Source organism: Podarcis vaucheri, assembly GCF_965113315.1.
Source record: "Podarcis vaucheri genome assembly, chromosome: 1".
Lineage (NCBI taxonomy): Eukaryota > Metazoa > Chordata > Lepidosauria > Squamata > Lacertidae > Podarcis > Podarcis vaucheri.
Window position 1 is genome coordinate 10,793,831 of NC_138759.1, and position 144,179 is coordinate 10,938,009.

At 43.9% G+C, this 144,179-nt stretch overlaps 2 protein-coding genes and 2 long non-coding RNA genes across 10 annotated transcripts; 2 read left to right on the top strand and 2 right to left on the bottom strand.

Annotated features, from left to right (window-relative positions):
- Window positions 1–10,059: 10,059 nt before the first annotated feature.
- On the bottom strand, window positions 10,060–103,061 carry PPP2R5E (protein phosphatase 2 regulatory subunit B'epsilon). Of its 5 annotated transcripts, none has more exons than XM_082218082.1 (16): window positions 102,946–103,061; window positions 99,640–99,742; window positions 83,840–84,000; window positions 48,116–48,312; window positions 35,215–35,316; window positions 29,839–29,931; window positions 27,786–27,916; window positions 26,630–26,689; window positions 24,350–24,458; window positions 21,388–21,441; window positions 21,232–21,282; window positions 20,039–20,158; window positions 18,456–18,583; window positions 15,144–15,245; window positions 14,310–14,453; window positions 10,060–12,375 (listed from the first exon to the last, which is right to left on the bottom strand). In XM_082218082.1, the coding sequence occupies exons 2-16, from the start codon at window positions 99,726–99,728 to the stop codon at window positions 12,276–12,278; spliced, it is 1,641 nt and encodes a 546-aa protein (XP_082074208.1). In that variant the 5' UTR covers window positions 99,729–99,742; window positions 102,946–103,061; the 3' UTR covers window positions 10,060–12,275. The 5 variants fall into 5 exon arrangements, with proteins under 5 accessions (XP_082074208.1, XP_082074207.1, XP_082074210.1 ...); XM_082218081.1 differs by having other exon boundaries at window positions 83,840–84,003; XM_082218084.1 differs by lacking the exon at window positions 14,310–14,453 and having other exon boundaries at window positions 83,840–84,003; window positions 102,946–103,060.
- On the top strand, window positions 65,473–79,100 carry LOC309531229. Its single transcript, XR_014219150.1, has 3 exons — window positions 65,473–65,687; window positions 78,508–78,552; window positions 78,914–79,100. It is a non-coding gene; the product is annotated as an uncharacterized lncRNA (long non-coding RNA).
- On the top strand, window positions 87,603–92,084 carry LOC309531101. The gene is made up of 2 exons (XR_014219071.1): window positions 87,603–87,752; window positions 89,774–92,084. It is a non-coding gene; the product is annotated as an uncharacterized lncRNA (long non-coding RNA).
- Window positions 103,062–116,049: 12,988 nt separating the features above from the next.
- WDR89 (WD repeat domain 89) lies at window positions 116,050–129,190 on the bottom strand. 3 transcript variants are annotated; one of them, XM_082218956.1, is made up of 3 exons: window positions 129,090–129,137; window positions 118,864–118,991; window positions 116,050–117,850 (listed from the first exon to the last, which is right to left on the bottom strand). In XM_082218956.1, exon 3 carries the CDS (start codon window positions 117,807–117,809, stop codon window positions 116,646–116,648), a length of 1,164 nt encoding a protein of 387 aa, XP_082075082.1. In that variant the 5' UTR covers window positions 117,810–117,850; window positions 118,864–118,991; window positions 129,090–129,137; the 3' UTR covers window positions 116,050–116,645. The 3 variants fall into 3 exon arrangements, with proteins under 3 accessions (XP_082075082.1, XP_082075080.1, XP_082075081.1); XM_082218954.1 differs by lacking the exon at window positions 118,864–118,991 and having other exon boundaries at window positions 129,090–129,190; XM_082218955.1 differs by lacking the exon at window positions 118,864–118,991 and having other exon boundaries at window positions 129,066–129,180.
- Window positions 129,191–144,179: the final 14,989 nt, after the last annotated feature.

Sequence of the window (144,179 nt, forward strand, 5' to 3'; positions counted from 1 at the left end):
AAAAGCAACGTTTCGAACTTATTTTCATTGGCATCAAACTTTGTCAGGCGGAGAAGCTCCTTCTGGAAAAAGCCATGCCCCCAAAAGACTAAAGTGGGAGAGAGGGATTTTCTGGGACCATTGAGTTGGAAAGGATTTGCTAAGGGCAATTAAAGGAAGGGCAGGGTCAGAGGAGGTCAAGGCCTGGAACAATAGTGATACTCATAGCTGTCAACTTACAGATTTGAAAATAAGGGACCAGCAGCCTTGAAAATAAGGGACCAGCAGCCAAAATAAGCGACCTGCAGCCTCACCTGTTCCAGGCACTCCAGTCTTCCTGTCCTCCTGGAATCTGGTCAAACTCATGCTGGGTAGCTTCGAGAACACTGTCCAACCAACTTTGTAACCAGAGGTTCAACTGAATAGAATCTGAATCACATGCACCACAAGGCCTATGCAGCCTCAACATAAGATGGCTCCCAGGCCTGGCTTTGCACTGCAAAGTTTGCAGCAGCACATGCAACAACCCCCCCCCCGCTTGCATTAACTAGCCACACACAAGGCATGCAAGTGCCGCCACCCCCAGTTGTTCTTAGATTTCTTATTGGGTGAGCAACACAGCCAAGCAACACAGTTGGAGCCTCCCTCCTCCCTGGCCGGCAGGGAGGGAGGGAGGGAGAGGAGCTGCTTCCTTTGAAATTTAAGGGACATCATTTAAGGGACATCCATCAATAAGGGACAGCAGCGGGACATGGCGCTGGGATAAGGGACTGTCCCTTCAAATAAGGGACACTTGACAGCTATGGTGATACTTGATACGGCTCCTTTCTGACATCTTAAAATATTGCCAGCATGGCTAAACCTTCCTGTGCCTGGCATCTTTTCAATGGCAGGCAAAGCCTATGGGGGTGCGGTGCAGCGATTAGGGTGCTGGATCAGGACCTGGGAGACCAATGGTCCAGTCCACACTCATCCATGAAACTCATTGGGTGACCCTCAACCAGTCGCTGCCTCTCCACCTAACCTACTGTGCAGGATTGTTGGGAAGATGAAACGAGGAGTGGGGAGAATCATGTATACTATCTTGAGTTCTTTGAAGGAAAGGCAGAATACAAATTCATTCATTTATTGGTTTGTTTTAAATTTATTTAAGCTATAAATTGCTTAAAGGCCTCTGCATTTCAGTAGGCCCTTTAAGGAAGTGTGCTGTTTTCATGATTAGTTTTAATTGTACTTTTTGCAATTGTTTACGTGCACAGCTTAACATCTAAGATAATTAAGAGGGGTATGTTGTTGTTTAGTCATTTAGTCATGTCCGACTCTTCATGACCCCATAGACCAGAGCACGCCAGGCACTCCTGTCTTCCACTGACTCCTGCAGTTTGGTCAAACTCATGCTGGTAGCTTCGAGAACACTGTCCAACCATCTCGTCCTCTATCTTCCCCTTCTCCTTGTGCTCTCCATCTTTCCCAACATCAGGGTCTTTTCCAGGGAGTCCTCTCTTCTCATGAGGTGGCCAAAGTCTCGGAGCCTCAGCTTCACGATCGGTCCTTCCAGTGAGCACTCAGGGCTGATTTCCTTCAGAATGGATAGGTTTTATCTTCCTGCAGTCCATGGGACTCTCAAGAGTCTCCTCCAGAACCATAATTCAAAAGCATCAATTCTTCGGTGATCAGCCTTCTTTATGGTCCAGCTCTCACTTCCATGCTGTACGGAAATATATGTATCATCTACCTAAAAGAAGAAAGGTATTGACAAACTAGAAAGTACACAGAGAAGGGCAACCAAGATCATCAAGGGTCTGGAAATCAAGTCTCATGAACAACTGTTGTTTAGCCTGGATAAGAGGATACTTAGAGGTGATAGGCACCATCAAATTTCTGAAGGGCTGTCACATAGAAGAGGATGCTAACTTGTTTTCTGTTGCTCCAGAGGGTAGGAATCAACCCCTGGATTCAAATTACAAGAAAGCAGATTCCGACTAAACATTTGGAATAACTTTCTGACGGTTAAGAGCTGCTCAACAGCAGAACGGGCTCCCTCAGAAGGCGGTGGACTCTCCTTCCTTGGAGGTTTTTTAAGAGAGGTTGGATGGGCACCTGCCAGGGATTATTTAGCTGATAATTCCTGCACTGCAGGGGGGTTTGGGCTGGTTGACCACTGAGTCCCCTTCCAGTTCTACAATTCTGTCACCCAGTTTGTCTTGACAGGAAAAAGAATCAGGTGACAGCCGCTCGTTTTAACACACTTGGTTGTGACCTGTGCAGACTGCGTCCGCTAAGCTTAATGGAACAGCATTCAAGCTGCCATTGTGAACAGGTGGCAAAATGTATCTGTTTGGCTTAATTGCCAGGGAAAACAGAAATTCGCAACTAAGCCATTGAGAGGGATTCCTGCTCTCCCTTTTAGCCGGCTCTGAATTTGTTACTAGGGCAAGAAATCCAGTCAGTTGCATCATGGTGGGAAAACTTACGCAGGGTGTGGGTGAGCCTGAACTGGAGGGGGATACTTTCATTTAAAAAAGAAAAGATCTCGGTTATTTTTATTTTTAGGCATATCTCCACCCCTGCCCTCCATTACTCACCCTACTGTGAATGGATCATTCCTTTTAGCGAAGCCTGAAACTACCCAAAGAGTTTATTTCGTGGAGGCAATTCACCTAAGGCTTCACTGTTGGTGCCAGCCCTATCCTTAGACAGTAGAAGCATCTGTAGAACTGGCCCACCTATGGGGCTGGGTGAGATGGCTACCTCAGACGGCACCCCCCAGTGGCGTAGCGTGGGGGGTGCCAGGGGAGCCGGCCGCACCGGGCGCAACATCTGGGGGGGCGCTCGCTGCCTCCGGAGTCGCCGAAGAGCCTCGAGCGCAGGCTGTAGCGGAGCCGCATGTCTCGCGGAACCGACGAGCTGTGCGCGCGTCCGGGCTGAAGGCGCCCGGCAGGCAGCGGCTCTCAGCGCTTGCCGCGGAGGACGCGCCAGACAGCCCCTCCTCACAGCCCCGCCTCCGCCGGTGCTGCTGCAGCTGCTGGGCTGTTGCATTTTCCTCGCCTCTCTGCCCCCCTCCTCCTCTGGGCAAGCGGCGTCGTTTGGGCGGCAGCGCCAGCGGCAACTCGCAGGTTAGGGGTTGGGGGGCGCAAATTACTTGCCTTGCCCCGGGTGCTGACAACTCACGCTACGCCACTGACCCCCCCCCAAGGGCATCACCCCATTTCCAAGACAAAAGGTTTTCCATCACCCTAACTGCTGGGGGGGGGTTGGGAGCCATTTCTGAACTTGCTTGGTTCTGTGTGGGTTTTTCAGAACACCAATGAGATCCGGATGGGCCCTGACAAAGCTGAGTGCTGTTTAATGGTGCATTATTTTTAAAGGAGGAGCAAGCGGCTTATGTTGACTGGATTTCAGAAAGAAAACAGTGTTTCCTTTGTCAGGCCGAAGAGAGCCGCTAGTTCAGTGATCATCGGCACTTGGAATCTACTCTGAAATCACAGGCCATGTGCGAATCAATTATTGTCTAATGACAGGCGTGTGCAAAGGCTGTCATAATATCGTCTTTGTGTCTGTGAGATAATCTGTGAACTAATTAGCGCTGTCTGAATTCCACGTTTCCTTCTCACTGAAGCAAGCCAGGAAGGGTGATTCTCAGAAGTCAGGATGAAACCTTTCCCAAAGAATTGTCTTCTTCGGCAGAGGGTGGTGAACCTGCAGCCCACCCCATGTTTTTGGATGACAACTCCAGACAACCCCCGACAGCATGTCCAGCAATCTCTGGAGGTCCATAGATTCTCCATTCCTGAAATAATTTTCTTCTTGTTGTTGTTAATTTATATGCTGCTTAGGTGCCAAAATGGCTTCTAAGCAGTTTCTAAAACTAGGGACGTATCCAAACCGTTCATTTAAGGCCCTTTTACGCCATGGCTTCCCCTAAAGATGTGCAGCTTGTATAGAGTACTGGGAGTTGCTAGGAGAACCTTTTCGAACTACAGTTCCCAGAATTCTTGGGAGGAGAGGGGAGTCTTGTCGTCTGTGTAGCCCAGGAACCCGGTACACACAACCCAGGCTTGCGCCCCGGGGAGGTCATTTCGGTGCTAACGAAGCAATTTGGCTTCACCCTCGGAGGCACACTCCATTGTCTTCCGAGACAAATGCCTACAATAAATATGCCTTGAATGCATAGCAAGGGTGTGACCGAGGATTCTTATCCCTGCAGCAAAGGCGTTGCTGCCCTTCAGATGGAATCTGTAAACAAACGGTGCTGCAAGGGATCAAAACAGAATCCCCTCTGCAACCACAGCATAGAGATCGGAAAATATAGGATGCACAAGAACACAGGGAAGCAGTTCCGGCTCCCAGCTGAAAAACTACAGTATACTAGAACACAGAGACAGACTGCAGAGAGGTGGAGGGCGCTTTACCCAATCTTAAATTGCAGGCAGAGCTGGGAGTGACTGTTCCAAGCTGGGAGAGACGGAAGGGTCAACCGTGCACCGAATATTCCCAGCTCTACCTCTCAGTCCAATCTGAATCAAGAGAGGCCATGCAAACCCTCGCCATGATGGCAATATGTTTCTGAGTCTGGATGGAATCATAGAATTGTCAAGTTGGAAGGGGCCCCCAAGGGTCATTTAGTCCAACCCCCGGCAAAGCAGGGAATATCAGCTAAAGCATCCATGACAGATAATATTCTTCATCATCATCATCATCATCTGGCTGGGTTTCCTCAACCACTCTAGGCGGCCTCCAACAGAATATTAAAATACAACAGTCTATTAAACATTAAAAGCTTCCCTAAACAGGGCTGCCTTCAGATGTCTTCTAAAAGTCTGGTAGTTGTTTTTCTCTTTGACATCTGGTGGGAGGCTGTTCCACAGGGCGGGTGCCACTACTGAGAAGGCCCTCTGCCTGGTTCCCTGTAACTTGGCTTCTTGCAGTGAGGGAACCGCCAGAAGGCCCTCGGCGCTGGACCTCAGTGTCCGGGCAGAACGATGGGGGTGGAGACACTCCTTCAGGTATACTGGGCCGAAGCAGTTTAGGGCTTTAAAGGTCAGCACCAACACTTTGAATTGTGCTTGGAAATGTACTGGGAGCCAGTGTAGATCTTTCAAGACCGGTGTTATGTGGTCTTGGCGGCTGGTCCCAGTCACCAGTCTAGCTGCCACATTCTGGATTAGTTGTAGTTTCCGGGTCACCTTCAAAGGTAGCCCCACGTAGAGCGCATTGCAGTAGTCCAAGCAGGAGATAACTAGGGCATGCACCACTCTGGTGAGACAGTCCACGGACAGGTAGGGTCTCAGCCTGCATACCAGGTGGAGCTGGTAAACAGCTGCCCTGGACACAGAATTGACCTGCGCCTCCATGGACAGCTGTGAGTTCAAAATGACTCCCAGGCTGCGCACCTGGTCCTTCAGAGGCACAGTTACCCCATTCAGGACCAGGGAGTCCTCCACACCAGCCCGCCTGCTGTCCCCCCAAAACAGTATTTCAGTCTTGTCAAGATTTAATCTCAATCTGGTAGCCGCCATCCATCCTCCAACCGCGTCCAGACACTCACATAGGGCCTTCACTGGTTCTGATTTGAAAGAGAGGTAGAGCTGGGTATCGTCCGCATCCAACCTCTGTATTGGAAAGCTCCAAAGGAGGAGAGTCCACCACTTCTTGTGGGAATCTGTTTGACTGCTGGACAGCTCTTACCGTCAGAAAGTTCTTCCTGATGTTTAGTTGGAATCTCCTTTCTAGTACCTGGAATCCATTGGTTCAGGTCGTACTCTCTGGAGCAAGAGAAAACAAGCTTCTTCCCTCTTCCATGGGACAGCTGTTAAGATATCTGAAGATAGCTATCATATCTCCTGTCTCCTCTTCTCAGGCTAAACATACCCAGCTCCTTCAACCAATCCCCATTAGGCTAGGTTTCCAGACCCTTCATCAGGTCCCTTACCTTTCCTGGCCACAGTGATCCATGCGACGGTCACCTCCAGGCTTGACTACTGTAATTCACTCAACGCAGGGCTGCCCTTGAAGCTGTCCCAAAAACTCCAGCGGGTGCAGAATGCTGCAGCGAGGCTCCTCACGGGGTCTCTGCCATGGGAGCATATTCACCCAGTGCTTTTCCAGCTGCACTGGCTCCCGGTGGAGTACAGGGTCAGATTTAAGGTGCTGCTTTTGACCTTTAAAGCCCTTCATGGCCTAGGACCCTCGTACCTACAGAACCGCCTCTCCCGGTATGCCCCACGGAGGACCTTAAGGTGCATAAATAGCAACACCCTAGAGGTCCCGGGCCCTAAGGAAGTTAGATTAGCTTCAACCAAAGCCAGGGCCTTTTCAACACTGGCTCCAGTCTGTGGAACGCTCTGTCTCATGAGACCAGGGCTCTGCAGGATCTGATTTCTTTCCGCAGGGCATGTAAGACAGAGTTGTTCCACCTGGCCTTTGGCTTGGAGCCAGTTTGATTCCCTCCCCCTCTTTCCTTTTTCCTTTCTCCTCCTGTGATGAGGCTGCATTTTAATATTTTAATGTTTCAATATTTTAATGTTGTATTTTAATCCTGTTTTTAAGTTGTATTCATTCAACTTGTTTTTATTATTGCTTGTTAGCTGCCGGCCTTGGCTGGGGAGGGCGGGGTATAAATAAAAATTATTATTATTATTATTATTATTATTATTATTATTATTATTATTATTATTATTATTATCTTGGTTACCCTCCTCTGCACACGTTCCAGTCATCCATGCGCTGGTAACATCCAGGCTTGATTACTGCAATGTACCCTATTTGGGACTGACCTTGAGGTTGGTTCAGAAGCTGCAGCCGGCGCTCAGTGTGGTGGCTCAGCAGCTCAGTGGAGCAGGATATTGCCAATACTTTACCCCGCCATGGAAATAATTGCACTGGCTGCCAACTAGCTACCAGGCCAAATTCAAGGTGGTGGTTTTGATTTATAAAGCAGTTTAGGGTCAGGATACCTGAAAGATTGTCTCACCCCCTTATAGCACCACTAGATCACTGTGCTCTGCAGGTGGAGGCCTCAGAATTCAAACCCACCAGCAGAGAGCTTGCATGCTTTTTCATTCTCGTTTTCTTTAAAAAAATAAATAAATATTATGGGTGAAAGCATTCCTACGGAGAAACTGAGCTTCTGCTGCCCTCTCCTGGCTAAATCATAAAATGCAACCTCATCCTATAGCTATAGTTACAGATAGGTAGCTGTGTTGGTCTGCCATAGTCAAAATAAAAAAAATTCCTTCCAGTAGCACCTTAAAGACCAACTAAGTTAGTTCTTGGTATGAGCTTTCATGTGCATGCACACTTCTTCAGATACACTGAAACAGAAGTTGCCAGATCCTTCTATATAGTGAGAAGGTGGGGAGGGGTATTACTCAGAAGGGTGGTGGGAATGGGAGATTGGCAGGTAGCTGAGATGAGCCTGTTGACGACTCTTAACGACTGCAATAGGTCTTACAGGAAAAGGCAAGGGGTGAGAAGGTGAAAAATGGCTTAGTCATGTATAATGAGATAAGAATCCAATGTCTTTGTTCAGACCAGGTCTCTCCATAGTTTTAAGTTTGGTAATGAGTTGCAATTCAGCAGCTTCTCTTTCCAGTCTATTTCTGAAATTCCTTTGTAGTAAAACAGCTACTTTGAGATCTTGTATAGAATGTCCTGGGAGATTGAAGTGTTCTCCTACTGGTTTCTCTGTTTTGTGATTCTTGATGTCAGATTTATGTCCGTTTATTCTTTGGCGTAGGGTTTGGCCTGTTTGTCCAATATAGAGAGCTGAAGGACACTGTTGGCATTTGATGGCATACACAATGTTAGACGATGAGCAATTAAATAGTCCCGAGATGGTATGTGTGCATGCACACGAAAGCTCATACCAAGAACTAACTTAGTTGGTCTTTAAGGTGCTACTGGAAGGAAATTTTTTTATCCTATAGCTATGTAAGTTTAAAAAACAAAAACCTAAACAAACAGCAGCAGCAAAGCATGATCCAAAAACCCACATATGAGGGGCAATCTTCCATAAGGGAGCCGTTTCCAGAGGAAGAACTGTGAAAGGAGAGAGACTTTGCAATCATGGGGTGGCTGGGCTCAATCGATCAAAAGATTACGAGTCTTGAGGTTATTTTTTTGATTGCTATTTTGTTAACATTGCGATTTTATAGATTGTGAATGCTGTACTTTGTGAATCATATGTCCTTTGTTGCAATTGTGCCATTAGGCTTGTTGGTTTTTTTTTTAGTTGTTGCACTGATGGCATTTTATGGATTAAAACTGATGACTTCTTAATTGCTCTGTACGATTTGTGCGATATTTCTTCTATTATGTTATTACAGTGGTACCTCTGGTTACAAACTTAATTCGTTCTGGAGAGCCGTTCTTAACCTGAGGTACCACTTTAGATAATGGGGCCTCCCGCTGCTGCCACGCAATTTCTGTTCTCATCCTGAGGTCAAGTTCTTAACCCGAGGTACTACTTCCGGGTTAGGGGAGTCCGTAACCCGAAGTGTTTGTAACCCAAGGTGTTTGTAACCCGAGGTACCACTGTATTTGTCATTTGTAAGCCAATTTACGATTCATCTGAATGAGACGTGACAGGATTTTTTTTAAAAAAAATGAACCGAATCTCCCATCAGCCCCAGCATGCATGGCCAACTGCTAGGGGAGATGGGAGTTGTAGTTCAGCCATACCTGGAGGACCACAAGTTCCCCACGCCTGAAGGCGTAGCCAAAGTGCAGCCCTCCAGAGGTTACAGCTCCCATCATCCCTGGCCCTTGGGCCTTCCTGGCTGAGGCCGATGGGAGACAAGAGTCCAACTGCAGCAGAATATAAGTTACCCTTGGGCTGGGGAATCACAGCTATCAACTTGATTTCCACTCCCCTTTTTTAAAAAAACCAAGCATACAAAAGGCTTTTAAAGTGCATAATTGTGGCTGCCCCATAATAGTAAGAGATCCTGCAGCTGTAAACATAATTTACCGTATTTTTCGCTCTATAAGACACACCAAACCACAAGACGCACCTAGTTTTTGGAGGAGGAAAACAAGAAAAAAAATATTCTGAATCTCAGAAGCCAGAACAGCAAGAGGGATTGCTGTACAGTGAAAGCAGCAATCCCTCTTGCTGTTCTGGCTTCTAGGATAGCTGTGCAGCCTGCATTCGCTCCATAAGACGCACACATATTCCCCCTTACTTTTTAGGAGGGAAAAAGTGAGTCTTATAGAGCAAAAAATATAAGCTCAGTGCGCAGACACAATGCTGCGTTTCCTGGTGCCTCAGCGCCCTCTCAAGCATTTCATGTGTTTTGAAAGGCAGATAAAATATCTGTGCATGAAAAGTGTTTTGTTTTCATAGGGTAGGCTGCTTCATTAAGGCGGGCTGGGCAGGGGCCAGCCCAATACGTTTTTGCACTTGAGGTGGAACCATAAATTGATGTCCCACTCCCAACCACAGGTGGTCTACGTTAGGAACAGAGGAGAAAGGAAAACGGACATTGGGATCTGCTGCCCCTGGGGCAGTCCCCTCACCTTGCCTCATGGGTGCGCCGGCCCTAAATGAGGGGCTGCTTCAACTGCCTCAGTCTGCCCCCAGCTATCTCCCGCCCGACTCTTTTTACTTACATACAGTCCAGGAAGATCATTTGTTGACCCTGGGAGCTGTGTCCTAGTCTCTTTGTTGTATTTCTTTGCTCAAAGGCAGGCATGAGAAAGGCTGGCTCTCAGGCTGAATTTCCATACCTTCCAAGAAACAGTCCCTGGGCTCATGAAGAGTGTTCAGCGCCTATGTGACAAACGGCCTGGAATGTGTCCCCAGTTGCAAGATGACTGCAAATATCCGGGAGTCAAGCAATCAACTGACCCTCCTTCAAAGATATACCACTTTTTCCTAATTACACATGTGTGTGTTTTAACACCATCATAATAGCATATAACATTTACACTGCTGCTTTAATATGCTTTTCACGACTGTAAAATGTTTTAGTCAGGTGTGTAAAACGTTCTCGTCGAAGCCTATTTTAGGCATGGGTTAACTTCAAAATCCGTAGCAGAAACAAAAGACTGGTCAAAATCAAGGACGTCTAAGGGATATGATTTGTTATAAATTTATTTCATCTTCAGTATTTCAGCTTGCACCTTTTGCTCCAGCACTTTTTTTTAAAATAGAACGTTTCACCTATGGCAGCATCTGCCATGTATACATTGAGTCCCAGTCAATGTTCTTAAAAGAGGCTTAGCTTAATCCCATTAAACCATGTTGTGTTTGGTGTTGCATATGACTAGTTTACTTCTCGTTTCCACCCGCCCTCCCCCCCCATGAATTAGCAGTGTCAAGTTTTTACAAAGCTCTTGAGTTTACAATATCCATGTGCAAAGACTCACATGTACAAACTGTGACCTGGTAACCCCGAAACAGTAGTCCGTCTGGCAAGAGAGGGGAATCTCCCTGCTCTCTCATTTTATTTATTTATTTATTTATTTGGCCTGGAAACAAGAAACCCCCAATTCTACCAAATATTTAAATGGCAGGAAGAAAAAATATACAAGCTCGTATTTATACTGTACTTCTATCAATGGCAACAGGTTGTAAATTCATGTTTGCGACTATCACAAAAGACTTATGAACACCAATTCAGCTTTATACTGTAAATACTTCTGGATCAATGGTTTAGGATTATCAATCATTGTTGTCATATGTTGTCTATAACAGTTCAAAAGCATCCTGGAGAAAAATCCTGAAAAACACATACCTTACGGTATATAATAATGTACCTGCATTAGCTAAATATATACTGTACACAAGTCTTATCAGCATTTTATCTACCAAAGATGTGAGATTCCACTTTTAAATACAAAGCAGATAGCCAGTAATGTATATTTATAATACAGCCCTCTCTTTTTTCCATATATATTTTTTTGCTTTGTTTTTAACCTTAAACAATTTGGTCACAATGCACCTTTGATATAAAATCATTTAAAATTTTATTATTAATACTCAAGACATTAGGTTTGCCAGAATTGGAATATTCTCTCCCCCCCCCCCCGCTCCCCAATAGTATTTTTTAGAACCACTTTTTGTAACAAATACAGTAATTAGGAAATGAGCACCCAAGTTTAGAATGCTGAAGTATGTTATCCATAATCCATTCCAGCTCAAAACAAGATGTTGCTGTGATAAGAAACAGAGTTGCAAAAACCACCACAGAATCTTTTTTCTTTTCTTTTTTGGCTGGAATGTTTAATAAATATTTAGAAAGGTAAGGCAACAACTTCAAACAATCCAACCTGTCTGCTCAACTCCCACCCCCACCCCCATATTAGCTCCATGATGACCATACACGATCAATTTTTTTTTAGATGTACTCTTGTTTTATTATTTCCAAATAGCCTAAAGAAAATGTATAGCAATGCAATAATTTATCCTCAGTATTCCTAAGACAAATCTGGTCATTTTATCAACCGTGTACAGCTTAATACTGGTTGGATATTGAAGTCTGCGTTGTTGCCACTGCACACTTTGATAAGGACTGGTGAGGTGAGCTGGGATTCGCAAGCAACTGATTCATTGGCAAATCCCAATGCACACCTCCCAAGTCCGCCTATAACCACATTATAGTTACTCGTAATGTTCACACTGAAGGAGCACCAAAGCAGGTCTGGTACTCAAAAGTTGCGTATACCAGAACAAACTCTTAGCATTTAAAGGACCTCTATTTTTTTTTCTTTTTACGGCCCTGATCTGTATAAACATTCAACTCATGAAGATGTGCAAAAAAAGGAAAAAAACAAAAACAAAAAAATCCAAGTCAAATGACAGCATAGTTATCTGGAGGAGAAAGATGTTACACAAACTCATAAGAAAATGACAATCTTTTTTTCTCTCTCTCTCTTTTACTATAAATACATTTAACAGTTTAGCAGAAAGACAAGCTAAATTTAAGATTGTTCACATTTGAAGTTGTATCACTCTCTGCTAATGATAAATAAGGAAGAGGTCCTGACAATGGAATTTGGACATAGCAATTTCAACAGATCTTTTGAAGACTGGTTTAAAGAAGGGTTAAAACAATGATTATTTTTGCAAAGTTCTGAGAAGTCCATCTGTTGTCCAAACTTTGGATTGAAGTTCTTTTTTTGTTTGTTTGTTTTCCTTTACTTAGAGACAGATATATACAGTGCTGTTGTAATAATGAAACAAATGTGAAATCTACTGTAAAGTTGCACAATACAGAAAACTGTTGCTCCATCTTCTACTACATACATGTGTGACTCCACAGGTTATTTAAATGCTGCTTTGCTGCTTTTTGTTAAGTTGGAATTATCCCATCCCGTCTAAGACCCCGCTTTAGTTCCAAATCCTCCAGTTTCTTCCATAGTTCTTCACGTTCCTTCTCCTTTTTCTTCTCGCTGTTAAATTAAGGGGAGGGGGGAAGAGAAGCATTAGAGGAAAAAGTCAGGTTTTCACGAGCCCCTTGTTTCTTACATCAGTACAGCTACAGAAAGAAAACGGCACTAGAGGTAGAACGATGCACTGGGGTGTCCCAACGTTTTGCATTTTCTCTGAAACCTCTTAAGGCTGCACACACAAGAACCCCACAACTGAATAGTGCCAGGCATTCGCAGGAACAACCCCAAGCTGGTGGTGCCTTGCAGCATCCAGTGCTACCCAGTCTCGCAAGACTTCAGAATCACACCGCTTGCTCTATTTGCTGGTCTTGTCCTGCACTTACTGGGATTTCTTTATCCGAGTTAATGAAAACCTGCCTTCTAGAGCAAAACAAAGGTAGAATAAAAACAATTACATACCAAATGCACTACTGCAGACGTTTTGGAGGGTAAGGAATTGTGTTCCTGTATTTGAAGCCATTACAAACCCATACTGCCCAATATGTTCCTTCAAATACTATGGAGATTGAAGCCAGTGGAGCTTCATTTGGCAATGTATGTCATCCGTGACGAGTGGATTTATTTTTCTTTCTAGCGAACTCACTGGATCTCTTTTTAATTATCGGACATTATTATTCCATTTCTTGTTCTCTCCTTCCCCATACATTCTTATCATCATCATTATTTACAGAAAACTGTCCTAAGCTTCTTTCCAATGAAACCACCAATGAAACCATTGGAACTCCAGCCAGACAAGCGACCAAAATTCCAGGTCCAAACTTTCACAAAACAGAAACTGCTATTTAACCTTTCTATTTCTCAGGATCATAAACTTGATATGTGCATAACTTTCAAGTTGCCAGAGAGCTAATGAATTATACCCAAGTTTATCGTAGTAATAGTAACAACAACAACAACAACAATAATAATAATAATAATAATAATAATAATAATAATAATTTTTTAAAAAAATATTTATACCCCACCCATCTGGCTGGGTTTCCCCAGCCACTCGGGGCTGCTTCCAGCAAAAGATTAAAAATGCATTAAAATATAGCTACTTAACTTTTTAAAAACACCGGATTTTGACTTTGCAGGCAATAGATAATGTCACAGTTGTCAACTATACATAGTGTACATAGTTAAAAATGGCAAAATTCTGTATACTAGAACAATCCTGGACTACTATCCTACCGCTATTCATTATGGAGGAGACCCCAGTGAAAACAATAGTGCTTACTCCTTAGCAAAGTGTATCCTCTACTTGAGCAATGCCTTGTCTTTTTTACTGCTGGAATCCAAACAACATTACATCGAGTTTTGTGCTAGCAGCCAGGGAGGCTTTAGGCTCGTGTTTCTCAAACACCCCGCAATGCCACACGGAAAACCATTTTTGAGACCGAGTGAATGTTCAAAGCTGATCATGGTGTGACATGGGAGCCTACTGTTCAAAGACAAAAAGGTCGAAAACCACGCCGGAGATTCTCGATGAATGAAATAGCTTTCCGGATCCTTGCCTCCAAGATGTCATGATTTTAAAAATGTGTTTCCTGCACGTAGATGGAAGCCTCAGCTTTGACCTTTTGAGGTGACCAAACGCCAGAAAAACAATCAATACTTCACTAATAATTGTTAGGAATCTAACCAGTTTCTTGATGAAACTTGTTTACAAAAAGGGCCACACTAAATCCACACAGCAGCATCCCCGATACCCTGATGGTCCTGGGCCACTGTGTAAGAAGCCTAGCCTAGCTAAGACAAAACATTAACAAATCAATCATAACTGACTTGCTGTGCGTACAGGCATAAAGTCTATTAAAGCTAAGGGGTACTTGGTACCCCTCTATTTACATTTCTTTGAGTTTTCTTTTTAATGTTAAGCAGAGAGCTGTCAGCCTGGTGATGGAACTGAACAACATTAGGGCCTCCAAGAACGTGTGAGAGGCTATACTAACCTAACAAGGCTTGATGACATACAGTACCCTTCGCTTTGCTTGTGGGAACCCCGAGTCTCACAAAAGGCACGACTTTCACCAAGTCGCAAACTGCCCGGAGTTCCCGAAGTTTCCTCATTAGTTTCACCTGCTGCTTTGGATAAGCTGAAATTTCAGACAAAAGATGATGCACTATAATTGGAGAAGGGTGATTAAGGGAAAGACAGAGAAACATTTTAAACTAAGGTGCAACTAATGATCGTATGGATGGCACTTCTTCTAGATCCAGCAATGTCAAAGCCTTAAATGTATCAAGATATTATGGAGAAGAAAAGCAAGGAAGGCTGGGGGGGGGGCATCACTTTGCTTAGAGATTCCAATAAAGGTCAGACGCAAGTTATGAGAGTTAATTGCCGAAAGCTTTCTTGACTCGCAAAGAGTTCCTGTATGCATTCTGGACACCATCTTCAAAGCAAAGTGAAGGCAAATTGATGAGTTTGGGGGGGGGGTTAATAAAAAAGAAATTATTTTTATTTTTTACTATTGAAATTCTTGATACAATTAAGTCTTTAAGAACATAGAGCCAAAAGAAGTTCTGTGAGGAATGCAAGTTCACAAGCTACGCAATGGGTACTGTATCTCATAAAGGGAAGGAAAACAACAACCATCTATACGTCTTGCAGGGGCCAGGCTAATGAGCATGCGGGGAGGGGGGGAATGAGGCATTGCAATCAATCATGTGTGGGAATTATGCAATTACTGCAAAGTGTTTAAATAAAAAAAGAACCAAAACTAAAAACAGCAGGCTTTATGCACAGCTGACAAAATAAAATAAAAAAGGCTGTAGAAAGTTACCGCTGGCGATCTGACTTGTAAGTGGCCGTCAGCTCGTCAAACATGGTGCTGTTCATTTCCATAAATGCCTTCAGCACGTTGTATACTAAAGCCACAATAGCCCTGTGAATCATGAAAGAAAGAGTCTGTTAATTTGCCGTTCAAACGGGACGGATCTTTTCGTGCCAACAACACCGTTCTGATTTGATGTATCTGTGTCATAGGACACACAGCTCTGGCATCATCCAAGGTGTGTCCCCTTCCAGTCTTCCCCAAATCTATAATGGGTCAATGGAAACAGAATCCTGCATCAATAAATGTTGTACTGGGAAGTGTCAGCAACCACAGCTGAATATAGTGTGTGGAGCCTTTTCAAATTCTGCAGTGTTTCAATGTAAAAGGAACAGCGATAAGCCAAACTCAAGATGCTATTACTTTATGGGGGAAGAGCAGAGGGGGCAACTGAAGTTTAGAACTCAGGTTTTGCAGAAACATATGAAAGCAGGGAGAGAATGCAGGAAGATTTAACACAAAACTTAGCATGGTACCAGGCAGGTGATCCCAACTATTTCATTCCTTTCATCTGTGCAGCCTAGTGCTAAGTTCTCCAAGGACTGGGAACTTCAAGATACTCTCTAGTCAACTCCAGTCCTTCTATGCTAATAAGCTGGGACAATAGCAAAAGAAACTATAAGAAAAAGGACTGGGGGAAAGGAAGACTAGAATTAGAAAAGGGAAATGGAATGAGAGAAGCACTGAGGAGGAGCAGAGAACCTCATCTTAAATAAAAAAGGACTTTCATGTTTATATTTTTTCCTTTATTACCCCGTAGAAGCTCAGTGCAATATATGCATGTAGAAGTAAGTACTACTGAATTTACTACATGTCCTGTTAAGGAGACCCAGAAGAAGAAAGTGTAAGAAAACCAGGGACTCATCTCCCATAAGCCCTCTTGAGTAAGCTTTTGATGACCTGTCTGTGCACCTCAAGGCTGTCTCCTACTGCAGACCCCACAGAATACCACAGGGCTTATCAGTGCAGGGCTCTGAAGACTAGGGCAAAAGTAAATCGTATTAAGGTTTTATCTGGAGGATATTGCTGTAAAGTGGCAATGTTGCAGCTGCAGAGCAGCAAAAGGCACCTTTTAAAAATACGGGATGCACATCTCTGCGGTGCAAAAGGTCAGTGCATCTGGCTGTTGACCAGAAGGTTGGCGGCTCAGCCCCCCCCCCCCCCCCGGGACAGCTGTGGACAGGAGTCCTGCACTGCAGGTGGTTGGACTAGAGGGTAGATGACCCTCAGCGCTTCCTTCCAACTCTAATTCTATGATAGATCCTTTGTTTCAAAGTTCCTGATACGCAAGGTACTAGTGACATCAACATCACTCAACTGTGACACAATCCTCCACACAACCGGTCTGAGGAAGAACAGTAAACCAACCTCCCTGGTCCCAGTGAACTGCAAATTCTTCACATTCTTTTGGCTAGATTTTTAATAATACAGTGGTGCCCCGCAAGACAAATGCCTCGCAAGACAAAAAACCTGCTAGACGAAAGGGTTTTCCATTTTTGTGTTGCTTCGCTAGACGAATTTCCCTATGGGCTTGCTTCGCAAGACGAAAAAGTCTTGCGAGTCTTGCCATTTTTTTTTTGCTCCCCCCCCTTTCTAAGCCGCTAAGCCGCTAATAGCCTTTTAGCTGCTAAGCCTTTAATAGCCGCTAAACCGCTAAACGCGCTAATCCGCTAATAGGGTTGCTTCGCAAGACGAAAAAACCGCTAGACAAAGAGACTTGCGGAACGGATTATTTTCGTCTTGCGAGGCACCACTGTACAGTTTAGTCTTTGGGGGTGGGGGATACGAGAATCAGAGCATCTGCCAATATGCTAGCTCAGGATATGGAATGAACTTTGCGCTTTCCCAACTCAATATTTAATATGGACATATCATGCCAGGTACTACTAACTGGTGCTGCTTGTTTCAGCAGGTTTCTGTGCTGTTTTGAAAAAATGAAATTATTTTTTTGTTTTTATTTAGTTTCAAAATTATATTATGGTTTAACTGTGAACAGCTTTGTGAAACTTGGTTTGAACAATGATCTGTACAGGTTTTTTTACAAAAAATAAATAAACTTTCCGTTTCTGAGAAACGGACCCTTCAAACTGGTGAAACCTTTTCCAGGTTCTGCAAGTCTCTAGATTATATGTTTCTGTTCAAAGATCTGTAATAGTCCAGCTTGGAAGTCATCATACTTTTGTTCACAATACGGCTGTGCACTAAATATCTATGAAGAGGTTCCAATATCACTTTTCAAGTAAATAGGCCAGATCATAATGAGAGTCGCTTTGGAGAGCCAACCAAGTCTCCTCTAATTTCCAAAAGTTTTAACCTTATCTATTTTCCTAAGAGGGACGCGGGTGGCGCTGTGGGTAAAACCTCAGTGCCTAGGACTTGCTGATCGTATGGTCGGCAGTTCGAATCTCTGCGGCGGGGTGAGCTCCCATCGTTCGGTCCCAGCTCCTGCCCACCTAGCAGTTCGAAAGCACTCTTAAGTGCAAGTAGATAAATAGGTACCGCTTTATAGCAGGAAGGTAAACGGCGTTTCTGTGTGCTGCGCTTATGATGCTGGCTCGCTAGCTGCAGCTTCGTCACGCTGGCCATGTGACCCGGAAGTGTCTTCGGACGGTGCCGGCTCACGGCCTCTAGAGCGAGATGAGCACGCAACCCTAGAGTCAGACATGACTGGCCCGTACGGGCAGGGGTACCTTTACCTTTACCTTTATTTTCCTAAGTGACCATGTACACAACGAGGCAAGGCCACATTCCAACTATGTTGTTGTTTAGTCTTTTAGTCGTGTCCGACTCTTCGTGACCCCATGGACCAGAGCACGTACAGGGATTTATTATCTCTGCAATTCCAGAGTTTTCTGCTCTTCTTAACCTCTCCCACCAAGGATCTCAGAGGAGCATCTGTAAGCTTATTCTATCGTAGTGCAAGTACCATACTGTCAGCTAGCACTATATATATGAGAAACACTGCAACTTTCTCAATTGTATGGTATCCCAGAAACAAGTTTCGTGCATACACTTCAGGTAAATATCCTAAGTGCTTGCAAAAGCACTGCTCTCATTGTGCAACTCTAGAGTTAAGTGCATTTGGTGTCAAGTCTATGCTGTAAAACCCTGCAAGTGGTGAAATGTCAAGACAGGTCAGATAAGCAGTATTTCATTGGTTAGAAAACAGCTCTGTGAAAGGTACAAATCTAAGATATTCAATGTGTTGCAAATATACAACAATGGGTTTTTTAAAAAAATAAAACAAAGAAAAACACTTACGGGTTCCAGTGTTCTTTGGAAATCCTGTACAGACTGGAAAACATTATGGGAAGTATTACATTGGAATTCTCCTCTATCAAACTCATGATGTATTCATTATTCCAATAGTACAGTGCTCTTTCAGCCACCTTGGAAAAAGGGGGAAATGGTATTCTTTTATTTCCTAGATCAGGTAACAATTCCAGTAAGTACAACCATATTATGCCAGTGCTTTGCCATCTGTACTGTTTTCCAGATTGTTTATGGGCCCAACTTAAAGTGCTGGAATTAACCTTTAAAGCCCTAAACATATTGGGGCCAGCAAGTAAATGCACATGTGGTATTCCATTAGGGGAAATCTATTGAGAGGAAACAATATTGCACGGCAAAGTGGTAGGACAGGGCCTTCTGACGGTTCCCTCAATGAGAGAAGCCAAGTTACAGGGAACCAGGCAGAGGGCCTTTTCGGTAGCGGCACCCGCCCTGTGGAACGCCCTCCCACCAGATGTCAAAGAGAACAACAACTACCAGACTTTTAGAAGACATCTGAAGGCAGCCCTATTTAGGGAAGTGTTTAATATTCGATGGATTACTGTATTTTAATATTTTGTTGGAAGCCGCCCAGAGTGGCTGGGGAACCCCAGCCAGATGGACAGGGTATAAATATTAAATTATAATTATAATTATTTTTACCCTGCCCTCCCCGGCCAAAACCAGGCTCAGAGTGGCTAACATCAAATATATAACATATTAACATAAAATCAGGCAATCAATTAAAATACACCCTAAAATCAAATCAGAATCAAAGTGAAATCCAATCAGATGACAACCCACAGATTAGGGCTGGGGACCTTAAATGCTCATCAGCCTAACTGTTTGTACTGATCTTATATGAACCTGTGAGAAAAGTTGCGGGGCCACTTTCATATACCGTATTTTTCGCTCTATAACACGCACCCAACCATAACACGCACGTAGTTTTTAGAGGAGGAAAATCTGTAGGCATGCCACCCATAGGCATTTCCTCCATAACGTGCACAGACATTTCCACTTACTTTATAGGAGGAAAAAAGTGAGTGTTATGGTGCAAAAAATATGGTAAGTTTTTATAAGGAGGGGGGGAGTCAGACCCCAACCAAACAGGACCCTAACCAAAGGCCTGGCGGAACAGCTCCATCTTGCAGGCTCTGTGGAAAGATGTCAGATCCTGCAGGGCCCTGGTCTCTTGTGGCAGAGCATTCTACCAGGTTGGGGCCACGGCCAAAAAGGCCTTGGCTCTGGTTGAGGCCAGTCTAATTTCCTTGAGGCCCAGGACCTCCAAGATGTTATTATTTGCGGACCAGAAGGTCCTCCGTGGGGCATACCAGGAGAGCAGGTCCCGTAGGTTTGAGGGTCCTAGGCCGTATAGGGCTTTAAAGGTTAAAGCCAGCACCTTAAACCTGATCCTGTACTCCACTGGGAAAAGGCTAAGCATCCTCCAAAACTTGCTTCACTGCTCAGAATCCCCCTCTTCTGAAGTGACTTCCCATATTAAAAAATGGCACCACGGTTTATGTACATGCAACATACAATTTGCTTCTGAGTTTCTGGCTGCCAATACTGACCTGAAAGTGAGGGCTAGACACACACTTAGCTATTTGTTTAAACAAGGGTTCTTGAATTTTGACAAACTGTGAGGGTTCAATCACATCCAATATCTCCTCCAGCTCTCCAAGGAACATGACCTAAAGTGAGAAAGGAAGTATTAAATTCAGAGGTCTTCTGTTTGCATTCGGAAATAAATTTTAAAGGAAGCATTAACTCAGCTTCTAGTTATGCCAGTAGAGATAATGCACAAGAACAATGTACCCTTCATTTGCAGAAACTGGCTGCAATCATGCATATACTTCTTAGGAAGTAAATGCAAAACCCAGCACCATTTATTGGCATAGGAACAAGCACACTTCAATCAAGTCAGTAAGACTCTGCACCAAAATAAACTTCCAAATGTCACAATTAAAGAGCACATGCAAACATTTCCAACTGCTCTTAAAAATTGACACTATTAACAGCTAAGTAGGGTGGACAGCTTACTTTTTACAGATGGCACTAAGGAGGGTAGCCATTATTTTACTCCTACAAGAATATGCAGCATACAATGGTTGCTAATTGGGCTGCTGTCAACCTTTGTGCAAAGCAATAAACCTATGGCTTCTGAGTAGTCAATGATGAATGTCAAAAAAAAAAGATCTGCATCTAAAATCATTTAATAGAATCGTTTAACTTTCCTCAAAGACACCTACATTTTCCATTGTACTACAAAATACTATTGGGTTACTTGTAAGGTTTCTATCCTACCATTTCTCTAAAGAGCTCAAAACAGCACACATGGCTGGGTCCTCACCATTTTATCCTCAAAGCTGCCCTGTGTGATAGATTGGCCCGAGAGGCAATGTTGACCAAAGGCCACCCAGTTAGCTTCATGGCCGAGTGAAGATTTGAACCCAAGTCCCCCTAGTTGAACACTCTAAGCACTCTAATGATCCCAAGCAGAGAATATGCCTTTTCCCACAGCTGCAGCATACCCTAGGCTGCCATCTTCATCTAGCTATTTCCAAGGTCTCTCTCCTCATCAGCCACCAGCAGTTCAGACCCCATGAGCATATATATGTGATTAAGATATTTTTGTCTGAAATGTGCATCCCTTTACACTTGCTTACATTAAATGGCATTTGCAATATAATAAGAGATGACCCAATGTTCCCTTTTTCTACAGATTCTGTTTTCAACAGGAAGACGATCGACCCCCTTTACTTACTTCTTTTTGACTGCAAGTTTTCGGCCAGAATTTCATTAAACCTCTAATGACCTGCATTGAGGAAGAGACAATGAACAGTCCATTTAGATACAGAAATACACAGGTATCGGAAGCCAACTCTCAAGATAAAAAGAGACATGTATAGATCATACTTACGGGCTCTGTGAGTGAAGGGTCTTTCTCCAGAAACTGCACTATGCAATACGCCAACTGCAAAATATGTAAGAAAACATTGCATTAAAGTATTTTCTTGAAAACGCAAAAAGAATAAAAAAGAATAAAAATATCATTAAGGTATTTAATTAATTAAGGTATTAATCCAGATATACATCCAGAATCCTAACTGCAACGAACAGACTTCCTTCATGGCACTAGGTTTCCCCTGAACTGCTGCATCCTCCTGCAACTACAAAGAAGGACAATTAATGATGCCCACTGGAAAATATTAGGAAGTAATGCAGGGGGCTGTAGCAGGAAGAGATAAATCAGTGGTCCTATAAGAATAATGATGATGATGCAACAACCCTCAAATTACACAGGGGCAGCTTTGTATCCAAGTCTTATTCTGCTAGCAATTTCCATTTCAAATGAAGATTGAAAGATGTGGAGTTCCATCAAACTGCAACATTGACCAACACACCAAGATCCTCAGTATACTAAAGCAACTAGATAAATGTGAGTCTGAAACCATCTGAATTTCGGCACTGAATGCCTCATTGTGCTGTGGATGGTTTTCTTCTACGTCTCTGGCAGCACTAGGGCACGTGAGTTGAGTTAGCACAGCTGAAGACTGGCGTACAGAAAGATTAAGCTAGCAAGGCACCCTCTGCAGGGATATCAGAGGCAAAGGTTTGGAGAGCAGGAAATGGGGGGACATGCTGCTGTTCAATGAGAAGATTTGTAGTCAAACTTAGGAAAGCAAGATTAAAAAATTCCTTCCAGTAGCACCTTAAAGACCAACTAAGTTAGTTCTTGGTGAGCTTTCGTGTGCATGCACACTTCTTCAGATACACTGAAACAGAAGTTGCCAGATCCTTCTATATAGTGAGAAGGTGGGGAGGGGTATTACTCAGAAGGGTGGTGGGAATGGGAGATTGGCAGATAGCTGAGATGAGCCTGTTGATGACTCTTAACGACTGTAATAGGTCTTACAGGAAAAGGCAAGGGGTTGAGAAGGTGAGAAATGGCTTAGTCATGTATAATGGGATAAGAATCCAATGTCTTTGTTCAAACCAGGTCTCTCCATGGTTTTAAGTTTGGTAATGAGTTGCAATTCAGCAGCTTCTCTTTCCAGTCTATTTCTGAATTTCCTTTGTAGTAAAACAGCTACTTTGAGATCTTGTATAGAATGTCCTGGGAGATTGAAGTGTTCTCCTACTGGTTTCTCTGTTTTGTGATTCTTGATGTCAGATTTATGTCCGTTTATTCTTTGGCGTAAGGTTTGGCCTGTTTGTCCAATATAGAGAGCTGAAGGACACTGTTGGCATTTGATGGCATACACAATGTTAGACGATGAGCAATTGAATAGTCCCGAGATGGTATGTGTGATGTTGTTGGGGCCAGTAATGGTGTTGTCCGGGTGTATGTGGCAGCAAAGTTGGCATCTGGGTTTATTGCAGGCTCTGGTGCCAGTAGGAAAGCAAGAATACTGAAGAGTATAGGTGCTGGTTCAGAATTTGTGCCAGGAATTCAAAGCAGTGGTGTGCAGAATGGCAGCCTGCAGGCTAAATCTGACACCACTGTTGCTTCACCATCACCTTGCAGCAGAGGAAGGCAACATTTTCATTCTAACCAACCACCTCAACAACTGGCTTTTGGAAGCAGCAAACACTTTCAGAAACACACAGCAACACTCCCCACTTACTATTCCCTGCAGTCGCCTCTCCCATCAAGAACAGTGGAAGATGCTACCCTTAGGGGCTTTGTGTCAGCTGACTACAGATTCACTGGAGTGGCAAAAGTAAGAAGGCGGGAGGAAAGGGGAGGAGGTGTCTGACTCAGGCTGTAGTGCTCCTCCCCAAGTTAGCTGGCAGGCATGTCTAGCTCCCAAGCCCCAATTACAGAGTGGAATAAAGCACCCAAACCAAAAAAAAGTAAAAAATAATAAATAGGGAAGCTGTACAGGCAGTCCCAGATCTGGATGGGTCTTGCATTCCAGGGCGTTGCACACTTGCGTGAAATTGTGTGCAATTAAAACACCCTGCCCCATCCATCCCTTTTAGGACGTTTCCTGGTCCCTTCCAGATTTGCCGCTGTGTGCATGTGCACAATCATGCACATTTCGGTCGCGCCTAAAACAGGGGTTGTTTGTATTCATCAACACTGAAGACAGACACTTGTGCAAACTGATGTAAGTTTCGCTTTCAAACTTTGTGTGCGCCCTCATCCTAAGGCAACACTAAACAATTAAGATACAATTAGCAGTAACTCTGTTTCAGCAAAACAGCCAGTAGCCTTGTACAGTGGTGCCTCGCAAGACGAAAAGAATCCATTCCGTGATTCTCTTCGTCTAGCGGTTTTTTCGTCTTGCGAAGCAAGCCCATTGACGGATTAGCGGATTAGCGCTATTAGCGGCTTGTAGCGGCTTATCTGCTGATCGGATCAGCTGATAAGCGGCTTAGCGGCTTAGAAAAGGGGGGGGAAGGAAAAAAAAACATCAGGAACTCGCAAGACGTTGTCGTCTTGCGAAGCAAGCCCATAGGAAATTCGTTTTGCGAAGCACCTCCAAAACGGAAAACTCTTTCGTCTAGCGAGTTTTCCGTCTTGTGAGGCATTCCTCTTGCGGGGCACCACTGTACCTCCTTAGCTTACCTAGCACTGCATTGTGGACTCAGGGCTGAACTAGAGAAAACATCCCGCTCACCTAGCCAAATAACCTTGTAAGAACAGACTGACAGAAGTGGATGGGTTGCTGGAGATTTTTGCCCAATTGCAGGCAGTCTCTGGTGAACACAAGGGGCAAGCAAAAATATGTCTGCTGGACTCTACATGTTTCCGTTTTCTTAAAGGGTTTGGTTAAATCTATTTCCAACTCAGCACATACAGAAGTGCCGGCCACACTGGTTCTAACAAAAGCAAGAAACAAAAAACAAACAAACATTTGTATGGAAGTTTTTACCTGTGCATGGAAGAGCGATAAACTTCTAACGGTATGTAGAGGAATCAGTACTTTCACCAAAAACTGTTTATGCTCGGCTTTAAGAGGTAAAGCAAAGCCATTGATAATACTAGAAGGGAGAAAAGAAGCATTATTAGTATCAAGGTATTCCTTAACACAGAATGAACTGGATTGTATCTAATCACAGCTAGAACAAGCGTTTGAAACTGGCACACATGAAACATGGTCTAAATTTGCATGAGAACAAAAGTAATCTTGCAAATTTTATTTATAAGCAGAAAAGCATTCTTTTACCAATAAGTGCAAACAGTGCATATTATAAAATTGTCCATACAGATTTCCTTTCATTATCTGACCCCTGAGAATTCTGTTATCATGAGCAAGTTTGGGTCTCTTGTCCTCTCTCACTGTGGGTAGAAGTGACTGAATAAACTATACTTTCACTTCAGGATGGTATCTACCAGATCCTGCAAGTGAAAAGGCCAAGGATTTCTCTTTCAGGATCAAAGCGAGCAGACAAGGGAGCATATGGGCCGTAAGTCCACAAAGAGAAAGTACATGAGCTCAAGGTCTGCTCCTGACCTCAATGCAAATAAAATCCTGGGAACCAAATCAACAAGCCCAAGGTGTGGGCCATTAGAAACTCTAAAATGGAGCACAGAAAAGCTTAACAGCCTGACCTTGCCTCTAAACTGAAGTTAAGCATATGCCAAGCAACTAAGGATACAGGGCCCCATAGCACTTGAATGCTGCTTTAAATGTCAGTGAGAGCTACCTTGCCAAAATTGGATGCCCAATAAAGCATAGAATGCTTGACAATCCCCACCAGCAACCCAATCCTTTAGATCCAGTTTAGAACCAATATTATAAGGAACAGCTTAAACTAACTCAGATAAGGCAGAATCCCAGCCCTGGCAAGTAACTCTGTCCAACTTCAGGAAGACACATATTTAGCTTCCTTGTGCTCTGAGAAACGCAGCAGTCAAGAGTCATGACTGTTAGAATTCCTGATCTATGATTGCAGTCATGGGATTTTTGTCTTTCACATGACGGTATATGTTTTGACTCCACAAAGTGGGATGTGACGAAGACAGGATGTTTGTGTTACTGTGTTCCATGAAGTGGGACTATTGTCCTTTGTTCTTTGTCTCTTTGCTGTCTGATGCTAGAGAGAGAGAGGGAGCCATGTTGCAGTGCTCCGTGTGTGTTTATATGTAAATAAAGTAGATTAGCCAAAATGCTGAATTGCTGAGGTGTGTTACGCCAACTGTGCAAACTCTGTGGATCTCTAAGTGTGCCAGTGTCAGTTGGCATCGGTCGCTGTGATGTTCGGGCTGAAGAAAGCTTATGAAGCTCCCGAATGATCGACTAGGAGGGAGAGAACATGCCAGTTGGGCATGTGTCTCTGCCAGGGTCCTACTCAAGTGTAAGCTGAACTCCTGACAATGACATCTTTCCTGAATTTCAAAGAGGGCCTTCTACAGCTTCACTCTCCCCTGCACAACTGCAGTTCCATTTGAACTATTGTGTGCAGCACAAGTGAGTGGAGGAAAAAAGAACAGGTCAGGGCTGAGAATTGGTTCGGCACCACAGCATCTTATGAGACCCCATGGCAAGGCAGCAACTCACATTTGGGCCATTAGGGCATGCCATTTTAGGAGTTGAATTTTTTTGCAAATCTCTTCAGCGAGGGGTCTTAAAAATATGTTTTTGAGTGTGAGGAATTCAAATCTGCTATTATTTTTGTGATTGGACAACAGTTAGCTTGGTAAGTCTGTTGATGGAGAAGCACATAAACTGCTTTCGGAAAACAAAACAAGAATTAATTTTGCCTTATGAAAATGTCAGATAATGCTAAATAGTAGTAGTGATTATAGTTATAAATATAATAATAATAATAATAATAATAATAATAATAATAATTATTATTGCCACAAGTATTTGGCAATGATTTTTAATGAATTCTATGCAATTTCACACACATTTAACTTACCAGGCAAACCTAAATTATATCAATTTAATTAAAGTACCTTTTGAATTCTTAAGTCATGTTACAACTTTTTAACACCCCTCATTTTGGGAAATTGAAAGTTGGGCCATGTGTTTGCTATCACAAGCACCCCTATCTGGAAGCCAGTTCAACTGCTAGTGAGGTTTCTTCCACAGAAACATTCTGGGCCGTCAGTAAATTTAAGATAACCTTTTTCGCACATCAAGTTTGTCATCATGTAGAAGGAGTGTCGTAGGTGAGGTCAGCCCTTAAAACGAAACTTTCTTTACCTTCCTAATATTTCCAGCAGTTCAGCTACACCATTGAAGTGTTCAGTTTCATAAACAAACCTGCCCAAACAAATTACATACATTAAATAATTAAGCAAATTGCACAGACACAAATTACACAGATTAAGTATTTCTTTACTTGGAAATTTCTAGCCTGCCCTTTTAGGGCAGGGTGATTTACAGTTTAAAAACACAACACATTAAAAAATATATTGTGGGCGTACAAACCTACAGGAATGAAAATAGAAAACTACCATGGCAAATGAAGGTGATAGACTATATGGGACTGGCCGAAATGACTGGCAGAATCCGAGACCAGGGGAAAGAGATGGCGGAAGAAGATTGGAAGAAATTTAAAATTTATCTTAAGAAATATTGTAAAATTAATGAATGCTAAAATGTTGAGGTTATAGAAAAAAGGGGACTACAGCTGTAAAAGATTAAGTAAAAGAAAAGAGCAAGGGAAAATTAGATAAAATCAAGGGGGAGGATTTGCTGAAACAAATTTGGAAATTGGGATGCAGAAAGGGGAGGTACAGGGAAGTCGGTGAAGTAAGGTTTAAGAAAAAAGGATTTGAAATTATACATGTTTGTTTATGTGTTTGTTTGTTTCGATTGTGCATTGTTTATGTTTATAAAAATTGTGAAAAACCAATAAAAATTTTATATATAAAAAAAGAAAATAGAAAACTACCATATTTTTTGCTCCATAAGACGCACCTGACCATAAGACGCACCTAGTTTTTAGAGGGGGAATGCAAGAAAAAAATATTCTTTAAAGGGAGCACTGAGCAGAGCCTGTATGCATCCCAGGCGCTGCTCAGCGCTCCCTTTCACAAGGCTGCCCTTTTTCCTCCTCGGGGAAAAGCCCCCAAGAGCCACACACACGCTCCACGCGGTTCATGAAAGGGGCATTTCAGGGAGGTGGGGGAAGGGACAGAGGGGCTAAGCCAGAAGCTAGAACAGTAAGAGGGAGCACTGTGCAGTGATCCCTCTCGCTGTTCTGGCTTCTGGGATAGCCACGCAGCCTGCATTCGCTCCATAAGATGCACACACATTTCCACTTTTTAGGAGGGAAAAGTGTGTCTTATAGAGCGAAAAATACGGTACATAAACAGCTTTCTTTAAAAAAAAAACAAAAAAACCCCACACTTACCGTAGAAAAATATTGTTAATCTGTTTCCTGATAAATGCTCTAAGACCAAGGAACTTTCCATAAATTCTGTGTAAGACTGTTTTTAGGTAGTCCCGCTCACGAGGATCTTCGCTGTCAAACAGTTCCAGAAGCTATTTGGGGGGGGAAATCAAAATGAAACCAACAGCTCAGAAATGGAGCCTGACTCTAACATCTGCATTTCTGAATTGGCATTATCTGACCATACTTCTTCATTCCACAGCGAAATTGTCCATCGTGAATTTTTACCTTCTGTCTGACTAACAGATCCCTACCAGTAACCTTCATAGAAGGCTCTTTGATCCAGTGGAATCTTCCATGAACGGGGTGGGGGGATGTTTTTGCAAATGTCCCCTTCCTCCATACAGCTCCCATCACTGTTCCAGAGCAGTGTTAGAAATTCGGACATATAAGCTAGGGGCCAAATGGCTACTTAAACCAAGGTTGCAGTCGCCAAACCAGAATGTCTAGTTGCCATTTTGGGGCAAGACCAGTCTTATTTTTCAAATGATGGGCTGATTTGATTGATTCTCTAGCTAGTTCAGATGACACCCTTGAGCTAGGTTAAGAGCTTTGAGAACTTAAAGACGAAAAGTCACTTTATCCAGGGACTGTCCGCATATATACTAGCCTATTTCTACCTCTTTTTCTTGACGGTAACACATTCATAACGTAATAATATTCTTCACAACTGTGAGCACGGCAGTGGAGTGGGGTAAGGGAAGACAAGCAACAGCAACTAACTAGAACATTGTTCACTGCTCCTGCTCAGGCTGCACAGGAGAAAAAACCATTTTGGTTCCTGAAATTCATTCTGACTGCGCAGAGAAAATATAACTGATAGAATTCTACAGGAAGGGGCATTAGTGTGTGAAAACAGTCCAGATCCAAAGATCCTCGGGTATGCACCTGCAGATGGAGATATCAGGTGTCATCCTGAAGCTCAGGCATCTGTGCTTAGTCGCAAATGGCCGATAGCCAGGTGCAAAATGCGCCTGGCGCCTGGCTATTTTCGAACCCAAAGCGTATCCAAACTCTCTAAAGCAGATCTGGTGTGGATGCAAAGGGCTGCAGAGAGAAGGGAGAATGTATGGCAATCACCTCGCTCTTCCTCCTCTTCACAGAAGCCTTTGCTGGATCAAAGAGTCTGCCCATGAACAGAAGGACCAAATTGCATATAAGCCTTACTTCCCAAGCACTGATGGACCAGTATATTGCTTAATCCGTGGCAAGATCTAACAGGGAGGGGCTGGTTCAAGCCTTTTGCACCACAGAATTCTATTCGTAAGGTGGAGGCAGATTGAGAATTGTTTCAGGAGATAGCTGTGTGGTATTCTCTCTCACGTGAAGTTAGCCCGTGTGGTGTAGTGGTTCAGAGCGGTGGACTCATAATCTGGTGAACTGGGTTCGATTCCCCGTTCCTCCACATGCACCTGCTGGGTGACCTTGGGCTAGTCACACTTCTCTGAAGTCTCTCAGCCTCACTCACCTCACAGAGTGTTTGTTGTGGGGGAGGAAGGGAAAGGAGGTTGAGACTCCTTATGGTAGTGATAAAGCAGGATATCAAATCCAAACTTTTCTCTTCTTCTTAGTGCCAAACATTTAATGTCATCTTCTACCAAATTTAAGTTACAGTATTTCATAATTGCCTTCACACATTCCAGTGACAGCTTCTGAATGCAGTTTGTTTTTTTAAGTCTCTCAGACTTACATAAACTCCAGTAATCAACATAAAAAAATTCCTTCCAGTAGCACCTTAAAGACCAACTAAGTTAGTTCTTGGTATGAGCTTTCGTGTGCATGCACACTTCTTCAGATACACACACGAAATGCACACGAAAGCTCATACCAAGAACTAACTTAGTTGGTCTTTAAGGTGCTACTGGAAGGAATTTTTTTTATTTTGACTATGGCAGACCAACACGGCTACCTATCTGTAACTGAATCCAGTAATCAACCTACAGGTTGTTTTTTTTAAATAAAAGTTAGCATTACAAATACTCTCATGAGCTTCAAAGAGAGCAGACCTCCTTACCTGTAGTACAAATTTCTGATCTATGTATTTTTTGGCAATGCTGGGCTGGAATTCTTGGCTTTCCAAAAATCGTATGAAAAATTCATATACAAGCTGCAATAAATCACAACACAATTTAGTAATGTGTTAATGCGTGCTGCATTTCTACAGAATGAAACAGTAAATTATTATTCTGCTTCCGTATTTAAAGAGAGGCAAGAGAGGGACAATGGTAGGTAAAGACATCGTCTATGTGCCTACCCTGGTTCAAGTGAGTGTTTTCCAATCTGCTGCCCTCCCTCCCACTGCACAGAGCAGTTCATTGTCCTGCATGTGTGGGGAGATTGTTGCTGAATCAAACTTTTTTTCTTTTTTTTTAAAGGTTATGTTCATGACCACCTTGATAAAACTGTTTCCCCATCTCCCCCTACCTCCTGCCCCACCCTTCCTTGGTTTATTTATATGGTCTTTCCCCCCTATAGGCCCATTTCAGAGACACAGACCCACCCACACATATAGTTAAATATTACCACTGCCACTCATACCTACTCAGGATAGGATGGGATATAAATCCAATTTAACTTAATAAATAATGTGTTATTTTCCTGTGTTCATATAGTCTAGAGTGGCATAAGCCTAGCGCCCATTAATTCTTTTTATTTAGCTGCCATCAGAAGTACTGCAGCTCATTCTAAGAGCAGGCATCACAAACTCTTTTGTACTGGCTTGCCAAAGCTCCCAGGGGTATAATCAGCATTCCTCTGCCCTCCAGACTCTTGAAATCATATAAAATAAAGCAATTATTATGTTGGTGAAACATTTAATGGTAATTAGAAAGCGTTTGGGAGCATTCAACTACAACACAGATGTCTGATGCAGAATAATGTGTTTTAATCTGGATTCTCCAAACTTGTTGGGGGGGGGGGGAGATGACTGCCTCCTGCATGGAAGGCATTTGTCTGCCCGCACTCTCTCCCTCTCCACCCCACAGGGCCTGACTGCAAGTTACACGTAAACATCCCCAACAGCCCTTTCCACTTTGCAGAACTGATAGGGAGGGAATCAGTGGATGGAAAGGGCTTTTAAGTCCTTCTCTGCCCTGTTTCCTCACTCCAAGTCACCATGCCAGGCAACTTTCCCCCCGTGAGGTTTAAAATGTGTGGGCATTTATAACCCTGTGGGGTGGAAAAAAAACACCATGTGGCACCATTTGGGGCAAGGAAAGGATTATACAGCCTGCTACGTCGCAATTAATTGTTGTCTCCTGAAGAACTGGGGTGGGTGTGCTACTAGGTTACCGTTGCCCAGGTTTGCACATAAGCAGGAACACATGAAGCTTCCTTTCACTAAGTCTCAACACAGGTTTACCCCAGTGGGCACTGGCTCTCCTAGGTTTCAGAAAGGGGGCATTCCCAGTCCTGCATGGATTGAACCTAGAGCACTTTGTACACAAAGCCTACATCTTTTTAGCTGAAAGCAAGTGACCAAGGCCATTAGTTCCATGAATGGAAGAGTGGAAAGGAAGCAATAACACTGGTACAGTGGTATCTCGGGTTAAGTACTTAATTCGTTCCGGAGGTCCGTTCTTAACCTGAAACTGTTCTTAACCTGAAGCACCACTTTAGCTAATGGGAGCTCCTGCTGCCGCCGCGCCGCCGGAGCACAATTTCTGTTCTCATCCTGAAGCAAAGTTCTTAACCCAAGGTACTATTTCTGGGTTAGCGGAGCCTGTAACCTGAAGCGTATATAACCTGAAGTGTTTGTAACCCGAGGTACCACTGTGTTTATTAAAATCTGTGTGAAACTGGTTTTAGAAGTTGCAAGACCATCATAAGGTGTGGCTCAGTGTATTCTGCCTAGCTAAATAAAAGCTGGTAGAGGACTGAAAGCTGGAGCCTACAGCTGCTTCTCCTCAATGCGTCTTTGTATTTCCTAAGAAACTACTTAAAATGGTGTTTCCTAGTCCCTTTTATAAAAATCAATATCCATACTGAACAGTATGCCAAGCTAAATAAAGAATTTAAAATCACTAAATCTGTATTTATCTATATACATTCACCTGTAATATGGCAAACTGTTACTATTCTGCATAGAGAATCTAAACACAATTTTCAAAGGGAACCAGAAAGTGAAAGAGACCTGAAGTTTAGCAAAACAAACAGCACAGAACCTGCCATGTGGGTATACAGTACCCAAAATAAATGGCAACAGCTATTATGATAGTGTCAAACTAAAGATTTTTGCTGTCCTCACATGGCCAGGGCAAGCTATATACAGAAAAGTGCACATCAGTTGACAGCTGAGAAATAGAAGTTTAAAGTCATTTGAGACTAAGGCAATGTAGATTAGATACTGCTAAGACTTCCTGGTTTCTAACTTTATTTTGTGTGAACACTTCAGGTAAATGCAATAGCATGCCTGTTTACAAAGCAGCAAAAATGAGGCGGTGTACAAAGGGAGATGCTTGTACACACTGTTAGTTTAAAAATAAAAACTTCGGATTAGGGTGGCAACTCCAAAACTTTGAAGTTAAGCACTGACTACTGAATCCTTAAATGTTGCACTGGACCTGCAGCAGAAAGGAGACGTGGGCTTTGGTCCCCTGAACCAGCCAGAGGGTCATGGGCTACTGGGGGCTTCTAGGCAGAGCAAAGGGAAGTTATCAGGTCCTGCCATTGGACAAGGGAACATCAGTTATAGGGAGTTTGCTTCCTTCTCCCCAAAAAGAACTTTGCTGCAGCCTGTAACAATCTACTATCCTGTGGGAAGAGTGCTGGCGAGTTCCTTTTTTTTTTTTTATAATATTTTTTATTAGTTTTACAAAAATTTTTATAACAGACAAACACAAAAAAGAAAACAAACAAACAAACAAGTATAATTTCATAATATCATTTCATAAACTTCTTTCCTCGGACTTCCCCATACCTCCCCTTTCTGCATCCTCATGTCCAAATTTTATAGCAACTTATAAATGTTTTTTCCAACTCTAATTCGTCATAGTCCTTTCTTATTCTAATCTTATATTACTGCAACCCTTTCTCTCTATAGAATCTCGACATTCTAAACTTCATCAAGTTTATAGTAGTCCTTAAGATAAATCTTGAATTTCTTCCAATCTTCTTCCGCAGTCTCCTTTCCCTGGTCTCGAATTCTGCTCGTCATTTCCGCCAATGTCATATAGTCAATCACTTTCATCTGCCATTCTTCCACGGTGGGTAGATCTTGTGTCTTCCAATACTTTGCGATCAATATTCTTGCTGCTGTTGTTGCGTACATAAAGAAAGTTCTATCCTTTTTTTGCACCAATTGGCCGACAATGCCCAAGAGAAAGGCCTCTGGTTTCTTAAGAAAGGTATATTTAAATACCTTTTTCATTTCATTATATATCATCTCCCAGAAGACCTTAATCTTCGGGCATGTCCACCAAAGATGATAAAAAGTACCTTCAGTTTCCTTACATTTCCAGCATTTATTGTCAGGCAAATGGTAAATTTTTGCTAGCTTAACTGGGGTCATGTACCACCTGTATACCATTTTCATCACATTTTCCTTTAAGGCACTACATGCCGTAAATTTAATTCCGGTGTTCCACAACCTTTCCCAGTCAGCAGACCTAATATTATGACCAATGTCCTGTGCCCACTTAATCATAGCTGATTTAACTGTTTCATCTTGTGTATTCCATTTCAACAGCAAGTTATACATTCTTGACAGATTCTTAGTATTGGGTTCTAACAATTCTGTCTCAAGTTTTGATTTTTCCACCTGGAAGCCAATTTTCCTGTCTTGTTTGAAAACCTCCATTATTTGATAATAGTGGAGCCAATCTTGTACTTTGGGTTTTAGTTTTTCATGGCTCTTTAGTTTCAGTTTCTCTCCATCCTGTTCTAAGATCTCACAATACTTTGGCCATCCGACCTCCATATTGACTTTCTTATGGGCCTTAGCCTCTAAGGGTGACAGCCATCTAGGGGTTTTGTTTTCCAACAGATCTTTATATCTCATCCAAACATTAAACAACGCTTTCCTTACCATATGGTTTTTAAAGGCACTATGCACTTTGATTTTGTCATACCATAGATATGCATGCCAGCCAAATGCATTATTGAAACCTTCTAAATCCAAGATATCTGTATTCTCGAGGAGCATCCACTCTTTCAGCCAGCAGAATGCTGCTGCTTCATAATACAATTTTAAGTCCGGCAGGGCAAATCCCCCTCTTTCTTTTGCATCTGTTAATATTTTATATTTTATTCTGGGCTTTTTGCCCTGCCAGACAAATTTCGCAATGTCTTTCTGCCACCTCTTGAAACAGTCCATCTTGTCAATAATCTGCAAAGTTTGAAACAAAAATAACATTCTAGGCAATACATTCATCTTAATTACTGCAATTCGGCCTAACATTGATAATCTCAAATTTGACCATATTTCTAAGTCTTTTTTAATTTCTAACCAACATTTTTCATAATTGTCCTTATATAAATTCAAATTTTTAGATGTTAAATTAACCCCTAGGTATTTCACCTTCTTAACCACCATCAAGCCCGTCTCTTTTTGAAACTTATTCTTCTCCATATCTGTCAGGTTTTTCCCTAAGACTTTAGTTTTTTGTTTATTCAATTTAAATCCAGCTACCTGGCCAAATTGTTGAATTATCTCCAACACCTTTTTCGTGCTAGTGTATGGCTCTTGTAAAGTCAGAACTAAGTCATCTGCGAAAGCCCTTAACTTGTAATGTTTTGCTCCGACCTGTACACCTTTAACTTGCTGGTCCTCTCTAATCATGTTCAGCAACACCTCCAGGACCGAAATAAAAAGCAATGGGGAAATTGGGCACCCCTGTCGTGTTCCTTTTTCTATCTTAAGTTCCTCAGTTATTACATTATTTACAATCAACTTAGCTTTTTGTTCGGAATATATTGCACCCATACCATTCTCAAAACCTTGTCCTACCCCCATCCCATGAAGGTTCTTTTTCATAAAACTCCAAGAAATATTGTCAAAGGCTGAGTGCTGGCGAGTTCCTGTCCTGCTTGAAGGCCCCTTATAAGCATCTAGATAGCCAGTGTAAAAACAGAATATCGGACTAAATCGGCCTTAGGTCTGGTCCATACGGGGCTGCAGAGCTAAAAAGGTCAATCCTGCCCCACAGTCACCAGGCTGGGTTACTGGGGAGTTATAAGACATAACCCAGAAGGGTGTATCACATTAATCCTAAATTGACACTGTCACAAATCATCCCCGTCCCCCGCCCTATCTAATCACAACAAATTGTGTGTGTGTGTGTGTGTGTGTGTGTGTGTGTAGCGTTCTGTCCCATTTCAGGGTCCTTCCAGCAAGTAAGTTGGTGTGCTTGATTTTAATTCTAAAATAAAAAATGTAAAAGAATAAAATCACCTGTAAATGTGGCCATGACGCCTCAAGGGTGGGTTCATCTTCTTCTGGATCAAACTCATTGCTATCGCTAGGAGGAAGTGTTCGGAATATATTGCAAGAAACCTAGGAAATTGAACAAACACAATTAAAGGCTGCTCTCTCGTCAAGATTACAGGGCAAGGCAATCAGAAGAATTAGAGTGCATTCACAAATTGATAAAAATTGCCCAATGAATCCATAAATTGATATAATGCATTTCACTAGCAGATTATTCTTAGATAAGAACAATGTATATGGCACTTTATGGCTTCCAAATTGCACTAATCATTTCTTACCTCCGTTTTATCCTTGTAATGAAAGCAGGGAGCACCTACTACCAGCTCTAGAGAGAAGAAAAACTATGTGACCCCTCTAAGCTGACTAGCATCTCCCTCTAGGAATACTCTGGACACAAAGCATAGCTCATATTCCAAGAAATGAACATGTGCCCTGCTATGGCTACGCCTCACAAGACTCACATCAAGTGACAACGCAGTCTCAACCTGCTCCCTTTCTTTACAGTGCTCAGATCAAGCCTAACAGAGCAATCTAGCAGGAAGGAGCAGGAGCAGTTTATTCTCACAAGCACCTTGTTAGATGATAGCCAAAAAAAACCAGCACCTTGTCCAAAGCCATTAAGGCTCACAATTAAGAAGGGAAATGAACTCAGTCATCCATAGCCCAAGTCTGAAACTTTATACAACAGTGCCTAATTGTCACCTCCTCCTAATGCATTTCAATATTCCAGTTCACTTAGATGAAACAGAATCATTTCAATAATTTGAGCTTTCTCTCACACATTAGACTAGACTTTAAAATTACTGAGAAAGAGTAAGCAGGAAATAAAAGAGGTTTTGTACTTAAGTGTTTTCTTTTCTCACCACAAGAGGGTGCATTTTGATATAATCCTAGAAAAAGAATGCTGACTTTTCTTAAAATATTTGTTATGCACCAATATATACTTCCGTCACATGGTGTTTCATAGTGAGAGATCAGTCTATTAGCAACAGATACCAAACAACTGAGTTAAACTTGCCTTTGGTGCAGGTTTCCTAAGAGATTATCTGTTTATATTTTGTTCTAAAATTAACAAGTAGCAGTGATCATTCAGAGAGTCTATTTATGCTATTCATCTAATTTGAGCAATAGATCAAAGGGTTGACCTATGCAATCTAATTTAGTCAAAGTGGCAAAGATCCCTCAGTTTCAATCTTGCTTCTTCCACAAACTCATTGAGTGCCTTTTATACAAGATACCGTCTCTCAAACCCAACCCCCCTCACCCCCAGTTCCTCCTCAGCACATGCTACAATAGGTAGACACTGACTTACCTTACAATGATGTTGTAAGGGTGGAGATAGGTCACATCCACACCACACATTTAATGTACTCTTATACTACTTTAACCATCATGGGCTTCCCTAAAAAAAATCCTGGGAACTGCAGTTTATTAATGGTGGTGAGACTTCCCAGCACCCTGAATGAACCACGGTTCTCATGATTCTTAGGGGAAGCCATGACTGTTAAAGTTATATGAGTGCTTTAGATGTATGGTGCGAATGTAACGATAATGTATGTAAAGCACTTCCACCTCTCCTAACAGTTATACAAATGCCAAGTGTTAGTTCCGCCAAAGATACTTTGGATTTCACACATTTTCCTGTATAATAGTAGAGAAGAACGCTATACATATTGTGGCAGATACATAAATAACTTCAAGAAAATCAATGATTCCATCTGGCCACGCAAATAGAAAATTGATCACTTGTGCTGGGACTAAAGAACAATATACCTGAAAGTGACTGGAGAGCCAAAGTAGCCATGCATGGATATTATTATTATTACTGAAAGATTTCCATGGCTAACAAAGGTGCATATAACGTCTCTGTTTTCAATTCATAGAGTCCTTCCTACAGGTCAAAAGGCAAACAGAAGTCACAGAGTGTGGGCTGATCATTACGAAGGCACCCAGCTGGCAGAAAGGCGGAGTAAAACTCTTTCATCCCCTGCTTTGGTCCTGATGAAAATTGGTTCTTTGAAGCTGCTATTTGCATGGGGGGAGGATCTCCTTTACTAGCACCAACACTTCTGCAGTGTAATTACAGAACAGCAGCAGCACATTGGGATGTTCAATTACACCTTATTACAACAATGGCTTTTCAATAGTGTATCATCACTGTACGCACAAAAGATACAACCCTGTGCATCCTTTCTTAAGATTGAACCCAATCTCTTCTGAGGAAATACTTGTAGAAGTAGGCTGGCAATGAAACAGTTGTATGGAAAAGTAGCTATCTTAAACCTATCTTTACTTATCTGATTTATACTTCATTCCATCTTACCCTTGAAAGAACAGCCATAATGAAAATTCATAATCTCTTCCATTTCTGTCTCATAAGCAATAATTTCCCCTATTTCCTGGTGTGATAAGTTGTTTAGTAGGCAGTAGAGTTAAAAATATACTCATGTTCTTAACAGACACACGTCCTGACTCCATGCAGAAGGTTCCATTCCTCTCAGTGTGGGTCTACACACATGGTGAACCAGTGTGAGAAACTCAGATATATAAGCTGGGTGCCAGATGGCACCTTAAACCCAGGTTATGCTTGTCAGGGGGTTAAACTAGATGACCCTTAGGGGTCCCATCACAACCCTCAGGGGTCCCATCACAACTCTACAATCTCAGCAGCAAGAATATTATTGGTCCAGAAATGGAAACAAGAAGAACTACCAACATTAGAAGAATGGAGGATGAAATTGATGGACTACGCAGAATTAGACAAGCTAACAGGAAGGATCCGAGACCGGCGGGACCAGAGGTTTACCGAAGACTGGACTAAATTTACTGAGTATCTGAAAAGTATTTGTGATGATCAGATTACATTTGTAGGACTACAAGATGTTCTGTGAGGAGTAATTTAAGAAAGATTGTAAAAATGGAAAGGGAGAAATGATTTGTTTGAAAGGATAAAGGTAATATTAAGTTAAGAATTGCATGAGAAATAATCAAGACTGAAGGCTATCAGAGATGCTGAGGGAAGTCCAAACAAGGACATATGTATAATAATTTGTGTGGTATGTCTTAAAATTTTTGCATGCTAAAATTAATAAAAAAATATTATAAAAAACAACTCTACAGTCTCAACTACATTGCTTGACTCTAGCTTGCTTTTACAACAATTCACTTGTCTCAGTATGCAAGGAGGAGAAACAGTGGAAATGGAAATATTATTAACTGTGGACTAAAAGGCAGATGTTTTTAGACTGCGGTAGCCAGCCGGGTGCCCAGGAATCTCCATGTAGCCGCAACTGGACCTGCGCCAATAGCAAAATGCACCTGGGGAATGTCAAACACTGGGGTGAACATGTATGTGGGTTCAGACATACACCTTATAACACTACATTTCTGAAGACTATAATTTTAACTGAAGGGGGCCACTCCAGTGTTATGTGCCGCACAGCAAAAAGCGGTTGATTTCTTTTAAAAGTGAGAGTGTGTAAAAATCACAGTGCAGTCTTATCTAAGCACCAGCCTGGTAGCCAATGAGAAACTGCAGGCAGGCAAGAGGGATGGATAACATCTAGGCTAGAAACCAAATGGGCTGCTCCCTATCCCACAGCACCTTAAGACTGCTTGGCTAGTCCCCAGCAGGCTACTAACTTTTGCAAGCTTATTTGCAAGGCTGTTTTTAGTATTACTTGTGCAGTGGGTTTCTAATAGACACCTTAATCAAAACTGAAGCGGAGGTGCTGCATGTACATAGTTGAAGGGGATGGAAGCGCAAGAAGCTGTTTGCAGCTCTAAAATTAGCTTTTCCACATGAATGAACGCCAGGCATTCACTTATATGGTATAAAGGAGGCGTGGAAATTTATTTATGAACGCCAGCAACATCGCCCATCCTATAACAGTGCTGCCAACTACAGGTTACTTATTTGTTGTACATAACTCAATGGTAAACAATCGAACCTGATAAAGAGGCTATTAGGAACTGGCTATTGCCTTTTTTGGAACATTATGATATTTAGATATATTTAGGAGTGCCTTCTACCAACTTTACTTGGTCAGGCTGCTGCAGGTGATTCTGGATTGTCTCAGCGCTGCCGGCCCATGGACTAGTAACATCCAGACTGCATTATTGCAACATGTTATAGGTAGAGAGGCCCTTGAAGCTGACCCAGAAGCTGCAGCCAGCACAAAACCCAGTGGCTGGGTTGCTCACTGGAGCAGAATATCACCATCGCATTGTGCCACTGATAAAGGAACTGCACTGGCTGCCAATTGGCTAGGTTCAAGATACTGATATTGGTGTACTAAGCCCTATACAGCTGGGTACCGGGATACCTAAAACATTGTTTGATCCTCTGCATACCTAATTGATCACTGTGTTCTGTAGTAGAGGTCTGGCAGATATCAGTCTATCTGTAGGTCCATTCCAGAATCAGCCCTTTAGTCTGGCAGAACCAAACCTCTGGAACACCTTCCCATTGCTATCAGACAACTAACTGCCTCTTTCTCTTGGCTTTTAGACCCCATATTTATTTTTTTATAGTTGCTTTTTAAAACTGTTTATATATGCACTTGCTTTGAACTGCTCTGTATCTTTCATTGTATTAACTGTTTCAAGATGCCTCATGTGATTCATAAAGTAAATAAATATTTATTATATATACCTTTTTGCAAGTATGTGGGACATCCATACTCAAATTACACACACACAATTTTCACACTACTTCATTTTCAGCCTTGATGTTCGGCAAAGCTCATATAAACAAGGAATAAAAACATGTCAAAAGAACTGTTATAGCAGAATATAGTGAGGTGTTCTGATTTTTTTTTTAAATACTATAAATCCTCCAGTGAGAATGCATGGCTGAAGTTCAGGAAAGTGAAGGGGTGGTATTCGCCATGGGCTCGTATGAAAGAAAGAGCAGGATACAAATTTAATCAAGAAACAAACAAACAATGTTAGTTATACTCATTGAACTACTTGAATCAATGGACTTCAGTGGAACTACACTGGGTATGACTTACAGTGGTGCCTCGCAAGACGAAAAGAATCCGTTCTGTGATTCTCTTCGTGTAGCGGTTTTTTCGTCTTGCGAAGCAAGCCCATTGACAGATTAGCGGATTAGCGCTATTAGCGGCTTTTGGCGGCTTATCTGCTGATCGGATCAGCTGATAAGCGGCTTAGCGGCTTAGAAAAGGGGGGGAGGGGGAAAAACCAGCAGGAACTCGCAAGACATTGTCATCTTGCGAAGCAAGCCCATAGGAAATTCGTTTTGTGAAGCACCTCCAAAACGGAAAACTCTTTCGTCTAGCGAGTTTTTCGTCTTGCGAGGCATTCGTCTTGCGGGGCATCACTGTAGGTGGATAGCATCCAAGGAGGAAGAAGAGAAGAAAAGACTGCTGAATCAGGCTAATGGCTCATCTGGCCCAGAATCCTGTTCTCAAACTGGTTAACCAGATGCCCATGGGAAGCATGCAAGAAGGGCATGAGTGTAATAGGACTCTCTCCTCCTGCCATTCCCAGCAACTAGTATTTAGCAGCATTTATCTATCCCCTTTCTCCATGCCATGCACGATTTTATAAACTTCTATTGTGTCACCTCTTACTCCCATTTTTCCTTGGCTAAAAAGTCCCACGTGCTGCAACGTCTACTCAGAGAGGAGCTGCCGTATCCCCTTGATCATTTTGGTTGCCCATAATTAGATCTTTTCTAACCCTGCAATTTCCTTTTGCATGTGAGGCAACCAGAACTTTACACATTATTCCAAATGAGGTCACACCACAGATTTGTATAAGAGAAATGTTGTATCAGCAGTTTTGTTTTCAATTCCTTTCCCAATTATCTTTAGTATGGAATTTGCCCTTTTCACAGCTGCTGCACATGGGGTTGACATCTTCATTCACTATGGCCCCATGGTCTTGTTCCTGGTCAGTCACCTCCAGTTCAGACCCCATAAGCGTCTATGTGAATTTAAGATTATTGCTCTCACATGCATCACTTTACACTGTAGACAGTGAATTGTATTTGCCATTTTACCACCCATTCAATTGGTTTGGAGAGGTCCTTTGCAAGCTCTGCACAATCTTTTTAAACTATTTAATATCATCACAAAACTTGGTCATCTCACTCCTAAACTGCATTGTTTTCAACAAGTTAAAAAGGACAAGTTCCAATACCAATCTTTCAGAAACTCCACCTTCTATCTTCTCTGTTCAGAGAAATGTCCAGTTAACCCTACTCTCTGTTTCCTGCTATTTAACGTACTCCTGGTCCATAAGAGGACATCTATTATTTTGTGTGATTTACAGCTGCCATTAATATTTTTTTTTAAAGTACAGTAAACCAACAACACACTAAAGATGCAATACTAACACAAGCCAGGCAGGTTTTAACTACAAGCAGAATACCATACAACTTGTGTAGATATACACTGTAATAACAGTCAACAGTCACTGTAATATAATTTATTCCAGAGTAAGCAACAAACAAAAATACAATGTAAGGATGCCGTTTTAGAGCTATCATCCGCTAATGTCCTTAAACCTTGCAAAATATTTATGCTTTAAATGAAACAGCCAACCTGCTCAGACCTGCTTCACCCTTAATCAATATAAAACAGCTGTTACAGGGGACTGGTTTAGTGTGGGAAACACAATATTTTACTTGTTCTGCTCTACAAGGGCAAGTGATAGCAATATGCAGGCAGCCATGATGATATGAGTGACAGTTACACTTACAACTATTGATAATCAATACTTGTGTCAGTTTCCAGAACTCTGAAAGGTTTAATTCTAAACTAGGTCCCAGCGCCTGCCAACCTAGCAGTTCGAAAGCACCCCCGGGTGCAAGTAGATAAATAGGTACCGCTTACCAGCGGGAAGGTAAACGGCGTTCCGTGTGCTGCGCTGGCTCGCCAGATGCAGCTTTGTCACGCTGGCCACGTGACCCGGAAGTGTCTCCGGACAGCGCTGGCCCCCGGCCTCTTGAGTGAGATGGGCGCACAAACCCCAGAGTCTGTCAAGACTGGCCCGTTCGGGCAGGGGTACCTTTACCTTTACCTTTATGTTTTAAGTGGTTCTGTGCAAACAGGTGTTTTTTTTTTCAAAAACAGAACCATAAATGTTCCTATATTTATTGAGATCTAACTCCCCCAGCAACCTGTTTCCAAATATATTCGTTCATTCTCTCTCTCTCTCTCTCTCTCTCTCTCTCTCTCTCTCTCACACACACACACACACACACACACACACACCACTTTCTCTATTCTCCTAAGTGTTCAGCTCCACGGGTTCTTACATTGTCACCAGTCTTCAACATACAATTTTCCCTTAAGGATAAATGGCACCCTTGCAGGAGTGTTCAAGGAGAGCAGGACATTGGTGCAGCCTCAGACCGCCTCCCTATTCTTCCAAAGGTGGATAAGATTGTCATAAAGCTAAAAACCTGGGGCAAGCTCCTCACCAAGATGTTTCCATATCAAAGGAATATACATTTCCTAGGGCTTACAACCCCCCCCCTTTAATGCCACTATTTCCCCAAGTTCATGGAGAAAGCTTGGAGTTTCATCGGGGGGGCTTATATAATCAACAGCAAACAAATCAGCAAAAGAGCTTTTCCATCATAGTGGTACATCACATAGGCAAGCTAAGGACAATAAGTCATTGTGTCACTGGATCAGAATGAGACAATGCAATGAATACTGTGGAGTAGAACATCGCATCTTGTGGCACTGTGAGCAGATTCATGATCCCACATTAGGGCAGCACCACTATGCTCTCAACAGGGGTGAGGTTGCATAAAGGCCAGAAGCAGGACCCGCTACGACAGTGCAAAATTAAGTCTGAGCTTCTAATATGATTTAACAGAATGTTGTTTATTCATTCAATTTCTATGCCACCCTCCACCCAAGGATAGAATCATAGAATCATAAGAGTTGGAAGAGACCACAAGGGCCATCGAGTCCAACCCCCTGCCAAGCAGGAAACACCATCAGAGCACTCCTGACATATGGTTGTCAAGCCTCTGCTTAAAGACCTCCAAAGAAGGAGACTCCACCACACTCCTTGGCAGCATATTCCACTGTCGAACAGCTCTTACTGTCAGGAAGGAAGGATCACAGAGAGGTTTACAATGTAAAAACACAAAAATACCTAACATAAAGGTAAAGGGACCCCTGACCGTTAGGTCCAGTCACAGATGACTCTGGGGTTGCAACGCTCATCTCGCTTTATTGGCTGAGGGAGCCGGCATACAGCTGGGTCATGTGGCCCAGCATGACTAAGCCACTTCTGGCAAACCAGAGCAGCGCACGGAAACACCGTTTACCTTCCCACCGGAGCGGTACCTATTTATCTACTTGCACTTTGACATGCTTTTGAACTGCTAGGTTAGCATGAGCAGGGACGGAGCAACGGGAGCTCACCCCATCACAGGAATTCGAACCGCCAACCTTCCGATCGGCAAGACATAGTAACAAACAAAAACAATATCCCCACACATACATTTTAAAGGGCCACAGATAGTAATTGTTTTATTTATTAAATTTCTATACTTGCTTTGTCATCAAATGCTTTATAACAAACTAGACCAACTGCTCTTCTACTGGATTTCAGTTCTTTATTATTAAAACATCAAGTACATGACACATAATTCAGCAGTAGGTATCTGAATCCAAGTAAGAAAAATTAAACCAAATTTCTAGTCTTTATGGATGCAGATAAAAGCTTGGAAATGTGTGGGCAATGCCTGGTCTCGGGTGGTCCCTCATGGGTAACACCCCAGGCACTAAAGAAAGCCCTCTGTCCTTCCATAAAGCCAAAATATCCTGCTGTCCTGATCTTAAAGGTAAAGGTAAAGGGATCCCTGACCATTAGGTCCAGTTGTGACCAACTCTGGGGTTACGGCGCTCATCTTGCTTTATTGGCCGAGGGAGCCGGCATACAGCTTCCGGGGTCATGTGGCCAGCATGACTAAGCCGCTTCTGGCGAACCAGAGCAGCGCACAGAAACGCTGTTTACCTTCCCTCTGGAGCGGTACCTATTTATCTACTTGCACTCTGAAGTGCTTGTCCTGATCTTACTAGCCATTTAAACCCTATCTCCATGCAGCAGTCTTCCACCACCATATGCCTCACTGCAAGAGCGCCAATGCCACTGACTCTGCAAGATTCACAATCTTGCAAGGAGATGGAAATGTGCAGAATAAGGAGCTATACTGCAAATGTGTCACAAATACGTACATATTATATATTAATTCTTACTGCACATTCTGAGGCTCTTTAGAACAGAAGAAATGAATGCAGACTATACACAGCCCTGCATATCAGACATTATGGAAAGATCAAGATTTTCCCAGTGACTAAGCCCCACTTCTTTAAATTATGGGAGCCTACCGATTATATTTTTTATAATGCAGAACTGTGACAATGAATCCAATGAGTGTTAAACTGAAAGGATAGTGCCTTTCCAAGGATAAAAATTGCCACTGGTGTCATAATGAAAGACAGGGACTGCTCAGCTAGAAAGGTAAAGCAGCAGAGAGGACAGATGAGATCTGAAGGGAAAACGAAATCAAAACTGCAGCATGTGGTAGCTGACTGGGATTGGCAATGCAGGGTTTTCCACAGCAGTCTGTCTACTTCACTTTTAAGAACAGCGAGATTCACAAGTACCATAGAAATTATACCACCAAACCAGCATCACTTTTTTTACAGCACAACCCCCAAGATAAAGCTGCCAATTAGTTAACTGAATCATACCTTACATTTTGCCTACACATATCTCATCAATAAAACCAGCTCTGTCAGATTTCAGTTAAACGTGTACACCTAAGGATGCATATATATCAAGCACTAGAGCATGAACGTTTTATGCTTCCCATAAGCATGGTACAGGGAAATTGCATGTTGTTGGGATGCAATACACATATCTTATTAATGCAGCTTCAATCTAAACAGCCCCTTCACCAATGACCAACTTAAACAAATATTCCTCACAACCCTTTCAACTTTATCTCTTCATTTATACTGTTCAGTCACAGCAGCTAAGGATAACCAATGTTTCCCATCTAAGTTATCCTAAAACATTTTTTAAAAATACTGTGACCAAGGACCAAGACATAGGCACCTCTGCTTCAGAAGGGAAAATTCTCTTTCCCAGGACCACGTTTAAGAAGCAGCAACTGGGGCAGTCTTTTTGGCAGATACTTCTACCAACAAAGAAGCACCAGTTTGAACTCTGCTTCTTTGATCCACTGCTTCTGAGGTTTATTTGCCAACATCCTCAGATATCAACTATCCCTTTTAAGAAATTCATTCAGCTATTTCCCAGTAACAATGGCAAGCAAGCCCCAATATGGAAGCACTGCCCCTTAAATGCAAGTTGATCTCCCACCAGGGAGGTGGGAACTGGAACACACACCTGTGTATTTCAGCCCTCTGGAGGTTTCAGGCCATGACTGAATCAACACTACAGGTTTCCTCGTTTCCAACCTAGATTCCGATGCTTGACACTGAGCAAATGCTGCATGCTTGTCATTATTACCTATCTGCCAAACTCTGCAATGCAAACTCTGACTCCAAGTACTCTGCAGTCATCACTACCTGCCATCCATCCCTGAGCTCTGTGTTGCAATATAGACAAGCTGAACAAAATAACACAACACAATGGCCAGTAACAATGGCACTAAACACTATTTATAGACTAATACAAATGATCAGAAATTGCAACCAAAGTCTCTAAATCTTCTTCACCAGTCGTGGTAGAATAATTCAAATGATCAATATATACATAATCTGTCACCAAATATCGCTGGAACAGAGTTTCCGGATAATGAATCTATTTCGTTCAATGCTTCATCAGCCGACTTGTAAGAATTAATATGACAAGGATGCCGTTCAATTTCTTAACAAGCTGAAATTACAATATAAATGCGATGAAACCTGTGTCTGTATAAGATAAAATGCATAATACAATATATACAACTAATATACATACCCAATCTTACATGTAAGTAAATATAAACGCTGTAGAAAATATGCTCTGGATCAGTGCTCATATGATAGTGTAGTCACTGATGCTGGTAACAAATTGTAAAGAATATAATATAGTTAGCCACAGGTGAAACTAATATACTGTTAGGGAAATTAAAGACACAGCACAACATTAACAGCAAGAATGCCTGACAACCAGATGAAAACAGTACCCCATCCAGTCAGTGGATCATGGCAGATAATGCAATTAAATAAAACAATGAAAATCTAACTCAGAATTCAATCCCCCCAGAGGAACGGAGTTGAACATGTAGATGAAACGGGTTTCCTGTTGGCGTAACCAGTGTTCCAAATTTGGATGGGGTACTGTTTTCATCTGGTGTCCTGGGCTAAGAAATTGAGAGAGAACCTGGAGAATAAGCAAGTGTAAAGTGATGCACAAGGGGACAATAAATCCTCATATATTAATAGAGTCTGAACTGACAAGTGATGAAGCAGGGAAAAGACCTTGGGGTCAAAGTAGATAGCTCAATGAAGATGTGGACCCCACTGTGCAGAAGCTGTGAAAAAGGCAAATTACATGTTAGGGATCATTAGGCTTTTTAGTTTAAAAAAAAGCAGTAAGGAGGGAAATGATAGATGTGTATACAATTATGTAAGCTGTAGATAAAATTAACAGAGAGAGGTTTTTCTCTCTATCTCAGAACGCTAGAAGCTGGGGACAGCCAATGCAAGCTTAATGTTGGAAGACGAAAGGAAGTACTTCACATTGTGCACTATTAAACTATGGAATTCAATACCACAAAATGTGATCACGACAACTAAATGGGGTGGCTTTAAAATGAAATTAGGTAGATTTGTGTTTCTCAGTACAAGATGTCCATTACGGCAACCAAAACCATTTCTGTCGCAAAATTCTGCATAAAACCAGACTGAAAGGGATCTAGACAATGAGCTCCCATCCAGGTAAATTTGAAGCCGGGTAAACACAATACACAACTACCTAGCCTAAGACTCCAATACTCAAGACTAGACAATTGCCCAGTCTGTTTGAGTAAAATGATAGCTTCATCAAAGGGCACATCACTGCCTTCTTGAGAACAGAAGGCATGGAACCTTCTCTCAAGGTTGCCCAGACAGATAATCTCAGCCTTCCTGTCTTTGTCAGCCAGGAAAGGGAAAGGATCAAGCATATCTCTCAAAGAATTTCGTCCATTTCCTCTAGTCAAACAAATAAAAGTAGGCACAGAAACCTGATAAAGACTGTGTTAAAGACACATTCAGCACACTCCACACACAACTGCAGTTCAAGTCTGAACAGATGTAAAAAAAATTATTCACAAAGTGCTTTGCAATCTCAACATAGACTCTGATGGCTCCTCCAACTTCCACTGCACACCAAGTTGTAAAAGGCCCCTCGCCATTTGAAAAATCAATACAATTAGTAAGACAGTGCTAGGTGCAATCCAAATAACTATTTAAAATCCATAACTTTAAAGCATTTTAATGTCACATATGTAAAATTGTATTTCCCTTAACATCAAAACACTGCACAACAACTTTTGAACATTGTATAGAAGTGTTCTGAACCACAGCTAAGAAGTCCAACATTTGAAAGACCTGTATTTTAACAAAATGAGGAATACAAAACCTCCTATGAGTCTTCTGTGATCCCAACCCACCCACTGCATTTTGAGCAGACATAGTAAATTTGGCTGCATCTCATATTGTGAATTACCAGAAGTAAAGTTGTCTTCCCCATTTTGCATTTGAAAGGCTTTACAGCAATACGCAATATCCGTCATGCAAACGCCAATGTTCTATTGAGCACACATACTAGCTAGCACTATCTTGATTTATAAAGTGTTTGTGATAAAACTTACCATTCTAACTACTTCAGGGTAAGTCTGCTCTGTCAAACAGCCTCTGCTTATTGTAATGTAATCCACAAGTTCATTAAGAGTTGAGCGCTTGTATTCTTTCATTTTAAGATCAGAAAGTGTGTCCATGAAGTCAAAAATGACACAGCACTGCTGAAGTTTCTTTAGGAACAACTCAGGTTGCTCTGAAGTTGGAACGTCTGGAAAGGAAAAAAGGAAAGCCTGTGTTAGTCTTAACATAAAACAAATCACGCTTCAAAAGGACAACAAAAGCAGCAATAGCCATTGAATATCTGTAAAAAAAGAAAACCATATGAACAATTAAAGTTCTTTAATTTCCATCTAGCGCCAGTAGAATATCGCAAACAGCTCAAATAATAAAATAGCACTTTTTATTTGTTCACAGGCATGTTAAGACTGGGACCAAGAAACTGGCTCAAATTTTATTACAACAGTTGTCACTTGTATTTTCAACTAATAACATTATAATCTTTCCGAAAACTGCACAGAAATCTGGGAATGGGGAGTTGGGCAAGTTTAGCTTTCATTTAAAAAAATATTGCATATATTTGAGTTTATTCTGGATGAGAAAAGGCTAAAAAAACCTAACATTTTACTTTCCTAGTAGCATATCAGATGCACAAGTAAATCTTTTAGAAGCATAATACTTCAAAACTCAATGCTCTCCTCACCATACATGTGTAAGTGTTTAATAGGTTGTTGTTGTTGTTGTTGTTGTTGTTGTTGTTGTTGTTGTTGTTGTTGTTGTTACTATTACTACTACTACTATATTTGTACCCTGCCCATCTGGCTGGGTTTCCCCAGCCACTCTGGGTGGCTCCCAACAGAATATTAAAACTTCCCTAAACAGGGCTGCCTTCAAGTGTCTTCTAAAAGTTGTACAGCTCTTTATCTACTTGATATCTGATGGGAGGGTGTTCCACAGGGAGGGCGCCACTGCTGAGAAGGGCCTCTGCCTGGTTCCCTGTAACTTCACTTGAGGGAACCACCAGAAGACACTCGGAAGAGGACCTCAGTGTAATATGTATAATTTATAATGCTTTAAACCATATACAGGTGTGTCCCCCCCCCCCCCGCACATGATCAATTTGTGAATGTCTGCATATATGTGCGGCACTGGGAAATAAATAGATTTAAACCAGGAAATGGCAGGAGAGGGCTGGAGAGTCCTTGTGGCTTACGAGGAGACCCCTCCCAGAACTCAAAGAGGACTTCATTGAGGATGAAGCCCCAAAGAGATTGGGGGTGCAGCAGGGCTCTATTTAGGCTGCTCAGCCTCCCCACCTAGCAGCTGACACACAAAGCAGCGCAGCAGCCACTTTCCTGCACATCCCCCAGCCTCCAGCTGCCCCAGAGAGGGGGGGGGAGAGAGCTGGAGAGCAGGAAAAGACAGATGTTTAGAGGCTTTTTAGAGGGTGCTCTCGACTTAGGCGATTTTTCTTATGCGGACAGGAGCCCGTAACATAACCTGTGCATAAGCGGGGGGTGGACCTGTATACACAAACCTTTTGGATTTATTGCTACATACTGAATCAATGTTTGACTCAAAATATTGTATGAAGGTAACCATGAATGTGGCAAGTCATTATAAATCTCCTCAGAACAGTTGACGGTTTCCATTTTATTCACAGTGGCAAGTGAGTTACGCTGTTACACATTTTCAAAGGAAGTGCATAAAATGTAGATTAATCTCAAGTACCCAGGGGGCTAATAATAATGGGCAAGTCACAAGAACAAACACCGAGCTTTATTTGAACAGCAGACACCAAGCAAAGGAAAAGGATTTTTCCTCTACCCTGCAGTTTGATTAGGAGCAGCAGATTTATTCACAACGTTTAAACAGCATCGCAAAACAAGGGGGGAAAACCCCAAAATTGTATTTTAAAGCAATGCTTCAACGGGTACACATTTTGCAGTCTTAAACAAGCCTGTTTATCTTCAGACTCTCACCCAATACATATAAAATAAGATGACAATTTTCGCTTTCTAGTAGGAAGATTCCAAATTTTAGTTGGAAACAAAATAAAAATATATAGGAGTTTTGTGGCGTAGTATATTTTTCCCATTCAACACCATGTATCTAATAATAGCCAAACCCAAACTTGAATGTCTGCTCCAAGTCTTGGCTTTGCATGCTCCTTCCTCCCCTTGCATGCTCCAATTTCTTCCCTGACTGGACACAAGCAGCACACCCACTCCAGACTGACCCTCACTGATTGCTGGCTTACATTTATGTCAGACTCCACAATTCACATGCTGTGAGATAAGACAGCTATCACTGTCTCTGCTTCTCTACAGACACTGTCACTAAATATGTTTACATTGTGAGTGCAAGAGTTGTGCTTTCCTGCATTAGGAGTTATTCCACTGCCTAATTCGATGTCTTGCTGCTTTAAGTGCTTTGTGACTGAGTCACAAACAGAAGAGAAAGAACATATAAAAACAACTGTAGAGCACTACTTTTAAGTAAATTTTTAACTAAAAAAAATCATGTATTGAGCAATCTTTCAACTTGTCCAGAACTTTTCTGCAGGCCAGATGGTAAGCAAAAGAAACCGAGAAAGGGTGGATGAGGAGAGAAAAGTTAGGCAGGATGAATAGCCCACATCTGAAATTTAACAGATTTGTACAGTGGAACCTTGGAAGCCGAACGCCTGTAAACTCAAACGTTTCGACTCCTAAATGATTGAAAACTGGAAGTGATTGTTTTGGTTTCTGAATGATTTCCGGAAGCCGGACGTTCAACACAGCTTCCGGAGTGTCCTGCAGCCAATTGGAAGTCTCGCCTTGGAAGTCAAATGTTTTGGAAGTCGAACTGACTTCCAGAACAGATCCCGTTTGACTTCCAAGGTACGTCTGTATTAAACCAATGGTGACTCTGGCCCATGGGCAAAATGTGCCCCGTCAGGTCCATTTCAGGAAGTCATGCCCCCACACAACATCAGGTGTGGGGTGGATAAGAATGGGAGTTTAAAAGAATGATCAGCAGCTTAAAGTTTCTGGTTGCTCCTTGGATCCAGTGAGTGCGCTCCCACCTGACTCCAATCCGCTGATGGGTGGATTGGAATGTGACTTCAATATCCCAACTCCCCATGTTTCTTCTTCAAACCATGGAAGTTTGAAGAAGTGGAGGACCTTTGAAGCTACACTCCCATCTGCCCATGAACTAATAAGCAGATTGGAGTATGCATACAACAACACCCCCCACACCCCCACAAACTTCTTCAAACCTCAGCAGTTTGCTCCAGGGATGTGTACAAAGGACTTTAAATTAGCCACCCCACTTTTCATTCAAACCAAGAAGAATTCTTGCAGAGGGTTCTTTAGAAGCCCCACGGTTCACTTCAATTGGGACTTTAAATAGAAGCACAATCTGATGTCATTATCAGCTCAGGTGGGTTGACAGGTGGGCACCCTTGTCAGAGGCAGGAGAGATAAAGACTTGGCCCTCTGCCCAGAAAAGGTTCCCCACCCCTGGATTAAACCAAGCTGGGTGAAAAACAAATTTCAAGGCTACTGGCACAAACAACAATAGCTGCTTCCACATTTTCAAATATTATAGTGAGTGGAAGAGCAGAAGATAAATGTGGCACATCAAAGCTGGTCCATGGGTACTCTGCCCTGCCTAGCAACTGTCGCCTACAAAACTACAGAAAGTCATTTATCAACGGATGCCTTAATTATTATAATCATTGATAGTTATATCCTGCTCTTCTGCTCACTGAGCACTTTGACTGACTAACAAAAAAAAGCAAAACAATAAAAAGAGCAGCATGTTTCAGCACTAGTGAGCCAAATAAAGCCATCCGCTAGACTTTGGCCTGGGACTGATGGTGTTTGCTCTCTGGCACATCTAAGGCCTTTTCAGTTGGATACATCAGGATTTCTAGGAACCCTTAAGAATCCGAGAAGTGTCCTGCCTCTTTGGATGGGTTCTATATCCTTATTTACTAACAGGTTCTTAAGCTTAAGGCTGCCAAAAATACGATATCCAGAAAAAGTGTCATAGAATCATAGGACTGCAGAGTTGGAGGAGACCCAAGGGTCATGTAGTCCAACCCCTGCAATGCGGAACTGTCTTTTCTCTTCTGAATGCATGAGCTCAGTAAGATATTGTTTATTTAAAACATAAATATACTACTTTTCTTTCTTTTAGGACTTTAGGGTGTTGTACAACCACTGGTAAAGGTAGGTAAAGGACCCCTGGATGGTTAAGTCCAGTCAAATTTGACTATGGGGTGCAATGCTCATCTCTGCTTTCAGACCAAGGGAGCCAGCGTTTGTCCGCAGAGGGCTTTTCCGGGTCATGTGGCCAGCATGACTAAACTGCTTCTGGCACAACAGGACACCGTAATGGAAGCCAGAGCACTTTATCTACTTGCGCTGGTATGCTTTCAAACTGCTAGGTTGGGCAGGAGCTGGGACAGAGCAACGGGAGCTTACCCCATCGCGCGGATTCAAACTGCCAGCCTTACAACCGGCACGCTCAAGAGGTTCGGTGGTTTAGACCACAGCACCACCCGCGTCTGTTGTACAACCATTATGTCACAGTACAAGTAATGACAAAGGATAAAATCCTTAAAACAGAAAATTTAAATTTACAACAATTTAAGAAGCCTGGGTGATTAAGAACTTTTTTGTCTGGTACCAAAAAACATTATAAAGGTAGACATCAGCCAGGCCTATTTTACAAGTCTCTGTTATTGTTTAGAAGCATACCTCAGATAAATAAGGTACCTGGAACAGAACTCAAACAGAACTCAGTGCACAGAAATATTGCTATCCGGCTTTTTGACATGTGTTCTCGTCCAAAACATACCTAAAGCAGTTTAGGCTCCTTCATAATCCTGAAGTGCTTTCTCTGTGAGCTGAAATAGCAGAGCTTAAGTCAGCTGGCATTCAGCTGGATCTCAATTTCTGCAAGACACTTCGTAAGTCCTTCAACCTCTGCCTCTGGGTCAAAAGAGGCAATGCAGACTGAGGCTACTGAAGCTCATGTTAGCACACCAATCTCCACGCTATCTGCAGGCACTTTGTGAAACTGTAGCAGGTCTCAGTTCTGGAGGAGCTGAGATCACCCATAGGGGAAGCACAAACACAAAGAATGAGTAGATATCCCTCGTGTAACATGGCAGTTCTATAGCTCTCAAGAATCAACAGATGCAAAGATAGATAAAGCTGATAATGGCTTGGATACCAAGATCAATTAAAGTAGTTTGTGGAAGGAAAGTTTCCCAGACTCTCTTTCCCAGCAGGCTCACTCCCAGCATACGGGATCAAGCCATTCTTATCCTCTGTACCCCAAATGCTGCATGGACCATCACGCAACTCACCTTCTAACCCGGTCGCCTTCTAAATCTGGCCCATGGACGGTCCACGAATCAGCGTGTTTTTACATGAGTAGAATGTGCCCTTTTATTTAAAATGCATCTCTGGGTTATTTGTGGGGCATAGGAATTTGTTCATCCCCCCCCCCCACCGAATGCAATCCGGCCCCCCACATGGTCTGAGGGACGGTGGACCGGCCCACGGCTGAAAAAGGTTGCTGACCCCTGCTGTAGAACCTATTGCCACTGATGCAATTCAGCCCATTTACTTGTAACAAGAGGGCCACTATTATTGCCCCCAAAATAAATACAATATACTATTTCATATATATTGCCCTGTTGCCACCCTTTTCTGTCCCTCATATAGTCTGATTCTCATTCTCACTCCACTCAATATTCCATTCAAGACTCCCTTCCTCCATTTAAACTTCATTTGCAACAGACTCGTGCTGAGCATGCGCAGGTCCACACCATTATGAAATTCTATTGAATAATACTGGTCACAAAAATGCCTCCAAAAAAACAACAAAAACCCAAACTACAGATATGTTACACTAGGTGTTCCCCTTGACCTAACAGTTTCCTAAAAACCACAGCAAAAACTGAGAAATGTTTCCAGAAAAACCGCCCCAGAAAAGCCTATGCAAGAAAAACACCCTGCACCTGTCAACATGCCAGTCTTGCTCATCAGAAACTTAACTGAGCCACAGAATGCTCAAACTTACAACATTTAATTAGCACAGTTACAGAGATTTGGAGGCACCAAAGGAACTCATGATGGAATGCAACTTCAAGAGTTGAATATACTCTTGTATATTCTATCAAAGGGAGAATGATTATTTAGACATCTTTTTCCCTTCCTCCTTTGTTGTTATGCTGCTTCACAGGTTGTGCCATTAATTATAGTATATTTTTATTGCTGACTATTATTTTTAATTTTGGCTGCAAGCTCATTTGAGCAGTTCAAAAAGCGTAACATAAATATTTAGAATAAATACTATTTGCTGCAGTCTGCTTAATATTTTAGGTCTTTATTCCCCCCCCCCCCCGATCACTTACATTCCTATATTCACTTTTCCTTTCACAGGATCTTTTTTGTCTTGCATTAGAGGATATCTCTCAAATCTTCACAGGAGAATGGATCAAAGGAAAGATTTCCATTTTTTTCAAGACTGTGGTTAGGGTAGAGCCAAAGGTTTTCAGACAACAGCATGAAGAAGCTCCAAACCCAGGTATTTATAGACTGTCATGAGACAAGATTAAAAAGCTGCCATACATTCTGCAGTTAGGGCATTATAAATCTAGTGCAAGAGATACCAGAAACGTTTGACCTTTCATGTCACTACAGCATTTCCCCCTTCCTTTCCCATTCTTGGGGGTTTTTTTTACCCCCATCTCAAACACAATTCTAATTCCTTTTCAACTGCAGTCAAAATATGCATTTTTATTTTTATTTCTTGTAGCAGAAGCACAACACGGCTTTGGGATTGCTAATTCCACTTTAAATTTATTTCCCTCCCCACAACTATTTTCCTGGGTCACCAAGTAGAAAGTAATGCAAAACATTCACTTCAAATATATGACTGTTTGCAGTAGGGATCTGTCTCATTAAGGCCCCCAGGTTAGCTTTATTTTATGTTCTGTTTTGATGTTATCGGTCACCAAGGGAACCAGATTAGCACATTCTGCTTTCTCAGTTTAGGGATATATATTTTTTAAATCCAAGGTTTTGATGCTGGCCTTGAAACCTGACACTCTACCAACACACTCCCGCTTCAATTCCAAGAACTACTTGTATCCTCTTCTGGTATCTTATTTCCTGCCTTCTTTCAGGTGAAATAACACTGCAAATCCACTGTTGCTTTAAAATCTGACTCACCCTACTGTATACAATGTGCTTCTTCTCTCACGCAGCACTTTAATGGCATTTACTATTTTGAAATAGAGAGTAGTCTCACCACATCAGTGGCACAAGAACATGCCTTGTGTATCGATGGCAGTTCAAAATCTGAACCTCTTCAGCAGTTTCCCCATCAAGAACAATTTTAAATATCTGGAAAGTAGTCTTAAAATGCAAGGCACAGGAATGCAGAAGTAACTTGCTAGATCACAAAGAACTCAACTTGACTCTTGCTCATCACTTGTCTGTCCAAAATAACTGGGGGCATGCAGCAATTTTTATCACCCTTAACATAATTAAAATGTGATTCTACTCCTTATCTTGACCTGCAATGACAAATCAGGCAGTCTCATCAATTAAAGCAAAATTGTTTTTTTAAAAAACCAGTCACTTAGACTACTGACTGGTTATTCTGTTATTCCATGAAAGAAGAAAAATTAGCAGAAAAGTCACTCTCTGGAAAAACTTTGGTTTTGCAGCCCTTGCTGTGGCCAGAAAAATATGATAAAAGTGTGTGGACAACACCTGGTTAAATCTCAGAACTCGGGGGGGGGGGCAGGAAGGGTGTGAGTTGGCCAGGATTTACAGAATATTTCCCTTCCTGTTCCCTAAAGAGGGAGAGAAGAAAAACTGCACAATTGTCTTTTTAAGTTATTAATTTTTTTATGTTACCATCCAACAATTCCCCCTAGTTCCCCTTAGGTAAAGGTAAAGGTACCCCTGCCCAAACGGGCCAGTCTTGACAGACTCTGGGGTTTGTGCGCCCATCTCACATCTATAGGCCGGGGGGCCAGCGCTGTCCGGAGACACTTCCGGGTCACGTGGCCAGCGTGACAAAGCTGCATCTGGCGAGCCAGCGCAGCACACGGAACGCCGTTTACCTTCCCGCTGGTAAGCGGTACCTATTTATCTACTTGCACCCGGGGGTGCTTTCGAACTGCTAGGTTGGCTAGTTCCCCTTACTTGTCCTGAAATTAATCCCCCCCATTAAAAATAACCTACTTTAATAAGATCACAGAAGAAGACATCATTCACAACTGAACAATGACTATTTTGCACAGGAATACTGTACAGGAAGCTGCCTTATACCAAGTCACCTTATTTGCCTACCTAGCTAAGTATTGTCTACTCCGAGTGGTATCAGTTCCATGGGGGGTTCAGGCAAGAGACTTTCCCACCCCCACTTGGAGACATCAGAGATTTAGATTTGAACCTTCTGCACGCAAGGCATGCTTTATTTTTCTTTACTTCCACGGACTGGAGTCAGCGGCCAAAAGGTGACTTTCCTACTGCACCTTACAGTCGAAAGAGCCCTTGAAAATGCTCCCCTGAGGATTGACAACTCCCCACGACACACACTTTTAAGTGAGATCTGTCCCTTCCCTGTCAGCCCCAGTCTATTCAACATGACCCCATAACCCTCAGGTAAGCATTGGGGTGAGAGGTCCTCTGGGGTTGGCAGTGAGAAAAGAGGATGAAAAAGTCACCTTCCATCCACCCCTGTGGATCTACTCCCATGTATATATGTATATAGAGAATTCAGCTTTTCTTTACAACTTTTCAGTCAATTTGATGTGGTTGGTTGTTTCTAGCAAAGAGCACACACAGCCCTCCAGTTCTGATATTCCAATCATTCGTATATACACCGGCACACAAGCACATGCACACGCATATAGGCTTGCAAGGGAGACTGCACTTTCCTACTAAAAACACAAAAGAACACTAAAGTGCACTGGTTTTTTTAAGTGTTTGTAAAGGGTCCAAGGTAAATTTACCTAGCAACTTAATTTATAGATATTTTAATAGGGTGATTGTCAGGGAACTGCCATCAGTGCCGGAGGGGGAGAGCAAAATCCAGAGGGATTCCAGAGAGCGTCCTGGGATTGGGAAAGGCAGCCCATCTTCTGGGGAAGAGAATCAGCGTAGCACCAGTGGAGAAGGGGGGCAGATGGGGGAAGTGGCGAGGCGGTCCCATGACTCCTTGCCGGGGACCAGTGGGGAGAGTAGGGGTCCTCCGCTGCCTACGCCCTCCTTGTGCAGAAGGCTTTCATGCAGAGAGAGTAGGAGGAGACTAGGCGTCAAAGAGCTTCTTTGCTGGAAGAAGTTTAAGAAACGCCCACTGACGGATTCTGCCAGCAATTGAGACAGCCACGGGTCAGTGGCTGTCCGGACAGAAAAGGTTCACTCAGGCAACCCAGACAGGTGTTTGCACCAGCTTACGCATGAGCAACCCCTAGAACCATTACAGTGATGTTCAGAGTTCTTCTGATGCAACAGCTAAAGTCCTAATCGGAATCAGGTTGCCCAACTGACATTCTCTTTTAGTGAATTGAGTCACGGGGGCAAATAAAGAAGCAGCATAAAAACAGGATAATAAGTCCATGCATAGCACAGATCACTGGAAAACTCCAATATCCTCCTCTGCTTTTAAGAAGCCCAGACTACAATGGTCTAAATCAGGGGTCAGCAAACTTTTTCAGCAGGGGGCCGGTCCACTGACCCTCAGACCTTGTGGAGGACTGGACTATATTTTTTTTGGGGGGGGGGGAATGAATTACTATGCCCCATAAATAACCCAGAGGTGCATTTTAAATAAAAGGGCACATTTTACTCATGTAAAAAAAAGCTGATTCCAGGACCATCCGTGGGCCAGATTTAGAAGGCGATTGGGCCAGATCCAGGCCCCAGGCCTTAGTTTGCCTACCCATGGTCTAAAATGTTTCCATAACCATAGGGATTAAAATCTTACCTTCGGAAAAATGAAACCAGAGCATCCTACATTCTGAATAGGGATGCATTTCATACCTGTATTGAGAGGGACTTTTACTCAACGTCAGCAGCTTTTGACACTACTGGTCACAGAATCTTCCTGGACCAGCTCTATAAAGATGGGAATTGCGCTCTGTGGGAGTTTGGCTTCAGAGAGCAGCATCAGGGGACTGCCCGGCAATTGTGCTAAGGTACCCACAGGTTATCATCTTGTCCCTCACACTGTTTAAGATGTATATGAGACCAGCGGGTGTGGTCATTAGATTTGGAGAAAAAAGCCATCAGTAAGCTGATGACGCTCAACTCTATGACATCTAAGCCAGGTGTGGCTCCACAAGCCCAAACCAGTGTCTGAACACAGTATAGGGCTGGACGGAGGCCAATAAACTGGAGCTGAGTGGTAGCAGGACAGAGGCCTTGTAGATGAGTGGCTCCACTGTCTAAGATACAGGCCAGTTACTGGATGGGGTTACACTACCTCTGACGGAACACGTTTAAGGTTTTGCTGTTCGTATACAAACAACTACCCAGGACCAGGTTACCTGAAGGGGGACACTCCTTGTGGTATCACACATGCCAGAGGTCTGTTCTTTGACTATCTGCATCATAAAGTCAGATAAGCATCAAATATATGTACTTTTTGTCGTCACACACACACACACACACACACACACGTATTTATATTTCTGCAGGCCTTCCCAAAAGTCTATACACTCACTGGCTATGCCCATGCCACAATCATATTCCTAAATATTTAAAGGTTTATTTAAAAAAATCTAATAACCAATACTGCTCTGTACTTCTTCAAATTCAATGAAGCTTGCACACACAGGACCTAAAAATAGATTCAGGTAAATATCAACCTTTGCATTACAGGAGCAACACTAACTCTGTTTTGATGCTAGATAGGCACATGTTTTTCAATAATCTCTGAGAAGATAGGCATGTAATTTTCAATATACATCTAACCTACGCTGCCTTTTTTAATGTATCATTCAAATAAACTGCAGACAGATACTATCTTACTAGGTAACATTTATGTGACTGAATGTACATCCAAAATTCAAGAATAGTACTTTTAACACAAGACAAGTTATGTGTTCAGTATTAAAAGCATTTGAAGTCTAGCCATACAATGACAGGCTGTTGTACAGTTTCTCCCTCTTCCAGAATAACAATAAAGATGATGATAATGGTGATTTTTTCTGGTTTAACATTTATTTTTATGAGGAATTTTAAATTAATTTTCAAAATAATAGCAATCTATTGCTGCACATGCTCTTGGGCTAAGCCCTTGAGAAAAGGTGTAACTTCTGGCTGAATTTTAGCTCCACTAGTAATTGTTGTTTAGTCGTTTAGTTGTGTCCAACTCTTCATGACCCCTGGACCAGAGCATGCCATGCACTCCACTGCCTCCCGCAGTTTGGTCAAACTCATGTTAGTAGTCCAACCATCTCGTCCTCTGTCGTCCCCTTCTCCTTTTGCCTTCCATCTTTCCCAACATCAGGGTCTTTTCCAGGGAGTCTTCTCTTCTCATGAGGTGGCCAAAGTATTAGAGGCTCAGCTTCAGGATCTGTCCTTCCAGTGAGCACTCAGGGCCGATTTCCTTCAGAATGGATAGGTTTGATCTTCTTGCAGTCCATGGGACTCCCAAGAGTCTCCTCCAGCGCCATAATTCAAAAGCATCAATTCTTTGGTGATCAGCCTTCTTTATGATCCAGCTCTCACTTACATACATCACTACAGTGGTACTTCAGGTTACATACGCTTCAGGTTACATACGCTTCAGGTTACAGACTCCGCTAACCCAGAAATAGTGCTTCAGGTTAAGAACTTTGCTTCAGGATGAGAACAGAAATCGTGCTCCGGCGGCGCGGCAGCAGCAAGAGTGGTGCTTCAGGTTAAGAGCAGTTTCAGGTTAAGTACGGACCTCCGGAACGAATTAAGTACTTAACCTGAGGTACCACTGTACTGGGAAAACCATAGCTTTAACTATATGGACCTTTGTCAGCAAGGTGATGTCTCTGCTTTTTAAGATGCTGTCTAGGTTTGTCATCGCTTTTCTCCCAAGAAGCAGGCGTCTTTTTATTTCCAATAACAATACTCCTTAAATGGCCAATGAGTGTTTATGTAATCTTTCTATTAATCTGGAAAGTCTGTATTACTATGGCATTTACAACTAGTGGCTAAAATAACAGCATTTCCCCTAATAGTTATGGAGAAGGAGGAGGAGTCTGGATTTGATATCCCGCTTTATCACTACCCGAAGGAGTCTCAAAGCGGCTAACATTCTCCTTTCCCTTCCTCCCCCACAACAAACACTCTGTGAGGTGAGTGGGGCTGAGAGACTTCAAAGAAGTGTGACTAGCCCAAGGTCACCCAGCAGCTGCATGTGGAGGAGCGGAGACGCGAACCCGGTTCTCCAAATTACGAGTCTACTGCTCTTAATTACTACACCACACTGGCTTTATACATGGGTGGGTGAGCTCTTCCAAATTCAGCTCAGATTTACCATGTTGCATCCCCTAAAAACCATATCCACCAAAACACACTCACCATCTTCCATTGTCATAACTTTAAAATGGCAGCAGTAACAGCTGATGCACATATTGAGAGGAGGGTGTTTGTAGCAGGTGCTTAGAAAATTCACATGACCCAAAATCCCCCAAGAACAGCTTACTTAGCATATCAAGGTGATAGGCAAAGGGGCAGGGTGGAAGAAAGGAAACTACCCTCCTCCTTCTCACCTCCACTGTAGATTCTACCACAAATGAAAAAGTAAAGGGATAGGGTTGGGAAATACCTAGTTTTCCACATTGCAATATATTACCAGCTAACACGGCGATATCTCAATATATCATGATGCCTGAAATAAGGATGGAACTATGTAGAGACTAACAGTAGGGCTGGACGATATCTGGTTGTCAACATTGTGATATATCACCAGCTAAACATCGTGATATACTGATATATCACAATGCCTGAAATAAGGATGAAGCTATATAGAGGCACTGGCTGGCTTCACAGTATTTCCCACATTGTGATATTTAACTCACACACACACATCATGATTTGTGATATGTAGCCAGGTCAAAAATTATGAAACTGGTATCATGATATAGACTTCAAACCAGTTTTGGACGATATATTGATGCATCGCCCAGCCCTAGAAACGAGGTGTTTCGTGGGCTTGAGAAAATGGCAGAAGGCAGGAATTCTTCTCCAGATCAGACTTTGATCACATATCCGAGAAGAATTCAGGAGCTTTAAAAGTTCACCTTCTGTTTGAGTCAGCTTTTACAACCTCCCAAGTTTGTTTCTAAGCCTGGATCAGATGAACTGGATCATCTAGCAGCTTGACTATATTTTCCTTGTGATTAGCAGCACACACAGGACGCCTTCATAAGAATGGAAAAAATCATCATAAGCAGGAAAGACAGGCTGAGTGAGCTGTACTTGGGAGGACAAAACAGCAATCTAAGAGAACTGAATAATCCAAGAAAGCTCTGCAGAAGTCAGCAAGCCAGACAAAATACTCGAAGACGCATCTTCCTGAAATGCACTTTAAATATTCTAATTGAAATTTCTTTTCAAGACAGAAGCTACAGAACTTAGAATTTCATAAAAAATAACACAAATTTTAAATACGTTTATAAAATTATTTAAATGCATATATTTTAAACTTTCAAAAGGACCAACCCGGAGCTCCTTTTAAAACTCATACAGACACATCATCTCCAATATCCACAGGAAGGAACTGCAAGATGATCAGCAAAACCTACAGGAGCTACCCAGAAGAAACAAACAGGTCAATCTTGCTCCTGCTGAGCAAGAGTCCTGCTGGATCAGGCCAACAGCCTATCTATTCCAGCATCCTGTTCTCACTGTGGCCAACCAGATACCTGCAGGGATCCCACATACAGAATATGAGCACAGTAGCACTCTCCAGATTACGATTCCCAGCAGTTGGTGTTCAGAAGCATAAACCCTCGTATATTTGGAGGTAAATCTAGTCACAAGGGCTGTTTCTTACTGCTGCCTGCCTTGCTCCACACTTACCCACCTTAGCCAAAGCCTTTAGAGACTTTATCACCACACACAACTCTTCTTATGGCCCATGAGATATAAAGTTATGTTTTCAATACATCAGTATTCTGAGGAAGCCTAGAAGAAATATCAGGCCCCAAATTCCTAGGTTTGAATCACACACCACCTGATTAAGGTACTGGAATGATTAAGGCACCAAATATTTATGACTTTGTGCTATGGCTAACTTTTCCAGTCTGGTGACACAAGTGGTTTAGTAGTAGCCATCCAGTGTAAGAAGACACAGGGAGGCTGAAACCTGCAATCAGGGAAGTGGCCAAATGCCTTAACCACAATCATGGCAGCTCTTGATTATTAGGAAGCATGTTAAAAGAAATTAATTTAATTATGACTGAGCACACAGTATCTGAAGGGAAAGTGCACCTATTCTGTATAAATCAGAAAGGACCTCATAAAGAGCTCTCTAAGGCTAAGGAGCTAAAATACATCAATTTATTGAGCTATATAAATTTGTGCCACAAAGGCAGGACAGAAAGCAAGCCAGAGATGATCCTCCTTGACTACTATCCCCATATGTTCTTTTCAAGAAGGAACAAACAAATGTGTGCATTTGGAGTTTTGAAATAAGACAAGATAATCTCTGGTAGCTTTGTCGAGTGACTTTTAAAAAGTGTTCTCTCTTTGAAGGCACTATTTGAAAGAGGATTTCTTTTCATTAATTAGATTGATGACTTCCTCCTCTCTTGGATGTGCAAATACACACCCTTGAATTAGCAATGACTGGAATGCAGATTTTCCATCTGGCCCATAACTTCCTTTCTCCACAGCACAGTAGCTCACCAATGGCCTCTTCACTGATTCAAGCAAAAACTTGGAGAAATAGCATTAAATACAGAATATATACAAGAATCCTTACAGAACTCTCAAAACTACAACCCATTGTACCTAGACACCCCCACAGTAGGGCTGAGTACAGAAGCTACAGCTTTAAAAATACCAACTGCCATGCTTTCCAGGCACAGGTCCATGATTTCAAGCTCCAGGTGCGAGCACTCTTTTTTTCACCCCAGAGCTTTGCCCGTGAAATCCCACTCTTTAAAGCTGAAGTGCAATAAACGGCAGCTCAGGTTTTCCACGGATTGATGTATGCTCAGATTCAGCAGTACAGAGGTTTTTGCAGGCAAAGCTCCCGAACGAAACAAAGAGAGTTTTAAAGTGCGGACCTGTGCCCCTGATTGGGCCTGATGAGCACTCATTTTGACTGCAGTTGTCTCCAATTGTGTTTAAGCCAGGGTGGTCCACATGCGGCCCTCAAGGGCTTTTTTTTTTGGCAGCCATCAGCAATATTTGGGCCCTGACAAAATCCTAGAGTCCAGTCTCCTTCCCAAAGCCTAGCTAGCGCTTTATGTGACATACCTTTTCCTGGAGGAAGGAGGGCTCTAGGACCCTGCCAGAGCCTCACATCTCCTTTCCAAAGCCTCCTGCCTCACCTACCCAGCTTTGGGAAGGCAGCAGAATGGCCGGGGGGGGGCGTCACATTTTGGCCTCGCTCCCCCCACCCCCACATGACAAGGCACTGTGAGGCTCATGGGTTCCATGTCAAACTACTTTTGCTGCCCACTTGGTATAAAAAGTTGGACCGCACTGGTTTAAACAATACTTGTTTCATTACCCTAAGCTCTGAAGCATAAGGAAGGGCCACTTGGACTCCAATAAGTGATCATGTCAACATGCTGGCTTATCTGCATATTCCAAAAATCTGTCAGGGCTACAGCAACCGTAACATCCATTATCAGTTAGAAAATCCCGAAGCGTAGTTTGGAAACCAACTGGATCCATCAGACACCGGGGGCAGACCTCCCTCTGCAGAGGGGGAAAGCAATTGAAATCCTAAATCTCAATAGGAGATGATCCATGCATGACAAGCTCCTGGTATTAATATCCCTTGCTCTCAGATTACCTTCTTCCTGCCTGGTTCAGAAAACCAGATCCCGAGTGTGGCAGGCCACATGCTGCAGAATTGACAGCCTCAGCATGGATGCCTCAAATCTCCTAGAACCAACAGTATGGGAGTTCTCAAGACCATCTCTATTAGCTTGCCCAGTGGAGACTGCTGGGCAGCAAAGCAGATAGTAAACTAGCAGAATCTCTCATCTGTCCTGATTACCCAACATCAGGTTCAGATATACACTCAGGATGTGACTGGAAGGTCGGCAGTTTGAATCCGTGTAATGGAATGAGCTCCTGTTGCTCTAGCCCAGCTTCTGCCAACCTAGCAGTTCGAAAGCATACCAATGCAAGTAGATAAATAGGTACCACTGTGGCAGGAAGGTAAATAGCATTTCCGTGCACTCTGGCTTTCGTCATGGTGCCCGGTTGCACCAGAAGTCATGTTAGCCACATGACCCGGAAAGCTGTCTGCAGACAAACGCTGGCTCCCTTGGCATGAAAAGCAATATGAGTGCCGCACCCTATAGTCATCTTTGACTAGCTTTAACCATCCAGGTCCTTTACCTTTATGTTTTTATCTGGCTTGCCCCTCCTCCCACACCATACCTCCCCTTACCCAGAAGCACTGCAACTGCCCCCCATCCCACTCTGCCCAGTTGAGTGGGGAGGCACATCACTTGCCTTCCTCCCAAGAACTTAACAATTTAAGCAACAAGCTAAGTTCCTAATTAGGCAAGAACCAGCTCCACAAAAGAGAAAGGGGGGAAACACACATACACAATACCCTTAATCTCAAGTATCAGGAAGGTAGCTGGCTGTTGGGCCCCAACCCTCCCCCACCCAAAGTCACGCCCAACACGGCTGTCAGTCAAATCAACAAGGCATGTTCTCACCTGCCAAAAATGTAAAGCCTATGTTCTCAGATGAGAAGGCAAGAAAAAGGTTTAGGAAGCACAACAGTGTGCGAGGCAGGAATGAGTAAACAGCTCATCTACTCCACTGATGGTTCCAGCTGTCACATCCATTTTTTAAAAAAAACGCCATTATGAAAGAAGAATCATGATATTTCACCAAAGAAGCTCATAAGGCTAGGCTCCAACAGCTGATATGTCTGTTAACACCATCCTTTCCTCTCCTGTGTATATACTTGGAGGTGAACACAGTACTTGCATGCATAAATTCATAATTAAGGAATGACTAATAAAAAATTACCTGTCACACAAACAGGATGACATACAACATTTCAATTAACCAATCATTCAACAGAAATGGCTTATGTTTCATAATCATATGCAACCTTGACTTCCTGCATATCCATTTTACTTACATAGTTTGTTATTCAAACAGTAACAAGATTTCTTAAGTTTCTTGTAAAAAAAGAAACCCAACAACGACTGTTCAAAGTCTGAATTGTGGGAGTAGTAGAACCTCGGGAAGAATTTTGGAGAAATACTGTTCATCTACAACCATTCTTCCATCCTCTGGACAGAATAACTTGTTCCAAATCATACTCTTCCCTTTCTTGGGAAGACAAGGAGAACACAGTGGCAGCAAGAACAAGGTATGTCTGAATTATTAATACAAATAATATTATTTTCAATACGTATGTAGCTTTAATGTGGGTCCAGAAATAGACCCCTAAGTAAATCAAAATCAATCTTTGTTTTACATCTCTGTCTCATTCTGCCTCCTTCCTTCTTCCCTCTTTACGTCTGAAATCTTGAAAATAATTGTGAAATCTTTTGCCTATTTTGAAACAGAAATGCCTAATCCAAACATAAATTTATAAAGACAAATGTATTAGAAATGAAGTGGGGAAACAGCTGTTTACAATTTTCTGTACTTTTGTTACAGTAGACATGTTCTAGAAAGGAAAAACCCAGCTACACCACACCACACCACACATAACCTAACGCGTCAATGTTTAGGTTCAAAAAGCTTATTTTATAATTCCACTTAGCCTGAACAAATACAGTCACACTGTTTATTACCTTTGAAGAGTTCTTAACACAGCTAGCCACAGGGAAGGAAACAGACATGGCTTCATACAGGAAAATCATGGGCAAGTTATATTACTGTCTTCGTCAAATTTTCAGAACAAACTCATGCCAAATACCATTTGTCTTTGTCAGAACATCTTCAACCCTTCTGTCACCCTCACATGTGTACAACACAGAATTCATTCTAAGGTCTACATTTCTGCATATTAAACTAAGGGGAGGGGCTAAACCAGACAATTAAGTAACAAAAGATGACAAGATGAATATTGTAAGTTCTGGCCTCTGATTTCCAAGAGCAACAAAATCATAAATGTGTTATGTATTTAAACTTACGAATATACTAAAAACACATTTTTAAAAAAAAAAGACCAAAAAAAGACACAAATGCAATTCTTCTGGGATTTGTCCTATCCTTTTAAAGGTTTGTGTTGTTTTATTTACGTTTATCATTTTTTATTCTCAGATGTTTGCTGCTACATGTTTTCTATAGCATATGGGTGGGCTGATAAGCCTACAGACTTGATCCAGCCTCCAAAGCTGCTGCTTCTTCTTCTAGCAGCCTGCCAGCCCTCTGCCAATATCAGGCACTTCTCTGCACCTTGGAAAAGTCCCGCTTCTCCCTCTGGTGCGGCATCACTGGTCTTAGAGGTTCAGGAAATAGGAAGGAGAGCTCCTTTCTTCTTCCCATATTCTAAGAGCTTCTTGCAATCATGACACACCAGAAGGAGGTGTGCTTTTCCAATATAAATGGAGCACTTCTCTTGCATTACTGGGTGAAGAGGAGAACGCTGGGCTGGCTGCTTTTCTTCCTCATTGCAGCACTTGGCTAGGAGCAGAAGTACCTCTTCCTAGCCCAGTGTTTGCGGGGTGGCGGGGAGGGAATCTGGTATGTATATGAGCATGGCAAGGTTGACTGTCCATATGCCAGAATTAAGAGGGTTGGTTCACCCTCAGGGTGGCTCTCAGGCTGAAAAGGATTACCTACCCAGCGCCCAAGGAAAGGAATCAGTTTTCCTTATCCAAGATAGACAGAAAGGAGGAAGTGCTTCAGTTCTCCTGCTGGTCTACCCCATATACAGTGGTGCCCCGCAAGACGAATGCCTTGCAAGACGAAAAACTCGCTAGACGAAAGGGGTTTTCGGTTTTTGCGTTGCTTCGCTAGACGAATTTCCCTATGGGCTTGCTTCGCAAGACGAAAACGTCTTGCGAGTTTGTTCGCTTTCTTCTTAAAGCCGCTTGAAGAGGCGCAGTTGCGACGGGCCGTGCTTCGCAAGATGAAAAACATCGCAAGACGAAAAGACTCGCGGAACGAATTAATTTTGTCTTGCGAGGCACCACTGTAACTGCTCTAAGAAACAATATGTTGAGGGTTAACATTATCTTACAACCTCAAATCATATCAGCACAATGGTGAGAACTATTACTTATGAACGATTACACTGAATTAGCAACATGTGAAAATACCAGGGTGGATAAAAATCAATGTTTTTTTTTAAAAAAAAATATGTTGTTTTTATTCATGAGGAAATAAGGATTTGTTTTTAATTATGTAGCATGAGGCTTTATATGCAACGTTTAAAAATTTTGGTAAATGAATTCCATTAATCCGTTCACAATGTCATGCTCTTCCAGAGGTTTCTGTAAGATTATTTGGGGCAGTTTTTCTAATGAGAAGATATTACCACAGATGCTTGTTTTTGCAGTTCTCAAAAGCGTGAATTTGTGTCTGCAGAGATAACAAGACTTTTCTTCACAGGAAAAACGTTATAAAATAAACATACAGAGCTGGGGGGGGACCCTTAATCCCATTGTTCCTTTGCAAATTTATATACAGAGAATCAACCACATACCTCTGAAATGCCAAATTCCAAGAGGTTCAATGAATAGATTGTTTGGAGTGGAATAGAGGTGCACAGGAAGACAGGAGGGCCTGGCATGCTCTGGTCCATGGGGTCACGAAGAGTCGGGCACGACTAAACGACTAAACAACAACAACAAGAGCTGCACAAGTAGCTAAAAGTGTGAAACAGTAAAAATGAAAGTGCAACCTTGTAAGCAGAATACGCCACAAGTCTTGGGAACTTTGTGTAATAATTGTGGAAGTCAGTTGCATGTCTCTGCAGCTCAGACTTGAGGCAAGTGCTGAAGGCACTTCAGGGCTGGCACCCTCTTCCCAAACCTACTGGGTCCCAACAACTGCACTAACACTTAACTGTACAGAATAGGCACCTGAATGTAGAAGCAAATCCAAAGGGAAGGGGTGTGCAGAAACAGTAACTGGGATCTGTAGGTCCTTGGCGAGACCTTCAAGTGCTAGCCAGTCAACTAATAAGAGTTCATTGGTTCCAGGCCCTTCTTCCCAGGGCTCGCCTGGCATTGTCCATACAATAAAGTCTCTAACCACATCAGTTAACAAGCATGGATACATATGCTATAATGTTAGTGTTTTAGTTAAATAAATTGTTTAAATTGTTATTAAGGAAATTATTATTTATTTTTCTCCTTCCAATACAGCAGAAATGTTGTCAAATTATAAAGTTAACTTATTAAACCTCACAATTATTTCATAACTATCTTTCTATGTAGTTCTAACAGCATAACCAAATCAGTAATTTTTCATATAACTGTAAAAACTAGTCTGAAATTTTTTTATTCTAAAAGTGAAACCTTCATCTGGTTGTAAATATTCAGATGATGATTTAAATCAAGTCTTACTGACTAGTGATTTAAATTGATTTGATTTAGATCAAATCCACTTTGGAAAATACTTTAGAAGTTGTGAGGATACAAATAATTCCACAGCATGAGCTGGTTAACAGGGAAAAGCAGAAGCACAAGAGAAACAGGTGGGAAGGGGAGGAGAAGAGGAGCCCAATGAGCAGCAAAGGCAGGTGGAAAGAGACAAAGCTCTGGCTCTTTCCCTCTCAATCTACTGCAGCCACTGAAACCTTCAGTTCACTCAGGGACTGGTCAGGCTGCCTCTGCTCTGGCCGAATGCCACAGCAAACAGAGTGAGCTCCAGAACACCCTCTATAATCCTTGATTATGGGCAGGGTTTAATTCATACTAGAGCTCACTCCTGACATCTGTTTTCAATGTCAATGACCAATCCCTGGAACACATAAAAAAAAGAATAAAAGATATTTTCTGCATTAAAACACTACCTATGCCCTGGTCACATTGTAGCTGCTAGAATCTCCCAGTTTTTACCCCCCACTCCATCGCTCCTTTTCCCCATCAGTTCAGCCTTGACATTTTCATTCACTCCTACTGACATATGTGTTCCAAACTGGATTTTCTGCTTCCTACGCTTTACCTGGCTCTTAAAAAAATCCTCATTAAGGAAAAAATTATCATGCCCTCCTAAGCTTCCAAAACAGTCCAGTCTTTCAGGTGTCTGCAAAGCCTGTGAATATATCTTACTCTTCCATCTTCCCTCCTAATTGCAAATCCTACTTTTCTCCCTTCCTGATCTCCAACTCAATTCTCTCATTAAAAAAACAACACGGCTGTATTGCCAAATGGGCAGCATTTTCTTACAAAAATAAAAGGTTAATGGCTTTGACATACATTACTTCTTTGAAAAAATTTTTAATCATATAAGCCTAAAACTAACAGTGCAGCAAACAGTGTTAACAAATAGGAATATCAATCACAACCGAGGCTTTTCCATGATTCCTCAATGAGTACAACCAGACACGTGAAACAGTCCTTAGACACAAACCTGAATAAAAGGAATCTGATTGTGGGAGCATTTTTTTATCATTTTCAAGTTTTTAATCTAATTCCAACATACCTCTCATCTGTGTTCAGAGCCATTCTTACACAGGATGTCCCTAAAGACATTTCTGGCCATACCTTCAACTCATCAAAGACACCTGACTTCTTCCAACATCCCACACCTCAAGAACAAGCATGATTCCCACATATAGCAGGTTCTGCCAGCTGACTATTATGAAAGATTCCTCAACAGAACTTTTAACAGGGTTAGAGATTTATTCATCTTTTTCAAGTTTGTCCACAACAACCTTCCCCAACCTAGAGCCCTTGAGTTGTTTTGGACTGCAATTCAGTCTGGGCCACCATAGTCAATGGTCAGGGACGATGGGAGTTGTAGTCCAAAATACTTTATCACAGACTTAAGACTTAAATATTGTATCTAAAGAGCTGTACATTTTTCATAGTAAGCAACATTTGCTTCTTCATTAAGAAGTCAACAAAGGGAGTATACTACACATTTCTCCAACATATATACTTCTCCAACATATATATATATATATATATATATGCAGGTTTTGGTGTCTTCGGGTGTCTTCCCGTGTAAGAGTCGGGGTGTCTGTGCGACGTTTCGACGAGGTCTCACTCGTCATCTTCAGGCTGGTGCTTTCGGCTTCTTGTTACTGGAACAGAGCAGAGTCAAGTGTTTGAGTTCCTATAAATACTGTTGAGGGGTGTGGTGTATAGCCTCCAACGTTCTGGGTAGAGAGGAAGTTCCTAGATTAGTGTGCCTTTTCTTCTTTTGTTCCTTAATTACTTGAGGGATATCTTGGGTGATTTCATGAGTGATATTCTGAATATCACTGGGTGGGTCATTAATTACTTGAGGGATATCTTGGGTGATTTCATGAGTGATATTCTGAATATCACTGGGTGGGTCATTAAGTGTAGGTTAGATTGCTAAAGCTCTCGTGTCTTGAGAGACAAATAATGGGTCAAATGGTCAATAAGGCAGTTTCTGCACATGCTGTAGAGCAGGCATGGTCAAACTTGGCCCTCCAGCTGTTTTGGGACTACAATTCCCATCATCCCTGACCACTGGTCCTCTTAGCTAGGGGATGATGGGAGTTGTAGTCCCAAAACAGCTGGAGGGCCAAGTTTGGCCATCACTGCTGTAGAGGGAAGTGAGGGGCAGGTGGGATTTGTCAACCTAGGAAAGTAGCCTATCTAGAAGGAAGACTCTGATCTGAAACTTCCACTTCTTTGCAGGCTATCTTCGGGAGAAGAAAGGGCTAGGGAGTAAACCCTACACAAATCCAGAGTGGAGTCCCTAAGGTAGCTGGATGGTGCCTTGTACAACTCCTTTCAGCAGCTCTTGCAGCCAAGCTGGTGCCAAATGTACTGCTCTGCTCTGGACCACATCAGTGAAGCCAAGAGGGGAGGTCTTGTACTCTACGCAGCCCAGGACATCAGTACACACGACTCAGGCTTGTGCCTCCAGGGAAGTCACTGTCAGAACACACCTGGAGGGCACCCTCAGACTGAGACAAACCTCCCCGGGCATCTTCCTTGTGGAGTGCAGCACAGGACATTCATAAATCTTCTGGCCCGGCATGCAGCAGAGAAACATATCCAAAGATATAGGCACACTCAAACAGCAGAGTAAAGCAGGAATGCTGTGGCTATGAGGTGTGGCATTTTAAGTAACTTCAGTTCTGTTAACGCTCCGGAGGTGCATCTCATTGTCTCTCAAGACAGATGAATGCCAACAAGAAGTCCCCCACAAACTGTACTCTAACTACCCATATGCATGAGCCCAATTCAGGCATCACATTTCCTACTCTCCACTTACTTCCATAGTACACTACAACCATATTCTGCAAACTCACGAACCATGATGTGAAATCATGCATTGGCAATCCTGCTTAGCAATTACTACAGTTACCCAACTCAGGCGTCAGAGAAAACCATGAGCCAACTATGGCATTATAGGAATTTCAAATCTGAAAACATATATGATCTTAGAAACAGCAAGGTCTGAAAGGATCATTTGTGGTGCTTTTATTTGGCTTGCAGTTTTCAAAGGATATGCCATCATCACATTTTAAAGCTTATCTTTGCAAGCATGACAGCTTTTAAATGAAAGCTGGGATTCCCAGGATTCTAACAGGGTCTGTGAGCCACACAGAATGCATCAGAAAACCAGCCAGAGAAGCAGTAAAACTGTTGGATGACAAGGTTTAAAAAGGAATGCTGAAAGAAAAGGAAACTGTAGAGAAACTAAATGAATTCTTTTGCACAAGTCACTGCAGAAAATGTTAGAGACATACACATTCCTGAATCGTTTTCAGGGAGTACATTTGAAGAACTATGTTAAATGGAGGTGAGAGGATGCCATTTTAGAAATGATTGACAAATTAAAAAGTAGTCAGTCTCTTAGTCCAGGTGGCATTCACCCAAGAGTTCTTAAACTCAAAAGTGAAATTGATTTACATATTTCAGTTAAAAAGCTGGCAAAGTCCTTATCAGAAGTGATTGGAAGGCAGCCAACACAACACCGATTTGTGTTTTTTTAAAAAATCCAGATGAATCTAGGAAACGACAGGCCCTGTGAGCCTAGTGATGTTCCAGTTATATTGCTGGGAAGCATTATTAAGGCTAAAGAAAGGATCAGCATGGCTTCTGAAAAGGGACGTTTTGCCTCACCAACCTTTTAGAATTTTTTGAGAGTGTCAACAAACTTTTAGATGTGGTGAGTGGTAGACATTATATATTTGGGTTGTCAAACGGTTTTTTACAAAATCCCTCCCCAAAGGCACCTAAGAAACTTTGTACAGGCATATCTTGAAGATATTGCAGGTTCGGTTCTGGACCACTGCAATAAGTCACACCTTGTTTGTTTGTTTGTTTGTTTGTTTGTTTGTTTCCCAGTGCATCTAAAAGTTATGTTTACACTATATTGCAGTCTATTAAACCAGTCCCACCTCCCTGGCTGCAGGGGCAGGAGGGGGAAATCCAGTTTCAGCCCTAGCCAGCTCCACCCTTGTGGCCAGAAGAGGGGCAGTGAGGCTGCAGGGGGCTTCCTTGCCCTGGAAGTGGCTGGGTTGCCTGCCCCTGAACCCATGTCTTTGTAAGGGGCAATATGTGTGAAGCACAATAAAGCAGGGCACAATAAAATGAGGTATGCCTGGAAGAAGATGGCAAGTTGTGATATGAATTGTGTGAAATCAGTAAACTGGTTTAAAAACAAGAACTGCAAAAACTGGGCTGTTTCCATTGGAACCAGTGTAACTTAATATTCATGAGTGAGAATGAGTCAAGGGTGAATACTGAGGCCATCCATTCGGCAGTGGATACTTCAAACCATGTGAAAAGGCAAAAGAATGGCAGATGAGATTCAAAGTATAGAACACGGGAAAAGAAAACATAACCTTCCTCCAAAGAAGGGCTGAAGGGGTTAAGACTTTTTCAATTAAATAGAACCTAACTACTTATTTTGGCAAAACTGAAGGGATAAATGAACTTCTAGCACCAGAAAATTCACTCATCCAATGAATACAGATGTTGAATAGGCTGAGGATGCACACACAAACAAAGTATTTCTTCCCGCAATACTTATGGAATTCATCATCAAAAGGTAGCCAGTAAAATACAAGTATCCTACAGACTGACCAGCCACAGATTCCTTTACTCCTTTGGTTTCCAAATTAGGGCAGCCATTAGGCATATTTCAGGGGCCTCACATCACTGAACTCTTTTATACCTCAAGAGCATCAAATTCTTCACAAAAAGTTTTGAACAGGAAATTTCAAAATATGGTTGTGGACTCTCCTTCCTTGGAGGTTTTTAAGCAGAAGTTAGATGACCATCTGTCATGGATGCTTTAGCTGAGATTCCTGTATTGCAGGGGGCTGGAATAGATGACCCTTGGGGTACCTTCCAGCTCTATAATTCTATGATTCTATGTACCAATTGGCTATATTCCCAAGCATGCCGACTGCAATGTGAACTTTAATGAAATTTAATGTTTAGCCTTAGTATGGCTTCTATATGACTTTTATCTGCCCTAGATGTTCCTAAATGCCAGTTGGGTTTAATCTGCAAGGAGGAAGCAGCATTATAGCACAACTGAAAGTTGATTAATCCCTGGTAGTTATTCTCATATTTTTACCTTTATTCCCACCTATTTTAAGCAACCAGTTTAACAGCTCTTGTCTATATGATGTTTTGCCTTAATTCCACTATGTTTTCTCATTTTTGCTCTATTGAAATTGTTATTATGTCATTGTTATTAGACCATTTCTGTACTCTTTGACATATTCTGTAAATCACCCTTTTTATACTATAAACTGCCCTGTGATCTTTGGATGAAGGGTGGTTTATCAATTTAATTAATAAATAATAACAACAGTAATAAAAATAATAAAATTGTGCATTCAATGAAATATAATGCAAAAAATGGTCCATAAATGTGGGACATTAATGAGCTAATAATGTGAGCCATCAAGCCCAGAATACTTGAGGGAAATACTTTATGCCCATCCTGCCAACCTCTAAGATCATCAGGTGGGGCCCAAATGTATACTTCCCTCTGCTCAAATTTGAAAAAAACTATGCAGGGGTGCAGAACACATTGTCTTCTATTGCTGTGAAACTGCCCTTAATAGATGCGTTATTTAGGTACTATTGATATGGTATGATATGGTATTCAATTGTGTGGTTTGTTTCAACTTCACTGCTACCTTGGAGCAGGATGGCAACCACCCGTTACATCCAGGCAGAATAACAGAGCTGGAAGAGACCTTGAAACTAGTTATCTGGACCCATCTCAATCTGGCTTCAGGCGAGAGTCTGTCACTGAAAGAGTGTTGATGGGCAACCTTTGAAAGGAGAGACATGGGGGAGTGTGATTTTCCTTAATTGCTTGGTGGCTTTGGGTACCATTGATCATGGCATCTTGCTGGACTGGCTCTGCAGGTTGGGAGCAAGAAGCATAGTGTCAAGGTGGTTCTGCTCATACCTGCAGGGTCAGCTGCAGAAAGCTCACTGTAGGATTTCAGCATAAGAGTTGTGTGGTTTTGCAAGATTCCATCCCCCAAGCCCAATGCTTTTATGAAGCGACTCTGGAAGGCCATCCAAGAGTTTGGAGTGTGGTGCTATCAGTGTGCTGATGACACTCAGCTCTATTTCTCCTTGTCATCAGTCTGCTGAGAATGGAGCAGGTACTGAAACATTGTCTGGATTCGGTATCAAAATGGGTGAAACTGAATCGTGTTGTTCCTCCTATACCAGACCGGTTGCACCTACCATGAGAGAACTAGAGGTTCCTGGATGGGGATAGATTAGTTACAGTGCTTCATAATCTGGTAATTTCCACATGAATTACTGTGATGTTGTTGTTGAACATGAAGTTGCCCTTGAAAATAATCTGGAACAGTTGCAGAGAGAATTTGGCTACAATTGTCTGATGTGGATATATGAAGCACTGTCACCCTGGGCTCCAGTGGGAGGAAGGAAAGGATAGAAATTTAATAAAGGAATTATTAGTCCTATTCTTCAAGAATGATGCTGGTTGTCTGTATCCATCTGGGCCCAATTCAAGTTCTGGTGCTCATGCTTAAGGAGCACTAGAAGTTGCACCAAGGGGAGTTATGGAAAAGCCTCACTATGCAAGCAGAGTTCTGTTCGCACTTTTCTGATTCCAACCAAGAATAACTGGGAATATGTCCCACTGAACTCAGTAGGACTTACAAAAGTAAGTGGACAAGCACAGAACCTATGTAAAAAAAAACCTAATGTAAAGTATATTAAAAAATAATTTAGTAGCATTTGTTCAGGAATTTTAGCATTAGTGAACAGATATTTCACAAGAGACAAATTCAGAAATGTATAAAAGATAGCTACAAGAATATGAACTATTTCTCTACAAGATGAGAGAACATCCTGAAGCATTGTATTATTTTTTGGAATACAAGGTTCAAATAGGGATGAATCCCCCAGTTCAATAAACTACCTCTGACATTAACTTTTCAGTCTACATAATAATTCTTGTTCCTGACACAATTATTAGTCCTTTAATTACCCAGAGTTCCACCTAAATCAATGATGTTCTGGCAGGAGGTCAAAAGCGCCACCTGTGCCGATCCATATTCAGACTAGCATGATAGCATTAAGAGGCAAATTACTACCACCACCCCCTGAGTAGTTGTACAACTTACCTAGTGAGTAAATCACAGCCCTAACTTCAAGAGCTGTTTGAGTGCCATTCACAACTGCTCCCTGCAGGTTCCCCCTTAACAAACGGTCTACCTATACAACATTCTGCTTTGGAAAGTTTCCTGTGCTTTAATCTGTGGTTCTCAAACTTTGGCACACAGACTCTCCTTCCAGACCTGCAGACCAACAATACATTTCCATCACGACCTTTTATCATGTATTTACCAATCCCCTTTAAATACATTGTCAAAGTTTAAATCTATCTCAATGCACTCCACTTGCTAACAGAGGAAAGAAAAATGGTTTTTATTAACAAGGTGAAGTTTACAATCTGCTCTGGTCAGGTGAAAGACAAGCAGGCAAGATGGGACTATTTCCATGAATCTACCAGTGAGTGCAGATGTCTAAATCTGTGAGACTAATGCCCAAATGACTCCAAGGCTCACTTTTGCATCGCAACCTGGGGATTCATAGAACCATGGGTTGTTTGAGAATAAGACAAATATTCTCACCCTGCCCATTCTTTCTTCTTGTCATTATCCAATGTCATCTGTCTGCCTTCTCCACCAACCCTCCAAGTTGCAAACTCCTGCTCTTCATGTTACTCAGATAATTCATTACAAAGAAGGTTGCATTACACAAGTCATTACTTCCTAAGCATTTGTCTATTCCCTCGATTTCCTCCTATATGTATCAAATCTACCTCCCTTATTTTATAAACAAAGCCCCACATTTAGTGCAAAATCCTTTATCTAAAGTGATGAAACTAACATTAATCACTTCCACCATGCCATTTTAATTTAGCTATGTCTTCAGCCTTTTATTGACCCTGTGGAGAATTTCTGTAATTTTCCGTGTATAAGACTAGGTGTTTTCCCTAAAAAATAATGTCAAAAAATAGGTCGCGTTTTATACGCGGATACATCTCCCAATTTCTTAAATCTGAGTCCCCAAAAATAGGAGGTGTCTTATAAATGGGGTGTCTTATAGACAGAAAAATACGGTATTACTAATGGTTTTAACTCTGCAATTTTGCTCTGGAATTAGCTTACGGATATCACCATATATACTAATACAATATCATCAAATAAACAAATATAATTGCCACATGTGTTGCGGAAGTCCAACTAGCATCTAATGCCACTGGTCCCATGCAGCAGAACATCCTTCCAGCACAGAATCAACAGGCATTTCACTTTCAGGCGTCTCTGAACCTTTTTATAATGGCAGGCCTGTGTAGCTGTTTAATTCTTAATTCTTGATTATCTGTATTGTTTTTCATGGTGTTTATGTTTTAATGCTGTACACTGCCCTGATATTTTATGATATGGTATTACAGAAATACTTTTACAAATAAATAATGGTAAACTCAATTGGAGAATTGAGTGCTGAGGCAGAAGTGCCACATGCAAAAGAGCCAGATATCAGCAAGCTTGGGGAACTCAATTGTTTTCATAAGTAATTAAAAACTGGAGGGGGGACCCTAAAAAGGGGAGGGGTAAAAAGACCAGATGAGATGGTTAGCAGAAAACTTGAGGAAACTGAATGATGCAGCCTAAAAGGCATAGCTAGAACCCTGAAAAGGAGCACACCACACAGAACCATTTCCTTGCAGGTCTCACTTATAATTAAGCACATGACAGGTACTGGCCTGGTCCACAAGTCAGAGTAATCAGGGATAGCTAAACTCCAGGTGTTGCTGGTCCTCTATCATAATCCCCTAAACTATCACCCATCATGCTGACAGGGCTGATGGAAACTGAATCAGACAACATATGCAGTGCCACTGCTCAGCTAGCCCTGCATGATGGTTTCTTTTGAACTATGGTTTGATGTGAACAAAGAGCATGCTGATGCAGGCTGCTCAAGACCTTCCCATTGCAGACAAAATACGCCAGTCTGCTCTTTTATTTGTTTTGGGGTTTTTAAAAAAATATATATTTTTCTTAAATATCTGTGTTACCCCAAACCCAAGATCATGGTTTGTTTCCTCCATAGCTTGTTTTAAACCATGGTTTAATGTCATGTTTCACAAAACCTTCCACTGCCTCTATCAGATAACTTCTATAGCGCTTAATACTTGTTCACTATGGCAACAAACATGATTAATGCATCTCACAGTAATATTATCAAAGCTAAATTTATGATGAAAGCAGTCTTTTCACAGGAAAAGAGAAGCTTTTAGAAACTGTCAAAAACCATTATTAAAAGCTAACTTTAGATATGTTGGGTGTGTGTGTGTGGGTGTGTGTGTGTGTGTAGGTGGTATTTATCATGGCCATATATTTGTATGCAGTCAATAATGCCCTTATGAGTGTGGCAGCCTACCTTTCATTACAGATCTTGGGTTTTTTTTTAATAAAAAGGCTGTCACTAACAAAAGGGAATTATTTGCTAAGATCATGGTAAATAACTGTTGGCAATTTGACTGTCTCAACCCTACCCTAGGCCAATTCTAAAGCAGCCTCAGAAGGAGAACAAACAACAGTTTGGGTAAGACCTATAATCTTTATAGTAATTCATACCTCTCTCTAATGTATAGATCAATAATACAAATACTGAAGCAAGACTATAGATAGAAGCTATGAACAAGAGTAATATACCGGTAAATTGAATAAAACATTTGAAGGAGTAAGACCATTCAAGTGTATTTTTACAAATTTGCAGCTACAGAAATGACTGGCCATGATGAGCACCTAGGTTTAAGTTTGCTAAAATACAAATCAAAGTAGTTAACAAGGTATTAAATCCAAGATCCTTGAAACCTTGGAAATACATGAATAAGGGCCTTTGCAGACACGGTTCACAGATCCACCCTAATAAGCCATCGTTAAACCACCGTTTCTCATTTCAGATGTAACGGGGAACTGTAATTCAGATAACTGGGATCAGTGCTGTAAAGCTGGCCCACAAAGGGAAGTGGCTTGGGAGAAGACATATGGGCAACACTCTCATTCGCAGTTCGCTGAAGTATGCAATGCTGTGTCCAAATCGGGCCAATATGAAATCTGAGAACAATAAATATCCAGACGTCTTTCTTACTTTATGCCTCCAGGGATATGGGTTCAAACATCACCATCTCACAGAAGGGAAGCAAACGGCCAAAACTCAGAAACCTTTTTAAAAATTCATGTAGCACAGTGGCTACACAAACTAAACTACAAATCAGAAATCCCCACTTCAAATCTTCCCATTCATTAGGTAATCTTAAACCCACCCCATCCACAGCACCTCCCACATCTGCATCTAAACCCTGTCTGATATGAACACACTATTTTCATTTTACTTAACAAAATGTTTCATTCCAGAATTGAGTTCCGGTAAGTTCCAGCTGAAAAAAGCCCTGAATTGATCTATATTCAGCCCATCGGGAGTTTCCGTACAAAAAATTAAAAGTCCAAGATGAAGAAATCGGGGAGGGGGGGACACACCTCCAGGTAATGTTCTGCTAGCACTTAGGCACTTTGTTAAACTAACTTTCAAATTCTTAAGAGGGACAGAACTATGACTAAGGAAGTCCCCATTCAAATCTTACTACAAGCCATTAATTTGCTAGGTTGCCTTAAACTAAGCAAATCACAATTCTCTTAGCCTAAGTCCCCCCAAGCAATACGGGGATACAAATACAGTCCTACATTATCTCAGTAACCCTTACAGCAGCCCTGTTAAGTATGTGACATGCTCTGAACACTTAAGAAATACAATATATAAACACAATTATTAAATATTTATTCACCCTTGTGCAATGTAGTGCTGGTATCAAGAAATCTGAAACATTTTCTCAGTCCTGTAACTGTATAATGAGTTCCTCCATTACAGGCATGTGAAAAATTATACACCACATGAAACTCAGTATTCCTATTACATGACAAAGGCCAACCGCAGACAATGTGCTCTTCATATACATTGCAAGCTTGAAGGCTGATGCGACCACATTCTGCTTATTTTCCAATTATTTTATCAACCAGTTCATCTTCTGTGGATTTATTTATTTTAAAAAGTATTCTCAGAAACGTATACATACACGGATATTTAAGTTTACCATTTCAGACTACAAGTTTCTTCCAATAATAATAATTAAGAGCTCCATTGTTTTGTACTAAATATGAGGAGACATTAAATTATGTCCACCTGCTTGCACAATGGGACTTCTAGCTCTCATCTCCCTTTGCCTAGAAGAGTTGCCTCGAGTTGAGAACTTTGCCCCAGGATGAGAACAGAAATTGTGTGCTGGCAGCACAGCAGCAGCATGAGGGTCCCATTAGCGAGAGCATACCTCTAGTTAAGAACAGTTTCAGGTTAAGAACGGACCTCTGGAACGAATAAAGTTCGTAACTAGAGGTACCACTGTAGTAGGAGTGAGATGGGGCAGCTTTCTCCTTCCTTCCCAGCTGAGAGAGCCCCATCCTGCTCCTCCTTGCATGGGAGCAGGAGCTGGATCGAGGCTGCTCAGCTGGGGAAAGTGCAGGCTCCTTCAAACTTTTCCATTGAGGGGTGCGTGGCTCCGCTCCCCTCAAGGGAAAAGTTCAAAGGAGCCCCCACCTCAGCATCAGAGCCCCTACACCACCTGAAGGCAATCAGGCAGAAAAGGGGCTGGGGTCGGGGAAGGTGGAGGCAGCCCAGCGCCTGCATCTGAGAGCCCCTGCATGCCTCTGATGTCTTTAAAGGTCTGAGAAGCTAGTCAATTGAGCATGGTTAAATTTTCCACAATGTTAATAATGTTTTATGTAGATGGGCAGCCAACTTTTTAAATTGTATCATGGTGCTTTCCAATAACTAATGCTGTGTATTTCTTGTTGCCCAGCCCTACGTAGTACACATGAACTCCACAGTTATGAGAAGGAATCTCCTGGCCAGTACCATATCCATGTTTTAAAACCATTGCCTTTACATACATGCTATCCCTGAAGTTCCAAGCAAAATCTGAAAGTAATTATTTGATCTCTTATACATCACAGACATAAATTTATATCTGCACAATGAGAGATCATAGATCTGTCAGTCATATCATCCATTGCAAGCAGAAGAACCCAGTTCAATTTCTGTCAACTACAGCAAGCTATAAATAATAGCTGATTTAGAATATTGTTTCCCCTATTCATAATAACTAAACAATCTGGGTTTTTGTAATTGGAACTACCATCTCCCTTTGAACTGTAGTTCAACTAGCCTAAAACTTTAACACATTTAACCACCATTTGATCTGTGAATTGCCAAAGTTTTTATAACCACCTAACGGTCAAGTCAACCTCCCTGTGATCATACACTTTCAATGTTGTCACATACCATGCAAAATGCAACTGAAGTTGCAGACCCATAAGCTTTGAAAAGATTCTATTAATATTGAAATGCAACACTGATTTGTTTACCAAAATGCCACACAGGCCGACAAAAATATTTGGAAAGTCAGGTAATTCAACACACTGAAGAACATTTTTGTTTTGGTAGAACAGTGCTGGCTGATGATGGATTCAGATTATTAGGAAATTATGGAACTGAAAACTCAAGTTTTTGTGTCAGATTCTTGATGAGAATTTTTAGAAAAAAGCATCAGTCTGGATGGAATCTGGAGTCGTAGCCAAGCACTTATTGTATCAGGTGCTATGGGGCTTTTATTCAGGAGCCCTGCAGGAAGAGGAACCAATTCCTCTGGCCCTTGTGCCACTATAGCTGCTTGTCACTCAAGAAAACTCGTTACAGTATTTCAGATCAGGCTGACAGGCACTGCTGAGTTTGAGAGTCAGGTGATACAGGAGAGCCAATTCCTGCTCTCCAATTCCTCCAATTCCACTCCAATTCCTGCTCTCCATTTTTTTTAATTATTAATTTGCATTATATAGATCTAAAGCCTACCCTGCACAAACTTAGTCTGGGAAACTCATTTCTGAGAATGAACATGACCAACATTCTATGTCCCTGTTCTTGGCCTCCCACAACTATTTCCCATCGGATACCTGGCCTATTTAGCCAAGCCATATCCTCCCTTGCCCATATGAACTGGTGCCTTAACTTTCGAGTTACTGGTACCTGACATTTTTAAGAAATCAAGTGTCATGTGTCTAACACAGTAGTTCTTCACAAGGTGAATCAATGAATGACCACAATGGAGAAGATGAGTACTCAAGTTCACTGTGTCAACCATACTCAAAAACATACAAGGTGTATTTAACTTGTCATGTGCTTCCCAACTTCTCTCATTGTTAATCTACTTTCAGAGGAAGAAAAGGGAAGCCCGCTTGGTTTTATTAGGCCTCGGGCAAGCTAAATGGCATTAGCCAAGATTACATGTTCTGCAAGCTCCTCTACCCTATGTGAGGTTTGTTTAAATGTAGCTAAGTATAGCATGACCAAGCTTCTGTCACCCAGTCCCTCTTAATGCAGCCTGGCCTGAAGGTTCACAACAAAGTTTGCCTGGACAAGGCCTCACGTCAGTCACATGGAATATGTTCATCTGTCCTTCATAAAGCCTGCTCTGGCACATGCTTGACAAATTCCACTTGCTATTCAAATAAAACAGGGTTTTTATTTTATTTTATTACATTTATAGCTAGCCTTTCTTCCATCATTGCACCCAAGGCAGCGCAAACCCATGTAACCAGATTCTTATGTGCCTTCAAACAATATATGAGGAGATCATCTTTGTTAAACTACTGAGTATTCCATACCTTGCTAATTGCAAGTTGACTAAGTGCAAGGAACAGAAAATATAAGCAGCTGCAGAACAAAACAAAGTTGGCAGCTCCAAAATTAAACATTTCATACTACAGTACAAGTTACTAGAATTATCTGTTAGTAAACACAGCGTCTGTTTTCCATGTTTGCACACTTTTGGTAGGCTGAAAAGATCCAACAATAAAAATGAGAAAGGTAGAGAATATATACAAAAGCTTCCCTGATTTTTCAATGGTCCAGATTCCTAATGAAACTGCAGAAATTGTCAAAGCTTAAATGCTGCAGAAAATAATCAGGCTGTGTGATCAACCACTAAACTCCCAGCACATGCACTGTCTGCTAATATTGCAACTACATTATGATAAACAGAACTGGCAATCAGTTATTCAACATAAGCATCAATAGAATTTACACATACATTACACACCTATAGAGCAGTTAAATAGTTCACTGTAATCCAGTGTGAACTTTCTTTCTGCATAAAGGTAGGTAAGCCGTGTTGGCCTGCTGTAGTCAAAACAAAATAAAAAAATTCCTTCCAGTAGCACCTGAGACCAACTAAATTTGTTATTGGTATGAGCTTTCGTGTGCATGCACAAGATTAGGTGGTGGGATTAGGGGGCTTTAACTCTTTGCCTCCCTGTTCCCAATCCAGATTGGGCCTACTGTACCTGCATGGCGTTGGGCACACACCTCCCATTGGAGCAAGCGGGGGCCCACTGCCAAGAAAACAGCAAGCAGCAGAGGGCCCAGTCCAGATCTGAACCCCAGCAGGAGGGGTCAGGCCAAAGGTTGACGCCCCATTCCCTCTGTGGCAGAATCCCAGTTGGATCAGGCCTCTCATTCCCACACTTGACCTTTAGCAACTGGCTGGGCGTCTTTTTAAACTCATGGATGATGTCTAAGTTTGTTATTGGTATGAGCTTTCGTGTGCATGCACATGAAAGTTCATACCAATAACAAACTTAGTTGGTCTCTAAGGTGCTACCAGAAGGAATTTTTTTATTTTGTTTTCTTTCTGCAAACAGCAACTATTATCTGACTCTTCCACAACTTATTTATAATTAAAACATTGTTTTCCAACTGATAAAGATTGGTAGAGCCTTACCTTTTAGCAGAGGCAGTGGAGTTAACTCTATAGGCTTGCCCTGAGACCGAAACTGGGAGGAACTTTGCGACCTCTTCTGCCTGGCTTTTCTGACGGACTTCCGAGAAAATCCGTCTACTTTATCCACTGATGGAGGAGTGGTTGGTGCTGAGGACATATCCCTACTGAAAGGAACAAAGATCTTTAAGAATTTTTCCAATAAATATTACACACAAACTTCACTGCCCCTTAAAGATCATACTAGCAAGAAATCTGTCTCTAACTGGAGTTTAGTTTTGGAAACTGACTTAGAGGGCAATCCAATTTGTTCATTGGTCCATCCAGTCCTAGTATGACAAGATACATGCAATGAGAATCCCACAATAATAAAGAGTCCAGTGCAATGAACATACAGTGGTGCCCCGCAAGACGAATGCCTCGCAAGACGGAAAACCCGCTAGACGGAAGGGTTTTCCCTTTTTGAGCTGCTTCGCAAGACGAATTTCCCTATGGGCTTGCTTCGCAAGACGAAAACGTCTTGCGAGTGTTCCGTTTTTTTCCCGCTCCCCCCTTTTTTCTAAGCCGCTAATAGCCTTTTAGCCGCTAAGCCTTTAATAGCCGCTAATCTGCTAAACCGCTAATAGCGCTAATCCGCTAATAGGGTTGCTTCGCAAGACAAAAAAACCGCTAGACGAAGAGACTCACGGAACGGATTATTTTCGTCTTGTGAGGCACCACTGTACATATATGCAGCTGCACCAGTCTTTATTTTTCTCATTCTTGCTCCAATTCACTTTTTTTCTTTTTGATGATATTTTTAAGTTCTCCTTCATGCATCATAGCAATTATGCAAGCAATAAAGGGAAAGCAAATTCACAACATCTTTAAATGGGTGGCATGAACTCTCGTATTAGGAATCGTTTCTGGAAATAAATAATGAGCCTTTCAGTCCTTATTGCATAAATACAATATTCCAGATACCCCTAGTCAAAGATGTATCATGTCCATTACCTATGGTGCTAACCTGCAATTCCCTTTTTCTTTTGTTTCCCATTTCTTGAGTCTCTGAAATTGGGGGAAGTACTAGGAGTGTTGTAGTCCAATTCCTTGCCCTAAGCCAGGAAACCCTAAAACTAATGAACCCCTGTGAACCCACAACCTCACTAAGTAGATCAATTTTTAAAAATTACATCACCTTCTCCTTACATGTAAGGAAACACAAGATATTGTCCTTATGGATTATTTAAACATGTCATATTATATTCTTTTAAAATAATAAAGTTTTTTACTTATGATTTACTATTTTAAAATAGCAGCAAACGTAATAGCAAGATCTCATACTGCAAATAGTGGGCACTGAAATCAACACAGGACACATTACTGGTCAATGGGACTATGCTATACACACAAGACCTTTGCAATTATAAAATATCATTGAATATTGATTTAAATGTTTATTGCCCTGTGTCAGTCCAAAAGTTGAACTTTCATATATGAGAGTTCCATGTTGATTTTTAAGATGACCAGTGCTGTGTAAAAAGCACAGGGTGTGTGTGTGTCAGAATTGTGTGTACAACAACTACAGTACTCTCAACCTCTACAAGGAATCACAAGCCCTTGTCACTCAGCAGTGAGAGCAGCTTTATCTACAACAATCCATACTTTTATCAACTTATCGTTCTCATGGCCGTTGCGGCATTGTTATCCTGAATAACACAGCTTGCTCGTAAAAGATTAATGATACTGTGTTATTATTATGGTTATCAATTTAAGTATGAAAAATTAAAATATTAAATATACCATGAAGATGTGAAGCCACAGTTTTCCAAACTGAAGATGTATAAAACTAGCCTGTAAGACATATTTGAGAGAAGCTCCACACAAACAACAAGGATGTTATTGGTCCTCAGGTGGGAACCCGAATCTCAAAAAACACCCCTGCACTCACAGCCCAATGCAAAGCATGCTTACTCAGAGGGAAACCTGGCTCTCACTCTTGAATAAGCATGCAAAGGCTGGCGCTGCACTCTGAGGTTTCCGGGCCTGCTAGGCAGGGGTTTATCTTCGCATTGTCAACAACCCTTTAGGACTACGTCTCCATCTCTCCTGGAATATTTTCGCGGCGTCTCAAAATGGAACGGCTAACCGTATTAATGGACAAGCCCTCAAGCAGATCCTTTCGACGGCGGGATCATTGTGTCAGCAAGAAGCTTTTGGAGGCCCTTCTCGGCTGTAAATTTAGCAACGCCCCCCCCCCTTTCCCGCTTCGTTAAGGGTCCAATTCTAACCCGACGAGCCCCGGCGACAGTCGGCAGGCAACGCGGGGCGCGGAAGAGGACAAGATCTCTTTCGGATCTCCCTCCCCGCGGCGGGCGGCTGCTTCCTTGGACATAATCACGCAGAAATACTGTAGATCTTATTTATTTGTGTTTGCGCCCCGCGGGGGGGGGGTGGTGTTATTAATATCCCAGCGTGGCCTTCCCTTCCCCTCCCCACCGCCCGCTTTCCCTTCTCACCCCCTTGGGCCAGCGCAGGCTTAAGCCGGGGATTACCGTTATTATTTTTAAGCGAGGGGGGGCGGCGGGGAGGCGGCGTTTGGGCGCCTGCGGAGCAACTGGCTGTCAGAGGCAATGCGGGGAGGAAACACCGGCGGGCAGAGAGGGACGGAAGCGACCCCCTCGGTGACACCGGGTGACTGGAGGGGGGGGGAAACACCTCGTCCCGGCGGATTGGGGGCGATCCCCTCGCGCCTTCCCTTCAACGCTCCCAACACGCGCGGCCGGGCGGTTGCTCTCTCTCTGGAAGTTACCTTGAACCCTCCCGGCAGAGAATCCAGAGACGAGGAGGAGAAAAAAGGAGCAGCAGCAGGAGGAGGAGGAGCAAGGCCCCGATCCCCGGCGGAGGCGGCGAGGGCGAGCCGGGCCGGCGCGCGTGTGCCTGCGCCTCTCTCTGGCCGCGGCGCGGTTCCTGCCGCAGGAGCAGCGGCAGCCTGGTAGGCCTCGGCGGCCTCCCCCAGCGCAGGGCGGCGTTGGCGGCTTCGGGAATCAGCGGCGAGAGCGGCGGCGGCAACGGCGGCGGCGGCTTCTCCTCGTCTTTCCCTCCGGTCCCATGCGCTGCCGCCCTCGGCCCGCTCCCGCCCTCCTTTCCCCCCAACGACACGGCGGCGGCCGCCCGAGAGGCCTCCTCCTCCTCCTGCTGCTGCTGCGGTTGTAGCCGAGGCGGCGGCGGCGGCTTCTCTCACATTCCCAGCGAGGCGGCCTCGGGGAAGGAGGGCGAGCGCGGCCCGAGCTGCCTTCGTTCGGGGTGCGGCGAGGAGGAGGAAGAGGAGGAGGGAGGAGAAGCGGCGGCGGCGGGCGCTGCTCTTGCCGCTGCTGCTGCTGCGGAAGGTTTTCTCAGGCGGCCTCTTTCCCTTTCTCCCCGCCTTCTGTCGCTGCGGCTGCGGCAGCTCTCCCTCGTCCCTATTGTCAGTCAGTCAGTCAGTCAGTCAGTCACTGAGCTCCGGCCATGGCCCTCTCCCGTCTCTCTCTCAAACACACACACGCTCGCTCGCGCCCTCTCCCGCTTTCTCCGGCGCGCGCACGCGCTCTCGCTCTCTCTCACACACACACATACACCGTCAGTCAGCCGAGCCAGCCGTTCAGGCCCCCGCTCGCAGCCGAACATGCTGGGACCCTCGAGGCCCCGCCCCGCGCCCACGCCCCTCGGGAGGATGGCTATGGAGGGGGAGGAGGGGGAGCCGAGGCTGGGAGTGCGCGTGCCAACACCGTTGACGTCCGCCGCCGCCAGAACGTCCGACGCGAAGCCTCATTGGGCCGGAAGCAAGTCGGTTCCTCCTCCGCCTCCTCCTCCTCCGGCCCCTTCCCCCCACCCCGGCTTCGTATCGCCTCAAGTGGCAGCAGCGGCAAGAGGACAAGGCCGCGGCGGGAGCCGAGTGGTACGGGCGTTTCCTGTCAGGGAAGGGAGACCGGCGGGCTCGCGGGGAGAGGCGAGGGTGGGTGGGTTGGTTCTCCCCGCCCCCCCTTCTCCGCCGGAGTTCCGCGGTCCTCTTGCCTCCCGCCACGGCCGGCGGCTGCGGTCTCCTGAGGGAAGCTTCCGTTTGGCCTCTGGAAATTAAGGGACTTGGGGGGTGCGGGGATATATTTTTTCTGGGAAGGCTGAGGTAAGTATTCGCACGTGACGCATTTCTCGACGCGTGGAGGAAGAAGCGGAAGCTCGCTGGCCGTGGCCCGTGTCGCCTTTTCGCGGATGCCGCGCGCGCGCGCCCTGATCCTGGGATCGCCCCTTTTCTCTGCGAGGCTGTTTTTGTTATTATTTTGCGGAGCAGCTGCCTGGCTTGTGAGGAAAGAGGAAGAGACGTTTCTGAGAGAGAACCCACAAAGCAAACCCCGCGGAGCGGTTTGCGCCCTGGTTTGAGGTGCGATCCTGTGCCTACCTGCCTGGAAGCAGAAGCCTGGGGCGGAGACGTCTGAGAGGAGCCCAGCAGCAAGGAAGCCCCTGGAGCCTGTGAGGGCTTGGCGCCTATCTGGGTGCTGCTTCCAGGCCGGGAGAGGCAGCTGGAGAACGGCAGCTTGGACATCAGAGAACGAGAAGAAGTTGCATGCTCTTCTGCCCTGCCCAAATAACTTTTGGCCGTTTCTTTGCCTAAAAGAAGCTTGTTTGGTAGGCGTGGGTTAGTGTTCCAGGTGCAGTGATGCACCAGCTGTGACAGATTGCAGGATGCAGCATGGTCTTGCCTTGCCTGTTCCTTTGGCCAGTCAGTATACATGCCCTCGGAATTTGTCCCCACTGGGGTGGTGTCCTCACTACATATGGGGATTCGTATGATGAAATACTCCAGCGTCCAAAAGTATTTCCTCTGTGTAAGGAAATTAGCTTGCCAAGGAGAAGACACCGTCCTAGCTTCTGTGTAAGGTTTCCACATGGAGGGAGGGAGTGATGGTGCTGGTTTTTGTATGGAGAAGTGTTGCAACATATGAAAAATCCCACCCAAAATTCCAGACCAGCCATGCCACTTCATTGCTTAAGAAAGAATTAAGGCTCACATCTGGGGCCCAATGAGTTAATGATGGGGACAGTCAGTGCAATTTTTCTAGAAAAAGAGATGCTAGAGCTCACCAAGAAATTCTCCTTTGTTCTCTTAGAATGGCGATGGCACCTACTTGAGAGGTTCCAGAGCTGAGTTCAGGTGAGCTCTGACTGAAAAAAAGCCCTGGGGACAGCCATGTTTGTTTGCCCTATATGAAGTTGGGGGTTGCAAAAGGTGTCTGAAGGAAATAAGACTGGAGAACGGCTGTAGCTCTTATGGTAGAGCTTTTGAAGTTTCATAGTTCCCAGTAAGTAGTGTAACCATGTACAGAGTGCACTTCCCTTGCCAATGACGAATCCTTTTAAAATAAAATGATCTTACAATACAGCAGTATTTCAGACCATGCTATATTGCCATTATAATTGCAAAGAAAGGAAAGCTGCAAAATGTTGGCAAGGAGCTCATTCTAGTAGCCAGAAAAGTAGTTATACAAATGGTTATGAAATTGAATGGAGGACCTATTTTGAAGAGGATTGCACTGAATAACAATTCCCCTCAGCACCTTGTTGATGAGGTAGCCCATGATGTTCAAATAACAGTGACTTCAACAGTTTAATTTCCTATCCAGCTGGGCAAGTCAGTGTTTGGAAATTGTAATAGCCTTTTGATTTATGTAAGGTGTTGCGGTACCAGCAAAAGGTGCACATTCAGTGTGTTTCCTTTTGCCAAATTATTTAAAGCTGACTTGAAGGCTGAGGCGATCTTCCTGTGCTTGGAGGAGTATTTTGAGAAATACGACAATCCACATGTAACATTGCAGTAGTTGCTTCCAGTGGGACACCAGCAGTGATTGGCAAGTACTGTACTTCCCAGCAAATAAAGAACTTTATTTTTTAACTAAATATCATGTTAATGTTTCTTGTTTGCAGTTGCCTGCTGTCCAGATCTCTGAGGAGTAAATTTGCCACTTCCATCTTGGACATTCTCCATCATTTTGAGCCCCTCCAAAGCCTAGAGCACTTTTGGAGCTCCAGGTGACTAGGAATCACACCATTGCGCTGTCATCCCCTGTAGTTCTTGATCATGGAGCCTACTCTGGAACTACCACAGAGATACAGATGGTGGGCTGTACACAGCTCTGGTGTAGAACCAGTTCTCATGATTGGTAATGCTCAAGGACATGGACAAGATACTTGAATCAGTCGGGGGACCGCTTCCCTTCTGGATCTTTGCCCCCATGCCTGATAAAAACTAGCAGGCAGAGGACAGCATGCTGGGCTAGGGAGGTGGTTAATGTCTCCCTGCGAGACAGGGTGGTCCCTGCCTGCTTGAAGGAGGCAGTGGTAAGACCACTCCTTAAGCAGCCTTCCCTGGATTCAGAAAATCTTAAGTAATTACCAGCCAGTTGCCAATCTCCTCTTCTTGGTAAGGTTCTTGATTGCATCATCGCAGATCAGGTTCAGGCACTCTTGGAGGAAACTGATTTTCTAGATCCATTTCAATTGGGGTATAGGTCTGGTTTGGGCACAGAAACTCCTTTGGTCACCCTGTATGATGACCTCTGTCAGGAGAGGGGGGAAATGTGTCCCTGTTAATTCTCAACCTCTCAGTGGCTTTCAATGCCATAGACCATAGTATCCTTCTGGAGCAGCTGTATGAGTTGGGGTAGGTGGGTGGCACTGCTTTTCAGTGGTCAGATAGTCTATTCCAGAGGTTGATACTTATATCATGTTCTTCGGCCCTGTGGAGCCTTCATTGTGGGGTTTCTCAGGGTTCAAATTTATCCCGTATGCTAGTTAACATTAACATGAAACCACTGAGTTGGGTCATCCAGTGTTTTGGAGTTTGTTGTCAGCGATATGCTGATGACACACAGCTCTACTTCTCCTTTACATAGGTGTGCTGGACCGTTTTTTATTAGATTGTATGAGAGTCAACAAATTGAAACTCACTGAGGCACAGTTAGTGGGTAGTTTCCTATACCAAATGGATGGGCAGTTGCCTTCTCTTGATGGGGTTACACTCCTTCTGGAGGAGTGGGTACATAGCTTGTGGGTGCTCCTGAATCCCTTGCTGTCATTTGAGGCTCAGGTGGCCTTTTGCAATGTTAAGTGAAAGTAATAGTAAAAATTTCACCCAGCTGCTTCTGCATACAAAAGTACAGTGACTCTCAAAGGAAGATTGTTTACAAAGACTAGCCAATTCAGCTGTAGAATCTCTGAAATATGTGGAACCATCACTGGGTAATGAGTTGTTGCACTATAAAGATCATGTCTTATTTTGCAAATTTAATGAAATACAAAAAAGCCTGCAAAGGAAAGGCATTACTACCATTCAAACTCAAACTATAATACCACTATTTCACAAACTTGCTGCACCTGTAATGGGGAGCTGAGAATAGTACTTCAGACAATGACCTATTGATCTATACAACACACCTTTCCTGAATTGCAGGGGGTGGACTAGATAACCCTCAAGGGCCCTTCCAGCTACAGTGGTACCTCGGGATGCAAACGGGTTCCATTCCGGAGCCCTGTTCACATCCCGAAGTGAACATTACCCGTGTCTGCGCGTGCGCGGGTCACGCTTCGGCACTTCTGCGCATGCGTGTGACGTCATTTTGATGGTCTGCGCATGCGCGCGTGGTGAAACCCGGAAGTAACGCGCTCCATTTCTTTCGGGTTGCCGCGGAACACAACCCGAAAATGCTTAACCCAAAGCATATTCATTCCGGGGTATGACTGTATATGCTTCTAATATTTTAAGGTTTTTTGTTTTGAATACTTTGAAATTACAGAATGCAGTTTTCTGATTGGATTAGGATGTCTCTCTGCTGTACTTGCAAACAGGAAGTGCAAATGTGGGGCCTAACCTACAGCAGGAATTCATCTAAATGAGCATGAATTTTGAGGCAAAAACACTTTTCAGTGGTTGCTAGAGCAGTGAGAACTGCTGTCAAATACCCAAACCACTGCAAGCATATTCAGGTCCATACAGAGTTAAATCTGGATTCATATATATTTGTGCTCTTCTGAACAAACAGAGAAATGAGCTGAACATTAAGGAACAATGATACCTACAGCCAAATATTCATGTACTTGCTGAAGCTCATTAGAAAAGATTAAAAAGTATGTATTGTTGTTATTTGCACTTTTTCACTATATATATAATGGTTCATAGTAATAGTGATTGATTGATTGATTGATTGATTGATTGATTAATAAATGTTGGTTATATATTGATATTTCTTCACTTGCCTTCATTTACATTCCTATGAATTTGGTTTGGGATCAGCAACAGCTTTATAAGCTCATCAAGGGCTTAGTGGATATTGGGAAACCCTGGTGTAGACAAGACTAGATGGACTAAAAGTGTAACTCGATGTAGAACAGCTGCTTATGTTCATCCTAACAAATAAACATACACACACCTTACCTTGCTGTGCCCCATCACTTCAGACACTTTTCTCATTGCCTGGCTGACATCTGGCATGGCAACCAGACCAGAAGAAAAGTGCCTGAAATAACAGAACACAGAGAGATAAGCTATAGTAGGACTCTGCTTCCTCACATCTGTATGCACCTTTTCTAAAAATTATACACCATATCCCACGCATCCTTTTTTGTTTACATGAGCATAGTAAATAAGAATAATAAAATATTGCCGCCCCTTCATTAGATTCAAGTTGGACACCCAATAATAAAGGGTGTTTTATCTCAATGGTATATCTGATAGCAAAGAGATTATGTTGAAGGATACCGTGCTACCAGCTTCTATCATGTGACATGCAGATGTCTGACCTTGAAGCAAATGGAATATTAATTTGTAAAAAGCACAGTAAGTATAACACATTTGAAAATATTTAGCTTCCTTTTTCGTGTAGCTTATTTTAAATATTTGGTTATAGTGCTCCCTTCCAGGGCCTTTTCCAACTGGCCCAGGGGGTGTGGCCCGGGCCCTTATTTGGAACAAACTTTTTGGGAAGTTGGGAAGTGTTCTGCGATTGCTTCCCTGTTCCAACTGTTTAATGTGTTTTAAAATGTCCTCAAGCAGTCGGTGGCAATTTAAATTTGTATTTCTTTTTTCCTTTGTTGGGGGTGGGTGGGTGGGATGGATATTTGGTGGGGGATTAATTTTAGTATAATTGTTCTGTTTTTGTTTTTTGTTGTTTTATTGGTTCTGTATAGTTTGTGTTTTGTTTTTAAGGGGCAGGATCAGGGCTGCCTGGGAGTGGGGCCCCAGCCAACACGATAGCTGGGACAAGTTCCACAGGGGGGGAAGCACTGGGACATCTGATCTCGGTGATCATGGGCAGAAGGCGGAGTTACGCTAAGACCAGACCATGTCATTACCAAGGAGGCAGGTTTAGTTGTTGTTTGAGGACTATCCCTGCCTCCGGGTCTGGCCTTGAACGGATGGATACTGGAATCAGCAGGGGAAACCCACATGACCTGAAGATGTTGCTGTGTAATGCCAGGTTAATTATGAATAAAACCACTGCCATCCATGACCTGATTGTGGATGGTGGATTTGACCTGGCATGTGTGACAAAGACCTGGTTGGAGGAAGCAGATGGGCCTGTCCTTGCCACTGCTTGCCCACCAGGTTTCTCTTATGCACAGCAACCCAGGTCATGTGGGCGGGGAGGGGGGGTTGCAGTGATTTTTAGGAAATCATTAGCTTGCATCAGGCGTCCTACTGGGAAGACCCAGTTTTCTGAGTGCATGTTCTGGAAGTTGGGCAATAGGGGCAGTACAGGATTCCTTTTGGTGTACCGACCTCCCCACAGCACCAAGGATTCCCTGTCCGAGCTGCTTCAGGTCGTGGCGGATGTTCTCCTGGAAACACCTAGTTTGGTTGTCCTAGGGGATTTTAACATCCACGCCGACACGACCTTACAAGGGGCCGCTCGGGACTTCGTGGAAAGCATGGCCTCCGTGGGGCTGTCCCTGAATAAGTTGGGCCCAACTCATAGTCATGGACATGCCTTAGACCTGGTATTCACCTCTAGTGACGTGGGTGATCTGACACTAAGTAAAAGTGAAACTAAAGAAGTGCCATGGTCAGATCACTTCCTGGTGCAACTGGACTTCTCAGCGTCCCTTCCCCTCTGCAGGGAGGTGGGACCAATTCAGATGGTCCGCCCCCACCATTTAATGGATCCAAATGGTTTCCAGAGAGTGGTAGGGGATGCTTTATCCCATGTTGATGGCCTTTCAGCTGATTCCCTGGTGGCCCGCTGGAATGCGGAGTTAACCAGGGCTATCGACTGTCTGGCTCTGAAGCGCCCGCTCCGATTGCATGGAGCCCGGACAGCCCCGTGGTTTTCCCTGGAGCTGAGGGTGATGAAACAATCGCTGAGACGGCTAGAGCGTCGGTGGCAGAAAACTCACTCCGAATCTGACACAGGTTAGAGCTCAAAGTCAAGCCTACCAAGTGGCGATAGCGACGGCGAAGAAGACTTTCTTCACCGCCTCTATTGCATCTGCAGAAAATAGTAGCAGGAGACTCTTTCAGGTGGTCCGCAATTTAACGGAACCACCTTTACCACCGGGGCCTTGTAAAGACTCAAAGATCTCCTGCAATGATTTTGCTAAGTTTTTTGCAGATATAATCACTCATATTCGGAAGGAGCTAGACACCACCGTGGGAGCAGGGCTGGGGCGGGAGAGTGCTAGAGCCCTGTCTGGTCAAGTTGCATGGAATCAATTTCAATCCATTACCCCTGAGGATGTGGACAGGCTGCTTGGATGCGTGAAACCAACCACCTGTCTCCTTGATCCTTGCGCATCCTGGCTAATAAAAGCAACCCGGGAAGGGCTGGGCGATGGGCTCTGCGGGGTGGTGAATGCTTCCCTCTGTGAGGGAACATTCCCAGATCTGCTGAAAGAGGTGGTCATTAAACCGCTTCTTAAAAAACCATATTTAGACCCGGCCAGTATGGCCAACTATCGCCCAGTCTCAAATCTTCCATTATTGGGCAAGGTGATTGAGTGTGTGGTTGCTGAACAACTCCAGGCACGCCTGGAGGATGCAGACCATTTGGATCCCTTCCAATTGGGGTTCAGGTCTCATCATGGGACTGAAACTGCCTTGGTCGCGCTGGTTGATGATCTCCGGCGAGCTAGGGGCAAAGGTGAGAGTTGTTTCCTGGTTCTGCTGGATCTCTCAGCGGCCTTTGATACAATCGACCATAACATCCTTCTGGACCGTCTAGAGGGGTTGGGAGCTGGGGGCACTGTTATACAATGGTTTTGCTCCTTCCTCCTGGGCCGTGTTCAGAAAGTGGTGGTGAGGGATGAGTGTTCAGACCCTTGGGCCCTCACTTGTGGGGTGCCTCAGGGTTCCGTCCTCTCCCCCATGCTTTTTAACATCTATATGAAGCCGCTGGGAGAGATCATCAGGGGGTTTGGACTGGGTGTCCATCAATATGCAGATGATACCCAGCTCTACCTCTCTTTCAAATCAGAACCAGTGAAGGCGGTGAAGGTCCTGTGTGAGTGCCTGGAGGCGGTTGGAGGATGGATGGCGGCTAATGGATTGAAGTTGAATCCTGACAAGACAGAAGTATTGTTTTTGGGGGACAGGGGGTGGGCAGGTGTGGAGGACTCCCTGGTCCTGAGTAGGGTAACTGTGCCCCTGAAGGACCAGGTGCGCAGCCTGGGAGTCATCTTGGACTCACAGCTGTCCATGGAGGCGCAGGTCAATTCTGTATCCAGGGCAGCTGTCTACCAACTCCACCTGGTACGCAGGCTGAGACCCTACCTGCCCATGGACTGTCTCGCCAGAGTGGTGCATGCTCTAGTTATCTCCCGCTTGGATTACTGCAATGCGCTCTACGTGGGGCTACCTTTGAAGGTGACCCGGAAACTACAACTAATCCAGAATGCGGCAGCTAGACTGGTGACTGGGGGCGGCCGCCGAGACCACATAACACCGGTCTTGAAAGACCTACATTGGCTCCCAGTACGTTTCCGAGCACAATTCAAAGTGCTGGTGTTGACCTTTAAAGCCCTAAACGGCCTCGGCCCAGTATACCTGAAGGAGCGTCTCCACCCCCATCGTTCTGCCCAGACGCTGAGGTCCAGCGCCGAGGGCCTTCTGGCGGTTCCCTCATTGCGAGAAGCAAAGCTACAGGGACCCAGGCAGAGGGCCTTCTCGGTAGTGGCGCCCGCCCTGTGGAACGCCCTCCCATCAGATGTCAAAACGATAAACAACTACCTGACATTCAGAAGACATCTTAAGGCAGCCCTGTTCAGAGAAGTTTTTAATGTATGATATTTTAGTGTTTTTTGGTTTCTATGGAAGCCGCCCAGAGTGGCTGGGGAAACCCAGCCAGATGGGCGGGGTACAAATAATAAATTATTATTATTATTATTACAGCATCAAATATGGCTAGTTCTCTGGGCTTAGGTGGTGACCCTTAATCATTTTCTCTAAAACGTTCCCTGTAACGTTTTTTCCAGACTATTACAATTTAAGAGATTTGAGCACTAGAAGCTATGCAGTAATTAAGGTGGTTCTTGTTTTCAGTCATTTTAAATATGCCACCTTTATTTATGTGTGTATGACTATGAATGGTATTATAAAGCACCCAAGATTGTGAAACACTGCAATTAAAGTGGAGCACAACTGCTTTCCAAGAAACTGTGTGTGTGTGTGTAGTGGCTTGAATATCTTTTGACTATTTAATACATAATGATATCTGTGTTTGCTGATAGAAATTACAGTTGCTCTTGACTTTCAACATTCAGTGATATTCTGCTAAAAGCCACTAGAGATGGCTTTTACAAAATACAGATCAACTGTTGAAAGAATGAACACCTGACAACTGTAGTGTTTGGGACATACTGTTCTGGCCAAGAATCCCTGCCCAGCAACACTGTGTGAGGCAGATTTCAGTTGAAGATAGTACATGTTAAGTAAAGATGAAGATAGAATTCCTCAGAGGACCTGTCAATGTGGAGTAGGCAAGTCAGAAAACTCGAAGACAGCAGCTACTCCTCCCAGCTGTCAAAGCCAGAAATTCTAAGATAATTTGCATAATTCCTTCCTGTTGGAGCAAGTGGGAGGAGTAATCTCCAGGATACAATTATCAGCTGATGGAAATGCATTATTAGTGGCAATTATTTTCCCAATACTGCTTTGGAGTATATTTAAATTAGGGGGGGGGAATCTTACATTTTAGGTCTATAATAATCTCATAATTTAGGATTGTTTTGTCAATAATTGTTCAGTCACATTCCCTTCTGTAGAAAACAATAAATTTACTAACTTCATATATAGGCTGATGAAGTCTGAATAGGTGGTGACTGGAAAAGAAAACTTGGGAGTCGTGGGGTGGCACAGGGGAAAAGTAACCCTTGTTTGCTGGAGGTGAACAGCAAATTCTTTGGTAGGTTCCAAAGCATAGTATAAAAGCATATGATGCAGCTGAAGCTAGGCAGGTCTGTGTCTGGCCAGTTCTTGAATGGGGAGAACCCCATGTAATTACTGTATTTTTCGCCCCATAAGGCGCACCTGACCATAAGACGCACCTACAGTGGTGCCCCGTAAGACGAATGCCTCGCAAGACAGAAAACTCGCTAGACGAAAGAGTTTTCCGTTTTGGAGGTGCTTCGCAAAATGAATTTCCTATGGACTTGCTTCGCAAGACGACAATGTCTTGCGAGTTCCTGCTGGTTTTTTCCCTCCCCCCCCTTTTTCTAAGCCGCTAAGCCGCTTATCAGCTGATCCGATCAGCAGATAAGCCGCTAATCCGCTAATCCGTCAATGGGCTTGCTTCGCAAGACGAAAAAACCGCTAGACGAAGAGAATCACAGAATGGATTATTTTCGTCTTGCGAGGCACCACTGTATTTTTTAGAGGGAGAATGCAAGGGAAAAGCTTAAGGGAGTGCTGAGCAGAGCCTGTGTGCATCCCAGGCTCTGCTCAGCTCTCCCTTTCACGAGCCGCGAGGAGCCTGTGTGTGGCACTTGCAGGCTTTTCCCCAAGGAGGGAGAAGGGCAGCCCGTCACTGAAGGGCAGCTCCACGCGGCTCTTTAAAGGGAGCGCGGCTCTTGGGGGCTTTTCTGCGAGGTGGCGGAAGGGACAGAGCTGTGCGCTCTGTCCCTTCCCCCACCTCCCGCAAAAGCCAGGGATAGCCCCACGAAGCCTCCACAGGGCACAGGGATGAAGGCTCCCCGTGCCAGAAGCTAGAACAGCTAGAGGGAGTGCTGCACAGTGGTCAGCAGCCTGCATTCGCTCCATAAGGCACACACACATTTCCCCTTACTTTTTAGGAGGCAAAAGGTGTGTCTTATAGAGCGAAAAATATGGTATATCATCTTGAGAGTGGGAAAGGGGTGGGACATAGCAACCAACTAAAATAAAGGGCTGAAATGCCTTCAGTTGTGTCCTGCTTGTGGACTTCCTAACTGGCCACTGTTGGCAGCAGTGTTGACCCCTGGCTCAAATCCAGTAAGGGCTTTCTTGTGGTCTTATCATTCTGTCCTCGAAGTCCCAAGTGTCATTGCAATCCTCAATCCATTTTCTGACACATTTTTCCTCTCGGAGGATCATGCAGCTACACTATTTTTGGCAGCTAGCTGAAAATAACTTCCGCTGGCATCGAGAAGGTAGTGGTAATTTGGAAAATTCAGGGGAACTTTAAAAAAGTGATTAAGGGGCTGGAAAGGAACTGAGCATGTTTTCATCTAAAAAGAGGTGGCATGTGCACTTTATTAAAAATAAAGCATGTAAAAAAGGGGGTGACACTTGTTTATCCACAACATAAGAAGTAGTGGGGTTAAACTAGAAAGGGGGAGCTTCCAAACTATAAGGCCTGCTTGTCCGAAGAGCAAGCCATCCAGAAAAAGCTCAAGAAGAATCTGTTAGGAATGAATTCATGTGATTCTGGGATTGCAGCCACAATGAATTTACTGTGCTATTATTCACAATATGTCTAAAAGTATATGTGGAATGAAAGAGTTTTATAATAGAACCAAAAGTGCACCAAGGGTTCTGGTGTTGACGTAGTTCAATTCACCATTATCACTTCTAGTTCATATTTAAGGTTTCTGTGAATTCAAACATCACAACAAAGGTAGCTTAGCCAAGATTTGATGTAGGGTTGCCACCAACAACTTATCTGTCTGAATTTTCGCTGTTTGAAATATAGCAACCCTATTTGGTGTAGTATATGCATTGGCAAATCAGTTTATAGTAAGCCAGTAAACCAGAGTTAAAAACCGTATTTTGAATTGAGCTTGTAAATAATGATTTTACAAATTCTGGTTTGGCATGCTGTCTGAACTGGCAAATAATTGATACAGCAGTTGCTTTGGTTGTTGACCCATAGAGGCACCAGTGGCCTCATGAATTTACAATGCTAGGTGCTTACAGGATGGAAAATTAAAGTAGGAATGCAGCTCTAAAACCATGGTTTGTATGCTGGAAGTTCAAAACATAGTTTCAGTTCTATACTATGATTAGCACAAACTATGGTTTGCTATGTCTCAACTGAACTGCTGGTGACTGCGTTTTTATGTATCACAGAAGCAAAATTACCCTGAGCAAACTCAACTTATGCTTTTAGAAGGTATACAAACATGATGAGTTTTGCCAGTATGTGTATGGGAATGGGCAAGAGAACTTGCATTCCAAGGAAAGCATGAAAAATGGGCACATCATCCACTTTCCATGCAACTGCATGTGCATTTGACCCACAGTTCCTGATCTAAATTTTTTTAAGTGGAACGGATTTCCTTAACTGGAGCAGTATGAGGAGTTGCAGCAGTGTTGAAATTAGACTTACATTGTACTTTTTCTTCCAATCAGCAAACTTGCTCCTAGCTTCCTTTTCTTATTGGTCGGCTTTCCTTTTCTTTCTTGGACATTTCCCATGAATTCTTGCTTCCCTGTATTTTTGAGAAAGGTCAGAATGTCTTTAACTATGTAATGTAACTAATGTACACCTCATGGCCATATTTGCAAACAGCAGCAGCTTACGTGTTGCAATTGTATGCTTAATTTACATCTGGGTTTATATAAAAATAATTGTGATAATGTATAATGGCTTTTCTATATCCTGAGGCATCTTAGTCCTCTTGAATTAGAAAGTCATTCTCTGAGAAGACCCATTGAATTTGAGAGATCTCAATTAATCAAGACTTATGTCCATTGAATTCAGTTGGTCTACTCAAGAGTATGATGCAGCTCATTGTTGTCTTCTGCTGATATGACTGTGAAGCTGCACAACTACCCTTTAGCATAGACAGTCCCACTGAATATATTTGAAGAAGAATAGCTGTCCCATTAATAGATCTTTTGGAAATGCCCTTGTTCAAAATTCAAGAAATTGCAAGCACTCATGTTTCAGTTATGATCATTTAGAGGGATCTTTAAGATATTTGTCAAGATAATTCCTTTTTTAAAAAAAATTGAGAGGGATTGGAGTGCCTACCAATCAAAATATCTCAAGCTGAGTCTATATGTGCCTTGCCAGCATGTACTTGTGTTTTCTGGGATTTGTGACCTCATTTGTGACATATCTTCTGTGTCATATAGAATAAAAGCTCACAAAACTCTACAAAGCCCGTAATACTTTTATCCATGGTGTTGAATTCACAATCGGGAAAGCAAAAGGGGGGCCTTTCCCCACAAAAGTATATTCATGGGAATATGGTGCAGCTTCTAATCAATTTTTATGTAAGATTGGCACAGGGTGAAATCTTTAGTGAACTTGAAAATGGAAGAGAGATATTCATCACTTAAGTGTTCATTTGCAAGTCCAGTTCTTAGAATACAGTCATAAGTGTTTTGCATGTATTCTCCTAATGTCTGATCCAACTGCTTATTTTTACCAGTAGGTATGTGGTCAATATCTCATCTAAGACTACTTTAAGGTTTTTGCAGGAATTGGGACTTCCCTTCCTATTTTTTAATGTTTGGGCCAGTTATGCATTTCATTTTGGTTTAATATTTCTTTTATTGAGATCATTTCTGTACTGATTTACATTTTTTGAAGAAAAGAGACTATTGAGAGATTCGCAGCATCTCTCTTAAAGCGTTACAAATATGTTACAAACTATAAGAACAGAATATCATAGCCAATGCTTTTCTGTGCCGCTTTGCTTCTGTGGTTGAAGCACTGTACGTGGGAGATATACAGTTAATTAAGGAAATAGGGGTGCCCCACAGGTGTCTGGGAAGAAGATGCCCCCAACCTTAATGGCCCGATGGAGACTGGCCAAAGGTGGACGTGAGGCCAGCACCTTACCTTGGAGGCAGCAGTGGGCACTGCTGGGGCTACATGGCAGAAAGGCTCTGCTTCAGCACCGGGTACTTGGCTCCCAGGCAGGCCTTGCACGCAGCAAGCAGAAGAAAGTCCAGCGCAGTGACTGCCTGCCCGGCCTCCCACTAATCTGTCCATTCCTAACAGCAAGGGTTGGTGTCCTGGCTGGCTGGGCTCCTCACCCATTTGCTTGCTAACTCAGCTGAGGCCACCTCAGCTCCTGGCAACCAGCACCCCTTGGCCAGCCCCAGAGGCACCATTTGCCTGGGGAGGTTGTAATAATAATAATAATAATAATAATACAGTGGTGCCCCGCAAGACAAACGCCTCGCAAGAGTTTTTTCGTTTTCGAGTTGCTTCGCAAGACGAATTTCCCTATGGGCTTGCTTCGCAAAACGAAGCTTGCCCCCGCACCCCAGACCTCTTTTGAAGCAAGGGGCGGCGGGGAGAAGATCCCTTCTCCCCGTTGCCAGCCCCACAATCTCCAGGGACAGAGGGGAAGGCGCGCGCGCGCCTTCCCCTCTGTCCCCGGACCCCTTTTGAACCAAGGGGCGGCAACGGGGAGAAGCGATTCCCCCCGCTGCCCCTTCCCTTGCTTTAAAACAGGTCCCCTCTGTCCCCGGACGGTCTCCATAGGAACGCATTGATTGATTTTCAATGCATTCCTATGGGAAACCGTGCTTCGCAAGACGAAAAACTCGCAAGAAGAAAAAACTTGCGGAACGAATTAATTTCATCTTGCAAGGCACCACTGTAATAATAATAATAGTAGTAGTAAATTATTATTATTATTATTATTATTATTATTATTATTATTATTATTAAATACCCAGCCCATCTGGCTGGATTTCCCCAGCCACTCTGGGCGGCTTCCAACCAAATATTAAAACACAGTGGTCTGTTAAACAATAAAAGCTTCCCTAAACAGGGCTGCCTCTTCAGATGTCTTATAAATGTCATGTAGTTGTTTATCTCTCTGACATCTGATGGGAGGGCGTTCCACAGGACAGGTGCCACTACCGAGAAGGCCCTCTGCCTGGTTCCCTGTAACTTAGCTTCTCGCAGGGAGGGAACTGCCAGAAGGCCCTTGGCGCTAGACCTCAGTGTCTGGACAGAATGATGGAAGTGGAGACGCTCCTTCAGCTATACTGCACCAGGGCTGCCGCAACAGACAGCCGCACAAGCCTTTGGGAGGCAGAGGTGTGAGAGGGCATAAGGAGGGAAGGGAGGAAAGAGGGACAGAGGCTAGTTAGTTGCCTGCGGCACCCCTGACCACCATTCAAGGCACCCCAGGGTGCCACGGCACACTGGTTAAAAACACACTGAAATAAGCCTTTAATGTGAAGTGAATACACAGTTGCCACTGCTAAAAGAATCGTGGAGTTTGAGGCCAGACCCAGCACCGATCTGCTTTCGGTTAGAAACTGGTGGAGTAAAAAAATGCCTTTCTGAAGTGAAACAACCACACTTTTATACACAATCATGTTTAAGAAAACTCTGGTGGCCTGGGTTGTTTGTTTGTTTGTTTGTTTGTTTGTTTGTTTGTTGCTTGTTTGCTGAAAAGCAGCAGGAGGGAGCAGTTCTCAGCTGAGAAGCAACTGGCAGCAAAAATATAATCAAACCGTCGCTTCCGCTCTGCAAAATCACTAGCGTCCAGAATTGCTTTTCGGCAAAGGACTGGGCTGTCATTTCATTCAGTTGCATATCTTGCCTCGTGTGTCTCTGTCTTGTCATTTTGCTCCTGCTTCCTCTTGTTGCATTTCATTCATTCCTTGCTTATTCCCTTTTGGCTCACTTTTCCGTTCCTCACCCTTTCCCAACACTCACTCTCTGCTCATTTTCCTCCCTTCCCCTTGTTTCCTGCTCTTCTCCGTGATGCTTTCTTCAGAATGCTTTCTCTTCTGTCCCAACTGTCATCGCCAACTGCTTCAGAATACACTTGAGCCCAGAGTTCTGCCCTTTCCTGCCTCCCTCCCTCCAACGTGTGAGATAGCCACCTCCCTAAAGGTTCCTTTTGAGTTCAAAAATTGACGGAAGATGTCCTGCTTACTCGTCATTCGCTGTGCTTTCTTATTACTTCCGTTCTGGGAGTTGAACTGAAATACGGCCACTGTGCTGAATTATTATTTTCACTTGAGCTGGAATCACAAGCATAAAAAGTAAAATTTTGCCCTGTCCGTTGAACCTGAATCCACTCCCCGTGGAGGACTTAACGGCCTGTCAACCAGATTTTGACCTGCCATGGTGCCACTAAACTCCTGTGAAAAGGATTGGAAAAATTCCAGAAATTGTCAGCTGCCTAAAATGTTGCTTTGGTGCCAAATTTCCATCCTTCAACAGGACTTAAAAAAAACCCAACAACAAACTGGAAAGCCTTATTCTGACAACTAAAAATCTGCAGTATTTTATGCCCACTTTTGCAGCAGCAAAATTCTGGGATAAGGCAGACTTAATGGTTCTTATTGATATTATTTGAGTCTACCATAAGAGACCCTTGCCTTCATAAGGTAGCCTGTATGTTTTGTAATGTGTACCAGTCACTCCTACAGTCTTCAAAATGCCAAATGCTGTGTAGTGGCATGATGGCATTAAGAACACTGAGCCTCCAACAGCTAATTGCATGTGTTAATTTAAGAATGGCACTTCCTATATTCAAAGCTATTCAGTGCCTGTTGGATTGTTAATAGATTTTGATGAAGCATATAAAGAAATGTCACTGACAAGTTGGAATAAGTTTTCATTAAGCTACATGTTCATATTTCCCACCCCCTTTCATTTTTAAAGAGAAATGCGCTGTTATTATTATGTTAAAAAGTATAACTGACTGCAATTAATCACAATAGTTTTACACTTCTGTTGTGGCCAAACTGAATTAACAAGTTCTAAATCTGTCCAGCCCTGTCCTTATTGCCTTTTAGATAGTGCCATCTGATGTAGGGGTGGTATTGAATTAAGTTATACTCAAAGCAAAAATAAATGCAAATGGGGTTAGGTTTGTTAATTTCAGTTACTCAGTTTCTGAGTACAACTTAGTTGAATGCCACCCTAGGAGACTGGGGTTTTGAATCTCAATACTTAATCCTGCCTGTAGCATATTGGGTGGCCTTTGGGATTAAAAAAAAAAAAAAAAGCACCTCCCTGATTGATTTTGTTTTATCTGTAGCACTGAGGTGATCACCCAACCCAAAAAGCACAGTTGAGTTATGAATATATGAATATATGCAAACTCTCACAATGGTTATTGCTTTGTGGCCTTCATTTGAAAAATGCATTGCTACAACTACTTTTGGAAGAGAACACCATTTATGTGTAGCTAGGTTTTAGGTGATATTTTCAGAGTGAATTATTCATAAAATATCCTGTACTTTTTATTGTATATGTTGGCTTCATAGCTAAAGTTATGGTATATGATCCGGTTATCTAAAATGGTAAGATCCAGTCACTTAAATTCTTAATGGCACAGACACTTTGTTTACTTAATCCATTTTTAAACCACCCTTCATCAATTAAATTCCTAAATTCAATAAAACAATAGCATTCAATATCATTGAGTTGGAAGGAACCAAAGGGCCATCTAGTCCAACGCCTTGCAATGCAGGAATCTCATCTAAAGCATCCATGATAGATGGATATTGATACCTTCTATATATCTATATATCTATATCTATCTATATCTATATATCTATATCTATATCTATATCTATCTATCTATCTATCTATCTATGAAGCAACTTAAACATAAAATCTACATCACAAAAAACCTTAAGATTAGTTTTGTGGGAGATCCCAGTTCCTCTAGTGAGAATTGTTGTATTCAGTTATTTCAGACTGAGCAGGAACCTAGACGGTTAATCACTGAATTATGAGTGTATCACTAAGAATATTGCCATCTAATGACTATGACTGCAGCTGTTGCTAGAGCATGTAACATCTCCAGCAGGCATTGTGCATGGGTTTTGGTTGTCATCACATGGATTTTGTATTATGAACCAATTCGCAACAGTTGTGGTGCCCAGAACACTCATGTAGATGATTTTAGGTGATGGACAAAATATGGTCACATTGTGCATTCAGTGAGAATGATGCTGACTGTAAACATTGGAGAGGGGAAGGAAATAGTCTTTCTTCTCTCCAGCCTACAGGATTTGCACATTTATTTATTATTACATTTATATCCACCTTGCCTCCATGTGGTTTCTCCCCCTCCCCATTGTATTCTCACAACAACCCAGTGAAAAACAGCTGTTGTCCCAAGGTTGTCCGATGAGCTTTTTGTGTCCGAGTGGGAATTTCCACCCTGGACTTGCCATTCTTAGTCCAACACTAGTGGTGAAGGGGGGGTCATCTCTGCTGAGAATGTTGCCTGTATCATAATAGCTAACTCTTCACAAATCAAAAGCGCCCATAGAATCTCATTCTTCCTGGATAATTTGTGAGCTGTTTCTTACGTAACACACAGGCATGCAGTGAGAACAGGTAGGGCTAGAAAGAAGAGGCTGAATGAGCTTGTGATTTTGACCCGGGCTGCTTTGCGAAGCCACTTTAAATATTTGCAAAACCCACAACGAAACTATGTGCAGGCCTGCATAGTTTATGCATAACTCGGCATGTTACAACCAAACTTCATGTTACTATGTACAGATCTTGTAGGGATTTAGGGGATCTTAACAGGACTAGCGCTGCCGACTTTTTGTTTCCTTATTTCCCTAGAAAACCGCTAGGGCTTACACGCTGTAACGGGTGGTACTACATTGTGGTTGCTGAACTTGGAACATAGGGTGGTGTTAGACAAGGCAGTGGAGCGAATCTGGAAACTGGCAGTGGAAACTGTGTCCAGTTCTGGGCACCACAATTCAAGAAGGACACTGACAAACTGGAACATGTCCAGAGGAGGGCAACCAAAATGGTCAAAGGCCTGGAAACGATGCCTTATGAGGAACGGCTAAGGGAGCTGGGCATGTTTAGCCTGGAGAAGAGGAGGTTAAGGGGTGATATGATAGCCATGTTCAAATATATAAAAGGATGTCACATAGAGGAGGGAGAAAGGTTGTTTTCTGCTGCTCCAGAGAAGCGGACACGGAGCAATGGATCCAAACTACAAGAAAGAAGATTCCACCTAAACATTAGGAAGAACTTCCTGACAGTAAGAGCTGTTTGACAGTGGAATTTGCTGCCAAGGAGTGTGGTGGAGTCTCCTACTTTGGAGGTCTTTAAGCAGAGGCTTGACAACCATATGTCAGGAGTGCTCTGATGGTGTTTCCTGCTTGGCAGGGGGTTGGACTCGATGGCCCTTGTGGTCTCTTCCAACTCTATGATTCTATGATTCTATGAATCAGACAGACTTGGAAGAAGTAGCTGGCCTAGCTCACAAGGCTTCCTTTCTGATGTATGGAGGGTGTTAAGAACTGGACACATACAACATCTCTCTGATTTCAGTGGGTGGCTAACCTGTAGCCTTCCAGCTATCATTGGACTACAACTCCCATCGTGGCTAGCTAGTAGGATCAGTGGGAGTTGTAGTCCCAACAACAGCTGGGGACCAAAGTTTGAGAAACGCTGGCCTAGCTCCACACACTCCAAAGCATTTGCTGATCACTAGTGTCTGTGGTAGGTAGCATAGCATCAGTTCCCCCACCCACTGCTGCCATTAAGGGTCTCCTTGGTTCTTGCTTGGAAGCACAGGCGCCTACTATCCCTGACCATTCAAGCTACTATGGGAACTGCGTCCATAGAGGTGACTCTAAGAAGAGATTTACAACATGAGGAGTTGTGAGAGAAGAGAAAGTACCAGTTGCTGGAACCGCAGGAGGGGAGAAGCGTTCTCGTGCTCAGGTCCTGCTTGTGCGTTTCCTACCTTGGCCACTGTGAAAACAGGATTCAGGAACGTAGTGTACCTTGATTTCAGTAAGGCTTTTGACAAAGTTCCCCATGTCTTGCGGAGAAGCTAGTACAATGTGTGGTCAGACTGCACCTGGAGTACTGTGTCCAGTTCTGGGCACCTCAATTTAAGGAGGGTATTGACAACCTGGAACATGTGCAGAGGAGGGTCTAGAACCAAGCCTTATGAGGAACGGTTGAAGGAGTTGAGTGTGTTTAGCGTGGAAAAGAGGAGACTGAGAGAAGATATGATATCCATGTTCAAATATCTAAAGGGCTGTCACATGGAGGATGGAGCAAGCTTGTTTTCTGCCTCTCCACAGGGGAATAATAATAATAATAATAATAATAATAATAATAATAATAAATTTTATTTATATCCCGCCCTCCCCAGCCGAAGCCAGGTAGAACCTAAACCAATGGATTCAAGTAAAAAGAAAGGAAATCCGGACTAAATATCAGTAACATTCTGATTGTAAGAGCTATTCAGTGGTGGATGTAGTATCCGGAAGTGCATGGTGGCAGAAGAAGAGGGTAGGTCATCTCCTCCAGGGTCTCCTTATGAACCTCTTCCCATCTGCATCTGATCCCTGTTGAAGGCAGAGAACACTAGATGGACTCTTTGTATGATCTAGCAAGCATTTACCATAGCAGCACTCACAATATTGATTCTGATTATCCAGTCAGGATGCTCCACAACGTCTTGCAAAGCAAAGCCGTTATCTAGATGCGATGTGTTCTTGTGTAATTTAAAAATTCAGAATTGGCCGCAGATTTTTCTCTTGCAATTGAATCCTATTCTCAAGGTCCTGCTCTCGGCTGAACAGTAATACTGTTTGTACACAACGTGATGAGGACTCGAGAACAGTTTGTGCTGATCTTTACCTGAGAGCAGCTACCATGTCCCTCACATTCGCAGTCTTATGTTAGCAGGAACTGTGTACGGTGGTTGTTTTTCCAGGTCCCAGGCATTGTTTCAAAGGAGGATATTTTTCAAGGCTTGTCAGTACCTCCAGTACACGAAGCAAAACGTAGTTAAGCTTGCATTGACCCAAGCAGACCTGGGTGGAGGGTTTCCATAGTTCTGTCAAGTTTCAACAAAACACAAACCTGCCTTCTCGCCTCTGCATCTCCACAGGGAACTTGCACACAGCAACAGAGGCTACACTTTCCAGTTTCTCCACGTCCCTCCTCTTCCAGTGACCCTGTCGTTGCAAAAGCAACCAGCACGACAATTTCAGAATTCCAAAGTGGCCTAAGCGAAATGTGAAACTTGCAGTAGTCAATGTACAACGAGTTCCTCCCTCGTGTAACGTCAGGAATAAAAAGCTTGCCTACTAGGAACAGACATTCGGGGCCACCTCAAACTCATTTGCAACTATCTCCTGGACAGATAATATGGAAAAATTGCAGACCCTTCCAAGGGTCCCTATTTTCCAGGGACAGTCCCAGATTTACAGAACCTGTCCGTCCCGGTTTCTGATTTGATCCCAGAATGCCCTGCTTCTCCTTAGGATGTCCCTATTTTCATCCAAGAAGAAATGTTCGAGGGTGTGGAATAGGATGTCCTTATTTTCATCGGGTAACTGCTGGAGGGTAAGGTAAAGGTAAAGGGACCCCTGACCATTAGGTCTAGTCGTGATCGACTCTGGGGTTGCGGCGCTCATCTCGCTTTATTGGCCGAGGGAGCCGGCGTACAGCTTCTGGGTCATGTGGCCAGCATGACTAAGCCACTTCTGGCAAACCAGAGCAGCACACGGAAATGCCGTTTACCTTCCCGCCGGAGTGGTACCTATTTACCTATTTACGTCAAAGTGCAAGTAGATAAATAGGTACCACTCCGGCGGGAAGGTAAACGGCATTTCCATGCAGTGCTCTGGTTCGCCAGAAGTGGCTTAGTCATGCTGGCCACATGACTCGGAAGCTGTCTGCGGACAAACGCCGGCTCCCTCGGCCAATAAAGCGAGATGAGCGCCGCAACCCCCAGAGTCTGTCACGACTGGACCTAATGGTCAGAGATCCCTTTACCTTTACCTTTTAGGCAATGCAAAGCCAGCCAGCCAGACCTGACCCACCCAAGTCTTCCCCAACAGTTCTGGAATTGCTTTACTGGAGACTAACCTGTCTTCAGGTGGAAGCAATTGCCAGAGATCTGATTATGTGTGCCCGCCTCAGTACCAGCCCATGACATTTTGTTGGAGTGGAGCCCAAGTAGCACAAACACACACACACACACACCAGCAAGGACCACCCCTTCTTTTTTTAAAAAGTCTTGCTGCACCATCCAGACACCGATTCCTGCTTTCATCTATTCCCACCCTCCAACCCTCCTGCCTTCATGTCTGGTGCAGCAGGGCAGGGCCAGCATTTTGGGAAAACAACCTAAAGACAGAGGCCATTGTCATTGGGAGGTAGGAAGCAGTCCTAATCAAAAGAGGCTGGCTATTGTGGGGGGGTGTCTGGCAAAATGGGAATCTGTTGCTGCGAATGATGCACGAGAGGCATTGCTCCAGGCTGATGAAAGCAGCAAAGAGATGAAAACCACGTGTATCCCTTTCCACAGGCATGACTCAGTTTTCTGAAAAGCGGAGTTATTGTGCTCCGCACTGAGGAGGGCAAAACTGTAGGAAAACGATATATGTTGGCTGGTTCTGGGTGAAAACTGTACCCAAATACTCTCAATAACAAATCTCGCAATACAATGTCCTCTTTAAACAGCTGCATGTAGGAGAAGGAAAAGCATGGGGCTTAGGGTCTCCTCGGACTGCCAGATTCACAGATTTCTGATACCCATCATTAAATGGCAGCTATTTCACCCATGTTGTTTTCTGTACTTCCCAATTAGTAAAATCAACTTAAAGGGTGTGTTCTACTTGCTTGAAGGAACCTCCAGGCTGCCTGCCTGCACGTATGATGTGGTCCACCTTTCCCATGCCTGGTGTCATCTAAGATGTCAGAAGCCAGAAACGTCCACCCATGGCTTTAAACATAAGCTAAATATGGAGAAAAAGCAGGAATGCATTTTTAAACGTCCTCCTCTTTTAAATGTCCTCCTTAAATGTCCTTTTCTGCATCAGAAAGACGGTGCTTTTTGAATTTGGCACCTTATTCCGTTGCCCTCCCAAACCTTTCCTTAGAAGTCGGGTCACCTGATAGCATGGTGACGTCACAGGAGATTGACAGGTGGGCGGGCCCAGCAGTCGGCATGGCCTGGCATGGAGTCTGCCAGCCACATCCTGTTCTCTACCTGGCTTAAAGGGAAGTTGCCGCTTCAATATTCCTTGCATATCTAGTCCTTCTGTAATCAAGATCAATAGTAATATTGCTGGTAGCCTGAGGAGAAGTTCCCAGGAGCCTGGGGTTTATTTTGTTTTTAAACATCCCATTAATGTTAAAGTAATGTGTTCATTAAAGAGGCTCATCCATCCGCTGCCGATTCGCAAACCTTCAACGTGGGGGGTAGCTGTGCTGCAAGAGACTGGAGTGATCAAGGTTTGCGCATGGAAGAAAATGCTCCCATCCACCTTGCCAATAGAGGATCTACTGGATTCTGTACCATGAGAATGAGAGCCCCGGCCGGGGTGAGCAGTCACAGGTATAAAAGCAATCATTTCGTAAAGGGAAACCTATAAAAGTGTGTTCACAAGATGGGAGAATGAACGTGCAGAGGGCAAGAGTTTGGCAAAACACAAATGTGCACACTCGGCTCCATTCAATGTAACACCTCTTCTTCACACCTGAACCAACCTGCCTTTCCCTAGGAACAGGAATTTGCCTTACTCTAACTCGGGTTGTCAATCTGGTCCCTACCGCCCACTAGTGGGAGTTTCAGGATTCTAGGTGGGCGGTAGAGGGTTCCACGGCACAAGCTGAATCCACCTTCCATCGAGCACTGGTGGGCGGTAAGGAAAATTTACCATCAAGAAGGACGCATTAGTGGGCAGTAGGTATAAAAAGGTTGGCTACCCCTGCTCTAACTACTGGGAATACAGTGGTACCTCGGGTTAAGTACTTAATTCGTTCTGGAGGTCCATACTTAACCTGAAACTGTTCTTAACCTGAAGCACCACTTTAGCTAATGGGGCCTCCTGCTGCTGCCATGCCGCCGGAGCACAATTTCTGTTCTCATCCTGAAGCAAAGTTCTTAACCTGAAGCACTATTTCTGGGTTAGCGGAGTCTGTAACCTGAAGTGCATGTAACCTGAAGCGTATGTAACCCGAGGTACCACTGTATTGGTGTTATAGAGAAATTGTGGCAGTGACCAGAACGCCTGTATCGTTTGGGTGGCAGTGGGACATCCTTCAGCCTTCCTCATTCCCTTTAACTTTTGCATACGGTTTGAGTTCCGTCCCATATAAGACCACCCAGTTTCGGGGGTTTTTGATAAGTTGTCCCGTTAACATGGGTTTCGATGTTTTGATAATGCAACTGGTTGCTTTAGGAAGGCCTTCCCACAGCTTCTCTGATACATCGTTTGGGCACGGCGAAGATTCCCCAGCATGCTCAGACCGAAACTTTAAAAATAGACTGGCAAATTAATGCTTCCATAAATGGATGACAACCCCTTGACACACAGGTTGTGGGATTATTCCAGAAGTGGGTCCCCCCCCCCCCTGTTTCCTACTTGGATAAGCACAGCATGCAGAGCTTTAATCAGAGACCAGAGCCTTACTATGAATAAATTGGCACTAGATCGGCTCCCCCGAAACACAGAGAGCACTGCAGGCAGCAGACAGGCTCCTACCACTGTGGCAAAGGCTGACTTGTTATAGGCCAAAGAAAGTTAAGCCTCTCAACAGCATGCAAGGCATCAAGGGGCAGGATTCAGCCAGTTACCCTAGCACAACTTTTAGCTGTAACTTTTAGTGTAACTTTTTCTGCTTCCATTCCCTGCATGCCCCCTATACCTGCTCTGAGGGTTCCCTCAATTCATTGCAGTAACATAAAATAAAGTATTGCCTTCTTTATTGTGTAAGTATTGTTAATATTGTTTGCCACTGTTTATGCGGCTGGTACGCTTTTCTTTGTTTCGCTTTTCCATGGATGTGATATTAAATATGAAGATGATTCCCCATGGCAGCTGGGATAGCTCAGTCGGTGGAGTGCGAGGCACTTAAATCTCAGGGTTGGGGGTTCAAGCCCCACCTTGGGCAAAAGATTCCAGCATTGCAGGAGGGTGGACTGGATGACCCTCGGGGGGCACCCTTCAAGTCTATAATTCCTCCCCCTGCTTTTCCCCTTATGGTATTATGTACTGTATATTTTTATTTGCTGTGAGCCACTTGGAGACCTTCAGGGGACAAGCGGCTAAAAAGTTTCATATAAATAAACTAAAATAAAAATAATAAAATAAAATCCAATAAGTTTTGTAATTGATTTTATTCCTAGGGGTTAGGGGAGCCAGTTTCTGTGCCAGCTCAGATCTTTATATAAACACACAAGACGTAACTGGCTGTGCTTTTGAATAAATAAAGTATACTATTCATTGTATCAAATTGTAGATTTCAACGGAAGTCTCATAAAGTTCAACGGAAAAAACAGAAGACCCAGCAGATCAGTTCATTCTCTAGTCAGTTCATGCATAAGGTCCATACATGTATAAGTGTCTATTCTATCTGTCTGTTCATAGAGTCCAATAATCTACATGAAGGGTTGTTGCAGTTCCACAGAATCCTTTCACAGAATCTAAGACAAGGATTTCCGGAATATTAGCCTTGTTTCGTCATCCTAGGCTGCAACCACTACTCTGCTGTAAGATCCACTATCCTGTAATACAGTGGTACCTCGGGTTACATACGCTTCAGGTTACAGACTCCGCTAACCCAGAAATAGTGCTTCAGGTCTTATATGGGACGGAACTCAAACCGTATGCAAAAGTTAAAGGGAATGAGGAAGGCTGAAGGATGTCCCACTGCCACCCAAACGATACAGGCGTTCTGGTCACTGCCACAATTTCTCTATAACACCAATACAGTGGTACCTCGGGTTACATACGCTTCAGGTTACATGCACTTCAGGTTACAGACTCCGCTAACCCAGAAATAGTGCTTCAGGTTAAGAACTTTGCTTCAGGATGAGAACAGAAATCATGCTCCGGCGGCGCGGCAGCAGCAGGAGGCCCCATTAGCTAAAGTGGTGCTTCAGGTTAAGAACGGTTTCAGGTTAAGAACGGACCTCCAGAACGAATTAAGTACTTAACCCGAGGTACCACTGTAATATTACATATGAGCCTGTTCTACTGATGAAGCCTAGGATGACGAAACAAGGCCATTTTCCAGAAGTGACGCTTTGTCTTCCCCCTCAAAATGCACCACACTTGGGGCATGTGGAATCCCTCAAACGCTGAGCCCAACCCAAAGCCCCTTAAAAGCTGACAAGTCAAGTAGATGAAGTTGCCTGAAGAGGTCCAGCGAGCGACGAACTCCGACGCCCCCATGTACTTGACAACTGCCAAAATCGTGTCTGCTGTACGTATGGCAATAGCAAAGTTCATCGCACAGCGAACAACCATCCACATGCCTGGTTTTGTGACGGCATTGCCATATGGATACAGAAAGGAAAATGTCAGTTCATCCCACCCACCACCATGCCAATCTACAGATCCCAAAAGGGAGGTAAATTTAGGTTGCATGTCTTTTTCAATCTTCTTTAAATAAAAGAGAAGTTCAGGGACACAAGCAATAGCCAACAAGCATTGCAGTATTTCTGTCCAAGGGGTTGGAGCTGGCTCAAGTCTGCAGGAAGACAAACCTGGGTCCGTACCCTGGAAGGAACATTCTCCAACCCAGAATCTTCGGAGGTCAGTTGTAGGAGCCAGAACCTGAAATGTTGTAGGCAGAAGATCCTGCGGTAGTGACGATGGAAAAGCACGAATCAAGATCGCTGTTCTACCTAGCTGAGTATTCTTGATGTTGGCAGGCACTAGCTTTGACATTTAAAGCCCTAAACGGCCTTGGCCTTTTATACCCAAAGGAGCATCTCCACCTCCATCATCCAGCTCTGAGGGCCTTCTGGCGGTTCCCTCCCTGCGAGAAGTGAGGTTACAGGGAAACAGGGAGAAGGCCTTCTCAGTGGTGGCACCCGCCCTGTGGAACGCCCTCCCGTCAGATGGTAAGGAAATAAAGAACTGACTTTTAGAAGACATCTGAAGGCTGCCATGCTTAGGGAAGCTTTAAATGGCCGAGGTTGTATCGTGTTTTTAATATTTTGTTGGGGGGTGCATGGGGAGAAAAGAGAGAAGGAAAGACTCATTGCACAGCTGAAGGTCCATGTGCTAACAGAATGACTGTGATGAAGATTGCCTAGTATATTTATGGAATACAAAATGTACAAAGCTGCTTTCGTTTTTGAAAACTAAGCTTTTGCAAGTCGGGAAAAATCGGAGAGTTTGTTACAGAAACCACCCACACTGTAGTAAACAAAAGGAAGTTTTTATTATCTATACTTAATCTGTTATTCTTACTGTCAGCATCAATCCAGAAAGAAAATAAACTATACTTTTTAAAAATCTGCAGCACCTGTTTACTGCTAAGTGACGGGGAGAAACATACAAGGCACAGTCTTGGTTTCAAACTGGTGCCAGCTCTTGGGGTGGGGGTGGGGGAGAGACCCCAATCAGTGCCTGTCTCCAGCCTTGACAGATCGTGGTATTAAGTAAATCTGGGTATTGTAAACAACTTCAAAGCAATGATGTGCCTACAAAATCAGCCACATGAATCCATGTATCATTTACAAAATAAGTAAGAAATTTTCTCTAATAATAATCAGTTTTTGAAGATCCATAGCTTCAGATTCCAGACTTTCATTTTTATATCCATGGATTTCAGGGAACTGAAAGTTTGCAGAGATCGAAACAAACTACCTTGTGTCTTGATGTGATACGCAGTGCTAAAGTTAGCTAGCAGTTCCCAGTTTTCAGTTCCTCATCTGGACCAAAGTTCGAAAAACAACTCATTCAGAAGAGGAACTAAAGGGAATGAGCGAATTAGCTACGATCAGAGTAGATCCAGTAAAATCAACAGGCTAAATTTCAGTGGGTCTACTTTTCAGTAAGATTTACTTGGGCATCACCCAATATGCCCCAAGACCTCAAAATAATGTTTGCACTACCAAAACTCATAAGCTTCCATGACTGGTAAGACTCCCCCTTCAAGATCCACAATAAATGTCTACAGTCATAACAGTCATGTTTGCACAATGCTCATAAATGCACAATGGCCTCTGATAACAAATAAGGAACTGGCTGTGTGCATCCCCAAATCATGGGAACCATGTATTCAGCTTGTAGTATTTCCAAACAGAGACCAGTTCCCTTCCCACCTGCAGAAAGTGGATGAACTCAGAAGCAGGTAAGAACTACAACATCCATTAGCTGCAGAAAATGATCAGGGATGATTGGAGGCCACAGGCTAGTCCCCAGCCCCACCCCAAAATAAGAGAGATGCTGTGGGTGTCCAGTTCATTCATTGGAGAGGAGGTCTTGTGTGACAAATATCAAGTTTCACAGAACTGAGGGGGCGCAGAAGGGAACTTTCTAATCTTGCCATTCTCAATTCTGGGCACCACAATTCAAGAAGGACACTGACAAACTGGAACGTGTCCAGAGGAGGGCAACCAAAATGGTCAAAGGCCTGGAAACGATGCCTTATGAGGAACGGCTAAGGGAGCTGGGCATGTTTAGCCTGGAGAAGAGGAGGTTAAGGGGTGATATGATAGCCATGTTCAAATATATAAAAGGATGTCACATAGAGGAGGGAGAAAGGTTGTTTTCTGCTGCTCCAGAGAAGCAGACACGGAGCAATGGATCCAAACTACAAGAAAGAAGATTCCACCTAAACATGAGGAAGAACTTCCTGACAGTAAGAGCTGTTCGACAGGGGAATTTGCTGCCAAGGAGTGTGGTGGAGTCTCCTACTTTGGAGGTCTTTAAGCAGAGGCTTGACAACCATATGTCAGGAGTGCTCTGATGGTGTTTCCTGCTTGGCAGGGGGTTGGACTCGATGGCCCTTGTGGTCTCTTCCAACTCTATGATTCTATGATTCTATGATAATTTGTCCCTTATGCCTCTTTTAGTAGGCTTATCTCCCTCTTCCTCCACTCCCCGTGACTTCAGGCATCGTTTTAAGAAAATTCCATCTATGGCAAAATATAATTTGGGCTGTTGGGATCTGGAGAAAAATGTTTGAACAAGCCTGTCATAAGCAGCTTCAGACAAAAGAACGATACCTTTTAATTTGCTTGGCAGGCTTCTCCTATTGAGGCATCAATCCAGTGCCAACGTTGCTGGAAGTTGGGGTCCCCACTGACACGGAGAGGATATTTTCCGAGTAAACAAGGCCACGGCTGTCGAGCCGTACACATCAAATACCTGCAAGGAACTCGCTCCCCCCAAAAAAGTGTTGCAACTTTTCAAAAGGTCAACTCTCTACAAGTGGAAAACTGCAGCACCCTAAAGACCCAACTAATTTATTATGGCATAAGCTTCCGTGCGTGATGAAGCAAACCTTAGTCCACGAAACATTATGCCATAATAAATTAAGTCTTCAAGGTGCTGCAGGACTTGTTTCCCCCCTGAAACGGGCTAAGGCAGGTACCCTTCTGGAATCACTTTCAGGTAGAGGCCTCCTCACTCCCCATCGCAGCTACCTCTTTACAAAGACGTCCGTTTTTTCTTGCTCTTGAAAGCGTGCTGGTGAACTCTCAGCCGCTGATGAACAGAGGAAGCAGTCTTCATAGAAGTCTTCTTTCCAAAGGCTTTCCCCACGGCTCCAGGTTTCCATAGCAACAACTGCGCATCCTCTCCACCGGTCAGCAAAGAATCATCTGCCACGTTCCAGCAAAATGAGCGGACGGGAGCAGAGTGCCCCTCCTGAAGGACTCCTACAGAACTCAGGCCACCAACCCCACAGTCCAGGAGGCAGATGTTTCCTGATGACGTTCCCCCAACAACAACCAACTTGTCCATCGTTTCATGGTACAAGCCACCGATTAAGTAGTCCACCTTGGTGCTTTGTCCACTTGCTGCTTCTCGGGCGTCTGGAACATGCAGCAATGTGACTGGCTCCTCAGTCTCCAGCTGGGCGAGATCCCACCGACAAAACCCTTCGTCGTGCGTCGTGCAATAGACCTGCTGGTAATCTTTCCCGGACCACCCGACGGAACTGACCGACGAGTCGGAGTTGCAGGTAGCAACCAGCGCATCTTCTTCGCTGTCCTTGTTGATGTCAAACACGTTCACCAGCCCATCGGTTGACCCAGAAACTACCAGGTTCTGTTTGGTGGGGTGGAAACGAATTTTGGTGATGTCATCGTTGTGGGTCTCCGAGTAGAAGCCCAGAGGCTCATTGCTGGAAGCTACACTACTCGCGCAGCTGCGAGCATCCCAGAAGGCCATGAACACATCGTCCCCCACTTTTTCCGTTCCAGCGCAGACTATGAGGTCGTTGCAGCTTACGTCAAAGCTAATGAAGACATTTGAAAGGGAGCCACGGAACAACTGCGTCGGCCCTGCAGTCGCTAAGCGCGTATCCCAGCATTTCACTGTTCCATCGCTGCAAGCGGAGAACAACACACTTTCACACGTATGTGCGAATCGGACGCCGCTGAGCAGCCCGGGACGGCTGCTATATTCCCGCAGCAAAGTGAACGTCTCTCTGTTGTAAACCCTGATTGATTTATTGGAACACGAAACGGCCACCAACTGGCTCCCTCCGCCTCTTGAAATATCCAAGTCCAACAGATAAGTGGGGTCTTTTGCCAGTGCACACCGTTTTGCTATTTGGAGACTGGAAAACTGCTCCTTGATCTTCTCCATAGCAACTGCGACTAAAACTGCATCCTCCAGAAGGTAGAGGTCTGGAAAATAGAAATAAGACCAAATTAAATAAGGTCTCCACTGTTAATCCTTTCAAGAGCACTTTTCGGCACAAGAAAGGTTCCGCTAGTGGTTTAAATCAAGGGTAGTCAGCGTGTTTATGCTGGAGAGCTGTTACTATTCTGACAGTGGTTTTGGGAATGGAGGGAGCATTGTGCTCTGGAAACTGACCTTTTCAAGTGCCATAGTAAAGCTGGTGTCCTCCAACGGTTTGGAGTATGTCCTCTGAGGCATAGCCAGGGCGTTCCAAACAAAATCCAACAGAGATAGATATCAACACTTTCAAACATGCCATTTCTCATTTTCCCCCCTTATGCTTGAGGTTTGGGGCAAACTTTAACCAGAGCCTGAATGCAATTATCCAGAGCCTTTATGGGCCAGGTGAAATTGGCCATTCCTAGTTTACAAGTCAGCGTAGAAGTAAATACTCCTAAAGGCCAGTTTTAAAACACTGCTAAGACCCAGGTAAGGGATTCGGGTGGCGCTGTGGGTTAAACCACAGAGCCTAGGACTTGCCAATCAGAAGGTCGGCGGTTGCGAATCCCCATGATGGGGTGAGCTCCCATTGTTCAGTCCCTGCTCCTGCCAACCTAGCAGTTCAAAAGCACATCAAAGTGCAAGTAGATAAATAGGTACCGCTCTGGCGGGAAGGTAAACGGCGTTTCCGTGCGCTGCTCTGGTTCGCCAGAAGCGGCTTAGTCATGCTGGCCACATGACCCGGAAGCTGTACGCCGGCTTCCTTGGCCTATAGAGCGAGATGAGCGCCGCAACCCCAGCGTTGGCCACAACTGGACCTAATGGTCAGGGGTCCCTTTACCTTTACTTTAAGACCCAGGTAAGAATAAAACCAATGCAACACAATACAACCCAAATCATCGTCAGCATAACATCACCACTCAATAAAAGATGATGGACTCCTAGCAAACCACGCAGGCAAAGACAAGCCAACTAACATCGTTGTGATGTCAGGTGACTGACAGGTGGGTAGCCCCACCTGCCCGTCCCTAAGGCATCTCCAGCCAAATGTTCCTCCAGTTTCCATTCAGAAGAAAAAGAAGTGATGAAGCCATCAGACATTTGAGGAGCATTTCCCTGGACTTCCTCAAGAGACATTGTGGAGATCTGGAAGGAGAACAGACCTGGAGTTCTTCCAGGGTACTATTGTATAAATCTGCACTTATGTTTCTTAAAATAATAAAAAAAAGTCATTTCCACATTTTCTGGGGCAATGTTTACATGTCCTTGCTGTCGGAGGGCACCGCCTTCCAGAGGAAAGGGCAGCAGCCCACACAATGGGGTAATAACCGGCGAGGGTGTATTTTTGTCGACTGCCACATCTCATTAAGTCGCGCCGCGGACATGTGGCAAAATGTCAGCTGGTGAAAACGGAATCCTACCTCTCGTTAGGAATGCCCGGCTGAAGGTTAAACAAACAAGCCAGGCAGAGATTCCAGGGTGTAGCCAGAGGCTCTTCCTCTTCGGAAGCGGAAGCCGCTGCGAGACTTTGATGGGAAGAGTTTCAATAGGAGGCAGGAGAAGGCCCTCCCCCCACCTTTCTACCCACCGGGTCACATTTATGGGAGAAGTAGGGAAGTCGTGATCTTCCATGCACAATGGGAAATTAAGAGCTGGGAGGCAGCCAGCTGCGGACATTGCCAGGGCAGATGGGAAGCCTGCAAATGCAAGATCCAGTCTGCGGCTGCTGTTTTCACCTATTAATTTCAAGGCGATTAATCCCAGGGTTGTTAATAGCTTGACTCCCCTTTTGCCTGCATCCCCCCCCCCTTCATATATATCAAGTTTTTCTGGGCAAAATGCAGTTTCTGGATGTTATGAGAGAGGGAGTGGGTGGCTGTGTCAGGGAAAGAATACATGGCAAAGAGAGATCTGCATTGGCTCCCAGTACGTTTCTGAGGACAATTCAAAGTGTTGGTGTTGACCTTTAAAGCCCTAAACGGCCTCGGTCCAGTATACCTGAAGGAGCGTCTCCACCCCTATCGTTCAGTCCGGATACTGAGATCCAGCACCGAGGGCCTTCTGGCGGCTCCCTCATTGCGAGAAGTGAGGTTACAGGGAACCAGACAGAGGGCCTTCTCGGTAGTGGCGCCTGCCCTGTGGAACGCCCTCCCAGCAGATGTCAAGGAAATAAGCAGCTATCTTATCCTTAAAACTGTGATGGAACTCCTATTTGGGGACTTCCCTGGCTTTTTTCTGGCACACGTAGGGCCAGTCTGGATAGTTGGCCTTGGTGAAGATTTGACGTTTTCATCCTCGAAAAGTTTTTTATTTGAGTTTCTACTGAAATGAGGCTGCATTTTAATGTTGTATTTTAATCTTGTTTTTAAGTTGTATTTTAATCAATTGTTTTTATACCTGGTGTTAGCTGCCCTGAGCCCAGTCTTGGCTGGGGAGGGCGGGGTATAAATTATTATTATTATTATTATTATTATTATTATTATTATTATTATTATTTACCTGAAACAGCCTCCTTGTTTTCTTCCTCCAGCCTGGAGGCAGTAACAAGCCCCCATGCACTCACTGAAGCCAAAGAGGGGTGGCAGAGGTTTGCTCTAGATCTCTGCTTGTGTCTTGCAGAGATCCGCAACCAACTTCCAGACTTCCACCCAAGTTTGGGGCTAGGACCATCAGCTTGTCTCTCTCACCACAGCCCAGCTGAATTCCCACCATGGTAGAGAAGCCAAGCTGGGCTGTCAAACCATGGCCAGGTCTCTTGTCTTGCAGAGGGGAAACCCCCTTCCACTCTGTTGCCTCTCCTGAAGTCACTATGAAATAAATAAACAAACTATCCTCCCCCTAGCCTTGCCTCCAAACTCTCCTAACAAACATGGTTTGCTAAACTGCTCCAAGTAATCATTTCAAAGAAACTATGGTTTGTATGGATGGACATGACATGCGAAACCGTGGTTGGGAGGTAAAATTTGCTCCAAAGAGAGGCAAAGCTTAGCTTCCAGTTTGCAAACCACAGTTCACAGGGAGAAGACGATGCACCAGGGTGAAGACCTCGAAATGTTGTACCGGGTGACTAGAAGAATTAACTGGAATTCAATATTGAATTACTGGTCGCAAAGTAGTATTTGAAATACCATTTTCTCCAAGAGTATATTGGAGGTGATAAAGGACTATAAAACCTTCCATGGCAGGCTTGAAATATTGGTCCGCATAACTTTTAATGCTACTGGAATATAGTTATAGATGTTCAGTCACTGACACACAAGTTATAAACAGCATTTCTTCGGCTAAAGAGAGATCCGTGAGTCATTTAAATCCTACAAGGTTTTCAAAAATAGACCGGTGATTCATGAATTACACTCTTCTACCTCCCAGAGAATCTTTTGGCAACAATGCGGTTTTCACAATGGTTGCTGTCTCCCGAGAGCAAGGCCGCTGAGGCAAGTAACCACTGGAAAGCAAACCCCACGCAAAGCAGTGGTGTCGTCATATCTATGCCAAGCAAGGCTTGCGTCTGCCTGCATCGAAGTACCAAGACCACACAATCTCTTTGCTTTCTCTCTCCTGTCTCTCACCCTCCCTCACCATCAAATGGCTCAGAACTGCTGCTTAAAAAAAGCCTCTTCCCCGTTTCTACTGCTGCCACTTTGTCCTGGCTTTTTAGAATCTGCCCTGGGCATCTCACTATTTTTGGTGCGTCATTTCCAAGTTTCTAGTCCTTAAGGGCTCTCCCACCCTACTAATGACACCCATGTATCGTATAGGAGCACGGGAACCAGATGCAAAGTCAAGCCATTAGTTCACCAAGTTCAGTGTTGTCTACCATGTTGAGAAGCTGTTTCCTAGGGTTTCAGGCAGGGATTTCCGTTCCGTCCCCCTAACTAGAGGAGCTGGGAATCAGACCTAGGACCTTCTGCAGGCAAAGCACATGTTCTACCCCTAAGCTACAGCCCATCTCCAGGTGCAGAGACAAGCCAATGCGTCTAGAGGGGGTAGAACAAGGCATGTCAGCTTGCGCTGCCTCTGAAGGATGCTTTTAGCCCAGAAAGGAGGACAGAGGCAGCTCAAGGATTTAGGGAAGTAAAGGAAGTCCGTCACCTTCATTTGCTTCTGTCCACAACAGGTACTCCAAGCTCAGAGCACGCCGTGGGTGAGAAGCATTAGAAACCTGACTATATAAGCTAGATGCCAAATGGCACTTTAAACCAGGGCTGCAGTCGCCAAAACAGAATGTCTAGTCGCCATTTGGGGGCAAGAGGGCTCCAAAGTCTTATTTTTCAAATGATGGACTGGTTGCGATTGGTTATCCGTTAAGCATCTGGCTGGCCACTGGTCCCATCACCTCCTGGCAAATAGAAAGGGAAGAAATGGAGGCAGTGAGAGATTTTACTTTCTTGGGCTCCATGATCACTGCAGATGGTGACGAAATTAAAAGATGCCTGCTTCTTGGGAGAAAAGCAATGACAAACCTAGACAGCATCTTAAAAAGCAGAGACATCACCTTGCCAACAAAGGTCCGTATAGTTAAAGCTATGGTTTTCCCAGTAGTGATGTATGGAAGTGAGAGCTGGACCATAAAGAAGGCTGAATGCCGAAGAATTGATGCTTTTGAATTCTGGTGCTGGAGGAGACTCTTGAGAGTCCCATGGACTGCAAGAAGATCCAACCTCTCCATTCTGAAGGAAATCAGCCCTGAGTGCTGACTGGAAGGACAGATCCTGAAGCTGAGGCTCCAATACTTTGGCCACCTCATGAGAAGAGAGGACTCCCTGGAAAAGACCCTGATGCTGGGAAAGATGGAGGGCACAAGGAGAAGGGGACGACAGAGGACGAGATGGTTGGACGGTGTTCTTGAAGCTACCAGCATGAGTTTGACCAAACTGCGGGAGGCAGTGGAAGACAGGAGTGCCTGGCGTGCTCTGGTCCATGGGGTCACTCCCATGATCCCTAGGTAACAGGACCAGTGGTCGGGGGCGATGGGAATTGTAGTCCAAAACATCTGGAGGGCCGAAGGTTGGGGATGCCTGTTCAAGCAGATTACCAGGGAGGTCCCTGTGATATCGGGTGCCTCTAATCAGGCACCTCCTCAAGAGTTGCCGTTCAGGAGCTTCTGCCTAGGGAGGCACCAGTAAGTTAAAGACCTCTGTCCACAAGGAAATGGAGACACTGACATGGGCAAACCTCACGGGCCCAGCCCACTCGCTGTTCCTTTCCACCCTCAAAGTCAGCGGTTGGAAGGAGCAGCACAGGGCGGCTTCACAAAGCAATGCTGGGAGGGAGAAGCTCCGTATCCCCCATCAACTGATGTCATGGATCGGCCGGATGCAGAGGAATGGTGGGGGGCACCAGCCGGGGAACCCCCAAGGGAAGAAGGCTCAGAACCTGGGAATTGGTGGTGGGACAAGTGGTCAGACAGAAGAGGCAGGGAGGAGAAGGTGTGGGAAGCTGAGGAGGTAACAGGGTTTAGTGAGCTGAGAGAGTCTGTGGCAGAGAGGATTTCAGAAACAGAGGCAGAAGCAGGAGAAGAAGAGTTTGGATTTGATATCCCGCTTTATCACTATCCGAAGGAGTCTCAAAGCAGCTAACATTCTCTTTTCCCTCTCTCCCACACAACAAACACTCTGTGAGGTGAGTGTGGCTGATAGACTTCAGAGAAGTGTGACTGGCCCAAGGTCACCCAGCAGCTGCATGTGGAAGAGCAAGGAAGCAAACCCGGTTCACCAGATTACGAGTCCACCGCTCTTAACCACTACACCACACTGGAGGGTGGAAGGAGGGAGGCCAAGAGGCAGAGATGAGTCCACCTGGGGAAGAGTCACAGGTGTCTCCTCCTCCTGCTGTGACAAGCTCCCTGCCCCGCTTGTTGCCTAGAACCAGAAGAGGCATGAAAAGGGCGGAGGAGAGATTGGCTGCATGCAGGCGCAGTCTCTGATTGACTGGAGAAATGCTGGAGAGGAGAGGACTCCAGCAGCTGTGGGGAGGCGGGACAAGACCTACCAGAGATGAGTTCCTATACTCATTAGGCCTGACGCCCTGACAAGTCTGTGCATATCATGTTTTGGCTGGTAAGGTGTTAACTCAAACCAGAACAGTGTGATTTACTGCCTATTTGCTCCTGACAGCTGTGGGGCAGATGAGAGCGCGTCAGGAGCTCGCTTAAGATCCAGGTTGTTCCTTTGAAGCCCACCCACCCACACTTGATGTCATGGAGGACAGAGGGCCTGGCTTTTTCAAAACAGCCTCAAGGACGAATCAAGAGGTCTTGACAGACTGCCTTTGGCCTGCAGGCTAGAGTTTTCCCCGCCTTTGACCTAAACCAGGCATTCAGTAAAATAGGCTACTGCTTTTCCATGGTAGCCTGGAAGGGAAGCCTGAACATCCTGACTACGGAAAAGAATAGTTTGAAGCTTCTAAGGGCTTTGCAAAAAATGCAGACACCAAGCATTTGAGCACTGGACTGTTTCAGAGAAAGAGCCACCAAAACAATAGGTAAAACAGTCCCAAGGTTGGGAGCAACAGCTCAAAGCAAACTCCAGAACAAGAAAACAATTCTTATTTAAAAATAAGTCTTGAGTGTGACTCATTTTCTGCATTTAATTATTTCTCTGGCTGGGCCTTCCATCTCTCTCGCAATTCCCACACTAATGCACATGTCTTATTTTAGAAGCCAGGTTTCCAAGGCAATAGGACCTGAAGAAGCAACGCAATTGGCAGCAAATTTGCTCGGCACCTCTGGAATCTGTCTTGGGGGAAAGGAAGACTTTTATGCCTTCGAAGAACAGAGCTGTGCCCAGAAACAGCTTCCAGCCCGAAGGATAGCTAAGACCAAATGTATCATTAATTGCAGGCCTGCCTTTGTAAGCTGAATTCAAACTCAGAGCGACTCACGAATGAAAATATAAATTGTTCTGATAATGAATGCAGGTGCTGAGCGCTGACCAGCTTGGAGTTCAAATAGGGACTCTGCAAATCAAGAGAGAGGCATCAGCATACTTGGGAGACATGCAGGGAAGTAAACCCAAGGGTTAGGAAAAGGTAAAAGGACTCCTGACCATTAGGTCTAGTCGCAAACTAGATGCGGCACTCATCTCGCTTTATTGGCCAAGGGAGCCGGCGTATTGCTTTCGGGTCATGTGGCCAGCATGACTAAGCCGCTTCTGGCGAACCAGAGCAACACACGGAAACGTCGTTTACCTTCCCGCCAGAGTGGTACCTATTTATCTACTCGCACTTTGACGTGCTTTCGAACTGCTAGGTTGGCAGGATCAGGGACCAAGCAACGGGAGCTCACCCCGTCACGGGGATTTGAACTGCCGACCTTCTGATCAGCAATCCCTAGACTCTGTGGTTTAGACCACAGTGCCACCCACATCCCAAACCCAAGGGTTACAGAAGTGCAAAAAGAAACCACCCATTTTTAAAACAAAAACAAACATAAGGTGGCAAGAAGCCCAATGAGGTCTGAAAACGATTGGTAGTCCTGAAATGTTAAGTGATCATAGGAAAAGAAAAAAGGAAGAGTGGGGTGGGGACGGAATAGGTTGCTAAAAAATAGCCTGGCTAAATTGCAGGGGTTGGACTAGATGACCCATAGGGTCCCTTCCAGCAATTCTACAATTCTGTTTTTCTATCCAAAGCACTTTGCATGCACTATCTAGCCACAATTCTTATGTCCCTGCAAGGTAAGTATTATTACCCCCATACTTCTGATGGGCAGACTGAGGCAGAGAGACAGGGGCTTGCTTGAAAGCCACCTAATGAGTTCCTGGCAGAGGTGTGATTCAGACCAGGGCCTTCCCGATTCACAGCTCAGACATTTTAAGCCACCGCTCTGCACCTCTAGGTCTCTAACACCAGTAACAAAAAGTACCAAGCAAAATTTAAAAATGGTCGCAATGACGAAGCTAGATAAATGAAAACAACAGCGAAAACAGAATCTTAAGAAAGTAAACAGCCAAGGCAGACTAAGGGTGATCTCCAACGTAGCACTATGTTAAACTACAGCATGCTTTTTCCACTGGCAAAACGTTCTGCACTGGGGAACGTTGCGGTGAACTTTGGTGCAATCGGTTTGTCAGGCAACTGACATCGGAGCTAGAGGCAGAGGGAAGGCTCTCAAATGATGCTGGAGAAGGGCCCAGCAGGGAGAGAGGCAGCTCAACAGATGGGGAAGCAAATCAGCGCAACACCAGGGATATAGAGGGGCTGATGGGGGAATCGGCGAGAGGGCTCCAGGACTCTTCACCGGACACCAGCGGGGAGAGCACGGGTCCTCCACTACCCACGCCCACCCTGCGCAGAAGACTTCCGCGCAGAGAGAGTAGGAGGAGACTGGGTGTCAAACAACTTTTATGTTGGAAAGGATTTAAGAAACGCCCACTGACGGATTCTGCTAGTGACTGAGGCAGCCACGAAGTGAAGGGCTGTCCAGACAGAAAGGTTTAACAAGGCAACATAACCAGGAGAGGCGGCAACTTACGCACGAGCAACCCCATACCCATTACACGGTTACACGGCAAGCTTCTGCTGGTACAACTGTTACACTGGGTTTGTCGGCTGTGCAGTATTAAAACTCACTTGTCTGCTAGCGCAGGAGGTCTTGCACTAGCAGATTAACGGCATTTTGTACAGCCCTATATAACTAACAAGGGCTCTGACTCGGAAAATGCATAAAAGTCTGTTTAGAAACAAGCAAAAAAAGAGTGGGGCACAATCAAATGAATCTCTCTTGGGAGATTATTTCTTTATTTAAGCATTGCCACAGATAAAGATTCCCTCTGCTGAAAAAGAGCCTCCATAACTAAGTAAAAAAACTTGAGCTTGTCTGTATGATTCTGAGATATCCCCAGATCAGTTAGGGCTGTAACAGTCAACACACTTGGAATACAACCCCCAAACAAGCTGGATGGCAACGAAACTGACCAAAAGGAAAAGATATAAATATAAAATACTTGCTTAAGCTAGAATGTGTATTAAGCAAAAATGTGTATCTTGTGTGTCCTTTGTGACCCTGTACAGAAATGATCATGCTTACTTTTGGAATACAGTCACTGCAGTAAGCAACAATCATTAAGCCCCATTTACGCACATTTGATATGTGCATTGCACTGAACCCACAAGTGACCCAACAATGTCACAAAAAGGGGCAGAACATGGCAGAAACGGGGTGTTTGCAAGCTTTTCCCATGGTGTTCCAAATTTTACTTAATTTGGTTTTTACATAATTTTTACTTAATTTGGTGATTTTACTTAAACGTGTGGTGCCTTGGAACACAATCCCTGTGCAAATCAGGAGCGATTTGAAAAAGCTCAAGTTTGAATTTTGCCGTTGTCATTTTACTAAGTTTAATAATATCTTACCAGTCTCAAGACGTGTCACCACAGACATGGATCTGGGTATAAGAGCAAAATGAAACCGCTAAGAAGCAAAAGATCTGGCTGAAGAGCTTCAGGAGAGATGGTGCCACTATATGTATTCTTAATCATTCATAGAAAGTTTAAAGTGCACAAAGCTATGCTGTCCTCCTGAAAATCATGTAAAGTATGTTAATTAATTTCACCTATCAGGAGAGGCAAAGTGACTTCCCTTTGGTTAGAGGCAGTTGCTGGAAACCATATATACCTACCCAAATCTTGAGAGTCTCTTCACAGGCTCAGATTCAGGTGCTGTAGCCAATTTAAGTGAGATAGGCAGCTACCAAGGAGAGGGCCTTCTTAGTGGTGACACCCTTGACTGTGGAATGCCTGGCCCAGATAGGCTTTCTCTACGTGGCATCTGTAGCCACATAGGGAGATACTGCAAATTGCATGTGCCATGAATGTGTGTGCACGTGAATGAATTCAATATATCTTAAAGGTAAAGGGACCCCTGACCGTTAGGTCCAGTTGTGGACGACTCTGGGGTTGCGGCGCACATCTCACTCTATAGGCCAAGGGAGCCGGCGTACAGCTTCCGGGTCATGTGGCCAGCATGACTCAGCCACTTCTGGCAAACCAGAGCAGCACACGGAAACGCCGTTTACCTTCCCGCCAGAGTGGTACCTATTTATCTACTTGCACTTTGATGTGCTATCAAACTGCTAGGTTGGCAGGAGCAGGGACCAAGCAACGAGAGCTCACCCCATTGCAGGGATTCGAACCGCCGACCTTCTGATCAGCAAGTCCTAGGCTCAGTGGTTTAACCCACAGTGCCACCTGCGTCCCTCAACACATCTTAGGACACCTTCAATCACCACTTTTGCAGTCTGCAATTTCACACGTGCTGCTACTCACACCGCTGGGGTAACAGCAGGAGCTGAAACAATCGGAGCAGAGAGTCTTACACATGAAAAAGAGAGGTGGGGAAAACAGTATATATAGCAAAATTATAAAAATACAAAATCTATATATGTAAAATTATAAAAAATACAAGGGAATTTGCAGGTATTTTTCCCAAGGGGTAGGAGCAAAGTAAAGTGGGCGACCAGGATAGTTTCTGATACACACAGAAATAGGAGAATAGTGCCTGTGCATTTTTCATATTTAATGTTATTATTATTATTCATGACTCTGCCATGCTGCTTTATATTTTTAAGAGAAAATGTCAGCACGCTTTACAACACATTGAAACATCAAATAAAACAAGCCAGAATAAAAACTTACTGAAGAACGTCAAACAGAAAGTCTACCTTCAAAGCAACATAATTAACAGGGAATTAAATGCACATTTAACACAGCAAAGTTAAGAACAACCACAACAATCTAAAACATTTCAAAAGAAAGAAAAGTTCTACTAAAACGAGAACGTTACTTTCTAAAAAAAATAAAACCTGGGAATCTGAGAATTATAGTTTTGGGCAGCAGGAAGGACAACTGAGCCCGCTCCCCCATGCACACATGGGGAACAACAGAACCAACTGCCTAGTCCTTTTCACACGTGCACAAGCCAAGGCCTGACTTCCCACACCACCGATGTAATTTCAGAAAGGGATCGTTTTAGAGATACCTTGTGAGAATTTAAAAAAAAAAAAAACCCAAAGAAGTAGTAATATTAATGATGGTGATGCAAGGGCGGCCCAGGAATTTCTGGAAATTCGTAATGCAAAATTATCTAACTGAGAAGGGAGTATATAACTTTATTTTACTAACCCAACTTAAATAAATAATGTAATTTACAAATGAAAAGAGGGGGGAGAAATTATGCGGAACAAACCAGCAATAAACAAGACACGCACAATTCACACGTACCAAACGGAAAGACACGTGTATTACCTGGCGCAGGCGGGTTAAAGAAGAAGCGTCTCCATTCCCCGCGTGCTTCACTTTTCCTTCCTGCTCCAGCAGCTGCCTCCGCTCAGCGCAGCCCCATTGGCCGGCTGCTCACGACGCAACGACGACAACGGACTCCTACGCTAATATGATTGGTCAAGGCAGCAGCGAGGGCGTGGCTTTCCGAACGCCGCGCCCACACCGGCTATTGAGTTAAGAAAGGCAAGGGCAGCGGACGGCCAGTACTTCCGGATTACACTAAAAGGCCGCCATTTGAGGGGCGAACGAGTGGAACGCATAGAATTTGCTCACCGACGTCCATGTGTGCTATCAGCAGCACTGCAATTCCTGCGCTTTTATTTGTAACTTGCTTTTGCTCCGTTTCTCAGCTAGATTGGTAAAGAGAAAGCGTTTTATATGCGTTGTATATGCGATATGACACTGTGACACCAGATGGCGCTGTGGAGTCCCGCCTTTCCCTACCGGATTTCCCTGCATAAGTTTACAACGCGTTTAACGGAATCGCTTCTTTGAGCAGTCCAGATCCAGCCAGGCGTCCCCGATCCTATCTTTTTGTTCAGACTTGACTCTGCCCCACATATTCGATGGAGAGCCGGAAGTGTAGTTTGTGTAGCGTCAATTAGTTTTGCAACGACGCACCCTCTTGGAGGCAAGAGAGGGAAGGATGCGAGCGGACAGCGCAAGCAAAGGGAGAGGCGTGCTGGTGCGTAGCGTGGCCGCCAGGGGGCGCTGTCGTACTGCTTTTTCTAACGAGGAGAATTGTTTTATTGCGCAGCCCTGCGCCTATTTATTTTATATGCAAGAAAATGGAAAGATGTAAATTGGAAAGGATGGAAGAAACGGGAGGATCATTAGGCGGGGTTTAATTTGAACCAGGCGTCGGATCCAGTAATAACAGAACAGAAGGTGGTGTGGTATTTATCAGGGCACTTTCACTTTTAAAAAGAAGAGTCAGCCCTTTGCTGCGCAAGTTCCCAATGCAGGTTGCAAAAGGAGGGCAAAGCAGAGCAAATTCAGGATCCAGTGACAATGGTGACATAAGAACATAAGTCAACCCTGCCAATAGCCCATCAAGTCCAGCATCCTGTTCTCGCAGAGATTCACATGTCCAGGGGAAGCCCACTAGCAGGATTCGAACACAAGGCCACTCTCCCCTCCTTTGGTTTCCACCAGACAGGGTCAGCCTATGAGAAAGGGTGAGGCAGTCACTCCAGCTGATAGATCTAGGAAGTGGTTCCCAAACTTCTGGTAAAGGGACCCCTGATCATTAGGTCCAGTCGTGGACGACTCTGGGGTTGTGCTCTCGTCTTGCTCTATAGGCCAAGGGAGCCAGCGTTTGTCCGCAAACAGCTTCCGGGTCATGTGGTCAGCATGACTAAGCCGCTTCTGGCGAAACCAGAGCAGCGCACGGAAACACCATTTACCTCACCGCCAGAGCAGTACCTATTTATCTTACTTGCACTTTGACGTGTTTTCGAACTGCTAGGTTGGCAGGAGCAGGGACCAAGCAACGGGAGCTCACCCTGTTGTGGGGATTCGAACCCCTGCCCTTCTGATTGGCAAGCCCAAGAGGCTCAGTGGTTTAGACCACAGCGCCACCCACGTCCCTAGACTTCTGGTAGCTATGTGTAAAAGTTTACATTTAGTGTGGGAGAGAATTGGGGGGAAATACTGTCTCCCCATATGAATCAACTCAGACCCCGCGATCATCATCTGAGGCCCCTTTTTGTATGCCTCTGGGCACCGACCCAAGAACAGCTCTTTTCTGCAGCGGCTAATAAATCAATTTATGTCCTTTTAAACTGTGTGAGGAGGATTATTTTGTTTGTTTGTTATTATGCCATACATTTCTTGTGTTTTCGTATTGCAAGCCACCCTGTGATCTTGAGATGAAGGGTGGTATAGAACTATATTAAATAAAATAAGTAAATAAATCTGGGCTGTTTTTCTGCGAGCACATTCTGCCACGACATACTCTCCGACATTTCTCTGATAAATAGGGACGTCCTATTCCTTTTTTTCTTTTTCTCAGTGCAGAATCATAACAAAAATTACAAACATTGAATCCAAAATAATACTATACAAAAAAAACCCCGAACATTCAAAAAAAAAAAACCAGAAAAGAAAAAGGGAAAGGAAACAAAGGAAACAAAACAAAACTAAACAAAAACAAAAAAGCACACATCTACAGAAAAAAACCATATCATTACGTACATAAACACATATTGATTTCCTTCCTTTGTTCTAAGACCTCAAAAAAATTACTATTACTATATTGTTGTGTCTAATTAGATTACTTCCACCTTTGTACTTTCTTTGTTTTTTGTTTACACCATTTTTCTTTTTATTTAACCCTGTAAAGCATCATTCATTACATACCAATATACTAACTCCAGAACAATGTTTTTTCATATACTCTTTAGCACAACCCCATTCTTTTAATAATTTCTGATCCGATTGTCCCCTTATGTATGCTGTGAGTCTTGCCAGATTTATGTATTCACAAAATTTAATTTGCCAATCTTTCACTGATGGAATTTTTCTCCCTTTCCAGTTTTTTGCTATAAGCATCCTGGCAGCTGTTGTTGCATAAAGGAATACTTTCCTTTGGTTGTCGGGAATATCATTTGTAATTAAACCTAAAAGGAATGCCTCTGGTTTTTTACTGAAAGATATTTTAAACATCTTTTTGAGTTCTTCATAGATTTCATTCCAAAGTTCCTATTTCTTTTTTACATCTCCAACAGGTATTCGATTTTAATTTGTAAATTTTAGCCAATTTTACCGGAGTTAAGTACCATTGGTACACCATTTTCATAAAATTTTCTCTTATTGTATAGCATGCCGTGAATTTAATATCATATTTCCATAATTTCTCCCATTGTTCCAGCCGAATTACATATCCTATATCACATGCCCATTTAATCATAACTTCTTTTACTTCTTCATCCTTTAATTCCCATTCTAATAATAAATTATACATTTTAGATATATTCTTTTTTGAGTTCTGTAATAATACTTTTTGTAATTTTGATTCTTCTTTTTCAAATCCAATTACTTTATCCTGGTTGAATATTTGTGCAATTTGGTGATATTGTAGCCATGTGGTACAGTATTGGGTCACCTCTTCGTATGGTCTTAGTTTTAATTGGCCCTGTTCTTCCTTTAGGAGCTGCTGGTATGTCGCCATTCTTCCTATAGTATTTTTCTTTTTAACCGATATTACTTCTAACGGTGAGACCCACCATGGGGTTTTTGGTTCTAACAACCTTCTATGTCTCACCCAGACCTTGTATAATGCATTTCTAATTACGTGGCTTAGAAATTCTTTATGTACTGCCACTTTGTTATAAATTAGACAGGCATGCCAACCATATCTGTTGTTCCATCCCTCCAAATCCAAAATGTCACTGTTATCCAATTTGATCCAATCCTTGATCCAAGTAAAGCATGCCGCATCGTAATATAGTCTCAGGTCTGGGAGTCCAAAACCTCCCCGCTCTTTTATGTCGGTTAATAATTTATGTTTGATCCGTGGCTTTTTGCCTTGCCATATAAACTTTGTTAGGTCCATTTTCCATTTTTTAAAACAATCATCTTTACCTATTATGGGAATCATTTGAAAAAGGAACAGAAGTTTTGGTAAGATGTTCATTTTAATAGTCGAAATTCTACCCCAGAGTGTTAAATTCAATCTTGTCCAAGTTTCCATTTCTCTTTTTGTTTCCTCCCAAATTTTTTTATAATTATCTTCAAACAAATTTATATTTTTCATTGTTATTTGTATTCCTAAATATTTCACTTTTTTTTACAATTTGTAATCCCAATTTTTCTACCAGGTCCTTTTTCTCTTGATCTCCCATGTTTTTTACCATTAGTTTCGTTTTTTCTTTATTCAAAGCAAAACCTGATACCCTTCCAAAGTTTCCCATTTTTTCTAGAGCCTTTGCTAAGCTTTCCTTTGGGTTTTCCACCATTAAAACTAAATCATCTGCAAATGCCCTTATTTTGTATATTTTCTCTCCTAGGGATATTCCATTTATTTCTTAATCCAATCTGATTTCTTGATTTAATATTTCCAAAACCAAAATGAATAATAGAGGTGAAAGTGGGCACCCTTGTCTGGTGCCCTTCTGTATTTTAAAATAATCAGTCGTGTCATTATTTATTATTATATTTGCTTCTTGTTGTTCATAAATTGCTTTTAGCCCTCTTGTAATTTGGTCTCCCATGTCTATCTGGTCTAGGACGAGACATAGACAGGGACGTCCTATTCCATCATCGTAATAATTTTATTATTTATACCCCGCCCATCTGACTGTGTTGCCCCAACCACTACCAGCATATATAAAAGCATAATAAAACATTAAGCAGATAAAAAAAAAAAAAACACTTCCCTGTACAGGCTTGCCTTCAGAGGTTTTCTAGAGGTTGTATAGTCATTTATCCCCTTGGCTCAGGGGTGGCATAGCTCCATACCCTCCAACATTTCCCCGATGAACATAGGCACATCCTAAGGAAAAGCGGGACATTCCAGGATCAGATAAAAGCCAGGATATCTTCTGTAAATCTGGGACTGTCCCTGGAAATTAGGGATACTGGGAGGGTTTGCCCATGAGATTGCCCCCACTGCCACCTCCTCTTCCGTCGACACTAAAATCCTGTTGAATTTTCATGGAAGTTCACAAACTGATGTGGAAATGGAGAATTGAAATGGACAAGCGTCTCCCACATGCTTTTGACACACAACTTGCACCTCCCAGGAACTATGTGAGTCCATTTCTGTGGCACTCCCTCCCAGTTGAGATCAGACAAGATGAACTTCTAGTGCTTTTTAATTATCATTTCATTTCACATGCGGTGGAAATGCTGGACTGGTGTCTTTCCTCAGGAATGGACTGGATGGGAGCCAAAAAGCAGCAGCTCAATCCAGCTAAGACAGAGGCACTGCTGGGGCGGGGGAAGATTTACACTCCCTCTTAAGGAACAGGGGCTGCTCCTGGGTCCACTTCTGTCGCTTGAGGTCCAGGTGGCCTCGGTGGTGCAGAGCGCCTTGTAGCTGAGTAAGATTGTCTTCCATGAACACGGTCTTAACAGTGAGTCCATAAGCAACTGTGGAGGCCAATTCTGGATCCACACGTCCGTCCACAGTGGGGACGTAGGTTTCCAGGTGGGAGTTGATCACGGTGAGGGTTTGCCCAATGTGCCTTCCTCTTAGCACGTTTCTCCCTTGCGTTTTGAGTTTGAGTGTCTTTGGTAAAGGCTGTTCTCCAACTGGAGCGCTTGCAGACCAGTGTTTCCCAGTTGTCAGTGTTTATACTACATTTTGTTATACTTGCCTTGAGAGAGTCTTCAAACCTCTTTTGTTGACCACCAGCATTACGCTTTCCATTTTTAAGTTTGGAATAGAGCAGTTGCTTTGGAAGACGAAAATCAGGCATCCGAACAACATGACTAGCCCAACAAAGTTGACGTTGAAGAATCCTTGCTTTAACACTGGTGATCTTTGCTTCTTCCAGTACACTGGCATTAGTTAGCCTGTCTTCCCAAACATAGGCGCCGACTCCATGGGGCCTGAGGGGGCCCGAGCCCCCTCAAAAATTCGTTTGGGGGGGCTCTGCCCCCCCCAATAATTTAAGAAAATTATTAGGCACCTTGCCAAAAACCGCGCAGGGGACTCCGGCGCGCGCCTCCCACCGGGAGCTCCTGAGAAGGGGCGGGCAGGTCAGTCAGTCAGAGGAAGACCCCCCAGGGGCGGGACTTTAGAAAGGAATGGAGCCACGGGGCCGAGGAACGGTGTATTCGTCGCCAGCAAGGGACCGGGGTGAGGGGAGAATGGAGGGGACGGGAGTTCCCGCCGCCGGAGCGGGACTTTTTTCTGGGTTCGGCTAAGGTGACGTTGGTAGGAGGGGGTGGCCGCCTCCCGGCGCGAAGCCTGGGGAGGGCAGGCCGGTTCTTGCATGCAAAAGCACCACTGCCATCCTGCCGCCAGTATGGACCCCGGTATGGGCCCCCCAATATTTTTTATAAGTCGGCGCCCCTGTTCCCAAGTGATGTGTAAAAATTTTCGGAGACACCGTTGATGGAGTCAGATTACTACAACACATTATACGGGGGGGGCGGGGGAGCTGCCTCTGAAGACAGTTCAGAAACTTCAGCTTGGTGCAAAATGCAATGGACAAATTGCTCACCAGAATAAGATGGTTTGAGCATATGGCAGATGAAGCTGATTGACTGTATGGGACTTGCAGAAATGACTGGCAGAATCCGGGACCAGGGAGAAGAGTCGGCAGAAGAAGATTGGAAAAAATTTAAGGACTATTTACAAAAATATTGTAAAATTAAGGAATGTTGAATGATGCTGGATTGAAATTAAGTGGTTTCAAGCTGTAACTATGATAAAACGACTTTCTTTTTGTAAGCAAGAATTTAAAGCTAATAATCTAAGATGTTGAGATAAGGATTTGCTGTACAAACAATTTAAACGGGGTATACAACAAGGGGATGTATGAGGAGGTCGGGGAAATAAGTTACAAGAAAATAAGGTGTGAAATCTAAGTGTTTTTAATATTTTTATGTTTGTTTTTTCTTTTGTTTGTAAAAAATTGGAAACTTTAATAAATATCTTTTTTAAAAAAAAGATGGTTTGATCATAGAACAACCAATCCTGGCACAACTGCACTGGCTACCGATTAGTTTCCGGGCCCAATTCAAAGTGCTGATGTTGACTTAGAAAGCCTTACGGGGCTCAGGACCTCAATACCTTAAGGACTGCCTCTCCCCATACGAACTGACCTGGCCCCTGCACTTGTTATCCGAGGCCCTTCTTTATGCCCCCCCCCAATCCCAGAGAGGTTTGGAGGGTGGCAACACGAGAACAGGGCCTTTTCTGTGGTGGCTCCCCAGCTGTGGAAGGCTCTCCCCAGAGAAGCTCGCTTGGTGCCATCATTACACATCTTTAGGCGCCAGGCAAAAACATTCCTCCTTTACCCAGGCTATGGTCTGTGAAAGTGTGGGGGAGAGGCAGGTCTGTTATTATGATGATGATGATTTTATTATTCGGCTGTCTGCCAGTATGCTTTTTATTATGCTTTTCATCATTGGTGCTCTGTAATGTGTTTTTAATGTTGTAAACCATCCTGGGAACTTTTGATAAAGTATGTAAATTGAATGACTGTGTGGTTACTTTGAATAGTTTTTGTTTCCTCATGAACCTCTTTCCTAATCCAGTTGCTGGAAGCCATAGGAGGAGAGAGGGCTCCTGCGTTCGAATCCTGCTTGCCGGTTCCCCACAGCCATCTTGTCTTATGCTCTAATTTTATCGTTCTGCCTTCTGTGCAACTGAGACATCCCCACAGGCATAACCAAGTAGTGTACCCCACCCATAGCTGTCAACTTCCCCCTTTTCTTGCAAGGAATCCTATTCGGAATAAGGGAATTTCCCTTTTAAAAAGGGAAATGTTGACAGCTATGACCTCACCCCTCTAAATATATATTACCCTGCCCACGTGAAATGTGGCGTGTGAACTATTCCTCTGGGATCTGCCCAGTGCTTTTTTCTGGGTGAAAAAAGTGCTTTTTTCTGGGTGGGGGAACTCAGCGCAAAGTTTGTTTATTCGTTGCAGGCCCAGTCGCTGTGTCAACCCACCCCCCCGCCCGCAGCAATGGCTGAATGTAAGATGTGATTAATAAACTCAAGCAGACAATGGTCTGGATTAGAAATAGCCACAACTTCATTGATTACAGATACAGGTGGATCTTTGGCTCAGGCACCCCTGAACCAAAAGCAAAAATCAATCATAGAATCATAGAGTTGGAAGAGACCACAAGGGCCATCGAGTCCAACCCCCTGCCAAGCAGGAAACACCATCAGAGCACTCCTGACATATGGTTGTCAAGCCTCTGCTTAAAGATCTCCAAAGAAGGAGACTCCACCACACTCCTTGGCAGCAAATTCCACTGGCGAACAGCTCTTACTGTCAGGAAGTTCTTCCTAATGTTTAGGTGGAATCTTCTTTCTTGTAGTTTGGATCCATTGCTCCGTGTCCGCTTCTCTGGAGCAGCAGAAAACAACCTTTCTCCCTCCTCTATGTGACATCCTTTTATATATTTGAACATGGCTATCATATCACCCCTTAACCTCCTCTTCTCCAGGCTAAACATGCCCAGCTCCCTTAGCCGTTCCTCATAAGGCATCGTTTCCAGGCCTTTGACCATTTTGGTTGCCCTCCTCTGGACACGTTCCAGTTTGTCAGTGTCCTTCTTGAATTGTGGTGCCCAGAACTGGACACAGTACTCCAGGTGAGGTCTGACCAGAGCAGAATACAGTGGCACTATTACTTCCCTTGATCTAGATGCTATACTCCTATTGATGCAGCCCAGAATTGCATTGGCTTTTTTAGCTGCCGTGTCACACTGTTGGCTCATGTCAAGTTTGTGGTCAACCAAGACTCCTAGATCCTTTTCACATGTACTGCTCTCAAGCCAGGTGTCACCCATCTTACTCCTATTGATGCAGCCCAGAATCATTTATTTTTTTAAAAGGTATGGGAACTCAGTTCCCCGAGTTCCTGCTAAAAAACAACCCCAAACCTCTGGACCTGCCCCTGCAGGTTAAGGCTTTTCGCTTTCTGATAAGAAAGTCCTCCGCTGCCATCCACCTTGCGTGACTTAAGCAACAGCAAACCACAGGATCATTGCATGAATAAGACCGAGAGTGCCTGCAGCAGCAGTGTCGCAACGCTTTCTGAGAGTGGAGTTGGCAGGACTGTTCTCAGCGGACACGTGATGAAAGAACGTAAGTGTGGGAGCCCCGTGCAGGTGGCAGGCAGGTGAACAGAGGCCGTGCGAAACAAGAAGCACTGCTGGTGTGCCAAAGACAGTAGTCCTGCAGGACCCGGCAGCTTTTGCAGTGGCACTGCCAGGCCCCTGGGAGTTTCTTGCTTGCCAAGTTCTCTGGGGCCTTTATCTGATAAATCACATTTATCCTTAGTCTGCCATTGGGGGCAGAGGGGGAAGCCTTGCAGAAAGCGCTGTGGCATGGAATGGCTGGTTCTCCAGGTTTGCCCAAAGCATCTCTTTGCCAAGATGCTGACATGCAGAGGGCCAGGAGGCCAGCTGGCTAGCCCTGGCTGGGCTGTCTATTTCCAGCAAAGAATATCACCTCTGCTCCGACGTAAATCAGCGACCTGGGCTTCTGAGCCAGGGCACACTCTCAGCAGATCAAACTGCACACACAGAATAGGCGTGAGGCTTGTGGAAGCATAGTACAACTACAGATTTATTAATCATAAATTAGGACAAAGAAACATGTCGTCTCTCTCTCATGTCGTCTCAGAGAGAACAGCTAAAAGCAAAAGCTATACACACAACGGAAGTTCCCAGCATACTGTGCTGGAATGTAAACAGACATGTGACACATAACCATCTCATGTCTGTTCCTTAAGGTGGAACGGAATTCTCAACAGGGAACACTTCATCATCCCCACCTTGTCTCCCGACGTTTGTTTCTTCCTCACCCCCTTCAGATCCACACACACACCCCTGCACATAACGAAAAAACCCACTCTAACCCAGGAACTGTCGTTTAGGCAATGCATGCAGAAGCGAAGTCAAACTGCTGTGTTAGCAGTACCAAAGCGAACTCCCTGGGGTGCAAGACTGGGCAGTGTGCCTGGAGGTCCTGGGCTGCCCAAATCTACCCCCCCCCCCGGATTCACTGATGTGGTCCAAAGGAAAGCAGAGGAAGACGTTTGGTCACAGCTTGGCTGCAGGAGTTGCTGGAAGGAGGCGTACAAGGCACCATCCAACCGCCTTAGGGACTGCACTCTTAATTTGTGTAGGGTTTACTCCTCGGCCTTTTCTCCTCCCAAAGATGTCCCACCAGGCAGTGGAGGTTTAGGATCAGAGTCTTCCTTCTCCCAGACGGGGTACCTTCCCAGGTGAACGAGCCCCACCTGACCCTCATGCAGAAACCACCTTCTTGACCGTTGGACCCATTACAGTCATACCTCTTGTTACGTTTGCTTCAGGTTAAATCTTTTCAGGTTGCATCCCGCGGCGACCCGGAAGTACCGGAAAGGGTTACTTCCGGGTTTCGCCGCTCGCGCATGTGCAGATGCACAAAATGATGTCACGTGCATGCGCAGAAGCGGCAAATCGCAACCCACACTCGCTTCCCCAAGAGGCTGTGATGGCCGCCATCTTGGATGGTTTCGAAAGAATAGGAATAAAAAATAATATTTTTTTTATTTATACCCCGCCCTTCCCGGTTCAGAAAACAGGGCTCAGGGCGGCTAACAACAAATTTAGAACACTTAATTGATGCAACAAAAAACAGCTTAAAATACAGTATAAAACGTGGATAACAATAAATTCAGAATTCAAAAATCAATTTAGGGGGGAAGTCCATCCAATAAACATTAGATGATCACCAGGGCTAGCTGGCTAAATTAGTCCTATTTGGGCCAGCGAGGAGACCAGGGGAGAATTAGCTGTGGGATCCCAGGGTGGGTAATCTTCATAAAAAGGGGAAGGGGAGGGAAGGAAGGGGAATAAAAGATCAGGCTAAGTTCAAATTGAAAGCCAGGCGGAATAGCTCTGTCTTACAGGCCCTGCAGAAGGAAGTTAAATCCTGCAGGGCCCTGGTCTCATGGGACAGAGCATTCCACCAGGTCGGAGCCATCACTGAGAAGGCCCTGGCCCTGGTGGAGGATAATCTGACTTCCTTAGGGCCCGGGACCTCTAAACTATGGTTATTCATGGACCTTAAGGTCCTCTGTGGGGCAGACCAGGAGAGGCAGTCCCATAAATACGAGGGCCCTAAGCCACAAAGAAGACTCACTAGAGAAATTCATGGGGGATTTGACTATCGATGGGTACCAGCCACGATGGCTGCGCTCTACTTCCACAGTCAGAGGTAGGGATGCGTCTCAATGCCAGTCCCTGGAAACCACAGGAGGGGAGAATGCTGTGTTGCTGGCTCCCCAATGGGGCATCTGAGTGGCCACTCGAGAACTGGATGCTGGAGTAGATAGGTCATTGGCCTGATCCAGGAAGGCTCTTCCTGTGTTCCTCCATAGTGACTGCTCGTTTAGCAGCAAGAGGAGCCACATAAGAAGAAGAAGCGTTTGGATTTGATATCCCACTTTATCACTACCCCAAGGAGTCTCCAAGCGGCTAACAACCTCCTTTCCCTTCCTCCCCCACAACAAACACTCTGTGAGGTGAGTGGGGCTGAGAGACTTCAGAGAAGTGTGAGTGGCCCAAGGTCACCCAGCAGGTGCATGTGGAGGAGCGGGGAAGCGAACCCGGTTCACCAGATTACGAGTCCACCGCTCTTAACCACTACACCACACTGGCTCTCTGACATAGGGTCATCTTCCAGCTAGCCAGAAGCACGTCTGCTTGCCTTTCCTCCACAAAGGGCAGTGTCAGCCGGATTCCAAGGAGAAGTTTATTGATACAACAAACCTTTGCAGCAGGTGGAACCTCACCCTGCTTCCTTCCAGCACCCCGTCTGGAGCTCAAGTGGCAGCTTCTTCTCAGACACAGAGACTCCTGCCTGTATCTTATGTTATGTGGCTCAGGGGCAGAGCGTCTGCTTTCCATGCAGAAGGTCCCGGGTTCGATACTTGGCTTCCCCAGATTGTGCTGGGTCCTTCCTCTATCTGAAACCCTAGGGAGCTGTTGCCAGTCAGTGTAGACAATACAGAGTAAGATAGATCAGTGTTCCGGCTCAGTTTATGCAGCTCCCTGCACTCTTATTTCAGCCGGCCTTTTTTCCACAGCAACAAGGTTTGTGATACTGGTATCATTCTTAAGGGAAACAAAAGCAAAAAGTTGGAGTGTCTACACTGCATGCTGGTTGAACCCCTGACATCTCCCAGTAGGGCTGGGAATGTCCCCTGTTTGAAATCCTGAAGAGCTGCTGCCAGCCAGTGTAGGCACTACCAAGTTAGGTGGGCCAGTGGTCCAAGTTGGTGTAAGGCACTACCTATGCCTCCCTTGCCAACAAAGGTCCGTATAGTAAAAGCTATGGTTTTCCCAGTAGTGATGTATGGAAGTGAGAGCTGGGCCATAAAGAAGGCTGATTGCCGAAGAATTGATGCTTTTGAATTATGGAGCTGGAGGAGACTCTTGAGAGTCCCATGGACTGCAAGAAGATCAAACTTCTCCATTCTGAAGGAAATCAGCCCTGAGTGCTCACTGGAAGGACAGATCCGGAAGCTGAGGCTCCAATACTTTGGCCACCTCATGAGAAGAGAAGACTCCCTGGAAAAGACCCTGATGTTGGGAAAGATGGAGGGCACAAGGAGAGGGGGGCAGCAGAGGACGAGATGGTTGGATAGTGTTCTCGAAGCTACCAGCATGAGTCTGACCAAACTGTGGGAGGCAGTGGAAGACAGGAGTGCCTGGCGTGCTCTGGTCCAGGGGGTCACGAAGAGTCGGACACGACTAAACGACTAAACAACAACATGCCTCCCTTCTTCTTTGCTGCTCCCACCTGGGATTCTTTCTCCCCTTGGTTTCAGCAGAGCAGCAGACGCAACACATCTTCTCCATCCTTCCCCCTCTGCAGCAGTTGGGCCGCACATCTGCAGAACTCTTCCCAGCTCCCGCCTGCATTCATAAACCTTGAAGAGTTGCGCATTATTTGCTTCCACAGCAAAGGTGCGCTCTTCACCCGAGCATCTGATGACCCTCTGGAGCCACCTCATGATGTCATTGTTAGCCAAGGCTTCCCAAGGTGTGTTTAGATGCTGCCCTCTGATTCAGTTACAGATATATTTACAGAACCGATACCCCACCCTTCTTCCTGAAGCCACAGGGCAGGTTGCAACACCAAAAGATATAAATGCCATCCCTGCAGAATAGGCATGTGCTGTTATCGTTGGGTTTATTGTTATTTTTTTGCCTGCCTGCTTTCTTACATACAATCAAGCATGATCATTAAATGCTGAAACTTGCGGAACCGGTCGATGCAACGATCTCTCTCGCAGCATCGTTCATAACTGAAGAACAGTATAAATTAAACGTCTGCTAGTAACGCTCAAATGCCAGGTGAATTGAGAACGTTTCGTTTGTCGCAAGAACCTGCTCAGCGTAGGAGCCATCCAGGATCTCAGAAGGAAGACTCGTTCTAAAGGCCGGATGCCTGAGCTGAGAAAACCCTGCTCCGGGTTCCAGTTAACCAGATCTCCCATCATGATTTTGGTTCAGCCACTAGGACTTCCCTTGCTTGAATCAGCGTTGCTCCTCCAGTTAGAAGAGCTTGGGAACGGTGTGACCTGTTTTGGACAGGTGACACGCAGAATTTGTCCCCTGCCACCCATGAGTGTAGCTGTCAGGCTTCAGGGACTCAGCTTCCTCCCCCCTTTGGCAATAGATAAGCAGAACAAAATGAAAGGAATCTCTTACTGGTTAGAAATTTTAATGATCACAACAAGAGAACAAAGAATCCATTCCTTGGAACAAAGGTGCTCCCAATTCAGGCTTTCACCCACTTCATCCCTAGCCCCCCCCACCTGATCTTGCAGCCACTGTGCTTCCTGTGCTGCCACCTTATCTGCTCTCCTTGACCTTGGGCTGTGCAGATGGGCGCTTTCCAGTGAAAGTGAGTCTGTTAGCTGTCTCTCTCTGAGTTCTTCTTCTCCTAGCTGCTCACCACCCAGTTCTTCCCAGCTTCTGCCTTCTGAACTATGTCCCTCTGCAAACCACTGTTCCAGATCTATACTGTTGCCCTGCTCCTGGGAAGATTCAGGATCCTGATCAGGAGCAGGGGGAGGGGGAGGTTCCCACCATTCCTCATCTGTGCAGCCCTCCTCAGCACAATAGAAATAATAATAATAATAATAATAATAATAATAATAATAATAATAATAAATTTTATTTATAGCCCGCCCGCCCTCCCCAGCCGAAGCCGGGCTCAGGGCGGCTAACAACAATAAAACAGTACAACAGTACAACAGAACAGAACACTCTAAAATCATTCATTATAAAATTAATTCAAAACAAACCACTGGCAACCATTGGGCCAGAGCTCCGCGAAGATTGCCGAAGGAGGGAGTCAGGCTGTGCCCTGGCCAAAGGCCTGGTGGAACAGCTCTATCTTGCAGGCCCTGCGGAAAGATGTCAAGTCCCGCAGGGCCCTAGTCTCTTGTGACAGAGTGTTCCACCAGATCGGAGCCACAGCCGAAAAAGCCCTGGCTCTAGTTGAGGACAGCCTAACCTCTCTGTGGCCTGGGACCTTCAAGATGTTTTTATTTGAAGACCGTAAGTTTCTCTGTGGGACATACTAAGAGAGGCGGTCCTGTAGGTACGAGGGTCCTAGGCCGTATAGGGCTTTAAAGGTTAAAACCAGCACCTTAAACCTGATCCTGTACTCCACCGGGAGCCAGTGCAGCTGGTATAGCACCGGGTGAATGTGATCTCGCAGCGAGGACCCTGTAAGGAGTCTCGCTGCGGCATTCTGCACCCGCTGGAGTTTCTGGGTCAGTCTCAAGGGCAGCCCCACGTAGAGCGAGTTACAATAATCCAGTCTGGAGGTGACCGTCGCGTGGATCACAGTGGCTAGGTCAGGGCGAGAGAGGTAAGGAGCCAACTGCTTAGCTTGGCGGAGATGGAAAAATGCCGCCTTTGTTATAGCGCCTCCATGAAAAGGGAGGTGTCGAAAATTACACCCAAACTCTTAACGGACGGTGCTGGCACTAATTGCGGCCCCGCAAGAGATGGGAGTCCCTCCCCCATTCCATATCGTCCCGTCCTAGCCAGAGGACCTCTGTCTTCGAAGGATTTAGCTTCAACCGGCTCCCACGTAACCATCCAGCCACAGCTCCCAAACATCTGGTCAGTGTGTCGGGGGCCGAGTCAGGATGGCCATCCATCAACAGATAGAGTTGGGTGTCATCAGCATACTGATGGCAGCCCAACCCAAAACTCCGGACAAGCTGGGCGAGGGGGCGCATAAAGATGTTGAAAAGCATTGGGGAGAGTATCGCACCCTGAGGTACTCCACACACCAAGGAGTGGCACGATGACAATTCCCCCCCAACAAATACTTAACTAACTGAT

Coding starts and splice junctions, on each gene's coding strand:
- WDR89 (XM_082218954.1), bottom strand. CDS start 117,809: ATGGAGAAGATCAAGGAGCAGTTTTCCAGTCTCCAAATAGCAAAACGG.
- PPP2R5E (XM_082218081.1), bottom strand. CDS start 99,728: ATGGGAAATGTCCAAGAAAGAAAAGGAAAGCCGACCAATAAGAAAAGG. Junction 29,932..35,214: donor CGTCATGGCCACATTTACAG/GTGATTTTATTC, acceptor GATTTATTGCAG/CTTGTATATGAATTTTTCAT. Junction 18,584..20,038: donor TGTCTAGCCCTCACTTTCAG/GTCAGTATTGGC, acceptor CCTTTTTCCAAG/GTGGCTGAAAGAGCACTGTA.